At 41.1% G+C, this 121,896-nt stretch overlaps 1 protein-coding gene across 13 annotated transcripts; it reads right to left on the bottom strand.

Moving 5' to 3' along the window:
* Positions 1–1,016: 1,016 nt before the first annotated feature.
* Positions 1,017–90,043, bottom strand: CDC42BPB (CDC42 binding protein kinase beta). 13 transcript variants are annotated; one of them, XM_033061979.2, is made up of 39 exons: positions 89,797–90,043; positions 60,899–60,990; positions 48,577–48,660; positions 44,976–45,071; positions 40,621–40,769; positions 38,591–38,684; positions 37,095–37,295; positions 35,969–36,217; positions 34,938–35,017; positions 33,910–34,076; positions 33,706–33,825; positions 31,763–31,896; positions 29,847–30,089; positions 28,189–28,299; positions 27,479–27,723; positions 27,191–27,296; positions 26,556–26,680; positions 25,713–25,818; positions 24,021–24,169; positions 23,316–23,410; positions 23,148–23,227; positions 21,694–21,744; positions 20,521–20,610; positions 20,014–20,103; positions 19,511–19,616; positions 17,037–17,173; positions 16,330–16,469; positions 14,708–14,789; positions 13,215–13,431; positions 12,761–12,823; positions 9,874–10,470; positions 6,825–6,922; positions 6,628–6,712; positions 6,361–6,478; positions 6,140–6,257; positions 5,178–5,216; positions 4,941–5,049; positions 4,779–4,849; positions 1,017–2,757 (listed from the first exon to the last, which is right to left on the bottom strand). In XM_033061979.2, exons 1-39 carry the CDS (start codon positions 89,972–89,974, stop codon positions 2,626–2,628), a joined length of 5,247 nt encoding a protein of 1,748 aa, XP_032917870.1. In that variant the 5' UTR covers positions 89,975–90,043; the 3' UTR covers positions 1,017–2,625. The 13 variants fall into 13 exon arrangements, with proteins under 13 accessions (XP_032917870.1, XP_032917869.1, XP_032917871.1 ...); XM_033061978.1 differs by having other exon boundaries at positions 6,361–6,481; positions 89,797–90,042; XM_033061980.2 differs by having other exon boundaries at positions 6,361–6,481; positions 20,014–20,088; positions 89,797–90,042.
* Between the last annotated feature and the right edge of the window lie 31,853 nt (positions 90,044–121,896).

Below are 121,896 nucleotides of genomic sequence, written 5' to 3'. Positions count from 1 at the left end.
AAAAAAAGAATAATGTATTCATATGAGCAATTAATTAATTTTGCTAGAAACGTTCTCCTGCTTAAATTATAACCAAGCTCTGGCACTGCTGAGTGCTATGATTTAATACCCCCATAATTAAAGACTTTGTTGTCATCCCAAGTCCTCACTGTGCAGAGAAAAATCAACTCAAGAGCAGGAGAAATGTTTTTTAAAAGTCAAAGGCTGATTAGCATGAATATTTGTGAGAAGATTCCAGCACATATCCCTCAAACCTCTTGTCAGCTATCACCCCATCCCCAGGGCAGAGTGTGCGTGCACTTTCCCAAGCCAACCCACCCCAGCCTGCCCAAGTAAGTTTGGTCAGGCAAGGAACAGCAGGGTCCAAAACACCCACCTCAGCCTTTCCTGTGAAGGGTGAGACAAACCAAGAAGCAACTCAGGAACACTGGGCACTCCCTAAGGGATGAGGGATGCTTACCTAGGACACCCCAGAGAAGATGCTGGCACTGTCTAGCTAGTGGGCTTTATGGTGCTCAAATACAAGAGCATGAGGACAGCTTTAAAAAAAAAACTGTATGAGGGGCTGCACCATTCACACACCAATCCTTGAAATATTCCTAAGCCTTTCTTTGGGAGTACTGCTTTGACAACAAGTGAAATATATTTATTGTTTTATGATACTTAAGATGCATGAGTAGACCCTGCAGCCTCCTTACTATGCTTCAGCTGTAAGTAATGAGTCATATAAATCATTTAGAAAGGAATTAACAGGGCCAGCAGATCAATGAAATGACAACTCTAAAACAAACCGAGGGCACAAAATTTCAGCACTGTATTCCACCAAAAGGACTTCCATTGCTCCTGAACACTCATTCACCTTCTGCAAAATGCACCTTTCTTGTAGTGCTTGGGTGTGGAGCTCCAAAATATCTTCAGTTTATGTCAAATGTCCATGTGAACAAAGTGAATTTACCATGAGACTGAAGCAAGTGTCAACGGTAGATTGTTTTCAGATGTCAAGACAGACAACTATAAACTTTAAAACCTCCCTCTTCTGCTTTATTGACATGTAAATTGTTCAAAAATGTTCTCACAATTCAATAATTACAAAGACTTAGACTTACATTAAAAAAGTAAAAACCAGAAAACCCCCAAAGCAGTAGTGTCCAGCTCTAACTGAGCCCCTTTATCAAGAATCTGAGAAAAAGAGCAAGTACTGTCGAACACTTAACGTAACCGGATTAAATGTTGACTAGAACACTCAGTTTAAACTAAAGATAAGTGCACGTCCTATACAGTGTTTCAGAAAAGAACATTAGCCATTGGTATATCATTAGCCCATTTAAATTGAATTTTAAATAAGTGACATCCAACTGTCATAAAATTGGCACAGAAGGCACACTAGTGTGACAATGACAAACTGGATATGCCAGCCACTGAATTAATTACAAGCTTTTAATGAAACATGGTCACAAATCTTTGAGTACTAAATGTATAATACATGGAAGCATGAGATTAAATATACACGCAAAACATCACCGCACGTGGGCCATTGCAAAATATACAGGAGTGTGTTGTGCATTTTTCTACATGATCAATACTTGATTAATAATCATGGGGTCTTCATGCAGGTGAGGATACAATTAATGAGAAAAGCAGCACCCCCAGTTACACATCCTTCACGTTCCACTTTGGTAACCAATGAACAGACTGATGTTTTAGTGTGATACAGTCCCTTGGGTCCAGCAGACTCCGAGGGCAATGCGTCCACAAGAAGACTTGCTAGCTAAACAGCGTAGTGTGTCCTTACACCAAAAACCCAGGAGAAACAACTTCTCAGGAGGAGAAAGGCAGGAACTAGGAGTAAAATCTTTTTCACAGCAGTATTTTAAAAGCCCTGACTAATGACTGATGAGGACTAAAAGTAGGGAATGGGTAAAGAGATAACTGTCAGTAGTCCTATGTACAAGACTAAAAAGTTGGTAGAAAGATAGAAAGACAGTTATGCAGCTGTATATGTAATGGCTAAATGAATTAGAAGGCCACAAAACTATAACCAGCTTTTCTTTGACTTCCTGGTGATTCTATTGATGTTGGAAACGACCTACAGCTTCCTACCATTCTCCTTAAGATTTAGGAAAAAAACAGTTACAGGAAAAAGGGAAAAGTGTATTCATCTGAGGATGTAACTAGACCTGCTCACATTTCCTATTTAGAAGTCCAAATTCTGTCTAAAAGGATTTCCTGCTAATCAGACATTACATCATTCTATAGAAAAATAATATTCCTGATATTGTAGCAACATTATCAGTAACTCTCTCTATTTCTCTTTCACCATAAGAATAAGACTATTTACTGGTGGCCTTAAATGCTCCTATGCAATAAAACTGTGTCACAGCTGTGCAGAAAGGAATCAACCGTAACTTAGCAGTGAACAATTCTGCATAAAAAGCTCAATCGCTATTAGTAAAGAATTTTCTTCATTTCCATAGTTTGTATCTACAATCTGGATATATAATTATTCTTGTACAACACTAGAGAGTCTGTGTCAGTCTTGGCACTAGCATCTGAGAGAGCTTTGCCCTGCTGTTGAACACCATGGAGTAGTGGATGACGGGAGCCGGAATGGCGAGAGCGGCAGCGTTACGCGTCACAGGTTGACTGGTCCAGTCCATCTAGTGTAAGCTGATTCCTATGAGGAGAGTTGGGACTTGGGGGACCACTTGGATTTGAGCTGTTTGATGGAGTAGAGTGTTTGGTGGAGTCTGAATCAGGCTGTTAATGAGAAACATTAAAAAAATTTGTTTACTTGAAGTGTATTCTTTATACTCAAAAGCTTTCAAAGGCACTCGAAAATGAGGGTGAGCAACACCTACAAAGCAGTGTACATCAGATTAATTCCACAGTTAAACATTCAAGCAAGTACTTCCATTACCATCAACAGGCTCTAGTGCAGTCCCAAAGGTGATCTTCTGATGCAACAAGAATTATGGTAAAGTATGTGGAAATTGCTACATCTCTGGCTCCACTCCTTTAGCCATTGCAAAGTTTTCCTGATGGAATGCATCTATCTATCTATTCATTGTTGTTCAGAATTTACCAGCCTGTAATTTTAAAGCAATTTTTATAGCCCAGGAGTAGGTTTATCTGCCCATGTAAACATATAAAAACTATGGTCAAATAATCTTCAGTTTGGTGAAGAGGAAGGAAACAAGCATTATGAACTGTTTACAAAACAGCAACAAGCCTGTGAAGCGCCTGACAAACGAGTGAAGGCTGCCAAGAGTCTGGTTGCAGATCTGGAAACAGAATATACTTAGTGGGTTCATCCTACGTCAATATCTAATAAAGACTATCCACAGTTATTTCCCCAGTGTTAGATTAGTTGGATATTTGCCTTCACAGGCTGGTCTCACTTCAACAGGATGGTTGGCAAGTTTCCCACTATTTTGGTGTGTTACAATTCTGAGCACTGCACACATTCACAGCTGATGAAACACTGCACAAAAAAACCCCTGCTACTGTTGCAGCAAGTTATTTTCAAGAAAGGGAAATATATACTCAGTAAATAGATTGAAAGGTGACATCCTTCAAGAATGCTGTTCAGAAGATTTTGCATGGCTTGAACAATAGTAAGATAATCTATAACAAGATTATCCTAACATGATTCAGTTCATAAAGTCAAAAGCCAAGAGGGAAACAGTATAAAGCCAAAAGGTGTTATTTGAGCCTCTTTCCAGTTTCAAACTACTATTTTTTTTTTTAATTTAAGAAGTCATAAGAAATTGTAAGAACTACCAAAAAGAGAAAAGATTGTAAAAAAATCCCTTTCAAATCTACCATTACTCGTGCCTATAAACAACAGTTACCATTAGAACATGGAATACAATGAGTTTGGGAAGGGAGAGCAGAATAACTAACATAGTCAATCATTAACCACCTTTGAAAACCAAGACTGTCTCAAAAATACCTGTGTTTAGAGATCCCCACTTTCATGTGCTTTTAATGGCTAACTGAAGGTGACAAAGGAAGTCAGACCACAGGTGTGATCAGAACTCCAGACTTGGTGTGTGCTAAGGCATCCAGCAAAAGTCTGGCTTCACAAAAAGATGGTTCAAAATTCAGACCGTTATATGGGCCTGCAGTTGGGTACCAAAAAAAGATCTTAATTAGGGACTTTGCTTCCCAGCAATAATTCCTAACACTTTCCTTGCACAGACAGTGCTTTAGCAAAGCTTGGAAGAAAACACATGATAAATCAATACAAAAATCATGTATCTTCACTATTTAGATTCAGGAACACCAGTTTTGTAGATCCAGAACATTTTAAGTTTGGTGACTACTGGCACATACTCTTATTCTTGCTAAAGGCAGTTTTAAATATTACAAATTTGATTCCTTGTCAAGTTACGTGACAAAAAGTCTTCCTTAAGGCAGCACAGAAAATTACTTAACTAGTCATATTACTTTGCTATTCTATGCTAATATCCCAGAGAACATTTTTAGGAGCTTTGAGGACATTTAATCAATTAGTCAAATTTCCGTTGCCCATAAAGCTTAATCGAAGACATAACACTTCTTAAAATATCACCGTAAGATCCTTACACAGCTTTGCCTTTGTGCTGGTGTATCTAACCTGCAAACATGCATTACAGCTGGGAAAAACACTTGTGGGAAAAAAAAAATCTCCATAAACGCCTCTATGAAGTATTTCCTTGGGAATGTAATTTATTGGAAAAAGAGAACAATCTACGTCAACAGGATACTGTCGGCCTCCATTTACAGAAGCTGTTTACCTCTTTGTCAAACTCCTGGTCAGGGTCAGACATACTTCGGGAAGGCATGGCTGCTCCCACATCGCTGCCACCTGCAGAGAGGGAAGGACAAAAGGCAGTTTACAGCTCCTGTTGACATCACAGATCACAGCTCAGAAGTGACCATCTTCTTCCCAGCCTTACTTGATGAGGGCCATGAGATGTAGGTTTTGTTTCTTTGCTGCTGCTGCTGCCGCGACAGGTTAGCTGAAGTCGGACAGGTTTTTTCATCCTGAGCAGGAGGTAGGACACTCTACAGTTGAAATGAACACCTTGTTAGCCAGCAACAAAAGCTATCCAATGACAAGTTGTTATTCATGAAAACTTTACTGTGCTTTTGAAGCTATTACAACTCAGTGTTGGTAGAAAAACTGAACTTACTTGACCACATCCACATATTTTCAGTAACAGACACAAACCCTGAGAAAGACAGAGAAAGAACTAAGCCCCATAGCAGCCACTGGAACCTGTCAGCTAGCAAACCCTCTATGAAGGGGTAGGGACTGTACTAACAGTTCTGCTTTCCTTCCTCCTCCTGCTGAAATGACAAATGCCTGACCCACATCTGGGCTATCTGAGAAAGACAAGAGAAAGCCTAACTAACAGCTCTAGGACAGAGGGCACATACAGAATATAAATGTGTACCTTCACATCTTCCTCTTGTGGGTTTAACACTAAAATAGCTCATAAAATGCTGTGTTAGTTAAACACAAAATAAAATTAATGCTATAAAGCACTGCAAGTCGCATGCATTTTAGTTACCTCCACAGCATTAGTTTTTTCCCCTTGTTATTGCTCTAGTATTGGTGAAGTACCACAAGCATACCATATTCCAGTTCCTAACAGTTTGTAGCTACTCCTACCCTTGCTAGGGAAGCAGAGGAGGGACAGGAAGAGGAAGAAAGCAGGAGGGAGCCTTGCAGTGAGGAATGGTCACTCTGGAGAGAGATTTCAGCAGAGATAGGGCTCATGTGACAGATGTGCTCAAAGCCTGTTGGAGGTGATACCAAGAGCAGAATGTTGAGAGGATGAGGGGAAAGGAAATTCATTCTGTTATTTTAAGAATACAAACAAGAAAAAGGAAGGAGGAGAGACTGATTATATACAAAACTACTAACAAGCTCCTGGCAGTGATATCTGTCTTTCAGTGTCTTATTCGTAAGTCAAGTTTCCTTGCACAGAATTTAGAAGCATTGCACAGCAGGAAGGATCACCCTTCTCAAAAGGATTTAAAGAAGAATTCGGTACAGAGACAATATTTGAGCCCATCCAGCTCATCTTCACAGTTTTTGTGAGCAAGAACAAATGCACATATATATCCCTCCCTTATAAATGTATTTTACCAGTGGGAGGTCCATGAGGACTTGCATTCCATCTCCTGGTCCCATGTGAGCCACGTGGTTGAAATTCGTTGGGTTAGAAATCATTTTCGACCTTAGCTCAGGGTCTCTAAGCATTTCCCTAAAAAAACAAGAGGGATTTTTATTATTAGCATTCCAAGCAGTCTCTGCATGTCATCATGTATATTCAGCTATTAGTTACAAATTTACAAATAAATTCTTACCGCCTTTGCTGTAACCGCTCTTCCTCGGGAACCTTAAATACAAATCTTCTTTTGCTCCTGGTTCGAAGCATTTGCTTCTTGCTGTTGTCAGATGTTTCTGGTACACTGAGACCAGCTCCTGCTGTAATAGCACAAAGCAATTTCACATACAGAGGTACACGCTGACCCAGACACATTCAACACAAATTTCATCTAATGCAAAGGTAACCTGGTGAAAATTAGCCAATTAGAATAAGTTCTCCATTTCTCCCCTTGCTCAGGACTCACCTGAAAACTTGTTCTTGAAATATATTAACCTTGGCGGCTCACAGTTAAGGAGGTTCAGCGTGCCATCCATGTTTAATGGTCTGATCTGTTTTTGAGGAAGGAGACAGAGAATTACCTCAAGTCTAGCATACACTCTGAAGAAACACCTCATTTGAAAGTAACCCAATTAAGCTCAATATTCAAAGAAAATTACTTACCCTTCGCAGGCCAATAGTCTGGACCCATTCCATAGTGTTAACATCAAACACATCAACACCATACTCGCTATACACTGTTACATATGAAGAATTGCAACCTGCATCGATTGAAAACAAACAGAAAATCCTAATGTCATTTCAGTAGTCCAGAACTGACAAATATTTGAGCAGATTTCAACAGTTACAAGTTTTCTACTATGTGCAAGACACATTTTAAAACACATTTTCAAAGCCCCAGTTTCAAACAAGATTTTTTGTGAGAATAGATTTGCTAATGGCAACTATCAGCATCGTGGAAATATTTAAATTTGACCCTTTCAGTATTTTTTATAACTTCACATTGCCATTTCATGAAATTGCAAAATGGCATCTGAAGTTTTCAGATGCATATGAATTTGCTAGGTGGTAGGAACTGAAAAGCTAGCTTTGTTATGGATTACTTCATTTCAGAAGCAGCAAACTAACTATACATCTGCTGTGTGCACAGGAGATGAGAAAGCCACCATCTGTGAGCTGGGTCATGAACTCAGTATGCAGATCTGCTCTCAATTTCCTTCCTCTTTTGCTTGCAATTTTGTGGCTTTAGATATTAATGTATGGGTTACTTTCATCAGGTTGACAGAAAAATGTCACAATGCTTAAAGCCCCTAACTCATTTTCTCTTTTCAACTTTTTCTTTAAAAGCATAAAAGGCATCAGCAGACAAGTTTATTTTAGGTCAAACGAAAAGCAGAGATCTCTAGAGCTTTGTATCAACATGCTTCTGCTCATGTAAAGACTGTTTCCCGATTTTAAAAGCACTTACTAGAAACTTAAGGGATTTAATAGAGAGAAGATGCTTCAATAAACAAAATGAAAATAACCCAGTAGGACACTAAACACATCACAGAATCTTCTTAGAAGAGCTGAAGTACAGTTGTGGTGCTATTTTTTAAATTCATTAAAAGAATACCTTGGACAGCTATCATAAAAATGTAACACAAAAGTGATTTGTGGTCAAGCATTTAGCACACGCAGTCTTGGCTTGGATGTTCAAATCAAGAGGCAGAACTGAGCACCAGGCAGAAACACCATCTGTAGCCAAGGCTGGCACTTGCCACTCAGAGCTGATGAGCTGACCAGATCTCAAGTGGTTCCCAGAGAGCTGTGTCAGTGCCTGCACTGGGCTTGCCCATGCTCCAGCCTCCAGCCCAGCTGGCTCCAAGGCTCTGCAGCAGGCTGCACGGGAGCCAAGCAGCCCTAGGACATCCACACTGGCTCAGCACGGGACACCAGCACCAGGGTGCTGTAGGGGCAGCCCTGATAGGCCAGCTGAGGAAAAAGCTGTGCTAGTGCTCACCCTGCCCTCTCCTGGGGTGAGGGCATTGGATGCCCCAGACGCAAATTCTCTGTTTTAGCCCAAAACCTCTCTATAAGATGGAGTTTTACCACAGCAGAATCGCTTCCACTTTGTTGGTCTCTCCTACGAAGACTGGCTGAGAGAGCTGGAGCTGTTCTCAGCCTGTAGAAGACTGTGGGGAGACCTTACAGCACCTCCTAAAGAGGCTACAAGGGAGCTGCAGTGGGACTTTTTACAAGGGCATGGAGTGATAGGACAAGCAGAAATGGCTTTAAACTGAGAGTGGGTTTACACTAGATATTAGGAAGAAATTTTTTGTGAGGGTGGTGAGGCACTGGAAGAAGTTGCTCACAGAAGCTGTGGAAGAAGCTGCTCCATCCATGCCACTGCTCAATGTCAGGGTGGATGGAGCTTTGAGAAAACTGATTTAGTAGAAGGTGTCCCTGCTCACAGCAGGGGAGTTGGAAGTAGGTGATCTTTAAGATCCCTTCCAACCCAAACCATTCTGTAGTTTTATAACCTCCTGATGGGATAGTTAAAAAACCCCACCATCACTAGTGACAGACACTAGGACTGAGGAGGGAGGACAAGTTTAATGAAAAGGAAGTAATTCATTTCCCTTTGGCAGCAGAAAATGTTGCTCTTTCTACAAAAACAGCCCTAGGCCAGCACCACTCAGGATTTCACATACAAGAATGTTGTAAAATAGTTTACAGAAAGAACACTTCTAATAATAACAGAAAAAACCATTAACTAGCAAGTCTAGTTTGCTGAAATGCAAAAAACTGTAAAGCTGATTAAGGAAAAGGAAACATTAATTTTAGCTAATAGTGTTTTAAAGTAAATTTGCCACTACATTGTTTCCTTGGGACTTTGCTTCAGACTTCTCTGTACAGAAGTAGGTCAGACTAAAGTAAGCAAACCATTTCAGTTGAAATCAAATACAATTAAACACATTCCTGTTAGGGCCTGGCCTCATCAAACCAACATGCACCTAAGTCCTAGCTGTACTACTTAAACAAAAAGCTATTTCTTGCCTTCAATCATTCAAAAAATTTTAATTGCTATTTGAGCTTCAAACAGAAATACCAGATTTATCATCAACTGCCTTTGACTACTGAATACTGAAAAATGTTTTGCATGTGCCTCTGCTCTACCAAGCTGATAACCAATGCTCCTGAAGCAAGCAGAGTGGCTCAAATATTACCCTCCACCCATACTATTTTTGGATATTGCTCCCCTAAAATTAAAACCAAAAGGAGAAAACTTTTCTCTCTTATTATCTTTATGGACCTTTAGTCTTGTAGTTACATTTCTTCTTCAACTTTCTACTGTACTTTGAGTACAGTACACAGAAGACACCCTACAGGCAATTGGACATTTATACTGTCTAGGTGAACAAAAATCTTTATAGAATTTCACAGACAGGTAGTCTTGCACTGTCCTGCATGCAGGACTACTCTCTGTAGAAATTATTTTGCATTCCACTATTTATTCTTCTGTGTCCTGCAATAAGACAGAGCATTTCTTGCAGCAGCCAGGATCTCCAAGTCCAAAACTACCACCAGGAAGAACCACATGTCTGTTAACTCATCAAAACTTAAACTCGATATTCAAAGACAAACCAAAGCAAAATTGAATACAATGCTGAGTATTTTTTGACAAATAAAGCAGCAACAGGGATATGGCAACAGAAAAACATATACATACTACAGGCAACAGGAGTTGCAGGCCACATTAGTTCCTGCATGCGTGACCTTCGACCTTGCGAATCGACGTAAACTCCCATATGGCTGAAGCAAAGCAGGTATTCCTCATTACTGAGCTCCACAGCACAAAGGGCATCAAAAGACTGCTGTGAGAGGAAGATAAGCGAGGGGTCATTAGGATTTACCAGGTTTATAGATTGTCCATCTCCCTGGATGGTCAACAGAGAGAACCCAGACTGGTAGCCAACACAGAGCTTGTCCTTGAACACTGTCATCCACTGTACAATTCCTGGAGCCTGAATTTCACTGAATTTTTTGTGGAAAGGTTTAGTTCTGTGAATTTCATAGCAAAAAACCTGTCGTTTGACAGCCACAAATAAACAAGTAGAAGAACTCTTCTTCAGTGTTCCAGTTGTAATCAATTGGCAGCCTTTAGTTTCTGCAAGCTTAATGTCAAAGTTCCCTTCTGACCCATCCAGAGAGGCCCAGGGGTAAAGGTGGACGTGATGGTTCCGACCACAGATGAGGATGATAATTTTTTCTTTGGGAGCAAGCTCTATCTGGTACACCTTCTTGCAGTCAGCAGCTCGGACTATCACTGCAAAGGAAACAAGAGCTGCCATAAGTTAAACAGGAAAACTACCAGGCCCGGAAACACTGCAGTGCTACAATGTGATGCCTGAAAATTAATCTAAACACAGACACGTACCAAGTGAGGAAGAGCACTTATTACACGTTTGATTCTCTGTAATTGATTCTCAGAGCAAACAGTAAAACAAAGCTTTCCTGTAACCCTCTCTATTAATAAAAAAACCCTCAACACTTTGTGGGAAAACGCTGCATAACATGCAGGATAAACCGAGAATTTTTTTTATATAACTGTATCTGTACCATCTGTACAGTGTAAGAAGCTGCATCTCCAGAAGTGGGTTCCACCTCCAGGAAAACATCAGCATCTTCAGTAAATTTTGGAGGAAGACCAAATTAGCAGAATACATAGACAAGAAATATAAAGCATTCAATCCTGATAAGATAGGAGACAAAATGCTGTACTGTTGGCAGATTTCTCAGCCAGATACAAAAGCAGTACAGTAAGGGGGTGTAAAACACATCTATGGAAAGACAAAAAAATGCTGTGTGTGATGGGGAAAGGATAAGATGGAATGAGCTTAGGCTGCAGGAAGAGAGGCTCACAACAGGCACCAGAAAATTCCTTCTCAGAGCAAGGACTAGTCAGGCTACCCATGGGGAGTTTCGGTGTTTGATGCATTTTTTTTAAAGCAGGGTTTGAGGCAGCTAAGGGAGTTAGGTACAATGTGTGTTCTTTGGGGATCTTGGTTATACCAGAACTTTCAAGAATGCAGTGAGTATTTCATGGGGTACAGAGAGAAGAGCAATTCTAAACTAGGAAACTTAATAAGCATAAACCAATTAAATTAAATAGTAACTTTAATTTTTCTGCTAGCTGAATGCATTAAAATATTTGCGATTTGTAGTTTAAAAAAAAAAAGAGAACTGCTAATTGGAAATTCTTTGCCTTTTTTCAGTAATGGTTAAGTAATGCAGTCAAAGTTACCAAATTCTCTAAACATGACAGTAAGTTTATTGAAAGTTTAAATAAACTTAGCTGTTTAAATCACAAAGTACTGTTGTGGTGTACCCTCACCTGTATAAATAAAGAAATGTCTGAAGAAATGTTCTATGAAATAACTGGCTATACCACAGAGAAATGGTTTTCTTCCTTACAGAAGAAATGGTTTTTCTTCCTTATTTGTCAAGAATTAAGCAATATTCTAACTAAAGACCTCTGCTATAAACAGTTGGCAGTTAATTAACACTAAAAATTACAACTGCCATCAAATGAAAAACAGACTATGATTTATAAAAATGCTATTAACACAGAGAACTGGCCATAGAAAACTCCTGCTAAACATCTCTTAACTTAAAACCAAAACTGGTAATTAATTTTTCCATTTACATATGACACAGTGATGCAGATAATTGTTCCTTCAGGAAATGACCTTTCAAATTAAATTTACAACTTTCTTTTATGCAAGAAGATGTACTGGAATCCTTGGAATTATTTGCATCTCAAGTTGTGCTTATATCTAACTACTTAAAGAATGGTGACCACTGGAAGTTTACGCAAAGGAATGGCATTCACTACTGCTAAAAAGAATTTCAAATATCTGCTGTCTTCATGTAAAAAGCAGTTTCTCCTGGAACTGGACAATGTCTTATTCTAAACAAGAAGAAGCAGTAGCTTTTTTTTTTTTTGACCCAAACCCACATCCCTGATATAATTTAATTTTGAAAGTCAAGTAAGTCTTTAAAAACCTGTATTCACTGCTTTATTTTACATTGAAATGCAAGCTTTAGCATGAGTAAAATCCAACTTTCAAATAGCCACAAACTAAATTACACAAAAAAAAGGAACTGAGAAAATCACTGACAAGACTAGCACCCCAAGACACATTTGCTTTGGACACATTGGTCTGCAAGAGAATGTGAGTGTTTGTCAAATTTCTGGAAGAAATAGATGAGACATGGAGGCTTTAAAGGGAAGTCTACAAACTTTCTGTGTGCTGTACATGCTCTGTGTGCTGAAGCATTTTGATACTTGCTGTGGGAACACAACTAAGGTGAGAATGTGTCAGAATATGCCTAGTAACTCATCCCTTAAATTTCAGCCAGTCAACTGAATGTAATGATAATGACCAAATTAATGCTTATACCTCACATTGACTTTTCCTTCTCATCAATTAGATGAGTGCTTAGTACTTACTATACATGAAAGGCTGTTATGCAACCAACATTAGAACAGCACTAAAAGTTACGGAGCTCATTATTTTGTATGTAATTACTGAATGCATTATGGCCTAACTTACCGTCACGGGTCACCTCTATCACATACAGTCCTTCTTCTGAACCGATCGCTATTCTATCTCGATCTAAACCAAGAGAGAAAAAAAGGCCATTAATTCAGCTACTCCTGGTCTTATCTTTAAAACAGGCTGTTTGTTTTGAACAGCTGAAAAAATTTCTGCACAAGCAGCTTTTCACCAGAAAAGTCAATCTTGCTTGAGTTCACATAGTCTGTCAAAAGCATGCTATAGCATATTGCTAAAACAATGTGCTGAACAACTCAACAGTATTATTTACTCCAAGTGGACAAAGAAATCTGATTATCAATGCAAGATTAGCATTTTTCGCCCATTATTAAATTCCTGTGAAGGAATTCAGGTGAGGAATTTATTTCAAGGTGTCAGTGCTCTCATTATAAAAGCCCATCTAAAAGTTCCAACAACCTTCACTCACTGATAAAAGTTAAAACAAACATACCTACAATAGCAGCAGCTAAACTGGCTTTAATAAGAGGCAGGGTACTGTCATAGGCTTCTTGTGGAATATGCACAACCTGGTTCCTCAGCCTGTTTTTGTGCAGGATAGACTGCAACCCTTCCAGGATTCCAACCCACTTTCTCTTTTCATTCTCATTTTCCGTCAGGATCAGTAGAGAACAAGACTTTGAAGGCAAACCTAAGAGAGAAGCTGTCACCTTTAAACAGACAGAGACAGTGAAATTAGTTAGAGTAATAAAAGCCTTTTTTTCTCACACAGAACTGTGAAAATAAACTACACTTCCTCATGACAATGCAATGATATACCCAAGGGGCATACACACAGCTAATACAGCCACATTGCTTCAAAAAACAACCAAAAAACAACCACTGCAAAAGCCACAGTGGTTTCATTTATAAGTATTCAGCCTTGCTTAAATAGTCTGAATCCTAAAATATGGGCAAGGAATGCTACAGTAATCAATACATGGCAGTAAAAGGCTCCTTCCTGCTCTGAACCATAGTTTGTCCTGATCCCTCCCTCCCATAACTTATTGAGAGTGACACACATGTTTTGTGAACCAGATGCATTTAAACCCAAAGGCACTGCTATCAACAGTCCTAGATTTTGATTTTGCTATCTAATTTTCCAAGTATTTATCCAGGTGAAGAGCACATCATATCTACATTCAAAGCTCTGGAGGAAAGCAATATTTGAGACTGAAGTACTGCATTCTCCCATGTCCCTGTGTCAAAAGAAAATCACTATGGCTTTACTTAATTTTCAGTTAAATCATCCTATAGATCTCAAAGCAGAATGTGCTTTAAACAGAAAAACTATCCAGGAACTTCTGTTGCCTGAAGAATGCATGAAAACAGTGAGTTTCTGTATTCAATGCAAGGGACTATAGATACTAGCTACTAATGTATTTCTTTCTAAATTTTAGAATTCCAGATTTAATATGATTCACACAAAACATAAGAATTTGGTTCCTGTTGTTAAAAACTAAATACAGCATTCAGATAGAACATACACTAAAGGGGCTATTAGAGCTCAGCTGATTATTTTCTCTCCTTTTTTTTTTTTTTCTACTATACCTAAATATGAAATTAAGGAAACTAGATCAGTTTCAGAATATTCTGCTACAGCATTGGCTCCTAAAGCAAGACTCCAAAGCTAAGCAAGAAAAAACAGAAATCTGGCAATAACAATGGGAAAAGAGAGAAAATATACTGAATTATAATTAGGAAAATAAAAAAAAAGCACCAAACTTTATATACAAGGAAGCAGCTAAAGAAGGAGAACTTTCTTCTTTACAGTTTAGTTATAAGAGGAGTATCATATTGTTCTTCCATATATATCAGCAGCCCTTGTAAATTCTTACACTTCTACATAACTTAATCGACATTAGATATGGACAGCATATGCCATTATCAAAACAAAACACTGGTATTTAACTGGTATTTTCTGTAAGAGCCAGTTGGTAGCCATACCCTGAATATACAAGGGATGTCTTTCCGAGTTGCGTGTATTACATCTGATGCTAGGACAGAGCTCACACAAAAATCTTCATCTCTAGTGAGAAAAGAGAACAAAAGCATCACACAGAAGCACACACTAGGATTATTCAGCAAAATCTAATTGGTATCACCACTGTTTCAATAGGCTGCAATCTCCTAACACCGCACAGAGGTCACAACTGCTTTGTTATGCTCTAACCATCCTTGACCCAAACAACTCACAAGCCTCAGTTATGTCTCTACAGCATCTGGTATGTGTATCTTAGTCCACCTCAAGTTAAACGGGGTGGCTTTGTGTAGTTTTGGTGTCTCAATCACACCTATTCTACAATTAGAAGCAAGAATATTGCTCTTCCAGCCCAGCAGACACATTAGAAATTAATAATTCATACCTCAATGTGTAGCAAGAGAAGGGCCTTTGGAAAAAAAGAAAAATCACATAAAAAGCTCTTGGCAACATAATTATAATTTGTGGGTTTCAAATAAGGGTTTTCAAAACAGCTAGATTTTATTCTCTATTACAGTAAAATAAACAGACATCAGAACAACTTTTGCATTTCAGAGTGCCTGTCTACACTAGCCTTTTTAAACTGAATTCGACAAAGTTGATCACCATAATTGCCAATTTTAGTGCAAAGATGACACTAATGTCTGAAACTTGCCCGTGCTGCAATTCATAGCTGTGGTGGTTAACATCTGCTAAAAACATCCAAGAATCCTCAGATGACAGCCTCAAAGAGGCAGCTACAACAAGCAGATAAAAAGCATGGGACAGTTGGTCTATGGTATCTGGCTGAATTGCTTCAAGCAATGTACTGATGTGAATGCTGCTATTTGCAATACTTCCACGTTCCTGCTCCCGCTGCCAGCATGTCAGAGAGCTGACACTGACAGCTCCCAGTGAGTGTGAGAACAGCACAGCAGTACTGGTGCAACCCCACAGTACTACTGTCTGCAAAAAATATAAACCAAGGTGCTTGTGAATGCAAATTTTATATTCCACACAGGTACAAAGGTGCTATAACATTAAAAGGTATTGCACTTTCTTGGTATTTCCATAAATTGAAATAAAAAAACTTCCTTGGTTACGCTGATCTCAGATATTTGGTAAACAGCGTTCACTGGTTCAGATGGTTCCTCATGAAATAATAACTCCTGTTCAAAGGCAGGGTCAGAGCCATTTGCTGTGTAAATTAGTTGGTGATTTTCTGCAGACTACTACAATTTTTCTAACATTACTGAACTTATTGGCTATGGGATGATCTGTGACTCAATGCTGAGGTCAGAGTCCATGGGAAAAAAAGCAATCTACCAATATACACTTGCTTTTTACAGGTGCATATGGAATCCTAGGAAGAAGTATGCTAATTCTGTAAATACTGGTGATTGCAGTATGAGTAACTGTAAAGTCACTTAAGTAATTTATTGTTGAGCCAACTTGATCAGCCTAAACTCAGCTGCAGTTTATGTACAGAATATAACCATCTTCTTAGGCCAGAGCTCTCAAAATCTTTTAATTTCTCGTGTACTAGGAATAAACACTCCTGTTAAGAAAAAAGTAGAGAGGATTTCTACTCTGTCATAACAATACAAACCTGAGATCTAAGACTTGACTTGCCACAACTCCAGGCTGGGTGGATTTTCCTTCAGGCACGTCATATAAGAACAGTTTACAGTCACAGACAACTGCATAAGCCCTCTGCCACCCTTTCTTAACTCCTGTAGGCTTTGGGACCTGCAGGTAAATAATTGATTGCTTATTACATGTAAGCACATGTAGAAGACACAGAAAGCAGGTCATTAGAAAACCTTATACTTAGATCAATGGAATTAGAGCACATTCTACTTGTCCTTCAAAACAGGATGAAAAATATAATGCAATCAAGCAACTATTTTTCCTCTTTTAAGTTCAACCATTCCTTGTTACAGCTTAAAAAATAAATTAACACTTGTATAAAGATATTAGGCTTAGATATTCCACCAATGCCAAAATGGTAGGACAGTTTACCTTTTATATTATGCTTACATCAAAAATGACACAATTTCTTTCTTAAACAGTTCTTTTTTTCCCCCTGTTGCTTATGAACATTGTAGCTACTAATCTACTGAACTTCAGCTCTTGTAGTAAAACCGAGTGTTTCTCCCACATCTAAAGCAATGAAGTTAAACAAGTTACAAAGATGGCCCACAAAGCCTTAAGGTTTTAGCACTATTTAGGAGATGTGTTTAAACATACTAAGAGGTTCCAAGCTGCAGAGCTGTAAGTGAAGTACTCTCTTGTCCAAGAAGAAAAGACTGTTACCTTGACATAACCTTTGTAGGCTGTTCCTATTCCTCTTTGCACATCTACTCCAAGAGGCCTTTTGGCTTGTTCAGGGGGTATAGGGCAGACCTGAGGTGCACTGTCCTTGCAGGAAACATGGCATGCAAATGAACACACTAAGTACAAAAGAGAAAATTCACAGTGAAATATGTGTATGAGTCAATCATAACAGGAAATTAACATAGTCTATGCTCAGCAAATTAATTAATCACACTGAAAATGGCAGTCAAATATTGCAAAAGCTCACTATGCTGAAGGAGTGAACACAGCTAGATATTGTGTGAGACTCTCCAAAGTGCTTTTATTTCCTCTTTTTAGCCTATTACATTCTTAAAGGGCAGGAACTGAGTCCACATTTCAAGGAAAATGAGTTAGGCAGCCTTGCTGGTATTAAGCACCAAGTAACCCAGTCACAGAAGAGAAACAGTATTAATAAAGGAGGAACAGGGTAGTGCTAATAGGTGTTTAATTTGATCCATGTATGCAAGAACACTGCAAAGACAGAGTAAAATTAAACTGGTCAAAAAAATACAAAGGGTTAAACTATTAAACACAAGATATAGACATAAATAAAGTAGAAATCAGGGACAAGGACTGAAATACTGAAAGGGCCATATATATCTATTGCCCAGAGTTCAAGTAAGTTCAAATAAGGAGCAAACTAGCATTGCATGCTTTCTTACCATTTGCACCACTTTGTGCTGCACCAGCAAGGGACAGAGGTCTCTAGGTCTTGTCTACAGAGCACTTCACACAGAAGCACACAGAAAAAAACTCGTAATACATGTCACTTCACATGAGACAGACTACAAGAACTGTGGAATGAGTTAATGTGTTATATTGAGGCATCTGACCCACAACTCAGGGGTCAGATCTTTCCACAGAGATTTTGCTTTGTTTGTCCCAGCTACCCTGTTTCTACCAGTAGGCTTGGGAAGGCAGGAAGAGAGGGGCACGACACTCTGATGTGTCCTGCGTTTCCTCCTAACCGTATTCTCAGAAGTGCGAATCTGGCAGATATCCTAGGTACATTCTGTAATTATGAAGTGTCAAAGGATTCCAAAAAACCTGGAAACAGCCTGCTTCTGCTACAGCCACAGACAGGGCAGCAAATCTCATGATGTCTGAGGGAAGAGACAGCAGAGGGGGCAGCCCAGAGCAGGTTGCCTGGTTTGTTCTTTGAGCTGCTGTCTGCTCCCAGGAGGGCAGGGGTTACCAAAAAGTCATGCACACAAAGTACTATAGGTGCTCCCCAAGACTAGGTAATAAATTCAGCTATTTGAGGGGGCATCATGATTATGTGGGACTGTGGCTATCAAGGTACACCAGTTACAGAATAGGGAAAATCCACAGTTCCAGTCTTCTCTAAGTGTAGCTGTATTTTACCATAGTCTCCAGGATTAGAAAGAGGAGGAACTGGGAAATGCAAGTGATTGAAAAGGGAACGTTTGGCAAAGTTTTGCTCTATTGGAGTCATCTCTATTTTTATATCAATGTGATTTTACTTTTTCTGTAGCAATCAAGAAATGCTGTAGATTAGGCAAAATGGAAAACCAATGATGCAGAGCTTAATCAAAATACACAAGACAAAAGAAGAGTGAGGCTGATAGCTACACTAAAGGAAAAAGACAGTTTCAAGCTTGGAAGAAGAGATGCAAAACAAGAGTTCAGAACTGTCAGCAACAGGAGACAAAAGGCAGCCCCAAGGCAGGTGCTGGCAGTGTGATAGGTCCTCCTGGGGAAGAACTGCCACCAGAACATCTGCCAGGAGAAAAGCCCTGAAGGGCAGATGAGACAATCTAAATGTGATACTGAGGGTGTCAGTGCAGAGGCTGCCACTAGCAAGAACTAAGCTGGGCATAGAAATAAAGCTATTTATACTGTAGTGTGTATACTACATGGATTTGTGGCCTATTTTATGAGTTCATGTGTCTAACCAATATACAGTATTTTCAAATGAAAATACCTCCATAAACTTGAACATGGAATTCAGTAGTGATACATGCATCAGAGAAAACTTTTTAATATAAACTAATGAACAGCAAGTCGTGCTACAGGACAAACAATCAAGCAAACATTCCTCCCAACATACAGGGTTTTTGACCAGAACAGCATAAAATAGACATAATCAGATTCATGTCACCAGATCATTCCTGCAGTTTTCTCCAGCACAACAGAAGAAACCAGTCCTGTTTTCCCTACTCCCTCCCTTGCACTATAACAGCACTAATGGTACTAGAATTAATTAACAATGCACAAGGAAACCAAACTTCATCATACTTCATCGTTCTTCTAAAGAAACTTCAGGAATATGCTGTGATGCAATAGAAAGGAAAATCATCCAGTGACAGCCACCCCTTTCTTTCATTCCCTCCCAAAGAAGGTCTTAAAATACATTGGGTGCTTTTTTGAGGGGCTTGCTGAAAATTTACAAAAAAGTTTCACCAACTCACCGTCACAGGCATAACCTTGTCGAACTAATCCCACCATGAGAGAGGTGCAATGACTACACTGAGTAGGGCTTGTGAACGACTTGATATTGAGCTGGTGAGCTTTAGGCTGAAAGATACATTCAGGATAAAAAAGAACTTCATTTTCTGGACTTTAATGCAAGCTACTCTCTCCACCACCCTCCAGTATATCAGTGTGCACATTAAGAAGCATCAACTTCTTTTATGTAAGTGCATCTTGTAGCAGGTGCTGCAAGACAACAGTAACAGTTTTATTTCCAACTCCAAAAGACACTCAAACCCAAAACAACAACCATGTTTTATCATCCCTTCCAACAAAACAAAACCCACTCATATACATGTGGAAACATTTGATTAAAAACACAGACCTAACAAAAACACACACATGACAAACCCAAACAGGACAAGAAAACACGGAGGGCTAATTTATAAATGATATTTTTTTTCTTTTGTTCTTTAGAATAAGGTTAGCACAGTCCCCCTACCTTTGGTACAGCTAGAGAAATGGACTGAATGGTGGGGGAAGGAGCAGCAGGCATCCTCTGAAGCCGAATTGGTTCCTGAATCACAAGAAACTGTAATTGAGCAAAATAAGGCTTCAAGAATTTGTTTCAAGATTGGGGTGGCAAAGCTTATTGTTCTGATTTTTTTTCTTTTTTGAAAATTATCAAAAATTTAATCATCGTAAACATTGTCATTCAAATTTAATAGAAACAGATTGTGTTTTAAAGCACTCACAGGAAAGCCTGCATACTAACAAACAAGCAGCAATACAGAAAACATGAAAATGAGGTACATCAACATACACAAAGCCAGCGAAAAGGTTTCATTTGCAACTGTCCTCAAAGCAGGTGAAATTAACGCTGAGACATTGCAAATACACAGCATTCAATCCTGCTTCTTCATCATGAATGTTGCAGGATGCATTATTGCAAACAAGACAGAGACCTTCTGGTGAATTACTCCTCAGGGTAAAATAACAAGTCTCTTACTTCTTGCTGTTGCTCTGCAGTTACAACTGAAGTAGATGGTGAAACTTCTGACTTGGGTCCCTGCATTTCCTGCTCACTAATAGAGCTGGTCTGCAAAAGTGACAGCAAACACGTTAGATTAGATACCACATATCTGATGAAGTGTCCTCGTGCCAACAAAATGGAAACAAGACCCAGTGCCAACTTCCATATGAGGTACACACACATATAACATCCACTCTGAAAAAAGATCTTTCCTCAAAACCAACCCTGATACCTGATGGAAAAGTTGGAAGTAGTGAAATGCAAAATCTCATAGAAGACAGCATAAATGCTCTAACAGTTGTATTCTCCCAGCAAGGTTGTGTCTATTTTCTTGCTTGCAGGTATGGAATGATACTTGAGTAGCTTGGCAATCATCCATAAAATAGCTGATTTCTCATGGTAGCTTACTACACTAGGATTTTTCTAGCATACAGAAGCCAGCAAGTCTGCCACAAGAAAAAATCTGAAAGTAATAATACTCAATCTTCAAAATAGCTGTTTAAGACTGATGGGCCTCTGTCATTAAAAGAATGATGTCTACTTAATCACAGCGTCTTATATTTCACTAACAGTTAAAGCTAGCATCCAATACAAGCCATCTATTAATTTCACACTTAAATTAGCAACTACTAATTGCCAGCACAAGGGGGAAGTATGCTACAATTCCAGAACTAAAGCAGCTGGGTGTGGAAGTAGGATTCTGTGTTACTATACTCTCAGGACATCATGAAAACTGTGATTAACAAACATGAGATTAGACTTCACATCAATGATGTAATTAGCACTAAAGGCAACAAGTAATGAATCACTCACTTCCCAGTCAGAAGAGACAGGAAGACGTCTCAAGATCAGTTAGCTCACTAAATTTGTTCAGATATTTGTTATTTTTGTTTTGTTCCAAATTGATTGGAAGGGCTGGGCCATTTGAGATCAAATTGCACCATTAAGTAATATGAACAATTTCAAAATACTGTGTGATTCAGCTTTAGCTATATAGATAGTGAAACTATAAAACAGTAAGCCTCAAAGAGGTTTAGTGGACTAAGTTACAGAGAAATTAAGGAAGCAAAGTATCTAGTTTTAGAGGGCCATTCTTACTAAGACAGGTCACAACAAAATAAGGACACAAAACTACTAGCAAGAACTTACTTCTTCCCAAAAGGCTAGCAGAGAAGATGTAGACGAAGAAGAAACAGAATCCTTTGTTGTAACAGATATGAGGGATAAAAACGATCGCTTATCACCCACAGGAAAACTTAAGATAGAATATTAATTGTCTAGCTAAATAAAATATTTTATATGGCCAAATGATACTAATTCAAATTAAATTAACTCCAAAGTAGATGATACAAAGTATCTTTATAAGTACATGTGAAAAAAAAATCGTAATGTAAATTATTAAGCACAGTATCAGCAATTTCAATGTAATTAATCAGAAAATGCCACCTGCATTTCCTTAGAGAATATGTATTTATTTCAGGATCCATAGAATGGAACCTTATTTAGTTATGGGCTTGATATTTCACATATTACTGTTTTATGCCTATCTGGTACTTTTTAAAGCAATGTTTTAAAATATCAAGGTCAGTAGGCAAAAGCTAGTATTGAGAAAGCAGCATATATTCTGTTTCTCTCTCTTCCCTCTTTGTCACCCATAGAACACATCTTGCTACTTCAACAGAAAGGCAGCATAGACATTTTGTGAGTGGGAACAGCAAATACACAAACTGTATGAAAATATCATAGCATGTCCACATGCTTTTTTGTTTTTAGCAACAGTGACAATTAAAAAAAAAGAAAAGAGAGAGCACACATCTCAGATAGAAAATCTAACCAGACTGATGAGGTTTTAACCTGAGCCCCTTTAACTCCACTTCGTGAGCAGGTTATTTGTTTCAGTTCAAATTTTATACATGCTTTGCAAAACAAAATCTTAAAAAAAACTCAAAAAATCTTCAAGGATCAAGAGTTCATGAAGTAAGGAAATGTGATTTAATGTTGCATTTAACAGCTGCTTCCTCAGGGAACGCACAAATAATTTAAAGTGAAACGCCTACTTGGAGCTGTGATTTGTGTGATTAGTTTTCTAAGGATTACAGGGTGTGTCTCAACAAACTTATTTTACCAACATCTGTGGGTCCTCTGATTCTCTTCCCAACTCCTTCTCTTCTAACCACTCAATTAAGATCTGGAGCCAACAATTTTATGTATCTGTTTGAGCACTCCTTAAACTGTGTGAATGCCTTTCCTTGTAATAATCAGCATCTTCCAACTGCAAAGCATTTAATTCCTCATTCGTAACAGGGTGTGCCAGTATTTCCAAAACTTGAATATATTCCATTTCACAAATGTTTGAGATTAACCTAAATAAAGAAGCTAGAATGGGAAATAATTAAAGTGAACTTCTGAGAATATTTCCCAGAGGTGCCAGCTTCTCTACAAAATGCCAAGCAATCTGACAACTACTGGGCGTCCAATTCTGTGCCTCATTTGGCTAATATGCAAGATACCAATCTGCCATAGAGTGCCTAAGAGTTACTTTCAAATAATAAAAATATCATTCAGTTATCTCATTTTTGTAGTTATTTTATGCAATAACTCACTCTGAAAGTCAAATCACGTGCAAGAGGAGAGGTGTTGAAATAGTCAAAAATGGAATCTTGAAAGTCTGGAAGCTTGAGACCTAGAACCAAAAGCAGAGTAGGCTTAGCTTAAAGGCAATATCACAGGTTGTGTTAGAACGCTGTTTAAAACACAGTAAATTTAATTACCTGAATCTGTTCTGTATTTTTCTTCCAATTTTTTCTTCAAACCTTCTATCTCTTCTGACAGTTCTCTATTTTTTGCTTCTGATTCCTTTAATTTACTACAGTAAAAAAAAGATGATAAAAATGTAATCTGAAGTGTCTTAAAGGTGGGAATGCCAGTACACAAGGTTATTAAATTCTGATCCTACATCTCAGACTTTCAGAAAAAGCCTTTTTGTTTGTTTGTGGTTTTGGAGGGCTATTTGGAGTCTTTTTGAGGGGCATTGGAGGTTTTTTTAAGTGATTCTCTTTTTAAGGATGATGAATTTTACTTTTCCCCAGAAGAGACACCTCCTTACTTGACTAGATATTTGAAACTGTACTTAAGACTTCTGCTATCATTGCAGGTATCTGCCAAACAAAATTATTCTAATAGCACTTAGACAAGAACATGTCTAACTCTCCAATTAGTCAAATATATGGTAGTGAATTTGCTCTAATTTTTTTTTCCTCGGATGCCCAAGATTTGTAACTTACTAGCAGTGAAGTGTTTACTTGAAGAAATTTTTACAGTTCTCATTTGACTATGTAAGAAATGTGTAGTCTGTAGAATGGGATCCTTCTAACAGAGTCCAATATCCCAGGTACAAGGGGCCGTTTTAAGAAAGTTGCTGCTATTCTAATTAGATCAGCACATTAATCCCCAAACAGAAGCAAAACCCTCATTACCTTTCAAAAGATATGTTTGCATCTTTAACTTTCCGTAGCTCTTCTTGAACTAGTTGTTTGGCACGAATTTCTGCATCAAGGGCTGACTGTAATTCCAGCCTTGCTGACATATCCAACTTCTGACTGCGCCGCACTTTCCAAAGTGGATCCTGTTGTGGGAAGTTACTGAATATTACTATCAACTGTCTAAGATATTTCTGCTCTTGTCCAAAGACATAAATTAGCTTTCACACAGGTTCAGAGGATGCTCTTTTAATCAGCTATGGACAGCATACCTGCTGCATGAAAATAAGTCAATAGTCAGTCTTCATTACACAAAAATGAAGGAATGACCAATTTTAATACTGGTTACACCATTAACACCATATGCTGGAAACCAAAATGCTGGATCACTCAGCATGGAAGTCAAACAGACATAACCCACTGGAAATGACTAGTTTTCACTATCCAATCTAGAACTAGTGTAAAATTTGCACAGTGATATAATGGACTTTCAAAGATGAGGTAAATGACAACATTTAATGTAAAACATACTAACACAAAACATACCAATAGTGGCAAAACCCTGAAAAGAAAAAAAGGAAGAAATAATCTGGGTCCTGATACGCCCAAGATACCTGCAATGTTTGCCTAAGCAAACATATAACATATGCTATACATCAGCATACAACATACAATACCTCCCTACCACTCCAAAAGCTACTCTGAGCTTTTCCAGGCATTTTTCAGTCTGGACTACATTTCTGATATTCCCTAATGAATATCTCTCTAGTCATAGATGAACTTGCAAATAAGAGTCATGAAAATTGAAAAGCACTTTTTATGTTGAGAAGTAACTGCCTTAGAGCAGGTTCTGTAGAAGCTACAAAACCAGTTATAATATAAAGAACAGACAGTGTTCTTTATTCTGGCAGTAGCTAAGATAAAAATGCAAACTGCATTTGATCCAATCTTTCTTCCCGTTAAACCTCTCAATATTATAATTGTCTCCTGATGATAGAGACAAATGTCAGCTCACAGAAATAAAACTTTCTTATTCTCCTGTATTCATGGGTTTGGAAGGGGTGAGTAACTTCTCATGTGCATAAACCAGCAGCAGATGGATTCTGGATGGCAGGTTGGAGATTGGCATTAGGAGGGATGTGGGCTCCCATGCCAAGCTGCAAATGGCTCTTCCTTTCCTTATACAAGTGTTTCTCTCTTTGAAACCATACTCCTTTATGAGAGCTCTCTTAAATTTTGGGGAATTCACATTACTACTGTATGGGGAAATTACGGCACAAAGGTCTCATTGTTCTGCTGTAAATAAAGCCACACACTCTGTGTGTCCCTAGTTTGTACTGGCATAAGCCAGATAGCATTTTTTCACAGAAGAAAATTTATTTTGTTGTCTCACTGTAACAGCAATTATTCAATTGCACATAACATCATAGGGTATATTTCTGGACTCCCCTTTGATGGTTTAAGTTACTCTTTTTTCTCTCCTCTGTAGTGTTTCATATCTGTGATGATAGATAATAGTATGCAACAACTGCCCCTTGTAATTATGAAATTCTGATCAGATTACCTAGTTGGATTTGCTAGAAGTAGCTAAAAGCTATAAAACAAAGCAGCAGATTAATTCTTTTTAGGTACAAAAATGTAGCTTTTCAGACATGCCCAGAACATCTTGAATATTTCATTTTTCCTTACCAGTGTTCGTGACCCCAGACTGGAACTTCTCAATGATTCTAGTTCTTCTGTCATCTTGGAAGCTAATGCTTGGAGATAGCCACGAGCATCCTTCTCATCACTTACCCTGTTGTGCAATTACAAAAACCTGTAACTTAGCAGTTTTATGGCTCACAGCACCAAATATTGTACCACCAAATTATCAGAGTGTCTGCACTAGGTTTAGGGACATAACAGGAATGAAAAGAGCAGGGAAAACTCTCCCAGCAACAGAAAACTGAATACATCTCAGATTGCCTGCTTTAGATTTTTCTTTTATCCGATTTTCTTGATTGTGGCAGTTGCTAGGGAAACTGAAACTTCCCTTTTGTTATTAGCAAGAGTTGTGCAGAAATTTGCTGTTATATGAAAATGATCTGCATATTGCTCAATTTTTTATAAGGGCTACCTTGGAGTCCTTTTTGTTTTGCATGCTGAAATTCTTGCACACAGCTTGCTAAAACAGTGAATTATATAGGGGAGAAGAGTGGAAGTACTGTTTGTCTAGTACAGCTAGTGAAGTTCTATATGTTAATGGTGACCTTTTAAATAATGACCAATTTCCTGAATGAATTTACCAAAATATTTCAAATTGGATGACTTAACAATCACTTTAGAGACTGAAGAAAATTGACACCAGGACTCTGCTTTGTACTTGTTTCATTGGCATCTGGCAATTTTAACAAAATTAGCACTCAGAAGTACCATGCTTTTGCTGATCTCAGACACAAACAAGGCCCAGCTATATGTAAAAAAAAAAAAAAAAGCCAATCAGTTTTTTCAGAAGTTGAAAGTGCCATATCAGGATCTCTAACCAGCACGTACCATTGAATGATTTCTGCAATCTGAGCTTCCCAGTGAGCAACAGACTCCTTCTTTGCTGCTAGATCTTGGAGCTCATCTTCCAGCTGTCTGTTCTGTGCTGTTAGTTTGTCCACAAAGGAGCAGAGCTGAAACAACAGATCAGTTTCACTTGTGACTTAGGTCAGTTTGAGACTTTTATATATGTGTATACCTACACACTTTTAGAATCTGAATAAACAAGGTCACCCTGGGTTATCTGCACGGGGTTCTTTTTTTGTGGAACTATCTGTTCACACAAAATAATCTAAAAACAAAGGAAAGCAAAAAAGCAAGTATAGAGGTCAGAGAGGAATAAGGTTTAATTAGAAGCCACAAGGAAGGCAGGCAGTGCATGTCAGTGATTCCCTCTCTTTGCAGCCTTCATGAAGAATCAAAGGGTGGTGTCCTCCCAACTGTGGGAATTAATCCCCCAAAGACCAGAGTACCAAGATGCTAAAGTTACTATATAGCCAATTCTCTAATATTTATATGGTAAAAATGACACTTTTAAAATTCAGATAGTGCTGAACATTCACAGATCCTGTTCTGATCAGTGAGTAGACTACTTCAGCATCAGAGACTAATGAAGTAAGAATTATATGTCCTGAAATAATTACCCTCTCATTTTCTGTTGTTAGTTTTTTGTTATCTTCCAAGAGCATAGATCTTTCACGCTCATATTTCTCCTTCATTGTTCCTACTGCTTCCTCCATTTCACTGTGCCTAAAGAGAAGGGCAAGAAATAGAAACACTTATACTGTCACATTGCTGAACCTGTAGACTGGGATTTTCAAAAAGGAATAAAGTTAGGGTGAAATACCAGCCTGCACAGGCACCCATGCAATGCAATACATACACATAACAGGAAGAAATCCATAGTGAGGGAAGCATGCCCAAAAGTTTACCTCTCTCGCTTTGTTTTCTCTAATTTATCCTTTAATATCATGATCTCTTTTTGGAGTGCAAGCTGATGGCTCTCTGAATCATGTACTTCCTTTTTCACATTTTTTACTTCCAAAACATGTGATGCTTCTCGTCGGACTAACTCCTCTTCATAAAATAAGATTTTCTTTTCCAGCTCAGACTTGACTTTGGAAAGCTCCTGCTGATGTTCCAGTGTGGCACCAGCTGCCCGGCCTCCCTGCTTTAACTGCAGAACAAGAGGAGAAACCATCAGGGAGAAGTTATGATCTTTATATTTTGCAAATATTCTCAAAAATTGGAATTGTCCAATTGGTGGTACTTTGTAAAAATTTTATTTGGGCACCAAGTGGTTTAAAAGGTGTCTGTCCTTTTTAAAGGGATTATTAAGCATTATAAGTGACTGCTCTGCTTACACAACCTGAATATGGGGTTGAATTGCTTGCAAAGGTAACAGATTTGGAGCACATTGTTTTAGCAGCTGCTTAGAAATTATATAAATTGAGCATTTTCAAAACATTAGTATCCAGCAATTAAAGGCTTTCAAGCAAAACAGGCAAATAAATCTGGATAGGTTAGTTCAGATTTCTAGTAATGTTGTAGTTTTTAAGTCTCCCACTGGTATCAACAGTTGAGTAAACCAAACTATTGCAGCTCTGGGCCATGAGTAAATATTTGTCAAAAACCATGTAACCTTTAGAGCTTCCAGTTCATTTTCCAGTTGTTTGGAGAAAACCTCGCTGTGCTCACGGAGCTTGCGTTCCTTTGATGCTTCTGCTACAACTTCTTCAAGTTGGGCTTCCAGCTGTAACGAGTCATTTGGGCCATTTCAACACAAGATAACACTATCTGTATCATTCATTTTCTTTCCTCCACACAGCCTGGCAGGAAGTTTTACTTATTTCTATTTTAAGTTACACCACTATAACAACCATCTCAGAATGTCATGATAATTGTTTTGCCTTCGGTGATTCAGGCATCCATCTGTCACATGCAGAGAACTATTATTTTATGACTCTTTGTACTGATGTGAACTACATCAAGTCCATTCAGGGATAACAGCACAGCTTCTATTACAGCAAAGAGAAGGAAATGGCATTAGGAAGACACTGCAGCTGAGAAAGAAGAAAGTCTCCCACACTTACAGGTCGGCTCCATGCCTCAGTATCTAAGTAAGGCAGCTTAAAAACATCAACCTTTGAACCAAATTACTGCAAAACACTTTAAATATAAACACTGAGTATTTTTACTTTGCAATCATGGAACAAAATTAGCTTGATCATCCATCTATTCACTTCAGAAAGACAATTTAGATTTAGTGGCAACTAAGGCAACTGTTGGAATTCAAGCAATAGCAGCATAGTTTCAAACCCTGACAGGAAGAGTAGGATTTGTTTTTCTGTGTTCAGAAATTAAACTAGCAAAGTTGTTTTTAAAAGGATTGTACTTAGAAATGTGGGACAAGATAATGAACTTCTAGACTATGTTCTGAATAGAAGATTGATACAACTGTTATGAAAGGGAGTACAGAGGAATTTTTAAGAACAAAGACAGGAGATTTTTAAAGTTCTGCATGACAGTATTTAACTGCATTAGCAACACTTGAATGCTTGCTGCACTCTGCTCTAGAGATGAGATGCCACAGCAGTTCATCAATTCCCAGTTAACTATCACATCTTGTTTATGCATAAAAGCCTTAGAAACTTCATCATCTACTACATTTTCATAGACTACCCTTCAATTTGCCATAAATTTTCTAGCAATGCTTACAGAGCTCTTGAATTTCTCTTCTACATTTCACCCATAGAATACAGAAAACATGATGATTTTCAGTGATGAAAACACTACAGATTAACCGCAGTAATTTTTTCTTCTGCCCTCTTCTGGTTATCCACTTCATCTCATGTAAAACTATAAATTGCCTAGAATACTAATAGGAAATTAACATGCTTAAAAGATATTACAGGTACTCTTATAATGGCTTAACTACAGAGGAATGAAAACCACACATTTAGTTTTGTATCACTATTCCTCCCTTCAGCTGAAGAGAAACATTCAGTTAAAAAAACAGTGAAGTCAGAATATTCCAACCTCAGAGCATATGAAGACACTCACTGAGCTTTACATGTTTCAAGCTGAGTGTGAGTCAAGACTACACAAGAACCAAAACACCAAAACTAATAAACTGGGCATTTAGCAAAAACACTTTCCTCAAGATTCAAATCAGTCTGAGTGCAAATAAAAGCCCCACAAAAATCCCCAGAAGACACTCCCGATTTTTCAAAACAATAACATATGAGGTACTGGTTAAGCAGCAGCTGAAACATGAGTGCAAGCTATTTATCAAGCTACCTCTTTTCTTATCTTTTCTGATTTACGGACGTCCTGTCGCAGAACATCGATTTTCTGCATGCTCACTTCCAACTCCTCCTCTTTGTCGCGAAGTTGCCGGGACAGCTTCTGTTTTTGGGAGCGCAGGTCTCCCATCCTCTCACTGAGCTCAGAGAATTCCTGCACAGCCAGCTTCCTTTGCTGGTGGGCATCCCTCAGCTCTTTGGACTGCATCTTTAGTCTCTCTGAGGCTTCTACAAGTTGCTGGTTTAAAAAAAATAATTAAAAATATTAATTTGAACGCCATATATTCTTTCCAAAAAGAAAGAAACTGGACCTACATGTGCTTGTTTTGACCACTTCATGTAGCTACTAAAGATTTTGAAATCTTAATTTACACAATTGTTTAGCTAAGCAGCTGCAGCAACATTAAAAGGCAGCTATTATTCTGCTTCTAGTGTGGCAGCTCCAAAGATACCTTTGGTACCCCAGATGTCTTTCTTATAAATATGACTACACAAGGCCACCTCACTTCTAAATAACTTCATTTTAGATCACCACCATGCATCTGCACATTTGTAACCTTGTTTAAAGGAATGCTTTAGCAGACAGCAAATTCAGGAGAGACATCAAATACACTGTACCAGCACTGAGGGGCTGCAGCGAATGTGGGATTTCTCAGAAAACTGAGGAAGATTCCTTAAAACAAATTGTGAAGTTCTTAATAATTTCACTGAAAATATAAAAACTATCTCCTTTACAGAAAGTAGTTAACAAAAATTAACAGGATTAAAATACAAATGGAATGTTTGACATAAAATCATTTGAGAGTGGGAGGAACAAATAAGAAAAAGAGCAGAACAACACAACAAAATAAATGTATACTGTACAAGGGAATTCTAAGAATTTCTGCCATTAGTAGGATCATTGCAGGAAGATTAAATTCCCAAAAAGCATGTGTTCAGAACAGAAGTAGCAGATGCACCTTCTCTGCTACTCAAATACTCTGGCAAATAACCCCTTACTGGTGGTTAACAGACTGAGAGAGATTTAAATTCTAGTGTACAAACAGCCCAGAAATTATGGCCCATGGATTACTTTTGGATCCATGTGAATACTCAGGAACAATATGGCTGGTAGACTTTTGCAAAACTAGTTATTCCAATACAGGTAGCTTTTTTTACTATTATTGAAAGTGGTAGGTACTATATGCAAATCCCTATTTACCACAAAATACGTTGCTGACTTAAAACTGAAATACTGCTGAATTTTAGGAAGCACACAAAATGCTAATTTACATAGCAGTAATACTCAATAATTACATAAATGTCATCATGAGCCTTAAGTAATAATTAACCTTTAGGTATAAAAAAGAGTAAATGAGCTCATTCAATGAGCCCTGCTAACTTCTGTGCAAAGATCCTTTTCCCCTAAATAGACAGGTGCACCCCAAATGTCACCAGAAGGCCCAGTGTCATGTAAACTGACCCATGGTCAAAAAGCCCCTAATTCTGCCAGGGATACCAGCCAGGTATCTGCTGGGTCTGTTTCCTCCCTCATCATTCCCTGAAACTGAAAGAACAGAGGAGAAAAATACTTTTGTGTTCCTGATCCCTTAACAAGTCATTCTAAGGCTCTGAACTCTCTCTTGATTCCCCTCAGACTTCTACTGAAACAGCTAAGAATAATTAAACAGCAACAATTCTTTAGGTGTTTGTTTCATCTAGCAGAACACTTTTCAAGTAAGTAGCCCATCAACTTCCAAAAAATAAAGTGTGATACTTTGGAAAGCTACTGTACTCCTGAACAGGCTCCCTGACATCTCTGCATAGTTTGAAAAAGCAGCATTTAAAACACTAAAATTGCAATCACAACATAACTGTTCCAGAACTACTTTACATGACCATTTAAAAAAGTACCTATCTTTGGATCAATACCTTATGAAGGTCCTCCTTTTCCTGCCTCAGTACTTTGCACTGCTTTTCCAGTCCTTTTAACTTGTGTATGGAGTCTTCGTGCTCTTGTCGAAAAGCCACTGCATCCGCAAGCTGTGCTTCCAGTTTACTTATATCTGCACATTAATACATATTAAAGGTCCCAAATTAACCCAAATAAAACAAGCCACATTACTCATGCAAATTGGTATCACTTTGGAAAAACCAACTTCTTTCCTATTCCCAGCATTTTAGACTGTTTAAAGTAACTTTGGGATATGGATACCTCAAAATAACTTTATTTTTCTTAGCCCCAAAGATTGTGACCTCTAAGTAAAAAAGCCTTATAAAATGGTTTTGTTTTGTTTTTGAGGAACACAACCTCTAGCCCTAGAAAACATTAAAATAAACTTGACATGTTCCATTTCCAAATGTGTTTCCTAAATAGTTCTCATTATGCAACAAAAAGGCAACAGTCATTAGTGCATCCAGCAAGACAGGGAAGGACTATTTATTTTCTAGTAAGAACTAATGAATAGTTTGGGAAAGAAACACCATCCTGCACAGGGTAACCTGACGACCTGACTGCTCATATTCCTGGCAGCATGTTCTCGCTTCACTTTCAAAGACAAATAAACAAATTTGATTGGAAAATATTGGTTTTAAGTGCAAGAAACCCAACATAGCCACCCTTATATAATCCTGCTCAGTCTTACCAATTCTAAGAAAATGAACTGCCACTCTCTATTCAATTTTAATTACTACTTCTACTAAACAAATAAGTATGAAATTTCACAGGGAATAATTGTCTCACTCAAGTTTCACTGATACCTGTGGCAGAATAGGAAAATGGACCTAAGTATTCAAGATCCCAAGCAATGCTGTATTGCTTGAAGTATTATTCCTTTCCTCACTTCAGAACCAACGTCCTCCCACCCTACATGAACCAATGTTACTTCTTTTTAAATCAGAACATACTCTAGACTTTATATTTAACAGGACATCACTGGTTGAAGAACTAGATAAACCTGAAAGAATAAATCTTTATTTCTAGATAAATCTGAATGCAAAAGTAGAACCTTAATCTAACTATTCAAACCTAATTTCAGAATACACAAGAATAGCTTTTTTGGAAGGATAATCTGTGTAGGAGAGTGGAGCTGATTTTTGCAGTGCATACACCTACAAAACAGGTATATTGTCAAACTAAATGGGGAAAAATATTCTAAAAAATCAGCAACTCAGCACCTGAACTCACACTATACAGGCCTCTTTACAACTCACAGTCAAGTTATTAGGATTTGAAACTACCACTTTGATTCCCAGTTAAAAATTAGGTACTAACAAGAGGCTGGCATGAATAAACTAATAGCATTGTCAAACAACAGATTTTCAGTGATATGGGTGAGTCAGTCTTCCCTCAGGACAGATGCCAGTATTTGTTTTTCTGCAATGCTCAGTGTTTCCTAATTAATGCATCGCCAAACACAGAAACACAAAGGGAGCAGAAGCTCAGAAATATTTAAATGTGAACTACTATTACACATCCCCCCCTTTACTCCTGTACTCTTTACTAAAGAGCAACCAGACTTCTATCTCCTGTCTCTTACACCTACCTTCAAGTAAAACCTCTCCCACACAATACTCCTCCCCAAATGGAGTAAGAGAACAGGATTTCCTGAGATTTTTAGGGAAACAAACACACAAAATATTTAACTAAATCCATCCATACAATTCATCACACTCTGGACTTCCCATGCTAGTATGTGCTATCAAGCCAAGCAGGTGGAAGAACAAATTAAGCGCTCATCTAGAAAAAACTGAAATGCCTCTTAATATTGAACAAGGCTTTTAAAAACCCTCTGTTTTTTAAATACCTCAAGAACATTAATTCTACTTATTGCGAAATAAATTGCATTACTATAATTACCATGCCAGAGGCTTACCTGTTAATTTGTTCTTCAACCGTTCAATTTCTTCATTTAATTTTTTAATCTCCTTATCACGGCTTGTATTTGCTGTAACACACACTGGACCTTGGAGGTTCTGCACTGTCTGTGTAGATTCTTAAAATCCAAAAAGAATAGATTTTCAATAAAATATATTAAAATGAGCAGAACTAAGAATCCAAACAAATATAAACCACCAACCTTGCAGTTTTCTGTTCAAATCCTGCTTTTCTTGCTCTAATTTCCGTATTTTCTTTTCATAGCCTTCTATTTGTGAAGTGTTCTTTGAGTCTCGCTGTACATCCGTATCTTTGGTTACAGTGTCAGACTGCAGCACATTCTTTAAAGTGCCTCTATCAGATAAAGAGCTGAAAAGAAATACATAAGTTACGACATTTTAATAAATACAGCAGTCTATATGCTGGGATTCCACCAACTATGCACCTTAAATTTACAAGTACAATTAGTGCAGTAATTGTTAGAGACAATTCTCAGGGTAAAGTTATTACTCCCTAGCTACTGTGCATGCTGCTGTAGAATTAAGATACCTGCATGCAGGACTTCAATGATGCACCTTCACTTCACAAACTGCCTAAATGATTGAAAATGTTAACTCTCCCATGCCAAAGGTTACAGGTACCTGGCAGAAATGAAAGCAGGTAAGAGTACCTGCACTGAGACAGGTGAGGTACAACCCCAAAAGTTTAGTTTAAAGCATGGCAAAGAGAAACAATGGAATAACAAACAGGCCAGAATACCCTAAGATCAGAGACAAGCATATGTTTGAGAGATCTCTGAAGTCAGATGGAGGCCACTTCAAAGATATGCAAAGTGAGTCACATTGTCCATGATCAGAACCCTCTCTGTTAATTTGGTTTACCAGCAGGACAGCAGAGCAATGAGATAATCCTGAACAGCTCCTGGCAGATGTTCAGTGTGGACAAGACTTGCTCTCAGCTTTTCAATGCAGGAACTGCAATTAACACATCTAGTCCCTTAACCTTCTTTCATTTCAAAGAGATAAAACATTAAATACAAAAGCACCCAATCCTGGCAAACAGGATCAAAATATGTTCAATCATTTGAAAAAAAAACCCAAGGAATAAAACTTTGGCCACAGGTATACCTATGAATGTCAACCTTTCTATATGTTTATAAAAATGAGAATTTCCAGGAATTAGTTGCATTTGGGAAACAAGTTTCCTTTATAAAACATATCCTTTGCTTACCTGTCAGTTGTGTATGTAAACCCAACGAATGGTAAATGCAATCCAGAAAAGCCTGTATGAGAACTCGGTGGCACCACTTCCTGCATGAAAACAATGTGCATGAAAACCCAAGAGAGAACCCATACAGAGTGAAAGGCATTTCATTGAGCCTCAACAGCTAAAAGAGAGACAGTTAATAGAAAGATTTTTCTTAATACACCAACTGACAATTGGCAGTTATGCTCCACTGCCCCTGGACAAGCTTTATGTCAGATTAGGCCACCCAGCAGAATAACTTGAATTTCGGAGCCTCTTGAACTGGCACTTGAAAGGGCAGCATTTCAACAAGTTCAAAGCACAATGCAGCCAGTAAAAGGAAACCCAAAATTTCAAGTTCCTAATTAAAAGGGACCTGCTACCAAAATGCATGCTGTTAGTCTTAGTGTTCTAGTTACTGTCAGACATGTAATCAAAAAACGTGCCAAAAACTCTTCATTTCTTGGAATACAAGCTGGTGAACCAATTACCACAAAAGCTCTCCACTCTTCCTGACCCATTTGTAAACTACAAGACAACAGAAAGGAGTGCAACACCAATGTTCCCTACTCCAAGAACCAATCTCCTGTTTTTGAAGTCAGTGGAGAAGTAGCAGGAAGTGTCCTTTCACTTGGACAGCTATGCTTGCAAGTTACACAGAAAATAAATGTATACTTCTAATGACAGATTTTTTTTTTCACCTTTGAAAAGGCATAAATCCAAATACTAGCTCCCTGTAGACTGAAAGGACAACAAAGGGCTTTTTTCCCTACCTAAATATGTTTTAACTTTGACTATGCAACAATAATGCAGTCTCACAAGTGCCACCACTTAAAAAAGCAGCTCATGATTTCTGATAACACAAAATGCCAAAGAGATCAAAAAATTGAATTTTTCACATTTGCAGTAACTTATTTTTAATCTCTTTCTTTATTTTAAAGTAAGTTCTCACTACTACCTTACAGTGCAGCAAGGATGCATATTTCCATTAGTAATATCTAAAAACAAAGACTCACTGGATTTCTTAGTACATCATCATCTACATCAAAGTTCGAGGTGTCAGAAGGACTGCTAACTTCTGGAATGTAAGGTGCTTCTAGGTTTCGGATGTTATCCCAATTAAGTCCTTCAAAAAATGCATGAGATTTAAAATCCTCTATTCCATTCTGTCCCAGTCTACGCTCCCTGCTGCAGATAAGTCGCTGAATAAGATCTTTTGCTTCTTCAGATACATCTGTAACGTGGGATGGAAACTGAAATCGTTCCTAGAAAACAAAACAAACAGAGAAATTTTTAGAGAAGGAATTAATTCCAAAACTTTCAACTGTAGTTTCAAAAAACCCATTAAATTACACCAATAAAACTGGAAATGAATAGTCAAATATTGTTCTAGTTACAGTGAGCAATGACAGAGCACAGTTCAATACATTCAGTGACACACTGTTTGTCATAAATTGGATTTCAAGTACAAGAAATCATTTTTCAATTTCTTTAAAACAGGTCTGTTTGATCTGTGATTACAATAACTCAGGAAAAGCAAACTTTTTTTAAAGACATACTACGATTTTTACATGCTACAATATATTACAGATCATACAACAAAGACATACTGGTATTCTTAGTCAGAGGTCCACTGATCTCCTGGAAAGGTATTCCTCAAGATTAATTAATTTCAACTCTTAAAACCCCATGATATTAGTCAATTCTTTATGTTGTCATATTTAAGGATGTATTTTTCCAATATATAGATTAAATACTTGTTTTTCTCACCAAAATATAATCTACATTTAGAAAATATTTCTATTATCATAAACAAACATAAGATCTAAAAATTAGAATTACCACTAACAACTGAAATTCCTCAAGACTGATAAAACTGGAGTAAATTTTCATTTTGTGATGATTGCTAAAAATTTTCCAACAAGAAAAACAGCATTTAGAGAAATATTTCAATTTGTCAAAGAACTAAATTTCTGCAGTTCAGAGAAAGTAAGCATTCCTAAAACCTGAATCAATAAACCTAGACAACATCCGTCTAAAACACTATGAAAAAGCAAACAACTACCATCACTTCAATATCCTTAAGTGAGAAGTTTCTCTGTAAACAAACTCAGAACGTAAGAGATTTAATACAGCTCTTACTTCATGATTCATAATCTTCCCATAGGTTTCCACTAGTGACTCTGCATAGAAAGGTGTTTCACCATAGAGCATTTCATACATGCAGACACCCAGTGACCACCAGTCACACTCAGGTCCGTATTTCCCCATTCCATCTTCCATCGCTTGCAAGATCTCAGGAGAGATGTAGTCAGGAGTACCCACTGCTACTGATGACTGGACCTTAAAAATAAGGCAAACATAATTCTCATAAGTTTCCCGTTTCTCTCAGCAACTGTTTTACTCAAACACTAGTATTTCTGACAGAGCATGACAGGATTCTGGGGAAGGAAGAGATAAATTCACAGCAACATAACAAAGATAATATTAAGAAAGTAACAAAGACTGCAAAGATTAAATTCCATTCTACTGCTAGTCAATATGTTTTATTCTGAACACAGCAGAAACCTAAAATAATCACAGATGTTGGGAAAGCAGAAAGACAAAATATATTTTGCCTTTGTGTCTGTTTATACTTTAAAACTGCAATTTGCTGCCCCAAAGTTGAAGTGAAAAATGAGTCAGTAGGGAGATGAGGTCCTACCTCTGAATTTTACTGTTACATATGAAGATCACAGAACAAATTTCCTGGGTACGTTTTATGATATCAGCAATCAGTCAAATGTTTATTGCCTAATGTGCAACTGGATGTACTACAGCAATAAGGTGGAGAAATTATTCTGTGCACAAGCAGTAGGAAAGCCCTGACCATCAGTGCAGACTAATCTCTAGGAATATGTCATCAATTTTAGTGGTTCCTTCATTTTGCATTTTTTATGGTAAAGCTTTGATAGGCATTTTATGACTAGAGAACATCAACAAGATGTGAGTTTGTGCCAAAACCAGTGAACGATGCTGCATGCCATACTTTGGCAGGACTGGAACCCCTGGAAGTACCCTAAACAAGGCAAAACAAACAAAACCTGTCACAAGCAATTCAGCTTTTAGAGGTAAATCCAATCTGCTGCACAAGATGGCCAATTACCATCATGTTGTTTTTCCATTTGTCAAAGGCATATAAAACAAACTGTTTATTAATTGTAGAATGAAGACAATCATTAAGGTTACAAAAGACCTTTAAGATCATTATGTCCAACTGTTAATAGGTCCCCAAGTGCCACATCTAAACATCTTTTTCTGATACCTACAGGGATGGTGATTCCAAATTTGTGTGTGCCTAACTGGTGTAGCAGGTCCTCACCCTTCCCCATTGGACTCAAATGGTCATTAGAAGAAAAAGTGAAAACCAAACAAATAAAACAAAGGAGAACTTAAAAAGATAGCAGTCTGTAAAACAAGGAGATAAAGATTTTAAAAACGCATTTAAGTATGTTGAGTTGTACTGTGCCCTCCATTTGTAGTGTATCAGAAAGTTCACAATCTATCACATCCCTGATGCACACTAATCTCCTTAAAACCAGCAACTCACTTTGAAATCCCACTATCCACAACCCAAATAAATTTTGCTTCATACATACTGTGCCATCTTCACTCATTTTCAGACAGGACCCAAAGTCTGCCAGTCGTATGTGGCCATTCATGTCCAAAAGAACATTATCAGGCTTTATATCCCTGTTATAACAGATAGAAGTGAGAAAGATTTAAACATACAGTATTAGCTCTGCTTGTAAAGATTAATCTTGCATCAAAATAACATAGAATTTTACTCACTGACGTAAACTCTTTCTATGGTACTATTTATGAGTCTCTTCTCCTGGCCAACCTTAATCCCACCAGATTTGTTGCACCATAAAATCTGCATTTCTTTTCAAATGTGAAGTTCCAAATGCCACTACATGTGTTGAAAAACTTAAAAACTGTACAAAACCTTCAGTTTAATCTTTAAGAATGAAACTAGAATTACTAGGAGTAAACGAAAATAAGGTCCTCTAACACCTTGCTACACAGATGTGGAAGCTGACAATGGCTGATTTTTAACATGCTGAATTCCAGTTTCACACTTGACATTTGTGAGAAAAACCATTACATGTTTAACAAAGGGTCCTCATGTAAAAATCCTGCCAACTTGATACATTTTTCCAACACAAACTTGAATTAACCTTTTTAACCAAGGGCTAATGCTCTGAAATTAATTACTGAAATGTCACTAATACTGCTGCTCATTAGCAGTACTAATACAAAACAAGAAATGCTAATCTATGTCTGTCTACATAAATTCAAATGCATATTTACTTGTGATAATGCACAAATATATGTGCTGAGAAAATTGGACTATATCTCTATGCTTCCCCAATAAGTTAATTAGCAATTCTGCATTGTTAAACTTATTCCATACATTTCAGTTCCAGATATTGCCAATGTTCCACAACCACAAGTCAAGCTCAGTAGTTGCAGGGGACTATGAAAACTAAGATACAACTATATACTAATCTGCTTGTTTGTTTTTTAAAGAACACTGCTCACAGTGGCACTTGCAGCATGAGCCAATATCTGCTTGGCATGCAGCTCTCACTTGCCTCAGGGACCAGCACTGCTGTTCAGAAAGGCTTAATGCCTCCTCTCTGAGCTCCACTGTCTCCTATCTACAGCTAACAGGTCACATAAGCCCTTAAAGGGTCCTTGAAACCCTCTCCAGAGCAATCATGCTTCCTCCTCATCCATTCCAGTTGCCAAGCAGTAATTTCTTGGGCATTGGCACATACCCTGTTCAAAGCACGTGTTTTGGCCACAGAGCCACACACTGCTATTGCCACAACAGACCTTCATTCAGCCCCGTGAAAAGATGCAGCTGCTCAGTAAGTCAGGCCACCTTCCTTGGAAATTGTTGCAATGGTGCCTGTGGTGAACCTCCCTAAGGCTGAAACATTTTTAAATCCCCAAATATTGTCCACATTTACTTACAGGAGTTTTAGAGAGCATCTTTTCAAATTCTAAAACAGCAATCAAAGTGCAAACAGAAGAGTTCAAAGCATTATAGTTGAGAATTCCCTATGCTTTTTAAACTTTAACTGTACAGCTACTACCAATCACAACCTAAGTTGACTTGATGGTAGCCACTGATTCAGAGTACACATCTTGTGTGCAAAAACAATTAGACCTGTACATGCCCACTGATTACAAAACCTGTTCAAGAATGAAGGTAAGTAGATGCACTGATGTTATCATGGGCTTACTGTGCATACATTTTGCAGAATGTCTAAACACCTCTAGAAAGTTCAAACCATTTCAAACCACTTCAAATTTCTAGGTTGCTTGGACAAAGGCAGATAAATATTTATTAAGTGAATTGAGAGTAAGTCAAGAGCCCCGATTAAAAATAGAACAGACTTTAAAAGGTTAGGGAGATAAATGTCACTGCTTCTGATATCAATCCATCAAAACTTGGTATTTAAAAGTAGCTTACACAGTTATTATACAGCATGAAGTAAGAATGTATCTATACCAGTTTGCCTTTGGCTACTGTGTGCATTTGTATACACAGCGGTAAATTTGGGATTAACTTCATATAACTGTACAGGTATTTTTTGCCAAATGAGAAGTTTTTTACCTGTGCACATAATGCAGCTCATGTATGGAATGTATAGCAAGCACCATTTCACCTATGTAGAACCTAGCCATATCTTCAGGAAGCTTGTCTTCAAATTTACTGAGAAGTGTCAGCAAGTCACCACCAACATAGTAGTCCATCACTAGATACTGAAAATGGAGAAATAAAGCAATCATGTACTGAGAAACAGCTGGCAAGAAAAAAAATGAAAGTTCATCAGTTAACCCCTGAAAAAAAACCCTCTCACGATTTTTTCTGTGCCTGTAGAAAGTAGTCAAAATTGGTGGTCTTCTGTTTTACCTTTATTTACTTAGTATAAAAAGGTATCATATTCCTTTAATAATCACAGTAAGAATAGCACATCAGCATTTAGTTCCTATGATAAAAAAACTCCAAACAAAATATGGCAGCAACAAAGAATTAAATCAGGTCAAGTTTACTTCTGTCTTAAGTGATACTAGAAGACAAGTTTACTTCTGTCTTCTTCTAGTATCACAAAGAAAATTATCTAATATCACCAAAACTAATGTATGTTATTGACTCTTAAGTGAAAATTTCCAGAGGATGGTGAAAGAAAAAAAAAAGTATAGTTAAAATCAGTATTTGATGCAGCTTAGTCTAAAATACACATTTCATTATTACTTTTAGTTTTGGTACCATTTCAATATTACTTGTTGTTCCTGAAGTGGCACTTATCACATCAACATCTTCAAATACTCATCTCGGTACATTCCACATCGAGGATGCACAACACAGCTGGCAGGAGTTTGATCACACTATACATTACATAAATATACCATACATGGATGCCCATGACAAACCAAAAGCACTGTCAAGCCAGAGGCACTAAAGGGGGAAATTTAAAAGTCAAACATTAATGTTCCTTTGAATATATTTCAGTGAAAAAGTAAACAGCCTCCCAGGCAATCAGGCACCATCCTATCCATGGAAAGGACCAATACTGAAAGGGTCACATGAAAGAAAAGGACTCATCATGCTGTTTGTTTCTCATATCACAAAACAAGGATTATGTTTCAGGTAATTCCTAGCAATATCCACCTAAATCCAGACCATCACTTCAAATATAATGACTTCATCTAATACTACCAGTCTGAAGCCATTTTATTCCATGTTTCCCAAGATGATTTGATATGCAGTTTTGGGACTAACTTTGTTTATTCTTGAGTTAAGTTTCCAAAGCCATCATCTTATTTTTCTCCTCAAAGTAAAGCAACCTAGAATCCACTGCCCCTACCACAGATTCATCTTCCATGAGGGAAGCAAATTAAAGAAGATAAAAATGCAAAGAACATGAAATGCAATACTAGCCATTTCCTCACTATCTTTTAAGATTAAAAGAGACTCCAAAAGCCACGAATTTTGGTATTTTTCTCTATTTTATTCAAATTAATGCTTAATCTGATAGGCAAATTGCATCATTTATGTTGAAATCAATCTATGGGTATTGCTCCAAGGAACTTCAAACATCTACTGAAATACAGTACACATGCAACACTTATGTTTGAAATCAAAATGCTACAGACAGAAACCATTCATTTTCTAAAAGGGATATTATCTTGAAGTATTTTCTCTCAAATTCAAGGCAAAGAGACTTTATAGAACCCTCAGTGGGAAGTGAAATATCCTCCCTGTCAGAGACTAAGTAATGCACTTGCATCAGCTCCCAAAGCATTTATAACTCAACAAGAACTCAGGTGACCCATGAAGAAAGCACTTGGATCACAGAAAGATGGTGAGATCTCTCCTATGAGGAAGCAGAACTTTATTAATCTTTCAACTCAAAATGATCTGCTTGCCAGGAGGTGCTTCTCCCTTCTTATGGGGTTAAAATAAAAGCTATTCGACGCTGAAATCTGGCAGAGTGCATTTCTTCCAGGGAAGTGTCTACATCAAATGGTAAGAGTAGTTCGAAATCAAAGGGAAAAAGGGTATCAAAATACTCTCATGAGTACCCAGACACCTTTGAGGCTGACAGCAGTCAAATACACACTTCACCTAAATCACCAGCTAAATCTCCAAAGGTTTATTTAACCCATCTTGGGTATTTATAGGCTGTCTCTTACAAAAGCTTTTTAAGAACCAGAAAAAAAGTTATGCAGTATTTCCATGTAATGTCATTTAAGAACTGGGTGTTTAGAAAACAGAAATGCACGGTGCATTTACTTGAAAGGTTTAAAAACTACAAGAGCAGAAATGGCAAATTAACTCCAGAACATATATATTTCACAGAATTTTGTATTTCTTGCTGAAATGTAGGTTCTGTATTATCAAATGCTCTGTTAATAGTAAAGGGAGGGAATAAAACCCAAAGTACTTTTAGACACTCTAAAGGCAGCTACTACTTTTCTACGTTAGCGTCTCACTGTTTGTTTGTTTTGTTCTGAACCCTTTATCATACAGCCAAAGGGGACAGATCACTAGGTGGGGGAAGACACAAAGCTCTCTCTCTGCTCAAGGTTAGCTCAATGGTTCTGCATTTAAGGATCACTAGATATAATCCACAAACAGCACTGGGAGAAAATACTGGAACCTAGAGATTTCTCTTGCAGAGGACCAGGTTGGAAAACCAAGCTCTGCTCTCTGTTCTTGTTTTGTCCGTAGATGAACAGCACAGCTAAAAAGTAGATCTGCCCAAGCTCTGTAACAAGGCAGCACTCTCCAGGACGAGGAAAAATGTAGCCATAAACTTCAAGCTCCAAAGAGAATTGAACAGGGATCTTTTAGCCCCTGGACAAGTACTACATGGTACGGAAAAGAACCTTCTGTCCAGGTTTTTGGATGAATTGATTACTTTATGTGTTTCAGCTTTTCTTCATGCATCATTTACAATGGTGACTGAGATGCAGATCCAGTCCATCTGTGAGCACCAGACATTTACAGAAGATGGTTTCAGAGTAACAGACCAAATTGGAAGGCAGCATCTCAGCACATGCAGAAGCAGAGCTCAGGCAAGCTGCGAACCTGCTGACTTTGGCTGCCGGGCAGGACTGTTACCTTCTTAGATACTGGATCTTAAATTAGGTGTCTACATTCTGCTGTCAAGTGAAACTTCAGTATCTAAACACCTTTGGGAACTTTGGGAAAAGACTCCCCCTCTGTGCTGTCTTTGCTATTGCTTGTTATCTCACACAGCTAACAATTTTTCCTTAGGTAGTTCCATTCTTACAAGCTACTTGAAAATACAAAACAGGATGCTTTTTATGCAAGTCTGAAGGTTGGTTCTGTGGGAATTTGAAACTACAAGCTGTTTTGAAATCATGACACAGTCCCAGAGATAACTAAAGTGTGAGAGATTGAAAATCTGGACCTTTTACAAACCATTGAATGGAAAAGCCTGTGAATGAGGGTCTAAGATGTGACTCCTTATTTTCCTACAATGCGCTTGCTGTTCTAAAAATACTCCAAACCGTGGCAAAGTAAGTGTTTTGTCTCAGCATCTATGGAAATGTTTGAGGCTTTACTACCTCTTGCTTAGTTCCTGAACTCTTTGGCAGCCTTTCATCAATACATTTTTTCTTATTTATACTAATAACTTGCTACCATGCTACTAAAGTGTTAAGAAGGTGAAAACTTTCACACTACAGCTATATCAGATGCTACAGAAACTGCCAAGTTTGCAAACCCAGCCTGAAGCAGCCACAGGGAAGCTGTATGGTTCAGTGTATTGCAGAATATTGGAGCTTTACTGACTGTGTTCCTAACCAGTACTCTGCCATATTCTGTGATTGAAGTAAATAGGGTTTATATGTCACAGTTCTAGTAACCAATCATAAAGAAATGTCATAGGAGCACAGATTTTCTTTATAAATGTTTGCTAAATTCTCTCAAACTACTGAGCTGACCAATCTGCTGATTTAAAAACATACTTTATAAAAATATTTTTAAGAAATAGGCACTTTTTTCCCCCTAAGGATTTTAAAATACCAAACTTTTGCTTTTGCCAGTTTAAAACAAAATATTGCTTTAAAAGACATTATGAAAGTTTAAAATGAAATATTTCTTACTTTCACAGAGTTAACATATCTCAGATTACTTAACTGCAACCTTATCCGAAATACTAAATTTGAACATGGTATTTTTTATGCAAGGGGAGATTAGTTAATTTAAGATGCTTAACTAAATCTCTATATACTACAGCCCTACACAACTTTCTCACTCTCCTGGAGTTACAGTCAGTTCCTTTGAAGTTTTGCTTCAAGAAGAAAACAAGAATGTTGAAACACTGCTGTGAGGCACGAGGCAGACTGTTTTAATGCACTAATATTTTTTAAATATAGGAAAAATAAAGTTCTTTCACAACCCAGAGCTTTTATTTACTGATGAATCAAACGTACCAAATAATTCTCATCTTGGAAGGCATAGTGCAATGTAGTAATCCACTGACAATCTCCATTCACCAAGACATTTCTCTCCTCTCGGAAGCAAGCTGTCTGAAGGAAGAGAGAGGGAGAAAAGCCATTGTCAACATCAACAAGTAGTTTTCACAGGATGAATATATATGGATGTTTTATGGGATTATTTCAAATTACTGAACAGAGGTCTCTATTCATTGGAATTCAGTCAACAGAAGTGACATGCCAGGGAATCTCTGCAGGTTTTAGTCAGGCATTCAGTCACTCTAATCCTGACTGTGACTTCAAAAAACAAAACAAAACAAAACCAAACCAAAAATCCCCAAACCAAATGAAAAAACCCCACCGACCTCCCCTCCCCAACCCCAAAAAACTCCACACCAACATAAAACACCCCCAACACCAAAAAGCCCACAAGCCAATTCAAGACAAAGTTAAATCTTTACAAAACATTTTTAAAAGTCAGAAAATAATAACTTGCCACTACCATCTGTAGCAGTAAGATAATGGCTCTAGGAAAGTAAGTCTGATTCTTCTGATAAAGACCTTTATGAAAACAGTTTCATGTATACTTTTATTACATTACAGTCCCAGTTCCAGACACTGCAAACACACTATGGGAAATAAGCAGATTTTACTATTACTCTCTTATCTTTGTCCAGTATAATACATTTTCATTTTCAATAATCTTTCCTCTACTTCAAACAGCACACTGCAACACTTCAGAGAAGCAAGCTCTGTGTAGCAAGTTTTCTCAGCATCTTTACATAAAACCAACTGTCATAAACTTCAAGCGAGTTCTCCCCAATAAAAATATATTAATGTTTTTATTGGATCAGAACTATCATGAAACATACCTTGGGACTCTTCTACTACTCTCAATCCAGAGAGGCATTACCAGGATATTTGAAAATGTACCATGGAAATACGCCTGGGAAGCCCAAACCTTACCATATACTAACTGCACCTTACAAATGTATCTCCAACTACTTTCCCCTCAAAGGAAGCAAAATTCAATATTTTTACTGAAGAAGACCATGCTGTGGTCACATTGTAAATTAGTAATCACTGGTGCAAAGAGAAGTAAATTGTAATTAAATGCCAGCTGAGTGGTTTAACGGTTTATGAATGCAAGGCCAAAGCAGCGCTGTGCGAAAAAGGCTGGCAGCTACAGCAACTCCAAGTAATCCTATCCCCTTCCCACAGCACCAGAGCACAGCACTTCTCAGCTCTCCTGGCACCACGATGTGAGGAGGCTGCCAACACAGAAAACTAGTTTGTTTATTTTCGAAGACATCAGTCCCTTGATCCAGTTCACTGTGCAACCTCAAACAGCAAGGGAATGTTACAAACACTAAAAAACCAGTAATGCTGCTGAACACTGCATCATGAATTCAGAGCATAAAATTCTCCTTCTCTGCTTACACTAGCTTAAAAGGCCTTGAGACGTGACTTGAAAAAGCATGACAGCCTACCTAATCAGCCAGACAGGACTTATTTGGAACTGTCAACAGTAATACGCTAATGACTATGTATTTTGCTGGGAGAACAACAAATACAAATCATCCTCATCAACATAAATGACATGCCTATTTTTGCTTCAAACCCATTTACGGATGTCAGGTGATATTCACTAATCTCTCCTTTATTTTAGTGACTCCCAACCATATGGGTTTTTTTTTCTTGCAGCTAGTACATGAATAAGCAGTATTTTGCTAACTTCTTGTTATGTTTTATATCATGCACAACAAACATAAACCAGTGCAACAACATGCTTCTTAATGCACTACTACTACTGCTACTACTTATAATATTTTTATATAATAATAGATGAGGTGGATTAATAAAATACTTGAAGTCTGCTTTTCCATGGAACTCTCCATTTAAGAGGCTACTGTATTCTTACAGACTTCATTTTAAAAAATAACAGGTTTTACCACATTTGGGAAATTTTTAACACTCAGATGTTGCATGAAGTTAATACGCAGGTTGCAACATCCTGCTTATCCAGAAAAGCCAAATCAAGCAAGCAAATTGATCAGGAAAAGACAAAGCAGTCCTGCAGATAAGACAGTTCCTTTATTGTCCTTTGTAGATGGGGAAAATCAGCAGAAAGAAATCTTTTTTTGACTGTTACTTTTCCTAAGCTTGTATTGGGAAAACTATTGCTCATTATACATCCTTCATGCCTGCCTGAGAGGATAAGAAGAGTTAGTTGCATGATTAAAATACAATTTGTAAACAGCTGTTTTCTCTACATGCAAAAGCTGCATCTACTTAGGCCACTTAATGAAATCACTTTAAAAATGACTGAACTAAGGCAGCATAGCTGTATTTCCATTAGAATTTGGGAGACCCCTGCAAATATTTGTGTTTAAAATAGCTCTATACTGACCAATGAATTAACACAGTTGAAATCTGCACAGAAAGGGCACCAAGTTTCCCTCCTACAGGGCATGGCTTAATGCAGAACCGCTGATGCAGCACAGCCCAGGGTGTGAAATCTCCTGACAGCTCAAAGGAGAGCCGGGCGGCAGTGGCTGCTGCCACCTCTAAAGAAGTGCATGGATGGATGGATGGATGGACAGACTGTGACTAAATCACGCAAAGGCAGCGGTGAAGAGGGGCTTAACAAGAGGGAGGAGATTTTGTCACAGGAAAAGGCCTGGCACTGACTCACTGAAAGGAAGGGAGGGACTAGGAAGGGCAGGCTGGGGGGAGGAGGTGTCAGGAAGGGGACAGAAGAATGGGACAGGGGAGGGTCAGCAAACTCAGACATCAGCAAAGCCACTACTGCTTGCCCTTAACAGAACTGCTGCAAGTCCTGATGCACTACATGTCTTTTCTCTTCAAATCTATTGTTCATTTATCTGCTAACTTACATAATATTATGTATGTGCCATGGTAGAGGAAAACTATGGAGGAGTATGTATCCTAGAAATACCTACCCTAGAAAGCTGCTTCCCACTGTGTATTCTTAGTATTCTTTTCCTAATGTGTGAAGTACCCATTCGCCTTTACATTTACACAATTTGTTGTGACAGTGTATACCTCCTTTCGCTAAAAAACCTTCTTAAACAGATTTACCTTCTTAACACGTTTTGTTTTGCAACCTGAATCTGATTCCAAAATATTTAGTTATAGTTTTACTAGCTATATAAATCCTGTTACAAATTGTAGGATGCAAAGCTCCTTAATGCATGCTTTCTGAATGGAAGAGAAGAAAGACCTTTTTCATAACGTTTTTGTATACAGCTGTGAATGTCATAGTAGCACCAATCTCAGCTTTCATGTAGTCTTTAACTTGCCTTTACTGTAAACAAAAATCTGGCCAATAAATTCAGGGTAAGAACTAGGGCAGACTGTCTGGTAAATGAATACACAGTAATGCTGAGAACAACAGATGCCTGGAAGGGACTGTCAGACTTGATTGCATTAAAACAGCTTAAGGAAAAAAAAAAAAAAGAGAAAAGAACGAAGCTCCTATGCTCATGAAATAATTCTTCCTAATCTGGAAGAGCTTCAATGTAATCTTCCTAATGTAATTTTAAAAATTCTCTGTGTTAAAAACCGTATTACTTACCTCTGCCCTTTTAAGCATTTCCCATTTATTTAGAATTTTCATTGCATATATGCGCTCTGTACACTTCATTTTAACAACTGCAACCTGAAAGAATAAGATACTTTATGTAACAGGAGCATGGTCAGAAAAATACAATATTTAAAGAGATCAATACTCACACAAAAGCATGGTCAGAGAAATAGAGTTTTCAAACAGGTTAATGTTCACAAACCCATAAAATAAGTTGCTAAGGAGTCATCAGTGATCAACTGACACATTGATAAACCGCAGTCTGAGTCTTTCCTCCTTCTGTATTCCTCCAGCATCACTACTATGTGCTTGATGCACCGTGTGTGGTCAAGAGCTCATGATGAAGTACATGGGGGAAGATACAGGAGGAGCATGAAGCTTTTCATATGAAGATGTGCAGTAAAGCTGTATTGTTCCCCAAGAACAAGTGGGGCTTGTAGTCATGCCTGCAGCCAGTGGGGCAACATTTAAAAGGGCAGCCCAAGAAAACAAGAAAGGCTTGCTGTCAATAGAAATACACTACATTTGACTAATTTGTTTTCACATTTCAGGTCTCAGAAACTTGAAAGATATTTGCAAATTAGTATGCTTTTGTGCAGCATATACAGATATTTTAAAAATAAAAAAATATTCATTCATTTATTCACCATTTTGCTTACAGCATTTTACTATGGATCCTGTGTATTAGACTCGCTTACACTTAGCTGTTATGAACAGTAGCTCTGCACACAGCTGTAAATGGAAGAAAAAAATAAGAATACAAAAACTTCAAGGTTAAAGAATGCAAAGACTTTATTTTGACCAAGACTTGTGTTCTCAAAGACCAAAACTAATTCTTCTTGTGGTAATGCCATCATTTCCACAAAGTTCTTCCAGTTGGCAAAAGAAAAACAGGCATCATGACTAACACAGCAAAATTTTCACAGGACTATACATGGACTGCTTCAATATTTCTATTGCTATTTCTACTGCTTCTCAGCTCATCTCTATTTCAGAAACAGAAAACCAACCAGCTTTCATTGCTTCCAACAGAGCTCTGAATAGCCTGTGAAAAGGAATGACATCACCTCACCTCTTCTGTTGCTTAAAAACTTATCTAGAAAGGATTCAACTGCAGCAGCCTTAAAAAGCTGCTGACTATAAGAAAAGGCTGGAATAGTGCATCAAGCAGAGCAATATTATGAAAAGTCTTAAGGCTTAAGCAGGGAAGAGGGAAATGTAGTGTCACCCTGCACCTTACCAGTAAAAAAGTGAGGGGCAGAGAAACTACTGCTTCTCCAGTAACACAAGACCAGGATACTCACATTTACACAGACATCTCACTCTGCAGGTACACAGCTCAACCCTCCACCCCTCCGTGAGTGAAGCTTCACTCACCAGGTCACAGAGTGTGTGACAGCACCTTGTACACACCTGCACAGTCATGTAACAGATACACAGCTCTAAAGGAAGGTACCACTTCAGGAAAGACAAGGGAACCTGGCCCTGGACACAGCTGGGAAAGGCACAGCAGTAAGCAGCAGCCACTCTAAGTGAAGCAGAATATCCAGAGCTACATTACAACCCCAGTGTCTCCTGGCATACAAACACCTCCCACAGACACTGCTCATGCTGCGGGAGAAGGATGAGCAAGACAAGAAAATCTCAACCAAACACACGAGGTTCCTTGGCACATATGAAACTGTTCAACTGACCTTCAGTATTGGCCTTAAATGCAAACAGCCTTGCTCCTCTCGTCACAGTTAAAAGTCATTGTAAAAACCTCTCTCCATACACTTAATTGGGTCATTACCCTGATCCAGCTGAAGGCACACTCTAAGTCAAACAGCACATTAAAAGCTTTTGAGAAAGTGCAAGATGCTGATATTACCCACTACACTTTTTTAACTGTTCCAGACAGAACATGGTGACTCAGGAAAAGCGCACACCTCCAGTGCAGGGACAGGGACAGAGCAGCACCAAGGTTACCTGCTGCAGAGGAGAGGTTACCTTCTGCAGAGGAATGAACCAGTGCTCTGGGGCAGATGCAATTTGCAGGCATAGCTCTGTGAGCCCCGGTGCAGTAACATTCAAGTTTCGTAACACCACAACACTAGAACTACTCAGCCATGTAAGTACAAATACAGTGCACAAATCAGAACCCAGACAGGCATCTCCTGCACTTCATCCAAGGCCATCACTGTCCAAAAGCACTGCAGGATATCACAAGTTTGGAGTGTGCTCAACTGCTGTGGAGCAATGGAAGCCTGGCATCATGGAGGGCAGGCACAGCTGAGGAGCTGTGCAAATGTTAGAACAAAGTGGCAAATGAAACAGGCCTGGAAAAAGAAGAAAGGAAAAGAAGAAAGGATGCCAAATCTGTAGGACTTATTTAGCAATTCCCCAGTCACTAACTATATTAGTGCTATCTATTTTCAACTAAAAAGATGGCTTTAAAAAGACCAATTTAAACTTTCTGGAGGAAGATAATTGTCTTCTGTGGAAGAAAAAGTACAGTTCATAAAAAGAAAGCTGACTCATATTTTCACATTAAGTGGTTATCAAGTTATGGCACCAGTAAACACACTGTTGCTTTAGTTATAAGGGTGACAGTGGGACAGCGTCTCATGTCAGCAGAAAAATTCATTGAACCACACAGCAAATTAGGTAATTCCCCAATTATTTTATCTCTAGAAAGAAATCTTAGGGCTGCTGAAGATATCTCAGACAGTATTTTTACCTGACTAGACCTGACTCCCCAGCCAATTCAAATTATTAGGATTTTTTTTAAAGAAAACAAACAGAAAAGCATAACCCAAACTTCATTGATGTCTGAATCGAAACAGGGAAGCACAAATATAATTATGTCCCGATAAACTCAGTGCTGTTATAAGGAAGAATACTGTCACCATGTTGGAAAAGATCCTCTCTTCCATAAAATACCTCAGCATTTCCTTGAGTTGGCTTTCTTTTACTTTCTTCATCAGGTGGCAGCATTTCCAAGTTTACTTTTGTCATATAATGCTTTGTCTCCTGAGATATTGTAGTGGAGTTGTTTTTTCTTATTTTTATATTAATTCTTCCTTCTCTGGCATACCTCAAAATCATTTACAATAACCACACTGACCACTTTGCAAGATGGAACAGAGGCCTCTTATACTGCAGTTGTGCTAACCATGCAAGATGTCTGGTTTTAAATGTGATGTTTTTTATCCTACATACCGATCCACCGCATCTACAAACATAAGGAAAACACATTCACTTGGTGTTCAGAGGAATTCCAAAGGACATAGATTTGTACACTGCTACAAATGCCTGCTTTAAGAACAAAAGCATTGTTGCTGTCTTCAGAGTTTAAAAGTCTACTGGCTGAACAAATGCTCATGTTATGCACAGAGCAGGATCTAATATTGGTGTTCACTCTCCATTTCCAAGTCTACACTGTATTAGAAGTTAAAAAAAAGAAAAAAAAAAAAGAAGTATGCTAAGGATAATGAAAGGAAAAAAATGTACAAGCAGAGGTATGATAAAACAGCTTCTCAAGAAGAAGATTTAATAACCTAAAATATTCCAGGCCTGGAAGAGGTAATGGCTGTGACAGACACAGGAAACCATGAATGTCATGGAGAGGATGCAGAGGGAACAATAATCTGCCATTTCTCATAGCACAGATGTTGAAAAGCATCAAATTGAAAAAAAAGGTAACAAGATTAAGGAAGTATTGTCACACAAAAGTTCTGGAACTCAGCCACAGGCTGCTGTGGCCACTTAAGTATTCAGAGTGTATTTAAATACAGACATGCTTAATACCTGAGTAACACACATTGCAGTGTGGGCCTCAGTGACTACTGACCACTGAGTTAGAGGGGTGGGCTGGGGAGTCCCTGAACCCTCAGCCACTGGAAACTGTGAGGATTCAGCTTTGCTCTATTCTTGGATTTTTTTCCTACACCTCTCTACCTGGCCAAAGGGGTGGGACATGGGCTAACAAATACACGTTGGCCCAGAACTACCACATTTAATATGTGTGTCAAACTAAGGAAATTAAAACTTACTCCCAATTTGCATCTCATAATGCCAGGTTGGAATGCAGAATCAGGGGGGGCCAATGCTCAGCAATCAGAGAGCAGTCTGGTAGATATTAAGGAGATTCTGTGAGAAGAAAAAATTGCAGATGCAAGGCTTCCCCCACCACTGCAAGCCCCCTTCCAGTCTGGATGGATTGATTACCATCTGATTTGATTAGCAACACTACAACTTGTCATGCTCAAGACTGAGGCAATAGGAAAACTGCAATAAAGTGTATTTCCTCAAGGAATTCAGAAAGCCTAATGAATCCTAGTGCCTACACTTCAACCAACTTTAGACATACTTATGTCAAAAAATATATGACAAGTGAGGCTAAAGATCCATCTACAGTAACTACAAGCCACAACACCCTATCAGATTTGTATTGCTTCTGCTATCCATTTCCTTCCCATATTTTGTGTCTCAAAGCTCTGTTTCACTTGCAGTGCAATAAAATAAAATTAAGAGCGAATATAGCTAAATAGCTTTTCTAGACTTCATCAAGAGTTAGCATTTTGCTTCTTGAATTGTTTTAAAGCAGTATTTTGCTATGTTTTGATCTTCAAAACCCACTCGATACTGACATTTAGGGCTGCACTGTGCAAAGCCATCCCAGGTCAAGTTCCACCTTTCCCAGTGTTCCAGTGAAATCTGCAGGGTACGAATCTGAGCCAAATCATCCTCTACAGACATGACAGAACTTCCCACCACTGTACTTTGCCCTTTGAGTGACATGATCAGCATTAGTAAGCAGCATCAAGTTACTAATTTTCTTTTATGTAAATTGTAGGTATGGTGCAAGAAAGTGCAGAAATCATTTAAATATAAGACTGGTTTTCGAGAAAACAATTAAGACAGCTAACAAATACTTCTTTAAAATCATGCTGGCATTAATTTCAAAGCAAAGACAAAAAACTCACTAGAACACCATTCACGCTCATAGCACCTGAAACTTTCAGGTAAAACTTATCTTTAAGGACTGGACTTACAGGAACAAGGTGAAACTCGACTGCAAAATGTTCTCAGGCAAAAAGAAGAGGAACACAGACATACAGTGATAATACTTGTGCAAACAGCTCACATTGGCAGGTAGTTAAGAAAAAAGGCAAACTGAGTCTGGAATTCACAGGCAGATACACACCACTGGGAATGAGTAAACATTACTGCCTTGCATTACAAACTCACTGGAAACTCCGCACACAGCCACACCTCAGAAAAATAAACTTCATCTGAAGCAGGTGTGAAAGAGGACAATTGAGGTGATCAAGACACTAAAGAGCCTCTCATGCTACTGTGGGAATAAAAAAAAGCCTCACTTGTTAAAAAAAAAAAAAAGAAAAAAAAAAGAAAAAAAAAACCCGTACATTATTGTTATTATTCAACGCCAGAGTGGATGGGGTTCTCACCAGCCTGGTCTAGTGAAATGTGTCCCTGGCCCATGGCAGAGGGGCTGGAATGAGATGCTTGTTAAAGCCCTTCCAACCAAAACCATTCTATGATTCTATCTAAAAATAAAATTGGAAGGATGGGCATCAATAAAAGTGGATGATAAAAGATCTCCTTAGTCTAACAGACAATAAAATTACATGGATAAAACAGTGTAAAATACCATGAATTAACCTTTCATGGGAACTTGGAAAGGCTTTAGACATTTGAGGAGAGATTTTAGTCAAGCCTTTCAGCTGGCAGAAGAGACAAAATGTCATTTCAGATGTAAACAATTTACCCATAATGTCTTATTACCAGATTTATAATTGAATATTACATTCATTTCCTTTGGTTAAAGCTTGTTTATGCCACTTTTATTCCACTATTTCTGTCTCATGCTATTGATACCTTGCACACCAGCTCCTGCAAAAATATTCCAGAAACTACTTTATCCTCCTGACACTTCCAGATAGGAAAAAGTCTTTGATACAGAGCTCATTAGCTGATCGTTTTAATACTACATCTTTGAGAAAAAACTGGTCTGGGCTGCTCTATCAGTTTTTTAATGTCTATTTTACATATAAATTTAAAAACCAGAGTGTCTTTTGATAGAGTTCATATGCCATGGTGCAGATTTCCAAAGCAAAATCAGGTTTTTTTGAGCATGCACTGTATATCTTCATGTTGTGCAAATAAGAAATCCCTTACAAGTACCAGCCAGAAAGATTCTGCAGAAGAAGAATAAAGGCCCCAACAGCACCTAAGCTGTTCCTCAGGACCGAGGGGGTTTGCAGAGACAAATGTCTGCTCTCACAGCAGCACCACAATGAACTGTGTGTCTCTCTGGCTCCTTGCAACCTGCCTGTCTCCATAGTTACTTGGTGCTGCCACACAAACACACATGGAGCTGGGAAGGACTGAGATAGCAACCAGCTCTTTTGAAGTATTTTCAAAACAAAGCAGCTTCTTTCTACATCCATTTCCACAGCAGAAAATAGCTTGCTTTGATTTAATTTTCCTTTTTCATGAAGAGCATATTAAAGAAAAGCAGAGCTAATTAAATACTTCTTTTGCATCATATTCTAAATGCTTTGACTCTGAATAGTTGAATGAAAAGTGTCATATGTGGTGTGCAATACTTTAGAATTCTATTAATCTACAATGCAGGAAGGCACGGTCCCTGCTGGGCACCTAACGGCAACCACCAAAGCTTCTGAATAGGTGAGACAGCCTTAATTGCAGTCCGTAGGCTCCCTGTGCCCCGGGTTAATTTCTAGAAGTACATCAAAACACTGAACTCAGTACCCTACAGCTGTGAGTACAAGGTGGAGAGGGCACAAAGAGCTCTCCTCTCACTGCCAAGCACGACTGACCGCGGGAAGCTTCGGTTTTACATATTCACTTCTGACTCTCACTGCAGCCTCAGCCAGTACCTCTCTCATTAGCAACCACATCAGTGATCAGAACATGTGGTACACAGGGGATCAGTCTTAATTCTCTCTCAGCCATTATTTTCTTCTGGAAACACATTTTTCTGTCTGTTGATCCCAGCTGAGACTCTGACTAAGCATCCCAAGTTGAGGTGACGTATTATTACTGAACACTACACAGATCAAGTCTGTACACAACAGCATTTACATGAAAAGGTATTTCTAATCCATCCACAGCAGTAATACTTAGGTGGGGCACATTAAGAGTTTTAGTTATTTTTGTGCTAAGCAAGACCAAGCAGTTCCACCCTTCTGCTGGAACCACAGCATTGCTCATTCAAGAAATCCTTGCTAACAAACAAGGGAAGGAAGACAATTGTTTCAGTCCCACGCTGCCAAATTTCCAGGAGGTGTCAGCCACGTTATACAATCCAGTTTCTCAAACAAGGTACATTTTGAGGCATTCTTCCTTCAACAACTGCTCTTTGACTGGAATGTGTTGATCTACATCAGTGTGTAAATGGTCTTTCACACAAAAATGAAGACATGTGACCTTAAAGACACAGAGGCACATAACAGAGGACAGATGAACCTTGCAAAGAAGCACACGCGAGTGTTTAGAGCCGCAGTCCCCGTATACAGTGTCCTCTTCCTGTCCCTCTCACCCTGCTGTAAGCACAATTGCTCCCAGTTCCTTTGGCATGCACAGCCAAACACCAAGCAAAGAGAAAGCACTTCTCAGGCTGGCCTGAGTTTCCCAGGTAAGCACAATCCCACCAAGCACAGGTTCTCAGAACATCATTTCATTGCCAGTAACGATCCATCGTGTTTCTGGATGAAAGGAATAATCAGGCACATGCAAACTTCAAACCACAGGTGAATTGCTCTTTTAGTTTCTTTGTTGTTTTGGTGTGGTTTTCTGAAGGTTGAAAATCTGAAAGAGTTTTGCATTTTATGCTGATATTCCTTAAATCTCCTAAAGACTGTTTTATCACTTCCTGTGTAGTTTAGAAAAGTGATTTTTACTCTTGTGTAGTTTGTGTGTTTTCTGTGTAGTGCACAAAAATCTTCATGCTACATAAAATACTCTTTCTTGTCCACAAACACTGACTTCTACAGTAATTTTATTCATAGAAATCAGAATTAAGATAACAGAAAACCATTTTACTTCTGATTTTATTTCAGGGGGCTTTTCACTTATTATTAGTTTTGTTCCTTTTGGAGGTTGTCCCTCTGTACATGAGTTACCTGCCTGTATGACCCAGAAAATGAAAAACTGAAGGTAACACTGGGGTACTCACGAAAATGTTCCACCCAGCTAGGTACACACCCAGGCAAACACAGCCTAGGAGATGAGGAAGAACTGTGAGTACTTTATCCTCCTTCTAGCATTTCAAATTGTAAGCTATTCCAACTGTTACACACTCAAATAACATTTCAAACTTTGCTTACTAACTATGAAACTTCTGAAAAAAATTAATTATGTTCTCAAGCCAGTGACTTCCTGAGTCAGAACCTTACATGCTGCTGTAAGGGACATTCAGTTCACCCTGATTGCAGAGTGACTGGCTTCCTTTTAAGTGAAAGGAGAAGTCCAGGTGGCTACAGAGAAAATCTCTGAGTTCTAAGCTAGGCTGTTTCTCACCTAGCATAATAATGAGAATGTAAGAAACATTTTTCCTCTTGCTTTCTCAGACATGCCAAGCTACAAAAACCTTCACTCAGGTGGTTTTGCGTTGGTTTTGTTCTCGTATTGCTGGAAAAAGTGTAAAGAACCAAGTTGAGTTCTGCAAAGGTGGAAGGAAGGAGAGAAGGATGGAAGGGGTTGAGAGAGAGAGAGAAAGAAAGAGAGTGAGAAAGAGAGAAAGAGATGCCAGTACAGATGTGTTCTGGTGATTATATCAATCTGTCTTAGATACTGATTTTCTAGATGTGTTCACAGGGATAAGCTCACATGTGCTCTCAATCCTCTCTTTGGTCAAATACCACATTTCCTTACTTGGCTTACATGTTTTCTGGCAAAAATTGACCACTGATCCTGACTAATAACTAATATCATGCTTTTGTTTAAACTATATTTCTTCAAAGCTACTGATTTATGCAAAATTCTTTGGGAAGAATAAAGCCTCTGGCATTCTCCAAAAAGCCAAATAAGCTAAACTGAGAAGAATGGAATGTAATTTTCATCCTTTTTGAAGTCTACCTTGTTTAGCTGTTCAGTATATAAATTAAACTACTTCATTCTAACAGGAATATGTTTAGTTTAATTCTGATTAATTTCTTTATACATTTAAACAAATATTTTATAGGTATTCGTAAAGTGTATTTTCAGCACATAAAGTCCATGAAGTAACTTCCAACATAGTTCCCATGTATGTATGGAAAAGTTAATTCACAGCTCCTCTATTCAGTTTTCTCAAGTGTTGTTTTATACCAGTCAGATGCTACCAGTTCCTTTCAAGAAACTATATTTAATTTTCTTATTATGGAATGTCAACCTTTACATAATTACTATTTTATAATACCTATAAAATCTGGACGTTATAGCAGTGCGGTATACACAAGGGTCAAAGGATTCTTTCATAAGCAAAAAGCACAAAATATTCTGTGGCAAGAAGGATTAAAGTATAATGAACTTAAAATCAATGATTCCTGTATAATTTAAACTGATCAAAAGTTTCAAGATGCTGCAATCATAAACTAAAACTTTTCTAGGTAAGAGATGAACAAGATGTGATATTGACAGGTACCTGACACCACTGACCCTGTGAGCTCTCACAGCTCTAACACAAGGATGAAATTTAGATCCTTTCTCATTTTACTTCTATGAAATTTCATTCCACTGGGGGGGATGGGATGTGTGAATTGCTTTTGTAAAGTTTCATGCTTTTCCAAATGAAAGAGTATGAAACACATTGTTGATTCTGGCACTCCAAACACTATTAACACAAGTTTCCACCCAGAATTTTTATCTTTTATATACCTTAAGACTTTGATCCAAAGCTAAGAAAGGTCATCCTAAATCCCCTAGCAAATATAAACGGAAGTCTCTTGAAATGCATATAAATACTTCATCTGCTGTTGTACTGAGATCTCCAGCTGGTCAATTCCTAAGTAGAGAAGAGCATCTTTTGAAAAAGAACAGAACAAGTACTATGGAAAACAGGCCTTCCTTGAATATTATACTGTGGGAAGGCATTCCCAACACCAATTCCATCTGCAAGTCACTATAAAGGGTTCCCATTCTTGATAGCTAAAGCAATCACAAGTCTAGTTCTGAAAAGATCCAGAAACCTTTTCTAATCCTGCCAAAAGACAAACTGCCAAAACGCTAATCTAAAATTCTTTAGATATCAGTGGTCACAGCCACTATAGCAAGTCATTTGGCACAGCAAGAGCAGAACAACATCAAAGCACCCTGTGCTGAGCATTCCCTTCTATACTGTATGCAGCTCAGGAATTTTGTTTCAGACTGTATCTAGCCTGATTTCCTGGACCAAACATGCTTTGAAGCTGTTAGGAGAGTCAAACCCAGCGATTGATTCTTAAGCACTCCTTGGATCCAAAAGGCCATTTGGTGCGCACCTGGAATGGAGGTTTTGGTTATTTCCTCCAGAAGAAACCCAGTTCATGGAGAGTAAAATCCTTATGCAGTAGGTGCGGGCATTGTCTTCAAAACTGTGCCACTGCTTTGAATCAAAACCCTAACGGAGAGGCAGACAGGTACCTACTACTGTCTTCAATCTTCAGACCTTTTATCTCCTTCTAAACCTCCCTCCTGACACTTCTTTTCTGGACTAAGTTTGTAGCTCTCAGTCCTCCCTTAGACTAACCAGTATTTTTCCAATTACTGCTTTTTCCTGACCAACTTTTTATGGTAACTTTTTTTCTCTAAAATTCGTGCACTCAAATGAAATAAGTGATTTTTATGCAGTATTTCCATTACTCTCAGATAACACTTCTTTTTTCTAACAAATATTGCACTCATCAAGATCAACATCCACTAGAAAGTGAACTTTTGTCTTACAAGGCAAGATGTTATTGCTTATCTGGACATTTTATTAAAATGCTCAACTTCCTTCAGCAGCTGTGTTCATGGTGATCACATGTAAACTACATGTTACTGCATCATTAGATGATGGTACACATGAAGAGATATTCTTGAAACATTAATTTCTGTCTTAGGTGTCCACTTTTCTCAAAAGTAGTTTCTGAAGTAGCTTAGAATTACGTGGATATGAAGTCATTACTTCACCCACTACCAAGTGCATATGCACATAGAAACCTCATTGTTTTCTGAACCCAGGTCAAGCAGGGTCCTGGTGTTTCTGTAGCTGAGTTGCCCTGTGCTACCCCTGTCCCACATTCAAACCCAACATGAAAGAGTTTGAGGTGTCCAGAGCACACCACTCTTGAAGAGATGCCTGGCATGGCAGAGTCCTGCTCTCTGTGAAGACAACAGGACATGGGGATCAGGAAGCTGATCCTTAGCCACTGGCAGCAAAAGCTGCAGCCCAGTGCTAATGGGCTGAAGTGAGCCACTAATGGCAGTCTCTGCCTTTCACTTTAGAGTGGCACTACTTCAAAGAAGTTTCCTGAAACAAATATAAGGGTTTTTTTAGTTCTAGAAATTCTCTAGTTAATAACCTCTTTTGCTGGCAGCTATGACTTTAGTTACCTGTTCTCAAATGCTGAAAAGGTTGTCTTTGAGGTTCTCCAGAAATCTCACGTATTCTATGCCTGCTACCCATGAATGCTTTTGCCAGTGGCAAGCCCTACTATGCTTGTGTGATTGATGAGACTTTCATCAAACATGTTAAGAAGTAAAGCTTCAGTCCAGGGTCCTGGGACTGGCGAGTCCTCAAAACACAAGGCGTTCCTATCATCCCAGCATGACTCAACTTGCTGTCCAAAAAACAGATCCAGCAGCCTTTGATCTTCAAAGATGACAGGGAACAGCCTTTGAGGCAGCCAAATGCGTCTTTCTGCATTACCAGATTGCTACAGAGACAGGCAGATGGGTGGAGCAGCCTCCACGCTCCTACCATAGAAGCAGCCCAGCTCTGTGTTAAATTAGAGCAGCACCGAGCAGTACATATGGCAAGTGGGAGAAGAGATCCCAAATTCAGCTGTGCAGCTGCTAGGTGGGACCACCCCATTCATACACACATCCAAGAGACAATTGTTTGGCTGACAAAGAAGTCAGAAAGCCAGTCACAGATATGGCCCACCTGGACACAGAATAACCTGCTTCAAAGGGACCTTGCATTAGGTACTTAGCTATATCCCACATTTGGAAATATTTTAGCACATCTGTGTGAACCTTTTGTCCTCAGGTCAAGTGTAACCAGAAATCAGATGCACAAATGATGAAAGTTTTATTACAACTGAAAGTAAAAATCTCTTACCTCTCCAAATGCACCTCTTCCAATCACTTTTATAATTTCAAAGTCATCTCGATGGAGTTGCATTTCCTTTACCAATTTTGTAAATGGTTTTGCTGTTTAACAAAAAAAAAAAAAAATCAATTATAAAGAGAAACAACGCAAGCCAACTCAAACCGTAGGTCAAAAGTACTCATTGCATACCCAGAGCAATAGCAAATTTTCAACTGTTAAAACTACAGAGGGAAAAAAAGCTAATTACACTATTTAATTAACAAGTAAATTTTTTTTTGAAGTTCAATCACATTAATGGTTCTGCCTTGCTGCTAGTAAGAATATAGAGCAAAGTGGTCTTTCAGAAAGATTTTCCCCCCCTTTCTTTAGGGTTTTGTGAATCAGTGAAGGACCATGTGAAAGGGAGAGCTCATTCATTACTGGAAAACCCTATGGACAATCTGTCCTACCCTGCAGGCACTAGATTAATTCCCTTCTTAAGTGGAGTGCAGCTTTAGTTTTTATTATTTCAGCTAGTACCAGCTAAAGCTTTAATAACCCAATCTCAAGAGATAGCTGTCTCCACTCAAACCATTTCCCACAAGATCTGTGGCTAATTTAAGGTTTTTACTTTGAACTGTCTTTTCTGCTAAGCAACATTCACCAGATCTCAATTAGACCATGAAGGACTGCAGTCTAAAAAGATGTCCAGCAATTTACTAACTTACACTTATTTTGTTCTGGTGGTCCCACTTTCTCAAAATATCTGGTGGATAAATTCCACTGTACCTGCAGATCCATCAGTTTTCTCCTCTCCAGATCCCATTCAGAATACTTTATTTATTTCTAGCATATAACACAGCATGTGGATCACCATTTGGATAGAACATTTGTTACAAGTCACTACTCTGAAGACCAGATCAATAAGGAAAAACAGTGGTGCAAGTGCAAGCAAACTGCACAAGGACGAGTTTCACAAGCACAGCAGCAGTTTACTCTTCAAACTAAGCACAAAAAGACTGCTGCTCTTCACCTCATCACAAACATGATCAGACTAAAAAGTCCAAAGTTTTCCAACACATGTATTTTTTCCTATCTGCAACTGAATAAAACATCACAGTACTGCTACTTATAATTCAGCCCAGACTCCTGTTTTACCTCACCTTACATTATGATTAAGCTAATAAGTTATAAGCCAAACAGAATTCCTACAAGAAGGGTCACTGCCTTGATGGTGTATTTCAGGTGCTAACACAAACAAATCAAATCTTACAACCACACAGAGATACAGAAGTCTGAACTGGAGACTGAAAATTTCATTATGAAGTCTAACCAAGAATGCCTGAAAACCTCTCAGCAAAACCCATTAACTGCTAAAATAATGAAGAAACAGCTGTACTGAAGAACAGCCATGCTAATTTGTTGTATTTAGGAGGGTGCTGCTGAAAAGGCTTCTTCCAGAAGTAATACCCCTCTCACTGAGAGCTCTTGTCTATCCAAAGCATGACATTTAAAGAATGAGATAGTGCTAGATTTTCTGCTAGACTCCCTATTTCAGCTGGGCAGAAATGCCAATTGCACTTTCCTTCACCACAAGGTCACTGAGACTATCACCTCAAAACCAAAATAATTTCCACCTAACTTCCCCAGCAGTACCACCTCAAACCAGTTAGAGATCTATACCAGTCCAATCAGACACCTGCACAAGTAATACACCACAGCTGTCAGCAGTGGTATTATCAACTGTTTTGCAAGGCTCTCTCACCTCCTTCCCATCAAATGAGCACAGATGGAGGAAACACAACTGCAGACAAGAAATGAACATGAAAGTTCCCTTATTTATATGGGTTTGCTACTACAGAATGCTGATAATTGAACTATTTTTGCAGAACAACAGCTTCTGTTACTAAAATTCAAGGGGAAATGAAATTCAGTATTTATTTCTGGTGGACACTAACCCAATAATAACTTTTGTTTTAAATAAACTGCAAATTTTAGCAATAATTCTAGTAAGTAAACAGAGTATCAAAATCAGAGAATTACAGAATGATTTGAGTTGGAAGGACCTTTAAGATCATCTGTTTCCAAGCCCTCTGCCATGTGCAATCAAACCTTCCACTAGACCAGGTTGTTCAGAGTCTCATCCAGGCTGGCCTTGAATACTTCCAGGGATGGAGCATCCACAACTTCTCTGGGCAATAAAATAATTGGTTTAAGTACAAAAAGCCCTGCTGCTGTAAATTGATCACAAGTAACTTTCAAACCTAGGAGACACAAACCTAATAAAGTTCAAGTTGTCTTGTACACTCAAAAAAAACCCCTTAAATCTTACATTTCTGCTGACTGGTGACAAAATATTCTATTATTTCATCTACAAATTTTCCCACTTGGAAGTGCATCCAACTTCACATCACTAAAACTGGAATTCAGTTTAAGAATGCATAAAGTAGTATAAGAGCAAGTTAATTTGATTAGTTTTGTATTTTAATATTAATAAATATTATGTATTGAGCAGAGCACGTACTTAAGTTTCAGTAAACAGAAGAAATAGAGTCTGCAGGGAAGGGCATTATTGCCGTCTTTCTAGAAACTGTATCCTGCAGCCCTCATTTTCTTGACCAACATTTCTGATAAAATCTGCAAGAGTCCTGAGGTTGGTCCTGCTTTTTCCATCTCAATTGGTCAACTGAAACACTAGTTAATAAAATCAACTCGTTTAACATAGGTAAATTAAAAGAAATATTCACTTCTAGAAGGAAGTTACTATTTTTACAAGCCATTGTCACTTAACTAATGTTTGCTTTTAGTATTCAGCAGGTGTTGGTGTTCAGAAATACTGCAGTTTCAGTGGTCTCTGTCTTAGAAAGCACCAAACATGAACATTTGAATGTACAGAAAAGTTTTAAACTTGGCAGGACTTCCGTGAACTGGAAAAATTCTGAGTCTTTGTCAAGCCACCTAAGATTCCTTAAAACTAAATATAACTTGAATATAAAACTGAGTATCAACAGAATCTAATGATCACAGAGACTACAGCAGTTACAGAACAAATCAGAGCTCAGAGCAGGCAACAGACCAGTAATTTATTTAAACTGATATACACTTTATTGACATTTTGAAGTAGAACCCTGTTTACACCGGGATGTGACCTGGTGCATTTAAGTACTAGATTCTACAATTTCGATCTCTTAGTAAGTTACATCAAAAAATATTTCCAATTTACATTCCTGCAGTTGTCCCAGGAGGCTGCTGTTCCTCAGCTGCAAATATGCAGACCAGTAGCATGCATAGAAGTGGCAAAATTGAATGAGGAGAAACTTGCACCAGAAAGCAGCAGACACAGACTGTGTCCACTGTGCTTGCCAGAACAATGCCAAGTGATTTATCACTACATAACTGGTAAGAAGAGATACAGCTTCTTCCTTTACATATCCCTATTTGATAAACAGGGAACTCAAACCAAACTATTTCCATATACTGGAATGAATAATTACTTTTGATCCTAATATTGAAGGCAGAACTTATGATCTGGAGTTGATTTAATCGTTAATGAAAGTATTTCATCCTGGCAAACAGAAGCATTAGCTGTACTGGGGGTTTTGTTGGCAGTGATTACTGAATTTTGTTATATATACACACTGTTGTCAGGGTAACATTAGCTGCAAGTAATTGCAAGAGTTTGTTTATTCATGACTGTGAGGATGTAGTAAGAATTTGGGATAGACATTCTATGTGCAGTGTTTTTGTATGCACCACTGCCTTTTCTCTCTAGCTGATTTTGCATTATTGTACTTAGTCTTGTTTAGAAGGGTGTTTTCTATAATGCCAGGCAAGGAAAAAAACCAAACCCAAACAACTAATTTTCAGAAGCCAAGTAATATATACTGTCAAGAAAATAATACTAAACAGTAACAGTTGATGTTTTGATTCGTAATGAGAAGTGAAATGCCAGCATTTATTTATTTCCTCATTGAAAACCAGGGTACATATGAAAGACATAATTCTCCACACATAAACTCTATTGTGAGCATATTGTCCTCTTCCACTGATAGATGAGATTAGGATATTTTGTTTACACAAAAAGAAAACATCCATTTTAATAATTTGAAAATATAATTTAAATGTTTTACTCACGGGTAAATAGGCTGTGAGTTTGAGAGATGGTGCATCTACACTGCACTCAATCTGTATTATGCCACCTAACAGAAAATATGTGGAGGCAGTTTCAGACTGACTGAAAGCTGCAGGAAATGCCAGTGGAGATGATCTGACACAGCAGACTGGCCATTCTGCACTGCTACCCCAGGAATGGGTGCATGCTGGCCTCATATGTCAAATTTCCTCTCATTTCTGAAAGCAGGTCAGGGAAGGATGGCAGTGTTTTCAACATCACTCTCAAAAAATAGTAAGGTCAACTCTTCCCACCTACAGTGTGGTTAAAAATGAGAAGTGTCAAGGTATGTTTTGAATTTCTATCTTCTGTTAATATTCTGGATCATTCAATTTATGTCAATAATTTACCATCTGGAATCACAACAGCTAACACCATTGCACTGCAATTGGCAAAAGACAACCTGCTGGATTATGATCACTGCTGATTCTGTGGTGGAGTTATGCCCCAGGACTGTTGTTTGAAGACTCCTCCAAATTTTTATAGGCAGTACAAATTTCCAGAAATTCACAAAAATCACTTAGCTGAAGCTGTCAAATGTTCAAGGACACCTGATACCTGTTTTATATCATTGTCAGCTCAAAGTTTTAAATAAATGTGACAACTGCAAGAAAATAATACAGACTCACAATTTAAGTTGAAAGGGACTAGCCGGTCACTAATCCAATCTCCTGCTCAAATCACAGGCAACATTGATTTCAGACCAGGTTACTCATGGTTCTGCCTAGTCAGGTTTCAAAAATTTCCAAGGATGGAGACTCTATGGGCTCTGTGGACAACCTATTCATACAAATAGACTGTTTACACCAGATAGTTTCACAGTTCAGGACTGATCCTGTAAATGATTTGGGGTTTCAGTCATTATATAACATGATAACAACATTCAGGTGGATCTACCCTGAAGGTATGTCCAAACTGTCTGGTCAGACAGAAATTCATCTGCCACCATGCTCCCTTTATCTCCTCATTCCCTGTACAAAACATTGTGGTAGGAAACTATGTGAATTGCAAAATATTAATGTCAGGGAAAAACAAAATGACGCAGATAACTGTCTGTGGAGCCACACTCCCACCAGGCAGATCCAGTATTTTATTTAAGATGTTTTCTTTGGAGGGAGAACATGAAAGAGCAGCAAATTTTACCATTTCCCTCAGCCATCCCTCTTAACTTACATTCTAGAAATCAAGTAACTTGTGTGCCCTTTGTGCACCCTTTTCAAAGAAACAGCGCTCCTATGATATTGCTACTAAAACAGCAGGCTGGCAGGTTTAACAAGTTAGTGCTTGCATACACGTCTTGGGAGATACCCACACCCAGGTAGCCCCAACCTGCTTACTAAGGTGATAAATACCTGTTACAACCCACACTTGAGTTTTAAAGAAGTACAATGCTCTTGTATCAGATTGTGAAATTTCCCCTGTATTTTAGAAATGCAGATTTTTTTCTTTTTCCATACTATGCTGACTCCAGTTTTAATTTTTCCAAATATGGAAAAATTGCTTCCCTTTTCCTGTGTTGGCCTGTTTCCTCTCTGTCTACCTCTGTGAATGCTTTTTTTCAGTCTGGTTTCCTACGGAAATAAGGTGTGTGTGATCACACTGTTGGGCATTCTGAGGCCATTCCTCTCACCCAGTACCTTCTGATCCCAATAAAGACCCTTCATATCGCCCTTGCCAAATTTCACTGAAGTTGTCCAAAGATACCAAGTTGCTACAAGTTTTATTAAAAATGGCAGTGAATAGGAGACACCCACAGTATCACCTCCACTAATGGAAAGGTGGCAGCAGGAATAGAGCAGTCACCTGGTGTGTGCAGACATACCTCACTGTCCACAGCCATGCAGGGATAGTGGGACAACACTGCACAGAAGAGGGAAGAAAGGAAGTGTGCAGCAGAAAAGAGAAGGTCATGCAGTGAGAAGGACAGGCAGTTATTCCACTGAGCCTAGTGAAGTTGATAAATACAAGTTTACAGGAAGAAAAACGTCACCAAAGTTCTGCTGTTTACAAGTCAAAGGTGACATATTCTGTGTTCTCTGACACATTTTTTGCTGGGCCTTTGACTTCTGCCATGGCCTCCCCTCTGTTTTTATGACATACATACACACACTTCACTTTCTCTCTCTGCCTCTTGCCCAGTGATGCAATTCTTCATCACTCATCAATATCCACTGGGCCAATGCTGTGGTGCAAGACTCTTGGTTATCACTACAATGACACAAACTCCACTGCCTTTAAAACCAGAGAAGCACAACCTGGTTACCTCTCACAGCACCTGCAGACCTTGCAGAACAGCCTGTTGCTACAACTCCGCTTCACATGCTGTCAGAGTCCTCTTTATTCCCTGAACAAGGGCAGCCAGGTTTAGAGCGGCTGGTACTGTTCTCCTATAACAGCATTACTGGCATTTACTACAATGCCAGTAGAAACAGACATACATGAACACAGTAGCAAGAAAGTCTGAGTCTTCTTGAGGCTGATTTTTCAAGACAGAAGGTGGTAACCAATTATTAAGTTAAATATCAAATGGTTAGTCTTTATTTGTTATACAAATAAAGTCTTCAAGCTTTCAGAACTATTGCACAAAGGTATCAATTTGCAGCCAGTTACAGATTTTGCTTCATTTTATGAAAGTTTTCTGACATACGTAAAAGAGCATTTGAGCACCTTCAATCAGGTACCTTGCTGACACTTAAGAGAAATATGAATTTGGATAACACTTGGATTCAATAATTACATGCAAAACCTCTTAAAGGTTTAAAAGGATACAAACATCATTAATTTTAGGCATACACTAAGACTGAGTGTTTTTAGCTTCTGCATCTTGCTCCATAACTGGCTTTATCAGTTACAGAAGAACTGATTGTGGCATTTGAAATTTGTACACTCGTCTGTGAGAACTGCATGAAAAATTTATCCCCAAGCTAAAGGCTAATGGCATTGGGAAATGCTTTCAAGAAAAATTTCAAGTAGCAGTTCTGATGTTGATCCTATTAGTGTTGCTAAATTTGCCAGCAGAAGAGCAAGGCATTTACCTTGAAACATCATGTGTTCAGTTACTCTTTTTGTGTGGCAAGCCCTAAAAGCAAATGCCACACAGAAGGACTCAATCAGCAGCAATATGCCAGCTTGCTGATGAATGTTACCACAAACACTTAATAGCTGGCTATCTGCCTGCCAGCCCATTCACTGCTTTCCATGCTTACAATGAAAGGACATCCAAGATAATACTCAAGGTTTTTACAGACAAGTACTGAGGAACACACTGATGGTTTCCAGTAGTCCAAGTGACAAAACACATTGTCAGTTTAATTCTGGCCGAGGCCACTGCATAAACAGAAACAGAGTTCTAGCAGGTGAGAGGAAGTAAGGGTTGGCTCACACATCTGAAGAAACACACCAAATCACTATTTGCTGTACTCATATATATGCAAGACCTTTCTTTACCAAAGGAAAAATAATAAGTAAAATAAAAACCACATGCCAGTCAGACCATGGTGTGTGCTAGTACTAGAAGGGATACAAGTACAAGGAGAGGAGACTTCCATTGGTATCAAACAGAGGATGAAGCGCACTGCCCAATTTCTCATTTTATTCATGTTACTGTCAACAAATTATGCAAATTTAGGGAATTACACCTTGGCTTCTAGAACAAATTCAGGGAGGGTTTGACTTATTTATTTATTAATATTGAAGTTGATCTTGGAAGATGAACCTGTTAGGACTCACACTGAAGAAGAATGTGACTGTAAGTAGCACTGATTTCAGGAAAGTCAAAAGTGACTTACTATGCACATAAATGTGGTGAAGCTTCACAAAATACTACATTTTGTAGGATACTGTTGTCAGGACACATACTTTTTTAAGCAGGAAGAAAGACTGGACAAGAAAACCTGCACCTTTATAAGGACTCCTAAGGGCATTTCAGAAAACACTCAGCAGTTTGAGACTATAAATTCTAGCCCTACTCACATTGTGAGAATGAAGAAAGCCCCTAGAAAACAGCACTCCTGACTGCACCTGGTAGTCCAGTTCTTCATAACTTTCCAACTTGCAACCTTTGTCTGGGAGAGGAAATGCTTCTCTAACCTTTTCCTAAGCTTTTCCCGAAGATTCCCAGCTCTTTCATCAGACTACAAAACAACCATGGATTCCCTGGCGGTCCATCAGCCTCTTCAGCCTCAGAACTGTCACTGACTAAAACATACTGAGAAGTCCTACAATGTCTGCAAGCTGGCACTTTCTGCAGAGACCAAAACAAATGGATCTTGCTTCTACTCAAATTCTGCAAGGTTTTCAGAAAGATGGTACTTTCCTCCCTCAAGTCTTGCTAATAACATGCAAAGAAAAGATTACTGTTCCACAATAAAGGAACTTTTCTGCTCTTATATAACCGTTGATATCCAATGCCTTCACAAGTTTCATCTTCAGTCCTTTTATTTTCCTCAAGATGATAGTACCCAGCCTGGAAGATTTATGTGCATCAAGCCATATACAGATTTTCCTTGGGACTGTCTGACATCCCAGATGTTTCAGACAACTGAATGGGGAGCTATACGACCATTTCAATCCAGGAAATTCATTCCACTCCTGAAGGAGTTCCTCCTTGCTCCTTCTCACCACACTCCAGCCTATTGTTAGGATCATCATCAGCCTTCATGTGGTATGTCAAACAAGGAACATTTCCAGATGAAAGCAAACTTGTCCATCCCATTCCAGCCCCTCCCACCAAACTGTTCATCCAATGTGATTCCCATACAGCTGTGACACTGGAGCCCCAGCCCAAGGCAGAGAGAAGGACAAGGTTGCAGAAGGGCAAAATGGCTTTAGAATTGAGGTGAACATGGAATGGAGCACAGCAGCCATGAAGTGGCTATACCAGAGCCTGTTTCCAGTCAACCTACACCACATTAGGACAGGCTCTTCCAAAACACATGTTAAAACTTTTAAAGAAACACCACAGAATGCAGTATCTGCTTAATTTAGCCTTATTCGTGCCTCAGTTTTTTCTGTGCTCCTAGTTCAGGGCCAGATTTTGCAGGTGTTGGAAGAGGCCATTTAAGCCACAGCAAATGGCAATCACATATTGAAGCACATCAGTAACGGAAAAATTGTTTCGGGGGTTCACATGAATCACTAGTTCCAAACAGTAAAATTTCAATGATTCCACTTCTTTTATTCCATAACAACATTGTAAATATTGCTAAAATCCACTTATTTTACTGGACAATGAACAATCTTTAAAAGTATAGATAAAATCTTTTTTGTAGAACAGTCTTAGAATTACAATTGCTCAGAAAAAATTTTGGTATTTTTCAGATGGTTTTGAAGTAGAGATTAGGAAAATCTCAAATTTGAGCTTGCCCAAATTTCAATAACACAGGATGAAACTAAATTTCATCAGACCCGGCACCTCTTGCGCATCCTAAGAAATAAAACAATTCCAATGTGATGACCACATTGTGCTGATACAAGCATACATACACTTACATTAATTAAGCCGCCACTTACATCATCAATGTATGAGCAAAGTTCTAGCTCCTCACTGCATGCTTTATTTCATCTTAGAAGTAGAACTTAACAAGAAAGCAGCATAGCTGTTTTATTAATCATTTAAAGTAAATGCAGGTCTTTTTATCCAGATATACACAAGATTTTCTCTCTAGTTACTATAAATACAATACATGCATTATGTAATAAAACAATTTACACTTTACACTGGTGCTGTATTTACAACATGCCACCTCCTTTGTTTTTACAGTTTAGAGTTTCCAGTAAGTTGTTCTTGCCAAAGCACCCCACACAAATGCATTTACAGTGACAGGAGTGAAATCCACTTTATGATGCATCCCTTTTCCCTGCTGATAAACTTAGAGTAAATTATTTCAATGACAAAACTGTGGCAGATCACTATGACCACAGCAGCAGTTCCAGGGCTCTGCTCTGTTCCTTCTGTCAGCTCCAACAAATGCAGCTGGTCTCACCTCACTGACCTGATTCTGCTCACTAAACCAGCAGGATCCCAAGCTACCAAGACACATAACGCAACTATCACCCTGTAGTTGAAGAAATTGAATCATCATCGCTGAAGGGTCGGGAGAGGCTGCTGTGCCAGCACAAGCAAGGAGGGTAAAGGAGCAGAGCATGTCTCCCAAAGCCACTGTGTGAAGTGGCACAGGGTGTGATGAGCTGCCCACGCGCCGGCCTGCACCGCCTCCAGCTGATGCAGAGGTGGCCTGCCTTGCTGCTAACAAGCTCCACGGAAAGCTGGATAAGGAAGCACAGCCAAATGACAATTACCTTTTGCCTGACACTTCAGTTCCCAACCAGATCAACACCACAAACTAGGAAGTACAAGACTAAGGGGATGGGACAATTAGGTGAGCTTACAGTACTACAGAACTGTACCTGACTTTTTTTTTTTTTTTTTTGACGGCTCAAGGCTGCAACACTACACATATAAATACCCTGAGCTGTTTTTCAATTTCAAGAGTTCAGGTAGCAACAGCTACTTTAAGAACAGGTGTGGCACATCTTTCTCTTCACTTCTTTCTAAACGGCAGTGGGCAGAAGGACATTTTCTCAGACGTTACTCATCCTGTTTCAAAACTTGCCTGGAGCTTGAGATCTAATTAAAAGGTCACCAAAAGTCAGATCTTTGCCGTAGGAAAAGGCCACTAAGACATGCGACAAGCAATTACTGTAACCAGGCACAGGAATCTTTGGAGTAGCTCAAGTTACTCAGAAGCAGAGACTTTGAATCTGCAGAGAATATTAACAAGTCCCATGCTAAGATTTGCTACACATTATAGTGGACAGGTCAGAGTGTTTTTTTTATTATTAAAAATACTCTCACTTCTTCAGCTCCCCCTCTTGACCAGGAATCTAGAGCCAAAGTTATTCTGTCTTGTGCTACTCATTCCAATACCACTGGCTGGCAACAAGCAAGACAAAGACCATTTACAGTGATTCTTTATTTTCACTGATTGCAAGTGCCAAAGGCCACCACCAACAAAACTCAGGGCAAGCAGGGCATCAGGAGCATGGCCAGCTGCCTCTAACAGAAAAATCACTGGGGTTTGGGGTACTCAGAAGGTAAGCACGTATCCAGAGAGCCTATCAGGATGTTTCCTGACAAATTACTTGCTCAGGTAGGATGTAAAGTGAGTTGAAAGGGAAGAGAAATACATCTCTCAGCCTTCCAATGTGTGATGAAAACCTTATCCACATAAGGCAGCATGCTTCTCATTTCACTGTGCAACTTTTCCTTAATATCTGACATTGCCTCAGCATATTTCAGGATTTGTCTATATCTATTCCCAGGCTTTCCACATAATATAGTTAAAATTTTAAATGGATAAGAAAGGTCTAAATTTTTACCAAGAGTGGGGGTGGGAAGAATCTACTGGAAAACTGAGAAAATCCTACCCCTGGGCTTAGATATAGCTTTCAAAAAAATGGAGTCAAACTGTATGATAATGGATCACTAGCAGTACAGGTTTTTTTAAAGCACTCTTGGCTAAAAAAAAAAAAAGCCAAAAATTATAATTACCAGTGAAATAAACCAAGAAGCCTGCAGAATTCTGTTTTAGAATACTGCCCATTTACGTTATCAGCTTGCTAGCATCAGCTAATTATTCTGAAGTTTCAAACCAACCAGGACCATTACATCTGCTATTAAATAACAAAAAAAAAAAAAAAAAATCAATTGAAAGCAGAATTTTTTAACACACAGTGAATACCCATGAAACAAAACTTTTTGGACAAATGATAATCTAGAATTTCAGATATATGACAGTTTATACAGGTTCAAATTTTTAAACTCTCTTCAAATCAAAAGTCATTGTTAAAGGAGACAAATCTTGGAAGAGTTAAGAGTGAATTTTTTAAATCTAACTGAATTAGAACATGACTAAAGAGCTTTTACATCAGATGTGTATGCAAAGCATACAGAACAGGAAACTAAAAATAGAACCCCAAGTCTCTTCCTAGAGACATCTCCAAGTCTCCAAGCATTATAAATTCAGCTTTCTCTAGTACAGGCAGGATGAAGTTCTCCCTTCTCTCCCCCTCATTCTGAATTTTTATCACGATTTCCTATCCAAATTTTTGGTAATTTATGTACAGTACACTAAATAAGCTCTTTCCCCTTATCTCAATATTTTGTGCATCAAAGAAAAATTTCGATTTTGTTTTTTATTTATAGCCCATCTTTTCCTAACATCTTTGCTGCAATATCTTTCAGAAATTCTTAAATCCAGTTTCTGGATCATGATTTTAGGAAAGCTGTCAACAGACTGCCAGCCCACATGACATGCTGTTTAATGGAGTTGCTTCTAGGCATTCCCAAACCTCTTGCAGGCTCCTGGAATCTTATATCCTCCACACTACCATTCAAATCAAGATCATACCTCTCATTACTGCACACTCCAACATGATCAGCAGCAGCCAAGATCACTGGGTTCTAGCTGCTCCTTCTTTCTTACACATTCTTAAAGCCAGTAGGGAACAAAAATCTGTTCAATCACTGTACTCAAAATTGCAAATACCACATGTCTGTCACCTCTATGTCTCTTGTTCCTTAGCTTTTCAAGACAGGCAAGTGAGGATCATCCCAGAAAGTTTTTATATCAGGTGCAGTATCTTGTAACATTCTACTTTTAAGCTTGCCCTTTAAAACATAAGTTACCAGTTTTGTACACTCCTCCTTACTTAAAGTGCAACATTACCCACATGCCATCTATGTTTAATAAACACTATATCCAGGATCATTTTGCTTTAAGATTTATTTCCACGTATTTAAGCAGAGAATTCCTTTCTTTCTTCCTTCCTCATTTACAGCCCATTTAGACAGGTGTGTTGATTTCAAAACAGAAAATCAAGTACTAAGACATTCAGAACAACCTTGTAGTAGGCTGGCAATCTAAAATCTTCATCTATACCTCAGGCTGCATTCTGTTGGCTTCCAACCTTTTTCTTTACTCATACTTGGAAATAACAACCAAACATTTGGAAGCTCCTATGCAACACCAGGGTGAGCATCTGCATGTCAGTACAAATGCAGCTGGAAAACCCTACTGGGGTAGATGTGGTAGATGTGCTTTTACAAGTTCCCATTTCCAGAGTGGGAACCAGTAAAGATGCATTAACTTATTTCCAGAAATCTTCTGACTAAATCTTTAGTACTCAGCCTCTGAGAAGACCACAAGCAGAAGAGATGGCCACAAACAGAAAACCAAGGAATTTCAGTCAATCTACAAAATGTTTTAATCTACTTAAATGCAACTGCAAACTACTATAGGCATTGAGCCAATATTTACACAGAGAAAAGCCAAATGGTTGCCCTTCTACTTTCTTATGCATCATTTTAGTTATACCCCATTCCTTTTTCTTTTTTCATATAGAATTTAATATTTTCCTTTCCTAATTTGTCTCCAGTGTTGTCTAAGTAAACCTTGGGTACTTTGCCCATTTCATGATTGTTTCAGCTCTTCAGTAATATTTTCCACTTGCCTGAACTCACTTTAAAAACACATTCAGTCCCAAACCACAACCTTATAAAGACTGTCAAACTCTTCATCCTTGATACTCTAGTTCAGACAAGCTAGGTTCATTTTTGATACTGGTATTTCGGAACTGAGGCTATGTAATCCTTTTCTTCCATAAACTTCTTCAGAATTCTATAATGTAAAAGTCTGGAAGAGCTGTATATTTTTTCCTTTACATACGATATTCAATATATATATTTCACTTAGGGCTATTTTTTTTTCAGCCTCATGAAAAATGTGCTCAGTACTGCTTGTTTAGCAATGCATTATTCCTTATTTGGATTTCCACTGTGAATCAAGCAAGGACGTGACATCTACCAAAAATGTTTTTAATCTCCTGGTAATTTCACAGTCTTCAGCATACAGCTTCACTCTGGTTCTCACAAGCAGGTACACACAACTCATGTCTGTGGCAATGGTCTGCAGGTCGCAAATACCCCACAGCATTGTGGGGAAAGGTGACTCTGCTTATAAAACTTGCTTTTTTGTGGACCAAATTATCTGTAAAGGAGTTAAAAGCCTTCAAGACTATACTTCCGGCAACTGTCCTGTTTCTATCTTAACAGCCCCAAAAGTTCACTTTTATAATAATTTCTTAAAACTCAACTTTTGGTTCCTATATAATTTGAATTTTAAAACAAGTCCACAGAAGCATTGTTTAAAAAAAACCCCAACAAAACAACAAACCTAGGTCCATAAACCTTTCAAAACAAATAACAGTCATGATAAAAAAGAAGGAACAGTTATGTGTTAAACTACTCCATGTATTATCTGCATGAGCAGCAAGGGTGACTTTGTCACTGTCTGTTACTATGCTCAGACTGTACTAGGCATTACTATTACACAGGAACAAAAATACACCAAATTGTTTTAAGAAATGTTACTATAGCAGAGTAGTTTGTGCAGTTGTTGGCAAAAACTCACTACTGACTGACTATCCAGCTATATTTTAAAGGAAGGAAAGAAAACAGGAGCACTTACAACTGTAGTACATTAAACCAAAATTTAAGGAACTACTACTCTTCTTTAGGCCACTTTCTAAGGAATGCATTTCTAAGGAACCAAGAAGTCACTTGGGAGTCTCACCTTTCTTATGTGAACATACCTGAACAACTCAGAATCCCCAAGTCTAGTAAGAAACTTTGTTACCTCATGTGAGGAGGTTTTTTTTGAGTATCATCAGTTTCAACTTTCCTTCAAAAATTTTTTTAACAAACATTTTAGTAAAAAATCTCAAAGTTTACTTTAAAGCACAGGAACTTCTGGAAGCACCAAGTAAAGATACCCGGCTTGACCAATGTTTGTAGTATACTGACCAATATTGTGGACTTTAAATAATGTTTTTTTCCACTCCTTTCTAATTCACAGACCTGCTTATTTTTTATTCCAATACTACAAATTCTAAAACAAATACTATGACCCTCCAACAATCTATTTCTGGGTATGTGGTAAAAGATTACAAGCAGACAGTGTTGATTTCCTCTTCCATGAATTGTTATGCACAGCTAAATTTATTTCCTTGCCAATTAATTTTTTTTATTTTATTTTTTTAAACACAGAAGTGATAACAAGCAATCTCCACCCAAGTCCCTCAGAAAATGGAGAGGACAGGTTCTTAAGTGTTATATGGGACATGAGGGGGGAGGAAGAAATGAGAGCAAGGAGATTGAAGTAAGAAGTAGGTCTTGCCCATGCTTTCCTCTTGCAGAAAGATAATCCATTATCTTTCACCAGCTGTCACCCACAGAGCTCTGAAGGTGAATTACTGGAGCACATTTTGCAGTGAGGTCTGTATTATTTATTCTGCAGTTATCAAGCATATACTTGAAGAAAGAGCTATCATTACCAATGTGCATAATGACATATTACAGCCACTGACACAAAAGATCATTGCTGCCATGTGTGCACAAGTGCGCACTGCTGTTTTAAAGATATCACTGCAAAGTGCCTTCTCTAAATACAAGTAATACAAGAAATTAAAAGTGAAGAGTGAACATTTAAATGAGAGGAAATTAGGGCATAAGAGGAGAAGAATGGTATTTCTCAGTAGTTATAAGCAGCAAGACTCAGTCCACAAAAAATGTTACTGTCATTACTTCACTGTCTGCTTTTTCTCCCACGGTACCTACACAGTATGCACGTACCAGAGCATCTGAAACAACACAACACTTTGAGAGAAGTTTCTTCTGAAAAATGAGCACACACTATAAACTGCACACAGACACAGACAACCCTTGCCCCAGAAGAGCAGTGGACCATTACATTATATAGTGCTGTCAATGAATGCCTTCATGACATAGCTGACAATGTATGTTCTCTGAGAAGGGTATCTACCAGACTTCTAAGCATTTAGGAATATGAGAATTTTGAAGAACCTTATTATTTCCCAAGGGTTTTACTGTAAGCAAAATACTCAAAGACACAGATGCAAATTAATTGCAAGGAAAGTCAAGTGCCACTTCGGATACCTTCTATGTATAAAACACCACTAATAAAGGAATAATTTCTTAGGTTTTGTCCCATTTGTACATTGTTATCCTCATCATTGATAGCACTTCCCTATACCAATATGATTTTGAAACACTGAATTTGTTGTGCATTTTGGTCAGCTGAGTCCACTATCATCAATCAAGAATATCTGCATTACAACCATGTTGCAAGTTCAACTTCATGTAAGTCATGAGTTCCATGAGTTCTTAGTTTACAGAGGAAACAAAAACACCCAGCTAGTATCTCCCATTAGATCTTCCTCTTATGAGGAAGATTTGCTCACCCTGTTGTCAGCAACTGCTTAGCCAGACTCCTTGCAGTGTCAGATATAAGCATATTATCTAGTACAACAACTAAACCTGTATTTTCATAAAGGATGATTCAGGCTCGCAATCGTGCAGGGATGGCATGCTCTTCTAACAGCTCCATGGAGGAATTCTTTAAAATAAGTGCTATCAAGGTTAACTAGATATAAGGAAATCACACTTAGAAATAGCCCTAAACATAAAATATAGGTACAAAGTACTTAAAACCTAGAAATTCACTGCCAGGAAAAAGGGAACTGGTGCTTTCTTTAAATACATGGAAGAAAAACATGAACGAAATTTAGTTTCCCTTTATTTACAAGCTTGTCAATATGTATGTTCAGACTGTGGTAAAATGCTAGCCAAACAAGTGAATCACCTGAGACTATCAAAAAAACAAGTTGTGTGAACGACTTTATCTACAGCAAGAAGATGCTCTTTCACATACTGCTTTTCATTCTGAGAAGTATGAAGAACAATATTTTCTATTAGAGCAGCCATAATGTTAAATACATTTGTTAACACAGAAAAAAAATATACTGAACCACAGATTAAACTTAGGTTGGAAGTGACTTCTGAACATCAGAATCCACCCAAATCAAAGTTGAGATAACATCACAGTTCAATCAGATGACAAAGGCCTTGTCCAGTTGAGGTTGTCACCAGGATAAAAAGCCTCTCCCCTTTCTGGGTGACTCTTCCAGTGCAAGACTATCCTCAGGAGGAGTACTTTTATTTTTCTCCCACAAAGAGCTGTAATCCTCCTTGCCATCACCTGTGTCCACTGTTTGTCCTTCTTGGCAGTGCACCCAGGAAGCATCTGCCTCTCTGTTCTCCCTAATTACACATGTGGCAGCTGAGGATAGTGATGAGATTCCCCTTCCCCAGGCTGACTGGATCCAGGTATCTCAGGCTTTTTTTGTGTCTCATGTACTCAGACCCTCAGCCACATCAGTAGTCTACTCCTAGATTCACTTGAGTTTCACAGTGTTTTTTCTGTACTAGACACAGTACTAGAGAAGTGGCCTCGGAAGAGTGGCGTAAACACAATAACAAGCACTTCCCTCAGCCTGCTGGCTACACTCTCCAGATGCAGTCCTGCACATAAGCAGCTTCCATTTCCACAATGATGCATCACTGACTTTTTCAAGTACAGTAATTTCACGACTATAAGGCGCACCCTTTTGACTAAAATTTTCCCCTGAACCCGGAAGTGCGCCTTATAGTCCGGTGCGCCTTATCTGATGTGCAAAGTTCGGAAATTTGCAAACCCGGAAGTGAGAGTTGCGAGCCGCGGGGCGAGCCGGCACGGCCGCGGCTGCTGGGTGGAGGCGGGGCCGAAGGGCCGGGACTGCCGGGTGCCCACGGGGCCAGGAGTGCCGGCTGCCTGCGGGGCCGGGGCTGTTGACTGGAGGCGGGGCCGCGGGACCGGGGCCGCTGGGTGGAGGCGAGGCTGGGGCTGCTGGGTGCCTTCGGGACCGGGGCTTCCGGGTGCCTGCGGGGCCGCGGGACTGGGGCCGCTGGGTGTCCGTGGGAGCGGGGCTTCCGGGTGCTTGCAGGACTGAGGCTACTGGGTGCCCGCGGGACCGGGGCTTCCAGGTGCCCGCGGGGCCACGGGACAGGGGCTGCTGGGTGGAGGCAAGGCCGGGGCTTCCTGGTGCCCGCGGGACTGGGGCTGCTGGGTGCCTGCGGGGCTGCGAGGCTGGGGCTCCTGGCTGGAGGCGGGGTCGGGCTTGCCGGGTGGAGGCGGGGCCACGGTGCCGCGGCAGCCGGATGGAGGCGGGGCCTCGGCCAGCAAACACACGGGGGGAGCTGGGGGCGGAGCCTCGCTGCAAAAAAAAAAAGTGCGCCCTATAGTCCGGTGCGCCTTATCTGATCTACAAAGTTGCGAATTTTGCCGACTCCTGGGGGTGCGCCTTATAGTCCGGTGCGCCTTATGGTCGTGAAATTACTGTAATTGTTAACCAGGATCCACAAATCCTTTTCTGTAAGGCTGCTGTCTAGATCGTCATTCCCCAACTTTTACAGCTGCACAGAGCAAGACTGCATTTGTCATGCTGAATTTTTTTGTTTTACAGTGTGAAGGAAGTATAATGCTGTATACAAAAGGAAGAGGATGGAATGTAGTATCTGCTATCCCCACCCTCAAAAAATGCCTGAAACATTAAACACTATCTTTATGATGTTTAACACTACCCACAAGAACAGGAAGTCTATACCTAGACAACCTACAGCTTTGGTTCTGTCAAGATAAACCAGGGCAACTTCTCCTGGTCTGAGCCACCCAAATGCACGCATACCTTTAACACTGATGAAAATTACTGCAAAGCCCTTTCCTAAGGGCAGTAAAAGCTTCACAAATAGCTTTTAATTTTCTTAATTAAAAATCTCTCACTTTACTCCTTCCCAAAATGTCAGGGCTTTTATCTTTACAATTCACATCAGAGTCAACTTCAGGACGCACAAGGACCGATTATTTCTTGCCACGGATGTAAACCTGACTAGGTCGTGCCTGCCAGGGTCAAGCCTGCCCAGTATAGCCCTGTTGGTACAGCACTACATCCAATCCAGTAAATCCTGCTGGCCCACAACAACAAACACAGACCTGATAACCAGAGTACAGTTGCCTTAATAACCAGTAAATATTTTTAGGGGTAAGATAAAGACAGTGTGTGGACCTGATACAGCCTTCAGTTAGGCATCCTCATACCATGCTGTCCCTTGTTATCTCGAGTAACAGGCCAGAAAAAACCACAGTTTAAAAACAACTGTGTGTATATTGACATTATTCCCAACTTAAATATCAACTGTTCAGGAAACCAAAGGCTGAACTAACTGGTAATGGAAATCTTCAATTACACATCAGAGTAAGTTAACACAGTCAAACTTAATTCCTCTTATGCAGGGATATGATGCCACATGACCTAAGGCATTTTACTACAACTAGTTAAAGTTGCTCTGGAAGGAAAAATGTGTGTGCCTCTTCCCTGTGACACAGCTACCTGCAATTTCTCAGAAAGTCTGCTCTGACAGATTAAGCATTGTGAGTTTAAAGAAAATACCTATTGCCCATTAAAGCCAGAAATATTAAATACCACAGGCTCCAGCCTTCACTCTGCACTTACAACCCAACATCTACTAGTTCCTAGCTACCAGCTACTCCACTAGAACCTCTAGATCACATTTACATTTACAGCCTCTTGTACATGTAAAACTCTTCTCACAGCCTCCTGGAGGAAGTCCTGAATCACAAAAATGTCATTTCCTTCAAAGTGTGTAACTTGAGAGCATTCCAGGGCAACAATGCTGCCCTAAAAGGAGCCACTGATAACGAGAACACAGTGAGATTTCCTCCTTGGCTTAAAGAGCATATAAACTAAAAAGAAAGAAAATGTGGTCAGACACTACATTCTCATTTCACACTGACATAATGCAAGCAATCACAGACTACCCACAGAAATCTAAATCCTTAACTTAAAAATTTCAGTACAAACTTCTTACAGAAGTACACCCAACTATAAGAAAAACACCTGACAATAGAAAAAATTTGCTTATTCTCCTTTAGATCCAGAGTATAAAAATGGCCAGAGGCCTGTAGAACAAAGCCTGCAGAGCTTGCACACTGGGTATCCATCTCTCAGAGCCCATAAGAGACAGACCACAGCCATGATACACAGAAATGGGGGTGGAAGGAACAACAACACAAGACAACCTAGCTAATCCTGTCAGAAAAAGAGCTAAATCTAAAGACTAAACACGCATCTTAAAAAGTAAACCTTTGGGAATATATTTCAAAATGATATAATAGGATCTTCATGCCTGAAGTCACCCTCCTGCTGTTTCTACTCTGCCTTAATTACAGTAAAATAAAAGGCACTCTGAACACTCCAGCTTCCTGTATTGATAATCCAAGTCACACGGGCAGCAAGGCTGGCAGCACATAGAAAAGCTCCATGAAGAAGCCAACTTTTGAGGAAGGATATGCAAAATGAAGATCATAGAAGCCATGTCAAAACACCAGAAATCCTAAGATGTGCAAGGCAATGGAGACAATCCCCATCCCAAGGTACATGTCAAATATCAGTAAGAAGTAGTGGGGGGAACCAGGATAGAGGAATTCCTCGTAAGTGGGAAAAATATTCCAAATGCCCCATGAGTAGTACCATGCAATTACTAGAAACCTTGCCCTTCCTCAGATGAGGACAGGGATTTCATAGGCACAGAGTTTAGTTCTTAGGCTAAGGGACCATTACTGGCAGGGAAATCATACTATACAACCCCCATACTTCTATAGTGGTTGCTATGCTTTGGGTAAAGTTACACCTCCTGTAAAAAGAACGAATCCACATCCCACGAACTACAGAGTCCCAAAAAAAAGTACAACATTGCCACACTAGCTGCAACACTTCTTTAAGACTGACTTCCATATACCTACTCCAGTGAGTTTAAAACAGGTGTCATCTTATTTGTTACTTCACCTTTCACCAAATCTTTTGATGACAATCAGAGCAACACAACTCAGGTTCAAACTGAAATAGAAGTCCAGACAGAATTTTGTACTGACTTTTCCAAAACCTTGAGCATGCACATCTCACTAAACTGGCATAAACACACTCCAATGGCACTGCACTTAAATTAAGAACTATCCCTCAGACTTCGCTAATGCACACCTGATTAATAAATTCCACACAGTTTCAAGGCTTGACTATTTGGTAAAGATATCCCCACCATTTTCTAAAGCTCAGACTCCTTTATAGATGTCTTAGGTTGGGGTATCCAGAGGTACTAATCACATTTGAAGCTTTAGGCCATGGTTAAGTAATAACACATTTCAGTGTTAAGACCCTGATGACATGAATGATAGAAATAAAGATCTCAGGCACTTCAGGATGCCTAAGGCCTCAGCTGGAAATGATGGATGCACACACTTAATCTGAATGCACTCTAAGTATATCTACAGACATGATTACTGAGGTCTATGCAAAATCAGGGCTTAAGAAAACAGAGTGTAGTTTCCTACTGAAGAAAGCTACATTCATTATAGAGAACAAGATCTTTATAAATGAAAGCCTGCATTCTGGCAATCTGCATATGCTGATGAGAAAAATAGGATGGAAGCTTTTAGTGTTAGGAAACAGCTAAAAAATGAACACATCACACTGAATCACAGAGTACATGTACATAAAAATTCTCAGACCAGGAGAATTTTTAAAATTAAATCCCTTAAAAAAAAAAAATTAAAAAATAAAATAAAATGCAAAACCTCCTAGCTATTCAGTGGGATATAATAGTGAGTGTGATACAAGCCCTTTGGTAACACCAAGAATATATTTGAACTCTCAAGCATACCATATGAAAGAGTTAGGAAACAAATGTCAACTCTATTTAAAGTATTACCAAAAGGAAATAAAAATCTAAAAAGCTCTAATAAGTCCCTTATATTTTTTAAGCAGTTTGTGGTTCATCTTCCTATTAATTTTTTCAGAATTTGGTAATGGAAAAGATGAACCCATAAAATTTTTCATAATCCTAGGCACTGCATTCTGCTAATAGTACAGATAAATTTGCAATTGTTAAGTATTATAATTTTTCCTTTCTCTAATACCCATCTCAAACCAGTTTGCATGAATTACACGCAAGGGAAAAAATGTAATTTTTTAATAAATTTAAAGAATCTGTAGTTTAACATTCCCAGCTAATCTCAACTACAGATCAACATTCCTAAAACATCAATATACAACCATAAAGTAGAAGTAACTTGCTAAAAAAAGCTAATGAAATAAGTGTTTTCAGTTCTGATTCACACAGTTAAAATCATTTGTTCTAGTAGGTGTGGAAGAAACTGATTCATTCCCACACATTAATTGTTTGCAAAAATAGAATAGTTCAACTTAATTTGATGAAAAAGTTCATTGTACTGGATCTGTTGACTAAACAGACTTCCAAGCCATTTCCACTGATAATGCATAACTCTGAGGACTATGCAAGTACTAAGGATGTAAATTGAGTATTTTTTTTTGCAAAATATTATATCTTATCTGTGAAAAATCAATATGAAAATAATTTACATTTGCAAGTGAAGTAAGAGCAAAAAGTTAGATTTATGGATGCTTATGAAATCCTTCTTCTGCATTACAATCTTACACTTTATCATGTACCATCAATGAGAAACTACAAGCTGCACACATATTTTCCTGTATGAAGACAAACTTATCAGCGACTTATTTACCCTTTCTGAGTTTTCACAGATAACTAAAATTTAAATGCAAAATACAGATCACAGCCTTCAATATATCACATAATTCCTCAAGCCCTAACTAAAGCTGGTGCTATTTTATTAGCACCTTCATCCACAGGAGAAAAGCAATACCAACTTCCTTCTATGGGACAAAAGACAATCTTCATCCAGGCCATCTGTCACTTTAACAGCGGATGCCAATGGGCCTCTCATCCTCCAGACCATGTTACTTTGCCACTATGAAAACATAACTGCAGCATTCAGTGCCAGTGCTTCACAGCATGAAGTTTTATAGAAAAAGTCATTAAAAGAGTCTGCCTCATTCTAAAAATAACAGGTTAAAACAGATGTCCTGTAAAGAGTCCATCACCATACAGAAGCAGGATTTTAACCACACGCCCTCACGTCACTAGCCCAGACTACAATGCTGTCAAAGCTAACATGGCAGCTTGGGCTACTTCAACATGAATTAATCCTAACATACATCTTTGAAAAGAACAAAACCAGTTTTATCAAAGCAGAGGATGCAGGAAACCGGGATTCAGCAGCCAGGGTTGAACTGTTCTGCAGATAAACATCATGACCTCATTACAGAAGGTGACCCAAGCCATGGCGCCCCATCTATGACCACAGGAAAGCTTTCAAGAGCAGGGAAGAGTTCTAGCTGCATCCACACTGCACAAAACCCCATGGTCACCACCACCACTCACCTTTCCAGAACACGAGCAAGGCACCTGTAGCTGCACCCTGCCCCAGTGGGCCCCCAGTCCACACCTTGCAGCCACTAGCTCGAGTAAAAGGGATCATAACAGGCTTTGGCGGATAGAGAGTGATATAGAGGAAACTTAGCCAAAATCTGCAATTCAGTTTTCTTGTTCATCAGCTGTCTTCATTATCCAACCACTGTCAGTTCACACACGTGCCCAACAGGCTTATCACCCACTGCACAGCTTCTGCCTGCACAGACAAGGACATTATATAAGCTGGCAGGGCCTGAGGTCCCTTCCTGGGTTTTTGTGTATTTCTGCAAGTAGGGGAGGAGTGCCAAAGGGAAGGAAGAGAGGAATTTAAGCCCTCAAGTCAAGAGATATGACATGCTATCAAGGGACAGTTTTTCCTGGTGTAACCCCAAAAGACCAACAGATCCTCATAAGCAGCCCTGAAAGTCCATCAGCTCTGAGGTCATCTCTAAAATACTTAAGGATAGTTCTGCCTCCTATGCTAGCAGCACACTTGCCACACATTGTGTCCCTGCCTACCTAGCATTTTTCTAGTACATCAGTACCTGTGGCAGAGGACTAGGTCAACCCTGCAGTTAGTTCAGAAGATGCTCTAAGGCAGGCTGGAAAGAGCCTTTCTCAGGCTCACACGTACACTTCTGGACACAACTGCTCTCAGGCTGAGAGAACAGGCTCTGCACTGTTCTGACAGAAAGGCCACCCTGCAAGGTTATCCCTTCCCTAACTAGGTATTTTTTTATCTGAAAGTTTAAGGTGTCTCTTTAAGCACAACTGGAAGGAGGAAAGACTAGGCCTTGGAGTCAACTGGCAAAGCTCACAGAGCCCCTCCATATGGTAAGATCCAAACTTGAAGCACCAGTCCCAACAGTGACCTAAAGTTGTGAATCACTGCACCAGCACAGCAGCCCTTCCCAGTCAATGCTCTGAGTGTGATTTTTTCCATCCATGGGCCAGACTCAAGTGTAACAAATATATACCCAAAAGTGGCAGTTCAGGGCCAGGCTAGAGGTTGCTTTGAGCACTCTGTGTTGACGGGTTTTTTTCTCCCCTAGTCCAGACTGAGAATATATTGATGTTACTACAACAGCATCCACTGCCTATTATGCCAGACTGTCTTCAAGAGTTCAGCAGAAGGTGCCAAGCTGGCATACTTGTGCTAGTCATCTGCATCTTCTTCATTTCCCCCACAGCTTCAGCATCCTTAAAGTTCCTCTCAGGAAAAAAGAAAAACACAGAGACAAAAAACTCCTCCACCACCACCATTCAAAAGAACACCACTCTAGCTGGGTAGCAGACCTTGCACAAGCTGAAAACACAGAAGATAAGTCAGCATTCAGACAGCTCATAGCAAATGAGGAGAAACAGTCCACATCTTGTGACCCTGCTTCAAACAAAAAAAAAACCAAACACAGAGCAGTCTAAGCTACTCTGACATGGGTTTTGAGGTGTTGTCACAGAGCGAATCAGCCAGTACACAGCCTGGGAGTGAGACAACACTGAATGAAGTGTATGGGGACACGTGCCACCTTGCCCTCTGTAGCAGGCCAAAAGTATGAAACAGGGTCAGGGGAAACAAAGGCTGAAGCAAGAGAGGCTGTGCAGCACCAGGATCATTTTGAATACAAATAAAGCCCATTCCTGCGACACTCTCCTCTGAACATGTTTGACTACTGGCTGCAAACTGTGACAAGTAGCTGTCCAAAAATGGAGCAGCCGGTTGCACCAGTTCCTGGCGACTGGAAGGAAGGGGCAGTGAGCACCAGCCACAGCCAGCTGAGATAACTCCTGAAAAACAAGGTGATGTCAAACCAGCACAGAAGTGATGCCAGCCAGCAAGGTGCCCTGTGAGCAGCCACTCTAGCACGGGGTTATGCAAGACTCAGATGCCTCAGTATGAGAACAAGAGACTCCATAGGGAGGAACACGCTGTACCTGAAAGTTGAAGGACAGGTGGTGCACAGACACCTGAGCTGTAACTGTGCTGCTCCAGCACTTCTGGACTTTTCTCCTTGTCAGGATAAATAAAGGACAGCACACATTTTCTGCAGGAAAAGTCTCTTGGGACATTCCTCAGCAGTGTGTGGACAATACCACACTGCAGCATCCATAGTCCATCAGGTAAGTCTGAAGTCCATGCAGCCTCCTCTGTGCCTGCTGATAGCTTCAGGTAGTCTCACTTTCAGACAGGAGAGAGCAAAGACAGCTAAAATAAACAGGACTCCTCACTACTTCTCATTCTATGAGCACCAGATGCAGCAACAGTTTAAAAGACACTAGGCACAGATTTGGAAAGTTCTTCCTGAACTTCCCAAGTAGACATGGGTCTGTTACCTAACAGACTTGGAATTCAATTCTCACTAAGAATACCGAGTATTATTTCAATATCTATTATATAAACAATATAACAGTGATAACAAACTGGGTGAGAGCTTATTCAACGGAAGTTATAAATAAAAATAACTAGAAGAAAAGGACTTTGGACTCCTCATTTGCAGTTCAGCTAGCTCTTCTCCAAAGACACTTGGCATAAAGCTAAGTGTATTATACTTCCAGTATAGGGAAAGAACAGTCTGAAAGCTCCATTCACCATGGGAAAGCTATAATTGACAAGGTTAAAATGGCAGATTCTTACAAGATTTGTAAAGCAATGGAAGCCACAAGCTGCCTCAAGGCAAAGGACCACACCCTGCACCCTTCTATGGTTAGCAAATAGGAAGAAGATTTTGAAGAAAAAAGCCTGTGGCAGGACTACCAGGAAGCAGCAGAGGAATTAATAGGACAGAAGCAATGGTATGCACCATTTGGAGTTTATCAGCCTCCACACAGAAGGCGCAAGGCTTCCACAGATGTGGAATAGAGGGGAAGTGGCCTAAGTCTCACAAAATGAACATGGGACCTAATTTTCTGGATTCCCCAGTTCTCCAGCATCCACCAGCTACAGCATATGAGCAGCACCGTGCTCTGTCAGAAAGCAGAGATATCTACACCCAGCAACTACACCACACAATTCAGAATATCCTCTGTACCCCACAGCCAGAAAAAAAATCCTGCCTCAACTACCACGCCTGAACTCTATTTTCTTTAGCCAATAAAGAAGGCAAGCAAGTCCATTAGCCATGCTGAATCATTTCAAGGGAATTTTACATGTGTGATACTTCACACCCAGTTTTAAAGTCAAAGTTGTAAAAGATATTTGTTATACTTCATCTAAATTCAAACTTAATACCTATGCAGCTTATTTTCATTGACAGTGGTAAGTCTCCATTTTGTCAAAAGGAAATTCCTTCTGTCTCCAGTTGATAAAGAAACACTGATCTTCAAAGCACATCCCAAATATTTAACTACACTCTGATGCTTCTACAGACACATAACAGCATAGAAAACTTGTGCACATTAATCCAGAATATCTTCTAACAGCAAATCAGGCTGTAATTAAGACACATCATGACATAAGGAAGATTAGCATGTTTGGCATGATATTTTCCTTATTAGCTGGAGGCAGAAACAAGTTCCTTGTCAGTGGAAACACACTGTGAGGGCATTAGGACACAGATAAAAGGTGTCTCCTTGCTGGCACTGATTTGTTTTTAACAGCTTGAAGGAAAGGAAGGAAGACACAGTATCAGCTGTAATTGGTATTAAGGGTATCCCTTGTTGATGGAACACCAAAATACAGTCCAGACTTAGGCCCACCCCCTTACCATCAAGAGCCTGGATTATAAACTTTTATCCCTACACTGCAGCACCAGATGGTAGCTCACATACATTTCAATTATTTATTGAATAGGCACTTTGTTATACCAGGGTAATCCCACACTGCAGTAAAACCTACACACTGTTTTTATTGCAAGCTATACTTTTCATCAAGTCAGTAACCTTTTCACATTCAGTGAACACAATAAATAGAATTAAAAGAAGCGATTTTATAAACAATTGGATAATCGGCCTCTCTATCACACAGAAAATGACAACGCTGGGATCAATCAGTAAGACACAACCACCAGCAGCGCTATAGAAAAAGCATATCATTCTCTGGCCTGCCCCAAATCCTTCCAACTTCAGTTTTCAAAGTATGCAGTCTGATCTAGCACACTTAACAATTTGCTGGTGCTCACTCGTTCACGCCATCAGCTTGAAAACAAAAAACCCTGAATGCTCTTTGCAAAAGACAGACAAAGCTCCCATGACAAAACAAATAATCAATGTTCCCCAGGCTGCAGCCTTGCGGGGCAGATGTGATAAAGTGGTTAATTATTCAGTTGGCAATCGCATTACTGACGTCAATAGAAGAGTCCAGGAAGTGAATCCTCTTAGTTTGTTAGTGTATGACAAAGAGTGGTGGTCCCCACAGAAATTAAGGAGAACCAGCTGTCCCTTCATGTTAGTGCTCTGGTCTCTAGTGCTAAAGACACACATTTGCATTTACTGAAGTAAATCTGCCCCTCCCTCTCCCTTAGGAAATCCTTTGTTTTGTTGGTTGGGTTTTTTTGTTGTTTTTTGATTTTTTTTATAGAGTGCTCTTTTAAAGCCTAATTAACTGTACATGCGTGGAACAGCTGATAAACGGGACAACATTCTCGTGAGCAATGATCTCTCCTCCCTCCCCTTCCATTCTTATTCCATGGAGAAGTTAAGTCACCTTCGTCATACATTATTATTCATAACTTACTCAGCTGAATAAACCAGTCAGCCACCATGGCCATTTTAACATAAATTCATTTAGACATGCAGCAGGGAAGGATCTCAGCTCTCCACATACCTCTAGTCAATAGTCCTAACTAAACAACATTGGATAGAAAACTTTTATCCTAAGTGCCATCAAAAGTATCCACATTTTCTTTTGTCAGCACGCTCCAGACTATTGGAGGTCTCTCGTTATCAGGCTGCTTAACAGTAGGGAACCATTAAACAAAGCTCTTAGAAAGGCTGCCTAGAAATACTCTGTCCTTGGGGGGCATGCCCAAATTAAAAAAGACTGCATGATGAACGAGAACTGTTGTTTCTTCGAGCCACACACACACACGCCCTCTGTAAAGCAGCGAGCCGGCACCAGAGCAACACTTCAAAGCCTGAGCCTGGTGCTCTCCCCTCCTCCCCTCCCCCAGGTAGGAAACCCTCGAGAAGCGCTGGATTAGCCTGACATTTCGGGCTAAGCCGAGCAGGGTTTCAGGCCAAGGACACTCCGCTGCTGCTCCTGCTGCCGGCTGCCAAGCGGTTCGCCTGGGACCGAGGGAGGAGACCTGGAGGGTCAAGGCCCGGCTGGCGGCGGGGGTGTTCCCCAGGGAGGCGCCGCATCCAGGGGCGGCGTCTCCGGCCGCTGCCGGGAGCGGCGGTGGGAGCGCACGGCGGGGCCGCCCCCGGCCGGCCCGCCGCCCCTCAGCCAGGCACCGCGCACGGCCCGCGCCACCCGGCCCCGCGGCCCCCGCCCGGGCTCACCCCACTCGAGGAAGTCGGACACGTATCGGTCGCGGCGGAGCGGCGAGTCGCGGCTGCACTCGGCGTAGACGCCGACCAGGAGGTCGAGCAGGGTCTCCACGCTCAGCACGCTGTCGTGCCGCTGCGGCCCGTCCAGCACCAGCTGCTCCAGCCGCTTCAGCCGCACCTTGGCCGACATGGTGCCGCTCGGGCGGCGGGCGCGGGGCACGGACGGGACGGGGCGAAGCGAAGGCCCCGGGGCTCAGCCGCGCTCAGCCGCCGCGCGCCGCCTCCCGCGGCCGAGCGGCTCCTTCCACGGGCTCCGCCTCGGGCACGGACGGTCCATGGGCCGGACCCGGCCACCCCCCGCCCCGCTCCGCTGCGGCCTCGCCCCGGCGCCGGGGAAGGGCCGATCCCGCTCCCGATCCCGCTCCTCCTCCCCGGGCCCGGCGCGTCCCTCGGAGCGGCTCCGGCCACGCCCACGGCGCGGCGCCCGCGCGCTCCGACGTGGGCAGGGCCGCGCGAAGCCGCGTAGGAAGCTTGGGCCGGGCGGCGCCCCGTAGCGGCAGATTCGCCACGGGGAGGGGAGGGGCGGCGTGCGCTGTGCATCCGCGTCGGCACTTTCGTGTGTGTGTGCGTGTGTGTGTGTGTGTGTTCGTGTTCGTGTTCGTGTTCGTGTATGTGTATGCGTGTGCGTATGTATTTGTGTGTGTGTATGTATGTATTTGTGTGTATATTTGTGTGTGTGTGTGCATGTGTATGTGTGTATGTATGTATGTATTTGTGTGCATATTTGTGTGTGTGTGTGCGTGTGTGTGTTACTCTCGGTGAGGAGGTTCTTTGGTGTAACATCTGTGTGTGCTTTCAAGCACGACAAAGGAGCCCTAGTCAGCATCAGGCAGCAGCCAGCATCGCTCACTGATGGACATGCTGCACTATCAGCTTCAGGCACGCAGCACATGGCTGTGTGATGTTGGTGTCTGTCTACGTGCACACAATCACAGGCTCTTGGAATGGATCCGGGACCACAACGGGGCGTCTTGTCCAGCCTCCCTGCTCGATCGGGGTCACTCCAGAGCACATGGCACAGGATGGCATCCAGATGGCTCTTGGATGTCTCCAGTGAGGGAGACTCCAACCTCTCCGGGCAACCTGTTCAGTGCATGGTCACTGCACAGTAAAGTTATTCCTCATGTTGGGGTGGAACTTCATGTGCATCGGTTTCTGCCCTTGCCACCCTCCTTTCAGATACACGTAGACATTGGTGGGGTCCCCTCTCAGTGGTCTTTTCTCAAGGCTGAACAGCACCAGCTCCCTCAGCCTTTCCTCATAAGAGAGATGCTCCAGTCCCCCGGTCATCCTTGCTGTCTTCCACCAGACTCGCTCCAGGGGCTCCATTGCTAACTTGGGCAAAAACATTCAAGGTCCATGTATCCTATTGCTGAACTATCTAAAGTACAGTACTAAAGATCACATCTACAGGTCAGAAAGACCCCTGTCCAGATGAAGACCCTTTCTCTGAGCACATGCAGAAGTTAGCTGGGGTATGTAACCAGTATGGAAATTACTAATCCACCCCAGTAGAGAAGCTGAGCTTGGGAAGTTACTAACACTGAATTTCTGTTTATGAATGATGGTGCAGAAGCTCTGGTGGCTTGTACTTGTTTTGTGGAGCATCACTGAGCACCCAGACTTGCATAACGCTGATTAAATAATCAATGTCTCTCTCAAGTGTGCAGTTCTTGGCTTGTTGCACACCAGGTAATGATCCCCATTTCATGGACAACATGTGTCCAGTGTGTGTGCCCTGCCTGTGCCATCCCAGGCCTGCAAACTCCCCTTCCCACTGGTCAGGCAGGTGCACTGGGGACTGGGCAGCCTGCCCAAGCCACCCAGCTCCTGCCTGAGCCACTCAGCCCCACACCTGGCCATGCCAGGCCATGGGTTCCCATGAAGGATGTGGTGACCCCAGGGCCACCATCCCCACAGGTCTTCACCAGATGCTGTGGCCATTGGGAGAATTCTCCAACCACACCTGGACAGGGGTTTTCTCTTTCCCAGCCTAGGTTCATGATTCCCTGCTCTGTGACTTGCCTCAGTGGCAACAGGCACAGGGCTGGCATGGCTTTGCAGCAGGACATGGTGTCTGGAAGCTTTCCGAACCTCCCTGGTGACAGGACTTTATTTCCCAGCAGCAGCTAGCCTGGGCAAAAAGACCCCTGTGTGATCACAGCTGCTTTGCTTGATCCCTTGAAGAAGAAGAGAGCTGGGTGTAAGGCACTCAAAACTTTCTGCAGCACTGCTTTTTTTCCCATCACAGCTTATTCTGAGAACTGTTCTCTCTGGAAGCTGCAGCACCTCAAGGCAAGATGCTGAGTAGCTTGGGATGGGAGTTTACTTCTGTAGGAATGCAGCCAGTCAGGTCCTGATGCAAAGCTGAACTGGCAAGGATGCTGTTTCCTTGCCTGTCTCCCCCGGCAGGCAGTTGGAGTGCTGTGCGTTCCAAAGCATCGCACGGGAGAGGAGGCAGCCGAGCGCTGGTTCTGTCTGCGCTGGGAACACCCTGCCTCTGGCAGCAGGAGCCAGACTGGGCTTTGTTCATGGTCAGACGTGCCATGTCAGTCACTGCTGAAAGACCTGATCGTTCCCATCTGTCACCTGCAGGGCCAATGGCAAGGCCAAACCCAACCAGGGCTGCGCACGGGGAGCTGCCCTTTGCCAAGGGCCAGGAGCACACCCAGGCAGAGCCATGGGGGATTTACTGTGGAACACACCATTGACACCGAGGGCCAGCAGAAATACTCACAGAAATTACAGATCACACAAATACTTGCTTTTAGGATCCCTTGGCCCTAAGGCATATTTGAGATCTCTTTGACAGCAGATATCTGTTACATTTGAAAGCTGTTCCATTCACAATAATACCATCCTGTGCATTTGGACCTAGTACCTGGGTCAAGAAGATACAGGCATGTTCGGACCTGTTAATTCTAAAAAATGCAAGTTGATAGAACTTCCTGTGAATCACACAGAGAACCTATAATTTTAAAACAAAACCCACAGTAGACTAAAATAGTTTTGTTTTTCCTGAAAAACTTCTATCTCTTTGTACTTCCTTCTACAAACATCCACTTGAAAAAAATATTTTGCAGCAGATCTCGAAGTTTTCATTGTTCTCTCACCCTGTTCCTCCTTGGTTACAGTTGCTTCATCTGACCTCATACTGTGTCATATCACAGATACATTCATTTAGAGGAGCCTTGGTATTTTAACAATCACAATTGTTCTTCTGGTGCTGTTGCTTTATTTAAAAGGAAAGCCTAACATTTTCAGCTTATTACCACTTTGGAGAGTAATTTTCAGGCAGTTGATCAGAGCAATAGCCGGGGAGAACAGAGTTTTAAAGATCCTGTTACAATATCTGTCTTTGCCCTTATCTGTTCCTGCAGGTGGTGATTGTCATCACCTCCTTCAGCAAGGAAGAGATAAAGGAGACTGCAGCTCGGTGTAGAAATAGCCATCTCTGCCTACCAGTCGCTCTGTGGTTTCCAGTCTCCTCAGTCTGTTTTGCATTAGCAGAATTCAGGGGTTTCAGGAGCTATTCCTGACTTGCACCAGTAGCAGGGAAGAACTGGGTCCAGTGCTGGGAAAACGACAGATGGGTGACAGATGATATTGAATCCGGCTTTAACAGCTATGGAGGGTTTAGTACATCAGACCAGCACGTGCAGGATTATTTATGAGTGATACTGTAGGTATTCCAGAATTAGTTGAAATTTTATTTTAAAAAACCCTTGCAAAGAGTTAAAAGTTTTTTGAATTGTAAATCTGGTGTTTCACAGCAAGGGTTTCAGCTACAAAAAACTATACTGAGTAAAAGGTGACATTTGGTATTACTACTAGGAATTGTACGTAAACTTGGAAATGTAGCTGAAGGTATTCTGCTTCTGTTACTCATCTGTGCCAATTCCATAGGCTAAAAATAAATGTGATCTGGCTAAAATGAATTAAATGATCCATCATACCAGTTCCTTTTTCCTATGGCATATTTAAGTGGAAAAATACATCTCTTTTTTTCTGGAATGGATCTGATTTTAATTGTTTTAAGGTCTCCTCTTTTTTTATTTTTTTTTTTTTTTTGGCAAGTGAACAGGTTCTCAGTTTTCTCACTTATCAGGCATTATTGTAGATCTTCCATGTGGCTACTGAAACGTTTTTATGGATCCAATCAACTCAATCAACTTAGGTCTCCTTTTTGTTTTGTTTTGTTTTGTCTGTACTCCAAGAACTTAGTAACTTGTAGAGGGAGAAATTCTGCTAGAGAATTTTGATGGCAACGGGAAATAGCTGTGTCATTGCTTTATGACTTCAGGAAAATCCACCCACAGATCATTTTGGAAATGAGGAAAATAAAGAAATATAGACTATGGACAGAAATTGCAAGCATAGCTCATTAACAAGGAAAACACCATGCTAAAAATAAAAAGTGAAGAAGTTGCAACTATCTCCTTTGTTACATTTGGACAGATAATTCTAGAAAAAGAGAAAAAAGCATCAGGTCGCAATATTTTATTTCTTGCCTAAATTATGTTTTTATAGTAGCAAAGGGGAGAGTCTAAGAGCTAGAAAACCTAGCTAGAAGACCTAAATATATTCAATTCATTAAGGAAATTAGATGAAATTTTTAACTGAGAGAGAAGATGACTAATGTGCAGCAAGGGAGGAGTTTTCTAAGGATCCAGAATGCAAAATATAATTAAATTGAAATCAGAGAAAGCTCTTAGTAATGAGTTCCACAGGCAGAATATAAAAAAAGAGTTAAACATGCCTAAAAGTCACACGACTGCTTTGTATCTTGTTGTTATCATGGACTTTCCTTCCTGGAATTATTTTTTAGGAAACTGTCACCTTTACAGCTCTATTTGTATTTGGCAATATTCTGAAAAATCCCTTCTTGCCAAACGCAGTGTAAATATACAGCTGTCATCTATACTGGGAGCCAAAGTAATCTATCAGTGCTGTCTTTGATGACATTGCACCATGTAAGCCTGAACACTGAGCTAATGCAGTCAATATTAAAAACAACAACAACAAGGAAGTCACCACTGGTTTGTTAGCCATGATGGCAAGTACACAGGAAATTTCTCAAAGAAGACAAAGTCTCTGCGCTTTTGTTAGTGAATTCTAGAACCTTCCAGGGAGCTCTGTCTGCTTCAGCTCTCTGGTAATGCAATATCTGAGCAAGGGAATTTCACTAATGCTCTTCCCTTTGCACATGATGATGAGTGAAATGGGAGGAAAGAACGGGCAGTTGCTCACAGGAAAGTGCTGGGAAAGGCTGAGAGTCTGGTCATTTCCAATTCTCACTAAAATGCTTTCCCATAACATAAATTTAAAAAAAAAAAAAAAGCAACAAAACTGTTTGGCAAGTTACCTTCTGTTAAGTGCATTCTGTCATTGGGTGCATTTATTGGCAGTGCTTCTGTTTTTCTCTTGAAAGCATCTAGATTTTAGTGATGGTATAACCCAACATTTTGAACTGAAGATGAAACAAACTAGGATTTGAAAAGATTTTGTATTGCTTCATACTTCCTTAAAGAAAACAAAGAACAAAGAAGCAAAAATTTATTAGGTGTATTAGTAGAGACTTCCAGGGATACTGTCATTTCTGACTGGTTTGCTTTGTAGGACTTAGGAAGCAGAGTGCCTTAATAAGCAAAGGAACCATGCTAATCCCTCACTTCCCCCAGTCTAGCTGCAGCAGGTTCCCAAACACATCATTTTATCTATTTTTTCATGTTCTTATAGTAGTCTTACTCAATTCATGCCCAGATAAATTCACCTGAAAGAAGGGATCTTGCCTCTCTGCTGCTGTTTCAGGAAGCCAATGGTCTCACTGATCTACATGTTTCCTGATTACAGGCAGTTTATATGAGGAGCCTGAAATGGATCCCATAAAATTAAAAGGCTTCCCATGCAGCATTAACTGAAGTGGGCAGCTGCTTTCATGAAAATCTTTATGAGATCATTTGTTCTTTTATTTTTTGTTTTTGCCTTTTTTCCCCCCTCCTAGTATTTGTCTGAAAAAGCCTGAAGTGTAGAGAACTATGATGAGGTCATTGTCGTGGACATCTGGAACAGAATGTCATCACCACGTTTAGGCAAGACAACAGCTCATTTTCATTTCAGTTCTGATTTCAAGTCCACAGTATCCTTAGGAAAACACTGGCTCAATGATCCAATCTGTTTAGGCACATGGCAGTGTTGAAGGAATGACAAAACAAAACATAAAACCCTCCTCAGGCTCATGCTTCTTTGTGGATCTCCCAAGAAGGTGGAAGCAGTGGTAAAGAGATGATGTTAAAAACCCCAAACACTTGTCAACAATTATGACATCTTGCAAGTCACAGCACCATGTCTTGCTGTCTGTACAGCTGCCATTTTGTCATTTAATAGTGTTTGTTACTGCAACTTCACATCTGCCAGACTTGGTCAGATCAATCTTTGTACAAAGTGTGAAAAGCAGCATTGCTGGAGGCAAGTTTTTGCGCCTGGGTTGACACTAGACTAAGATTATCTGATTTTGTTTTGTGGGCTTTTTCATTTTTTGCTAGATCTCTGGCACTGTGGTTCAGCCAAGCTGACAGTTGTACTGTTGCAGAGAATAAGGGGAGTTTTAGGTGATATGTGGAATAAATAGAAAGGAAATGTATTCCTTTTTCTTGTCTAATCTGTAGGATTAGTTCTCCCGGGCTGCTGAGAGTACAAGTGTTATTCATACCACATTTTAAATTAATACTGCATTTTATTAATTTTTTTATGTCTAGAGAGGAATGATAGGAGATGAAAAATAAAACTTCATCCGTCTTCTCTCTTGAACCTTTAAAAATCTGTCACTGACTTTAATAGTAGTGTTCCCATGGAGATAAGCACAACTAAGTCTCTCTAAAAGGAATAGAACTAATCTACTTTGAATGAAATATTTTTGCATTTTAAGTAATGCTACTTTAATACATACTTCATTCTTCTCTGGCAAAGTGCTCTTTGATTTTTCAGAAAATGTGTAATCAAAATAAAAGCAAGTTCTATTGTCCTCTCTTCCCTGGTTCCCTCTCCAAAATGGACAATCCATAGATAATAATTTTGTGGTAATGAGAAGTGGAAATCAGAAAATATTCCAATCTCTTTCTAAGATACAGGCGGAACATAAATAGCATGCAGGAAAAATGCAGTTGTACACTGCCCTAAAAGCAGCAGGAGACGCTGCGCAGAAAAATGCTTTTACTTCTTCAGTAATGATGACCTGGCAAGCCATTCCCAGCTGATGGTTCCTTATTATGAATTTCTGAGCACTGTTTAGAAAGGTGGGACCAAAATGGCTTCAATTCACAGCATCCTGAGACAGTGAAAAAATAACTATACCAGCATCAGCATCAAATATCCTGAAAGACTGCTTCTGATAATTCTCACTTTTCTGTTCAATAAAACCTCTTCCAAAAACAAAGTGATTTTTCTGACAATGTGCAAAGAAGACATTTTGCTCCTATTCATTTGCTCTGAATAAAGATTTCAGCCAAGCTTCAGGCTGATCTTGACTGCACCATTGCACATCCAGAGGCACTCAGTCTGGATTTGCAGACTTACCCCGCCACAGCACAGAGCTGTGCCAAAGCCGTCCCTCTAGTCTCACACATTAGCAATTAAAAAGATTTGTAACAACATTGACAGCACTTCAGAAGAGACCTGGACTTCACAGCACTGCAGGCAAGGGTGAATGCTACCCCTGCCTGACTCCCCTGCTCCCAGACACCGCCAATCCACCACCCACCAGAAATATTTGATCTGCCCACTTCCCACCTTCTCTGTGGAGGGCTGGCTCTCTGTCATTCCCCATGCTGATCGCTTTCTTTTTGCAAAGACTGATGAGTTTCATCCTCCAGTGGCACACACCTGGACTTTTTGGAGGTCTGTGGAGGTCATACTGTCTGCAGGAATCAGGGAAGGGCAGACAAAAAGCCAGGGAGGATCCTGAAGGGCTGGACATGCATCAGCTAATTTGGGGATGGAAGCTGTATGGTGACTGGCAATGCCCCTGGTAGGGCATTCACCTGGCTTCAGAAGGTGAAGGCTTGCTGTCCAGCTTCAGTAAAGAAGGAAAGGACAACAGCTGGTCCCACACAGGTCTCCAGCCAGCTCTCTAATTGCCAGCCCTCAACCACCCCCGGCAATATAAAGTTATCTGCAGCCCCAGCTCTTTAATGTTTTTCTCTTTTTCTTTATATAATGTTGAAATGTTCCCCACATTTTAGAGCAACCTGAAGTTCTGAAAAGTCAATCTATGATGAGCTGCTTCAGCTTCCCAGGGAAGACCAAACATCATGTTGCAGATGTGTGTGCGATTCCTACTAACATGGGGGTACAGGTTGCATCTGCTAGGGTGTGTGACAGTGTCAAAAATCCATTTTATGGCATCACAAGTGTCTTACCAAAGCCTTGTTTTCAGAGGCAAAAGACCAGGCAGTGATTACCATATGGTTCTAACAGTTCATGGTCCCATGTGAGGAAGTTGTCTGACCAGCGAAACACTGTGGGAGAAACAGCAAGGAAGGATTCCCCAAGGAGCCTCGTGTTCGAGGGCTGCTTCCCTGACATGAGCTATCAGAGCAGATGTATTGTGTATGAGGAGGCAGCTGCTGTGGTTATCACTTGTTCTGAGTCTTAGCTCTGATGGAGAAATGGGGATTTTTCTAAAATTGAAGACTCTGCAGTGGCCATTGCCACAGGCTGAAGGGCTCAGGCTGGGGAATGCAGAAGAGCATGAAGTGGTGATCTCTCTTTTTGAGAGGATCTTCTTGAATATTGTGTGCCAGTCTGGTTCTCACAACTTAAGAAGGATTTGAGGTCCTTGAAGGCATCCAGAGGAGGGCAACAAAGCTGGTGGAAGGGCTGGAAGGAATGTCCTGTGAGGAGTGGCTAAGAACTTTGGACCTGTCTAGTTTGCAGAAAAGGAAGTTGTGGGGTGATCTCATTGCTTTCCACAACTTCCTGAGAAGAGGAAGTGGAGAGGGAGATGCTGGTCTCTTATCTTTGCGATCCAGTGACCTAGCACGTGGTTCAAAGCTACATCAGGGAGGTTTAGATTGGACATAAGGAAGCATTTCTTTACTGAGTGGGTGGTCAAACATTGAACAGGCTTGGACTACATGATCACTATAGGTCCCTTCCTAACAGACCAAAATATTCTATTCTATTCTATTCTATTCTATTCTATTCTATTCTATTCTATTCTATTCTATTCTATTCTATTCTATTCTATTCTGTTCCAAATGATACTGCTTTTGTTCTTGATATTAAGCAGGAGGTGGGGGGCAGTAGATCCTCAGCTACAGTAAATTGCCATGACTTCACTGGAGTCAATAGCAAATTGCAGAGACTCACTCTATCTATAACTAAACTCCCCAGGGCTGATAGAATCGGTCATCACTGCACTGAAATCTACTGACATCCATCTGACCCTGAGGTTTTGTTATTGATTATGTTAGGAGTAGGACAAGACCTAAATTTAATTTTGTGATGGTCCAGGAACAGGATACATTATTTCAAAGCGTTCATCATTACTGCAGTTAATTGGGGCCTGTCCCGGACAAAGCTGTCTCTTTCAATCATTAAAATGCTGCTTGCCAATCTATGATTTGCCCTGCAGATGTGAAAATCTGCACTGACATATGTAAAGCAGAAGGGCTTTGACTATTTCAGGTTTCATTTAGGTGTGTAGTCTATAGTTGCCTCAGGTAATGCTGAGGTACTACTTAATCATGATAACATGATTAAGATGCAAATCCACATGCCTAATTTAAATACATTTGTTCTCTGAACCATCCACCTGGGTGTAGTTTCTAAGAGTAAATGCAAAGTACTCACAGCAGGCTCCAGCTCAAGCAGAATCTCAGGGACAGCTTCCAAATGTAATCACTCATTGTCACAATGGAAAGTTAAAGGCACCTTTTTTGAAAGTCCAGGTGTTGCACATGCTCTTCGCTGCTTCTGTTACAGAATCACAGAGTGGTTGGGGTTGGAAGGGACCCTCTGGAGGTCATCTGATTCCACCCCCCCTGCTCAAGCAGGGCTACCTAGAGTCCATTGCCCAGGGCTGTGGGCAGTATCTATAGGGGTGAGAGAATATTTCCAGGGGTAGAGAACTCAGTCTCCCTGGGCAACCTGCACCAGTCCTTAGTCACCCTCGGGGAGAAAAAGTGTTTCTGGATGTTCAGATGGAAAATCCCAGGTTTCCCACTGCCCACTGCCTCTTCTTCTGTCAGTGGGCACCACTGAAAACAGACTGGCTCCATTCTCTTTACACTCTCACTTCAGGTATTTATTTTATTACACACTGGTAAGATTCTCTTGAGCATTCACTTCCAGGTTGAACAGGGTCTCAGCCTTTCCCCATAAGAGAGACGGTCTAGTCTCTTAATCATTTTAGCATTTCCTCACTGTACTCTGCACTTTGTCCATGTCTGCCTTGTGCTGAGGAGCCCAGAGCTAGACACAGTGCTCTAGGTTGGGCCTCACCAGGGCTAAGTGGAGGGCATCCCCTCCCTCTCCCTGCTGGCAGCATTCCTCCCAACACAGCCCAGATACCTTTGGCCTGCTGTGCCACAGGGAAGCATTGCTGATTTGTGTAATTGCCTTTTTTTTCTGGGGCAAATGGGCTTTGGGCAGGAGTGAGGTGGTATCAGCTCTGGAGCCAGCCTCACAGTTATGGAGCCTGCAGAGACCCTGCTCAGCAGGGCTGGCAGGGGCTCTGCTCTGAATGTGACAAGCAGTGCACTAAGCTAACTGATGGAATTACCTTTTCAGGTCCTCACTAGTCATGTCCACCCATCTATCTTGCCCCAGAACCATCTGGTGTGTTACTACCACAAAAAGCTCCTCAAGGAGCAGCCACCAGTGAGCAAGGTGGTGTGCAGCTCCTGTTGTGGGGTCCTGCTGGGCCCCTAGCAAAGCATGAGGATAGCACTGGCTGGAGCACACACAGGAATTTGGGGCAGCAACCCAAGGTCTGAGCCACTCTGAGCCCTGGGTAGACAGCTATTCCAGAATTTTGTCCCTGATGGCATATAGGGAGGGTCATGTATCTAAGGTGCCTGGCTGGTCAGAGTGCCCATCTCCCTTCTAGCTGTGAGTAGCTGCCCTGTCTCTGTGGGACAGGCCATGACATTGGTGGTGCATTTGGCAGTGTTAGGTTTACAGCTGGACTTAATGAACTGAAAGATCTTTAACAGCCTAAATCCTTCTATGATTTGGCATGCAGTCACCAGGTTGCATCTCAGGTTAGATCCAGATGCACTGCAAGTTTACAGCTTGTCCTGTTCTGCCTGCACCTCCTCCTGCCTGCTGCCTTTCCCCTTGAGAAAACTCCTGAGGCTCCAGTGAAGGTTTGCTTCATTTTCACTACCCCGAGGCGGGGCTGTGAGCCTCGTTCAGCACAAAGTATGAGCTCTAATGGTGTCTTAATGGCCCTTTCTAGCTAGTGTATGACCCTGCAAAAGGGCTTTAGTGTCCCCAAGGGCACACAGCTAATCCTTCAGCAGCTCTTGTTTGCAGGCTCCTTTCCTCATCAAGCTGAATGAGAGTGGTCAGGTGAAGAACCTGGTTCTTCAGACTGCAGGCTGGGCATATGCTGAACATTTCTCCTATAAAACCCCTGATTTGTATGAAACTCAAATACACATTGGGAAATCACCAACATGCTCCAGTGCATCTTGGAATGCAGAACGTTTGGATCCTATGCAGTTAGACCATCCCCCAAAATTGCAACCAGAGGAGTATCACAGCCATGCAAAAGTTGAGAGAGCTGGAATACTCTCATTTAAAAATGAGCAAAGCCACTGTTTTGTAGCAGAAGCAAGCCAGCTGGATATGCAGTGTGAGCATGTATTATGATGAGCCTGGGTTATTAGCAGTCACCAGTTTGGAAGCTCTCAGTGAATAAATTTGCTGTTTCAGGATTAAAAAGGGAGCATGGTATCTGCTTTGTCAGTAGTCACAGCAGAAGTGAATGATGAAAAAACAAGAACAGTCCATGAAGAACTGCACAGATACATGCTAGTTTTCTCAAGTTTGTCATAAGAAATGGGCAAGATAACTAAGTGCTAAAATAGAGGAAGAAACCAATCACATGTTAAAAGAGTCCTGGGGCTGTAAATAGTTACAAGGGAATGAGATCTGCTAAGTGTGCCACACCTAGAGATATGATGCAGAGCTCCAGAGGTCAGGTCACTGTTTATCATGTCAACGCCTTTGTCAGCAGTGACCCAGGATGGAGAGTGCTCAGAGCTGCAGAACTAAGGAACCTTTTTCCAATGGATCTGTGCACTAACCATCATTCTTCTACTCATTCTCTGTGTTGTTTCCATAGCAGCACCTCCCAGAACTGCTCTGTGCCCAACACTGAGTCCCGTACCTGCCTTTCCCACCCATCTGGCCTCTGTCCTCCAGCCCTGTAATATGCCAAAGTGTTTACCACTTCCTTCTGATTCATGTCAGTATTTCCAGTTCCCTCTCTGTTTCCCACCTCCCTCCTATGGGTTCTCCACAAGTGCCACAAGGATCCTGGCTGTGCTGGTTGCCAGACCCTGTAGGTCAGGCCTGGTGGCAGTCTTGTCTTTCCCTCTGGGAGGGTAAAAGTGCAGCTTCTCACTCTCTGTTAAATCACCCATTCACTCAGAACGTGCAGGATGACAATATCTTTGCCATTTCTATGCTTTTGCCAAATTTGGTAGTAATCAGGGTCCATAGGTAGTGGTGCAGAGAGACACCAGACATATAACCAGGAGACAGTTGCTAAGGAAATCAGAAACCTGGAACACCAGGCTCCTGAAGAGTTCTGACTGTGACTCGTAAGAATGCCGATAGCATAAATACCTGCATGATGAAGAGGTAGATGCAGAACAGCCTTAGAAATGCCCCAGAGGCTTTGAGAAACAGAAATCTAGACATGGACATCACAGAAATGCTAAGAATTTGAGAGTTTAACAGAGTGCTGTATGGGAGTTGTGAAAGATCCTGGTATCTACAAGATATACCCAACATGGGGAGGATGACACAAAAGCAGCTGAGGATTAATGTGCTGTGTGACTGATTGTTTGCATTCAAAATCCAGCTCACCCTCTTGCAGAGCCATATGATATTCCTGAAAGTGGGTACATAAAGCTGACAGGATGAGGCAAAAGACACTTCTTTTGTGGCTTTCTGGACATGATGGGGCAGAGTAGGAGTCCTAACAGCATGTGAGCATTTTACAAAAGTGGCAGCAAAGGGAAGTGGGAGTGAGTCCGATAAAGAAGAAAAATGGAAGCTTTTAGTTCTAAAGAATGCAACTGCAGGAAGGCAGAGGAACACTTTAATGAGGTTCTTAACAGAGAAGTGGGCAAAGGTGAAGAGTAAGTGGCCATTTTCCAGATAGCTGAGTTGTTTGCAGCAAGATTTTGAAAAAAAAAAATGCAAAAGACACTTGGAAGGCTCTGGCTCAACAAGGGAACTGGGTGCAGAGTGTTCCTGCAGAATTACTAAAAAATGAGTGGTAGAGATAACATGAAAGCCTTTACAAGCTATTTTTACTGGCTTGGGGATTGAAACAATAATAGAAGGGTTGACTGTGACCTGAATTACATGCCCGGTTTAGAGAAGGGAGGAAAACAAGAGTGTGGGAACATCAGAGGCTGCTCTTTAAGGCTTGTAAAATGTAACTGTGATGCTCAAGAGAGTCAGACCCCTCATGCCAAGGCGCTAGCCGGGCTTTCCCAAACCTAGGACTCAAGATAGTCCAAGTCAGTCTTGCTGTTGACATCCCTGAAGGGCCTTCAGTCAGTGCCCTGATCTGAACGAGCAGCTCTCTGGATTCAGGCTGGACAGACACAGGGACACACAAGGCAGGTACTCTCCCTGACTGCTGAGGCTGTTCTATTAATATATCTTCTTGTGTCTGTTTCTGGATGCCCTGTGAGTTTCTTCTCTGTCTCTCAACACTTGTCACTCAGCCTCAAACACTACCCAGACAAAACCACACCACCCAGAACAGCTGAGTTCCTGAGAAGCCTCCCCTATATGAAGCATATGTTTACTTCATCCTAAAGATTCCTTAAATGGAAAACCAGAATTGAAACCTACCATATCTCATGAGATTTAACACAGTCCTAAAACAACATTTGTGGAACTATTGCATTTGTTTTGTGCTGTATTCTCAGCAAAATGCACCTAGCACAGGCCATATGGCACAGATTCTGCATTCTGTACCCCCGGCAACAGCATTATTTCTCCCAGTTTTATTGCAGTGACACACAATGCTGATGAGCTCAAAACTTTTCTGAATAGGACTCAGAAATACTTGGCAGTGTATTGCATGACAGTGCTATTTGCAGCTTGGCACTTCTCCCTGATTTATTGTTTCACATTAGTCATCAACTTTAAAACCCATCTCTCCTTTTTTGGCTTCAGGTCAGAGGCTGATGTCCTGATTCACTTTGAGAAGCACCCAACTCTGCAAATATTCCCATTGATGTTCAAGGATCTCCTGTTCAGTTTGCAGAGCAGGTGGTTATGAAACTATAATTTGCTTTTCCATGAAATATAACTATGTTAAAAAGTATGTAATTTTCACAGTCACCTTTCAGAGCAGAGCTGTATTGCACACATACCAGCTCCCTTCCCGCTTATTAAATCCAACTGTCTTAACCTGCAAGTTTTGTAACTAATATTTCAATATCCCAACCTAGCCATTTAAAAATACAAGACATTACAGATAATTAAAGTCTTAAAATCAAATGCTTGCTGGTGCTCATGCTCTAGCCTCCCATCATAAGCTGCTTTTATGCCAGTTGTCTGTCTAACTCAGTGCTTTACTGCATTATCATACGACAGCCAGTAGTCAATTAATCTTTAACTTTTCTCTTTATGAAGTGCTTTTAAAAATTTTGGCACAAAATGTCTTCTCTATTTTCCCTTACTATCATCCCACTAACAGCTCTGAAATAGTGCAGTGAATTAGTTATGCAAGACTTCTTATCATTTCACATCATCTGTCTCATCATTGCAAATAAGGCACTGAAGCACTGATTTACCAAGACCTGTCTCAAATAGATTACTGCATCCTTCAGAAATAACAGTATTTTCTTCCTAATACATGTTTATGTTATGTGTCTCCCACCCCCACTCGATTTGACTGCATTATTTTTTACTGCAATTTATGGAATATTGTCTCACTGACAGGATTGGTTCAAGTATTTTTGAACTCTGAATGTTCTACACTGACTTGCCTTTATTGCCTCTGATGGCTTTTACCTTTTTTGCTGGGCTGGCTGACAAGTTCAACAAGCTCCACATTCCAAACATAAAGAAAAACCAACAGATTCTGCAGGTTCTGTAATAATTTCCCTCAGCAGAGCTGCTGAAAGGCTGAAGAACACCAGCCTTCATCCTGGCAGCATATCATTGCTTAAGCACACTTTGTAGGTACTTCAACTGCTGGGGCATATGGTGCAAAATATGAGCCAGCAAATAATTTCCAGCTCTCATGGTCTTTAAGGCACCAAGATACCTCCTTCAGCAGCCCAGGCTGCAGCAAGCACATCACCACATTTTGTGACATCTTCCTTTTCCCTGACTTATATCCACTTCAACAGAAGGAAAACAGTAGTAGCAGATTGATTGCAATATAGTTCTCACCTTTCAACACAGAAGGCTTTATTTGAAAGATAAATTTACCCTTTATCTTGTACCTTGCTTGTACTTGTCATGTCAATAGTTACCAGGTAGGAAAGGGAAAGGAATGCAACCCCAGATAACCTAGCTAACAAATGTCATGGGATAACTTTCACTGAAGGAGGTTTTTCCACTTTGAAATGACTCAGCAGGAGCTGCCATAAAATCTTCATATATTTTAATATTTTCTTTAATAATAGTGGAATAAATAGCAGGTTATTAATGCTCAGGATAAAAATATAAACCAAACCCCAGAGATTTTCTTCAGCTTGCTAGTAAACCTGTCAGTTTGCTGTTTCAACAAAAGCAACATATCTAGGAAAGCAGCAAGTACAATTTATTCATGCTTGACCTGATGTGAGTATCCAAGGACACAGAGGGATCTGAGTTACTTGAAGGCTCAAGCAACTCATTTCTTGCTTTTAGAACACTACAAAGTGGATGGAGAACCCTGAAATGGCTTTTACAGGTAGGACATAGCCAGGCCTGCCCAGCAGCTGCCCGTAGCACTCATGAGCTTAACCTTTACTTTAGCACAAGTGCTCCCATTTAGCTCCCTCACGGCTGGCCAGGCTCCATCATACCTGGTAAATTGTCAATCCTCTTCTCTCCAGGCCTCTGGCACAGCATGCCACAGCACAGTGCAGGCAGACAGCAATTCTGGTGTGTGTGGCTGCCACACTGTGCTGGCATGCAGGGGTGGGCTGAGCCCTCTGCTCACCTGCTGAGCCCAGGCTGGCCCCGCCACCAGAGCTCTGCTGGCTCCCCATGGGCTGTGCTGGCTGGCAGAGCCTGATGGTCCTGTTTTGGAGAAGTCTCTGAGCACAAGCAGGAGATGCCAGCCCAGCCTCTGTTCCTCACTGCTGTCACTTTGCCACCCTGCAGCAGCAGGATTGGTGCTGCAGGAATCCCCGGAGCCCTGGAGAGCTCGGGGCCATGCCTTCTGTGGTGCAGACCAGTGCATCCTCCCTCCCTAGGCCACGCTTTCTACACAGGTGTCTTTTACTTCAGCCTGAGGAGAGCAGCAAAGGAAACCAAAGCTTAAAACAAGCCCCTGGAAGGGAGGGAGTTTGAATTGAGGTGCCTGTAACACAGTGACCATTGCAGAGAGCAAGGGCAATGCTCACAGCTCTGCTCCTTCTTAGGACACCCTACTAAGAGCTGGCATGGTGACATGAGCCCATGGCCCCATTCAGTGGAGATCCTTGAGGGCCAGGGTCTAGCCCAGCACGCACTATAGGCCATTTTTTGCAGTCTGAGGTAAAATGTACAATTGTGGAGAAGGGAGATGGGATGACTCAAGGCACCTCACAGCCAACTCACCTTGTGAGGATTCACGCCTGTGCACACGAGGGGATGATGGTTGGTGGCTGTGGAAATGGAGGAGGCAGGGCAGCTGTGCCTGGTGGGGCCTGGGCTTAAGTGCAGCCTCATTCTCCTGAGACTCTCTGCTTGACTAGGGCTCAGTCAGAGCAGAAATCCAATCTGGGTGGCCAGATGTGCCCCCTACTTTTCCTCCTCTTTGGGCTTGGAGAAGTCCTGCAATATGTGCACATGTGTTTGTGTGTGACATGGACAAGCCAGATTCCTGGAAATATTTCAAACATGAATCCAAGCAGTCAAAATCTGGAAGTAGACACAAAAAGGCATAGTAGAAAATATACAGAAATACATAGAACATACCTAGACAAGAAAGATATAGACGGGAGTAGTTTTCAATTAAATACCACTTGAATTGTGATGATTACTTCAATCACAAAAGGGCCAGCAATTTGGTGTTACATTGCAACAGTCACAGAGTTAGAGCACAAGAGGGATGCTGGAAGTGAGGAATTACGTGTAGCTGAGTCACAGCTGAGAAAGACAGGAAAAAATGGAAAGGTGGGCTAGACCCTCAAGCTGTGGTTGGACAGTGCCAGACCTCCAGCAGCAAGATTATCTCCTGCTGCTCGCTGCTGTGTGAGCTGGGTGCATGGTGCTCTGTCTCTGCACTCCTGGCAGAATGGTTCTTTGTAGTTCTTCCATCCATTTTATGGTAAGACCAGGCAGGGACAGGAGTGGCAGGGACAGAAACAGCTGTCATGTCTCAGGGCCATGTGGGAAGCAAAGAGGGGCAGGGAGGAACCTGTGAAAGCACCACTGCTGGGGAAATGTGTCCTGCATTCTCAGAGCTGGGGGGGCGGTTTTGTAGAGAGGTGAGGTACAAGGTGTTGGAAAATACCTGGGTTTTCTCCCCCTGGGAGACAGAGAACAATTTGCGATTAAACTGAAAGACCTGTTTCGTCACAATTGGAGTGACAATTAGTGACAATGGCAGGCAGCTGCTGTACTGTGTCCGTGGGTTATTAAGCTAATCATAATTGTCTCCCTGTTACCTTGTGCTCCTCCCTGTCTGTATGGGGCATCCATCTGTTGTCGCTCATTCTGTAATTAAACCGGAAGCTCTTTGGGGCAGGGACCATCTTTTCATTATGTCTTGCACGAGGGGGTCCCAATCAGAGCCACTAGCTGCTACTCCAGCACAAATAAAGTGGCAGTAAATAAGGCAAAATACTCTACTTCTATTTGAATGCCAGTTACAGCTTAGAAAGAATTACTGTCAATGAGATGTGGTTTGTGAGAGAGAAATGTGCTTCATCAGAGGAGAGGCATGGGCTTTGCTGCAGTGACACCAACCCTCCTGTGACAGCAGCGTGCCAGCTCCAGCACCCAGTGGGAAGGCAAAAGCTTTGCTTCCAGCCCTCGGTGGCAGAGGCACGAGGGAATTTGCCACTCCTCTGAGTCAGAGAGTATCCGATCAGGAGCTGTGACCTTCCATGGCCTCTCTCACATCCTTGCCCCTGGATCTGTAGCCCATGCCCCTGTGTGGGCTGTGCCTGCATCCTCTGCTCCACCAAGGACACCGGAGTCAGGACAGGACACCAGGAGCCTTACTGTCAGGTCAAAATACAGGAAAAAGCCCATCCAAGCGAGGCACTCATGCAACCCCTTGGTCCAGGCAGATCACCACTCACACCTCTTTCTGTAGGATCCTTTCTAGGCCCCTAGAAAGTGAATTCACTCCTGCATTACCAATCTGCTGCGGACGCAGCAAAAAGCCCAACACTGCCAGTTCATCCTTCATGGGGCATCTAGCTTCAGATGTGCCAGTGCTCTTATTTTATTTGGAGCTGCAGAAGGCTGGGAGTGCACACTTTAGTGGGCACCCTGCAGGGCCAGGACCCATCTCTTGCCCATCAGCCCCTGGAGGTGCAGCAGGACACGGTCCCAGGACCCATCTGTACCCCAGCAGCCCCTGGAAGTGCAGCAGGACACGGTCCCAGGACCCATCTGTACCCCAGCAGCCCCTGGAGGTGCAGCAGGACACGGTCCCAGGACCCATCTGTACCCCAGCAGCCCCTGGAGGTGCAGCAGGACACGGTCCCAGGACCCATCTCTTGTCCATCACCCCCTGGAAGCGCTGGTCCCACGCCGCGCTCGCCCCATTCCCGGCGCTACCGGCAGCCCCTGTGGCATCCCCTCGGAAAACAGGAGCTGTCTTTGTGATCGCTCCCGCTCCCTGGAAAACAGCCGAAACAACCCTCTGCTGCCGTGAGAGAATATTGCCAGCCCGGCCCTGGAGCTGGGCGCACGATGAGAATATCGATAGCCAAGGCTCGGTGTACAGAACAACCCGAGTGCCCTCTAGTGCCGCGGAGCGCAGCCGGGATGCCGGGCACTGGGTGCCGAGGGAGGTGTTGCGAGCCCAGAGGGGATCTGGGGGAAAGACCCTTGCAGGGGTCAGGGTTTATGAAAATAGCTCGTGGCCTGGTCATTGTAGCCTGCTGGAAACCCTGTTTGTCTGCGGCAGCCTGAGGGATGGGCGCACAACACACTGATCATGTACACAGCCCGCTGGTAAAGGTGCAGGCACAGCCCCTGAGCTGCCTTTTCCCAGTTCTGTTACCCACATTCTTCAGCTTCTTCCTGTCTTGAATTCATCAGCTCCCCTGGGACACAACGTTATCCATGGAAATCAGTGATAAAGTCACAGACAAACGTTCCTCGCAGTTCTGTCATCAGCTGCCCTTTCAAATAAACGAGGCGAGCAAGGGGATGGTGACATCTTACCGCAGCCCTCTCCCCTTGCCCCTGCAGCAGCAGGGCTTTGAGCCAAAGCCCACTGCCCTGAGCCAGCCTTCTCTCCCCTCCCTCCCTCCCTTCAGCCCTGCACATAGCCAGGGTGGAGAAATCTCTCTTCCTCCAGCTCTCCCCTGCCTGGGGGCTGTACCTGTCCCAGGCAACTCCCTCGTTTTTATCTCTGCTTTGCTGCATCTCCATTCACATTGGTGCAACTGCAGCAGGCTCGGGTGGGAGCCTACCTGCTCCTTGGCTTCCTGGTGAAAATCCATTTACTGGATAAGTGAAGTGAGGAAACACAGCTGAGGAAATTGCTTGTGTCTTCAGCAGGCAGGCAGCTGGACTGGCACTGCTATTGCTAGGAAGAGGGAGTCGGTTCAAATGGGCAGCCTGATTGCCAATATATCTTCCTGATCCAATGTGGCTGCTTGGAATAGAGAAGCTCTCATGCAATAATTCAAATTACCATTGTAAGTCAAATAACAATAATAAATAGCTAGGGTGATAAAGCTGATTGCAATGATTGTGTTTATTGTGGCAAAGCAAGACAAGAACAAAATGCCACTGATCTGATCTCATAAGCTGCCCTTGGCCCACAAGGGCTGCAATCCCAACACACAGCCCTGCACAGTGACAGGAGCTGGGGGATGCTCACATCAGCCACACACGGGGCCTTGGGAAAGTTTGCAGCTTGTGACCTGTTCAGTCATAGATACTGGACTGTCTAACGCCTCCAAGTATTCTGATGATTTTGTTTTAAAAGCAATGAAAGCTTGAAATAAGTGAGAGTTGAGTGGATTATTACTTGGCTTTAGTCTGCTGAAGGATGAGGCTTTTAATATGCATGGCCAGTTTGCTGAGCTTTTCTCTTCCATTGCTCTTTTGCAAAGCATTTAAAGATATTGACTTAGAACTATAAAGCAAACTCTCAAACATTAATTCCAGACAAAAAGCCTTTTTTTTCCCTGGGAACTCTGATTGGGAAGATGTAGCTAGTAGCAGCACTTGATTTATAAAGGAGCAGTTCTGACCCCTTGAATATTGCAGATGCTTTGTGAATATGATTTTTCAAGCCCTGACTACCTGTGAGAAGCCAGGATATGACTGCTGTGACTGCTGTGACTGGATGTTATCCTGAAGCAGGACCCCAGGGTGGGTCTCTTGGGAGTCAAGGGTGACCCCTGACTCCAGTCAGGAGTGGGTGCCTGTCTTTTCCCAGCCATGGGGACTGCACAGCAGTGCTTTCCCCGCTTGAGCTGATGCTGGCTGCAGCCTGCATTGCACTGCAGAGGAATAGGCAATCACTCCTGCATGTCTCACTCCATAAACCAGCTCATAAATCACCCCAGCAGCAGCAGCCCAGGGAGGGGACAGGAGCTTGTGATAGTATTTCTCCATCATTTCCAGCCTGAACTCTCTTTCCAAAGTGCCATTTCCCCCTCCCTTAAATCCAAATTTAGTGCTGAAGATCCTCTTTGCTGCAGCAGAAGACCATAACCATGCCCTCTAACCGTGATGGGGATATTAACCACAGCCCTGCGCTGTAGCTGCAGAAGCAGGAGCTGTGTTGGCAGGGATTCTGGCTGCTCCCTGCCTGTCAGAGGCTATGTCCTTCCAGGATCTTTCTCCCTCTGTAAGGGTTAACAAACAAGATTAATTAATTGAGAAATAAAATGCCACATTGCTGCCTGTGACACGACCTCTATCTGACTAACAGCAAACGCTCCTCTAATTCAGCAGCCTGAGTCCCTGGGGAGTGTCAGAGCTTCCAGCACTCAGGTTTGCTGCAGACCAAGTCACGATGCCACTCCTGGTTTCGTGCAAGCTGACATGTGAGCACAAGCCTGGGTGTGAGGATGAGCAGGGCACTCAGCTTGCAGCCACAGGCTCCCCTAAGTTTCCCTGCATTTATAGATTTAATGGTTCAGCTTTGCAGCTTGCCAGATGTAGGCCAAAACAGTTTACTTTCCCTGCCTTATCCTTGCAAATAATTAAGAAAAATTTTAAAAGGAAGGAAAGGTAAATTTTGTGTGGGATCATAAGATTGGCATAACACCAAGGTCATGCCATTTTCCCTCTTGGTTTAGAAGCCTTCTCCAACCAGACTCCAGGCTGTGTCTTGAAGTCACTCACCCTGCCTTGTGCCCCCTGACCACTTTGCTTCCCCTGGGTAGTCAATATTGATGGCTGATTTGTGGTCCTCTGCTCCTTGTGGTTACACTTTTGTTCTCCCCCTCCAGCAGCTACTAGGAATCCCTTCCCAAATCTGCCTATTGAATACAGAGGTCTCTCTTAAGTAATCTCCAAAATTTTCTGACAGGGGTTTTATAGTGAATGAGGACAAATGGAGAGGAGTTTCACCATGGGCAGCAAAGGAGCTGGTTTTGCTGCTGCCCTGTGCTTTGCTGCATATTGCAGTCTGCTGTTCAGTCTTTCAGCATGAAGCACCTGGGAGGGGACTGTCCCTCCGGGGGTGTTTCACAGCACTTCACCCCCATGACTCACCAAGGAGTGCCCCAGGGAGCCCCCAAGGTGCAGTGAAGGTGGCATGCACACCCAGTAGGTTCAGAGGTGACACCAAGGGGGTCTCAGTGCACAGCCATAGACAAAGTCCCACTGCTGCAGGGCAAGAACAGGTGCTTGTGTCTCCCTGAAGCACAGCTGGTTTCCTTTCCAGGGCACAGGCTAGACAGGACTTTGTTCAGCCATTTTACATAATATTAAGTTGAAAAATAAAGAGAAAAAACCTAAAAGTAAGCTGTCTTTGAACTAGGATCAGTGGTAGAGTGGTGAATAAAAGTAAGAACTTCACCCTTCTTGGGGCTCCACGCACCTGGTGAGGAATGAATAAACTTACTGCCCAAATGAGAAGTGAATGAATTTAATTTACTTGCTTTCAGCTTTGATGAGCAGAATCAAAATCTCTGCCCTTCCTGTGCTGATAGAAACAGCACAAAGATGGGCAAAGCTTCCTCAGGACCCTTATGGTCCTGTGATGTCCCCTTCTTCACCTCCTGTCTGCCCCTTCATCTGCTGATCAAAAACCTGAATTCATAGAGACTGATCCTAGGGTAAGAACTATATCTTCACTCATTTCTATTATACATCAAGAGAATAACTGCTCATCTGGAATAAAAATAGATTCCAACAGCAAAGGAATCAAAAGGCAGAGCTCAGCCTAGGCAGTGGCCTTTCTCCAGCTGTGAGATCAACACCCAGCCCCTCATTGCTGCTCCTGGGCAGAAAATAATTCCTACTGAAGACAAAGGAGATGGGGAGTGCCAGTCAGAGAGCACATGCTGCTCCATTTAGCAGCACATCCCCAATTTTAACTGCACTGAATGGCCATGCTACTGGCCAGCATTTAACCTTCTGATAAAAGAATGTGTCAGGAAGGGGCTTGCAGGCTGCCAGGATGGAGGTGGCAGCAACATGAGTAGCTGCTCTCTCTGGAAAATGCCGGCAAACAAATGTCACACACCTTCCATGTGTCTGAGCCACATGGGGCTCTGACAGGGGATGGTGAACATCAGGAACAAGGGCAAGGAAAAGGGTTTGGCAGCTGCTGGCCTTGCAAGGGGCTGTGCCTCAGTGCATTTGTTCCAGCAAGGGTCAAATCCAGTGTCTGCAGACTACAGTGGGAATCTGGCAGCTGGACTCCACGGGAGCCAAGCTGCTGCTCTAAGGTAGTATCCCAAGCCCCCTGATGTGGCCATCAGCACTGAGAACAGGTCTCACACAGGTGGCACTGACGGCAGGAGCAGGTTCTTCTTTCACACCCCATGATGGCATCTCATGAGAGATGGGAGCCATCCCAGCTCTGCTTCAAGTGGAAAGGGTTTGCACATGGCAGTGGCTGGGCAGTGGGTGCTGTGCTGCCTGAGCTCAGCTCTCCTCTGGGCCAGTGGTGCTTTGGAAGGATGTGTTGGAAAAAAAGGCCTAGCACCAAGGGACTATTAAAGAAAGATAAGTCTCTGTTCACCTCTCTTACCTCCTGCACTTCTTTTATTTTTATTGGGGTGGTTGGAAAGGCATGCTTATGCTGCCCTCAGTCCAGCACCTCGTGTTGTCTCCTTTTTCACAGTGAGGTTGGTGAAACAGTTGTTGGTGAAAAGGTTGCCCAGAGAGGTGGCAGATGCCCCATCCCTGGAAGCATTCAAGGTCAGGTTGGACAGGGCTCTGAGCAGCCTGATCTAGTTGAAGATGTCCCTGCTCATTGCAGGGCCTTGAACTGGATGACCTTTAACAGTCCCAACCCAAAATATTGAATGATAATCAGGACAGCTCATGTGCAGTTAATGTTACTAAGACCTGCATGACCAGACCAAAGGGACACTAAACTTTATTTTCTCTGTCAGCTGTGAACTACCTTGCCATCTAGTAGTGAAGTTCCATCATTACGGGGAAACCCTCCAGTCTGAATGATACAATTTCAAAATAGCTTTGCTTTGTTTTCCAAAGCCTTCAGACATTTCTAACACACGTAATCCTTGCAAAATTTTCTGAGAAAGTGACATGAAAACATTGATTCTCACAGAGAAAGAACATGTGGTTTCCACTTCACTTACACCCTTTGTGAGGCAGAGAAGCTCTTGGATCAATTGGCAGGGTGTGCTCCTCCTTGCTAAACGCTCCAGTGAGCCCAGAGGAACCCAGCCAGTGAGAAGGGAAAGGCAGACACATCACCAAATGGTATAATTCTCCATAAATTTTCAGTACCTAGTGACCTATGTCTCTGAATAAAGTGTATTGGATGGCTCAGTGGCTGTTCTACACTAAAACGCTTTCTAGCTCCTTTGTCACATACTGTCACTAAATCTCATGGAGTATCTCACAGGAAAATGAGGTGGAATTGAAATAAATTGGCCTGGAGGCAGCTGCAGGCTTGTGGGTGTTTAATGTTTAAAAGACTAGAAAGCATCACTTCAGTTCCAACAATATCCATTTGCCAAAGAATTGTTTCAGAAGTGCTATACGCTGTATTATTATTTGTGTTGTTATCAGGCCTTAGATTCAAATTTTATCAGGCCTGAGATTTCAATTTTACAAAAATAGGACTTCTTTGAATCTGACGCTTTATCACCAAGAGATTAAAAAATTGTCCTGCACTGGGCAGCTTTTGTTTGAAATACACAGAGCAGATGAAATGGAGAAGGAAAGGCATGGGAATGTTCAGTTGCCTGTCTGAGATGCAGCCCTGGAGCTGCCAGGACAGCCTGATCCTCACCCATGCTCTGGGTGGCATGGCTTGTCACTCTTCATGTCTCAGAATGAGTTATGGAGTACAGGATACAGCTGGGACACAAACATGGAGACATGAGGGGAAAGCATAAAAGAGAGGAGTGAAGGACAGTGAGCACATTTTCAGGTGTTTTGGCTTCTCAGGGATGAAAGGAAGAGGTCAGCTGGCAGCAGCAGACAGCAGTGTTGACAATGCCCTGGCAGAGAACAGTTTGGAAGGTGTCTAGAAAGCAAGAGAGGAGAAAGGGCTGCCAAGCAGGCATAGGGTCATGGCAGGTGAAAAGGGAGCTGAAAGCTCGGGTGAAGTGGGTGAAGAAGGGGCAGAGGAGCTTGCAGACAGCCTGGGAACAAGGAGGAAGTGACAGCTCTCGGAAAGTGCTGCAAGCTGAAGACTTGATAAAGATTTAAACCAGGCTGCAGGGTAGATGGAGGATGCCACAGGGACAAGCAGGCTCAGTCCCATGGGACAGGGGGTAGCAGCAGTGAAAGGAATAGCAGCAACACATCCAGCTATACAGCTACTGCAGACTTCAGCTCGAGGAAATGCAGCAAAGGGCAGAGAAGCGACGACTATGAACGATCTTTTTGCTTGGGAGAAAGTACATCTGTCCCTAAAACTGGTCCTAGGTCATGAAGGCAGATTAAACCCCTCTTGCTGGGGACATGAACACAGCCGTGAAGCCAAAACACGCTGGAAAACTCAAACCACTGCTTTTTGCCTGGCAGCCGGGTGCCGCAGCCCGAACTCCAGTTGTGTGCTGGGAAGGCAGCGGGGTCCCGGGGCGGGGGCTGCGGGTTGTGCTGTCGGGGAAGGCCCACGAGAGGGAGCCAGCAGAAAAGCGACGGCGTGGCGGTGCCGCGGAGCCCCGAGTACCGGCGGAGCCCCGAGCGCGGCGGAGCCCCGAGCGCCCGGTGCTGCCGGCAGGATGCGCGGGGGCTCCGCGGTACCCCCGGCCCGCCACACCACCCGGCCCTCCAAGGGTTAACAACACCTTTACATACGTGAACACCCCAGGTAGAGGTTTTGTAGTTAACCTCTGCCGTCAAAGGCTAAACCTGACGTAAGGGGCGCAGGTGGATGGATGCCTCTGGTGCTCGCCCCTCTTCCTCCTGCTGCTCTGCTTCAGGTGTTCAGAGAAATGAGCCTTTGCCATGGCAAAGTGGCGCCATCTGAGCCCTGTCGCCACGGCCCCGCTCCCGGTGAAGGGAGCAAAGGGCTGGGGATGGTCCCATCAGATGCCCTAAAGCATCTTCCCTGGCTCCATGGAGGGAGGATGAGCAGGAGTGGGTGAGAAAACTCAGCATTGATGGTGTGGATGAAAGCTGCTTTCTCAGCACCCACTGAAGTCTGCACCTCGTAACTTCACTGGGAAATAAATGGGGCTTGGAATTGCCCAGGGATGATCCTTTGAGCGCTAAGCTCCCAAGGAAGGTGAGCACATGCTTTTGTTAAGCCTCTGTTTAAGCACTTTTCTGAGTCTGGTTACAGAGCTGAGCACCTTTCAGGGGAGATCTGGACCCAGACGAGGTACGTCCACTTCTTTGGGGATCTGTTCTTGCATTGCTGAAGTCTGTGGAAGAGGTGGTGCTGGCCCAGGGACCAGGGAGCACAGCAGTGCCTGTGAACCTCCCTGCAGGGGCTCTCAAACACCCCCAGTGCAGCAGCTGGGCAGCAGCAGCTCGGCTGACCACAGCGAGGGACACTTTTGAGTCTGCACTGAAACCAACACACAGAAACTGTCGTTTTAAAAAGTGGCTACAAAGGTAAAATACAGCTCCTATTGAAAGGAAAATTAGTAGCAGACTCTGTCTAGCAAGTGTTGAGGAAAAGTGTACAGGGCCTGTGTTGTTATTACTCTCCAAAAGCTTCCTACCACTCTGAGAGAGGCACAGTCAGGGCTGAATAAATAATGCATCATAATTTTCAAGTCCCAGAGAGGTGACTCGGAGGCAGTTCAAAAGTTCAGTGAATTATCAGTTCCCCTTGGGTTCATTATTTCTTTTGCAAAGGATGCTATCAATCTCTATAACTCACAAGCTACCAAAAATAATAACAAGTAAAAGACCATTATGTTGAAATATGTGTTGTAAAGCAGCATAGTAATTTGGAAGATTAATTCAGTCCAGAAGGGGCAATAGCTGCTGGCTAGAGATGGGCTGGACACCAATTACTTCTCTCACTCATTACTTCCATGGACAGAGATTGGGAAAACACCTGCAGTGCATGAATAATTCTCCTTGAGTTAATATGCTTTCAGTGCTGATTAACTCTATTTATACCTCATCTATAGTGATGCGAGCAATGTGATTCATTCCTTTATTTCTGTAACTCTCTGATAAATGGCATTTATTTGCCACCTCTGACCTCTTCATGTGCATGTCGCCCATTAATCCTTCTCAGCCCGAGCTGCCACTGCCATCCCAGGCCGTTCAGTAGCCATCAAACAGCTGCTCCTCATTTTCTTTCCTTCATTTAAAAGCACCCGCTCTGCTACAAAATTGTGGGTCAAGGGAGAAAAGAGATGGAAAATTTCATTATGATGGTGGAGGGGGGTGGTATATTTTGTGCACATGATATTTGGTTCTGTAGGCTCTTTGTCCTATAGGGAAACCTCAAGGTACTTCTGAAGAAATAATCATCAAATGTGATGTGTTTGGAGTATTTATCCCTGAGTGACTGACAGCTGCAAGGTAAGGCACCCTGGCTGTGCTCCCATAAGCAAGGCACGACCAGCTTGAAATCAGATGTTGCCACTGGTGTCACTGAGGACTAGCTTGTATCATGGGATTACTGGAATTAGTACTGGAATCATCTGCCCGGGGAGGTGGTGGATTCACCATCCCTGGATGTGTTTAAAAAAAGATTGGGTATGGCACTTGGTGCCATGGTTTAATTGATGTGCTAGGGCATGGGTTGGACTTGGAGGTCTCTTCCAACCTAGTCATTCTGTGAGTCTGTGATTCTGTGTGTGATTTTTTCTTTTCCACTTTTATTTTTTGGGTTTATATTAATTTTTATTTCCCTAGTTTCTGCTCTGAATCAGGGCTACAGGTTTCATGACCTAGGGCTCACATGGTGGCCAAACACTGACTCCTGAGGCTGCAAAAAGATCTTGAGTGCATGAAATGTTCTTGCTTCTCCCCATCACTATCCAAACCCAGCAGTAAAACTTGTCTTGAGCTGGGATGTAAAGTAAAAATATGTGAAGAAAAAGTAGAGAGATTCTTTTGCTCTGTTGGAAGTGGAGCTGCATTGCCCAGTAGAATCTCTCACATCCACAATGGCAGCACAGACCCCAGTCTGAGAAAAAACGGGAGAAGTTTAACTTCAGTTTCATCATTTAACCATCCTTGCCAAGAATAATTTTTCCATTTACATATAATATCTTATTTTTCACATATCTTCCATGCCGTCCTAGATCCACCACCTGGGACCTGCAGCATTTCCCACAACCTAGGTAGAAGGAAACTTGGTCTGTCTGTTAAGCCTTGCCCTTGTCCTCCCTATGGCACCAATGTGCTTTTCTGGTATGGGACTGGATTCCCTGGAGGAGCTGAAATACCTCTTCTAATACCTATTTCCCACCACTGAGCTTCTTTTTCCTCTGACTTTCTGGGGGCAGGTTCCTCATTTGCATTTTCCTTTGATCATTGTTTTAAAATCTTTAGGGATTCAGCTGCCTGCTCTGTTTATCTTGCTACCCTTTTTTCTCATTCAAGGTCTCCAAACACCTTCTCTAAGAATGAGATAAAAGCTTGCACTGAGACCCTGGCTGTTTTGTCTAATTCCCCAGCCTGCCTGGATCTCCTCACTGGCCTCGACAGGCTTAAATGTCATTGTGCTTTTGTGTAGATGCTTCAAGATAGCTCACTGTCCTCCTTCTGCCTGCATTTCAAACCACACTTTTGTTTCCAGTGTGTCCAAGGTCTTTTTTCTCAGTAGAGATCTGTGCTTAGCAAGCCACTCTGCTCTCATGGCACTTCAGAGCCAGGCTACCCTGCCCAAGCCTTCAGTGAAGAATGTGTTGCAAGTGGCCTCCTCCCACTGATGGTTGTGGTTCAGGTGTTGTCTCTGCTGGTGCTTTCTGTCATCAGCTGGTACTCATCGAATTATAACTGGACAGTGTGGGGGAGTTTGGGGACAAAAGGGTCAGAACTGGCAAGGGTGGGTTAAATCCACCAGTTAAACCAGTTTGTGGTGACCAAGACTGGGACCTGCCACTTACTTCCTCCCTAAGCAGCTCAATGGCTCCTGCTGGTGTGAAACAGCCCCAAGTCAAATGAGGACACAATGCATCTGGAGATGTTCTCTGCCTCCAGAAGATCAGCAGGATTTTAAAGGCCTAAGTAAGAAAGAGGAAGGCCCTTAAAATGAGCTTTCATAGCTCCACTGTTGTGTTTTGGCTTGGCAGAGTGATGTTTCAGGGAGAGGTGAGGTCAGATAACTGCTGGCAGAACATTGGGTGGCCAGGTCAGACTTCATCAAACAACACTGAGATCTGGACTTGGGAAAAATACTGTAATTTGAAAAATTCATATAATTTGCTGTTTCCAGGCTTGCTGTTGAAGGGAAGTCATGAGTACTGAGAGATGGTAAGATGTGAGAGGCAGTACAACAGTCTGCAGATGGATGGACATTGGAGTCAGGCTGTGCAGGGATTAATTGTTGCGAGCCCCGAAAATAACCGTAAAGGGATAACACAGCTGCTGCTGGAAAAAGCAAACCTCTTGGCTTCCTGCACCACCTCATGCACAGATTTCCCCTCCCCTCCATCTCTCCCTGCTCCCTGTGTGCTGCCATAAGGCACGTCCTGGAGCCATGCTTAATGGAAAAGTGATTTGTCTCATAACTGCAGCTTTACACAGTGTGCTACTGTGGGCGTTACAAATTGCTAAGCAGATTTAAAGTGTTCTTTGAGTTGCAAACTGCAGTATTTCTCCACGTAGTGATTATTATTCATCTTTTCCAAGACACCGTGGGCCTGATCCTGCAATCTGCACTCCTATTAAAGTCAGTGCTGTGGGAGTGCTGCCGGCATACAGACGGCAGGAGTAAGACCCAATTAATTTAACCACAGGGAAGAGTAGGGCAGCAAACCACCTCTTTTCCTTTCTTGTTTTCCTTTTTCTTTTTTCTTTTTTTTTTCTTTTCTTTTTTTTTTATCTCCCCTGTGCTTGTATGTGAATTTTCTTGTTCTGTGGCCACTTCCAGAGAAGTGTACCTGGGTGCAGGCTGCTGGCCAGTGCAGCCCAGGTGTGCTCACCAGCTTCCCAACTCTCTGGGAACATGCTCCCTTCCACTCCACCTCCTTCTGTCTTTGTCCTGACCAGTAAGTCTTTCTCAATGGAAATGTCATCCAAACTGAGCTGTGTGCATAGTGGGAAGGGGCAAAATCAGATAATTAAAATGCTATGTCTGGAAAAGCTGGAGGTCTAAAAATGTGGTGTGCATGTATGCTTTGAGCCCTGACCCACATCACCAACCCTGCAGAGGCTGCTCCTCACCAAGAGCAATCCTGCATGGGATGCTGCAAACAGAATTTATGGCTGTGTTCCCCACCCAACATCAGGATCTGTTTGTGGGCAATCTGGAAAAAAACTTTCACCCTCATTCATCCTCTTGTTCTGGGGAAGACAGCTCAGTGTTTTCCTGGACAAGAAGTGCAACTCTCCTTCAGTGACTGGCCTGTGCTCTCCCTGCCTAGAGGTGCTGGCACCAAGGTGGTGAGCTCCAGCTGCCCTGCAAGGAGCACAAAACCCAGTATGGCTTTAACCCAGCCCACGGGCTGTCCCACTGGCCCTTGTGTCACTGTCACCTCCATCCCCAGGAGGGATGCATCAGGCTGGGTTAAAGAGCATCGAGGCAACAGCCAGCCGCATGGTGTGAGGTGTTCATGGAAACGGGTGTTGCTAAGCAAAGAGGATATTGTGTTTCCTATCAACTGGAGTGTTTTCAGCTTGTGAGATTGCATGCCTCCCGGACAGTTGTAACAGCTGAGGCTTGGAGCCACAAATACCAAATACATGGTCTGGAAGCCAAGGATGAGCTGGAGTGACCCAACAGAAGGAGGTTTGTGTGACTGTGACACCAGGACACATGGCGTCCTCAGCAAGGGCTCATCAAGTCCTGCTGGGCTTTGGATGAGAGCTTTCACCATGCAGGGAAACCTCTGCTTCCTTGCTCCAGATCCCAGCAGCACATGGTGATGCCTGGGAAAGAGAAAACGTCTCCCCCTTGCTTTTTTTATGAAAGGGATTTTTTTTCCTGCTCTCACAGAAAGCATGACAGATCTCCTGTCCTCTCCCAGGGCAGCAGTGCTAGCCAGGAACACCTTAGGGAGTGAAAAAACACTGTCAAAAACATAAGAAAAAGCAAGAGAAGAAAGATCAACATGGCAGAATATCGCTTTTTTGCCATGGGCATGTATAACAATGAACCTTGGGAGCGAGGCCATATTACTCCTAATTACAGCTCTTTAAATATTTATATAGCCTAATCTGCTCACCTTGCTCATTGGCCCAGTCCAGCCTATCTGTAGGGCTGCCCTTTCCAACTAAGCCCCATTCATAGATTTCACTGGCCCCTGGGTAGCTATTACTTTACTTTATCTGAGAGTGGGAAAACAGATCACACCAGAAAGGTAGACCCCAGGTAAAAGGGGTACAGTGTTAAATAAAAGCAAGAGGTACAAATGTGTTGTTTTGCCTGCATAACAGGTTCGTTACAATCTCCTCTCTCAACATCATTTATGCAGATTTTTAGCAAATGCAAAATCTGCAGATTTCAGGAAAATTCAGCATTGGACATGCCCTGAAGAATCAGCTAAGAAAACTTATTTTCCTGTGTGAGCTCCATCAAATTGTAAATGATACCTTCAGCAGTGACAGAGTAGTACATTAACCCCCTCTTTCACCTCTCAATGCTTCATTACAGCAGGTCTATTTAGATGTGATGGGAATGGCAGGGAGATAGATTAGATGCTCATGGCTATGATGTGG

This window comes from Catharus ustulatus, chromosome 6 (assembly GCF_009819885.2).
Source record: "Catharus ustulatus isolate bCatUst1 chromosome 6, bCatUst1.pri.v2, whole genome shotgun sequence".
Taxonomy (NCBI): domain Eukaryota; kingdom Metazoa; phylum Chordata; class Aves; order Passeriformes; family Turdidae; genus Catharus; species Catharus ustulatus.
The sequence above is the reverse complement of the archived record's forward strand: the minus strand, read 5'-3'. Positions and strand labels throughout refer to the sequence as shown.

Coding starts and splice junctions, on each gene's coding strand:
- CDC42BPB (XM_033061978.1), bottom strand. CDS start 89,974: ATGTCGGCCAAGGTGCGGCTGAAGCGGCTGGAGCAGCTGGTGCTGGAC. Junction 45,072..48,576: donor AAATGCTTAAAAGGGCAGAG/GTAAGTAATACG, acceptor CTCTTCCTTCAG/ACAGCTTGCTTCCGAGAGGA. Junction 25,819..26,555: donor ATTGCAGAAATCATTCAATG/GTACGTGCTGGT, acceptor ATTGCACAACAG/GGTAAGTGATGAGAAGGATG.